Source organism: Dermochelys coriacea, chromosome 4 (genome assembly GCF_009764565.3).
Source record: "Dermochelys coriacea isolate rDerCor1 chromosome 4, rDerCor1.pri.v4, whole genome shotgun sequence".
Taxonomy (NCBI): domain Eukaryota; kingdom Metazoa; phylum Chordata; order Testudines; family Dermochelyidae; genus Dermochelys; species Dermochelys coriacea.
In genome coordinates this window covers 298,569-440,615 of record NC_050071.1, presented here as the reverse complement: position 1 = coordinate 440,615, position 142,047 = coordinate 298,569, and the positions used below count along the sequence as shown (strand labels likewise).

General features: G+C 48.4%; 4 protein-coding genes and 4 long non-coding RNA genes across 23 annotated transcripts in view; 4 read left to right on the top strand and 4 right to left on the bottom strand.

Annotated features, from left to right (window-relative positions):
• The window catches only part of LOC119854956 (class I histocompatibility antigen, F10 alpha chain-like), a 404,018-nt gene extending 380,839 nt beyond the window's left edge, over positions 1-23,179 (bottom strand). Inside the window, 8 exon segments of the mRNA XM_043513219.1 lie at positions 899-940; positions 4,223-4,255; positions 4,673-4,751; positions 5,338-5,360; positions 7,224-7,499; positions 9,113-9,388; positions 18,975-19,238; positions 23,128-23,179. Of these exon segments, the coding sequence (XP_043369154.1) occupies positions 899-940; positions 4,223-4,255; positions 4,673-4,751; positions 5,338-5,360; positions 7,224-7,499; positions 9,113-9,388; positions 18,975-19,238; positions 23,128-23,164 (1,030 nt within the window). The 5' untranslated portion in view covers positions 23,165-23,179.
• A 4,062-nt stretch (positions 23,180-27,241) lies between these two features.
• LOC122460083 lies at positions 27,242-52,138 on the top strand. The gene is made up of 3 exons (XR_006281156.1): positions 27,242-27,368; positions 35,079-35,081; positions 52,127-52,138. It is a non-coding gene; the product is annotated as an uncharacterized LOC122460083 (long non-coding RNA).
• On the bottom strand, positions 36,642-42,950 carry LOC122460087. The gene is made up of 3 exons (XR_006281160.1): positions 41,106-42,950; positions 37,356-37,570; positions 36,642-36,858 (listed from the first exon to the last, which is right to left on the bottom strand). It is a non-coding gene; the product is annotated as an uncharacterized LOC122460087 (long non-coding RNA).
• LOC122460088 lies at positions 48,738-49,639 on the bottom strand. Its single transcript, XR_006281161.1, has 2 exons — positions 49,325-49,639; positions 48,738-49,129 (listed from the first exon to the last, which is right to left on the bottom strand). It is a non-coding gene; the product is annotated as an uncharacterized LOC122460088 (long non-coding RNA).
• On the bottom strand, positions 50,711-94,118 carry LOC119854952 (butyrophilin subfamily 3 member A3-like). Of its 7 annotated transcripts, XM_043514007.1 has the most exons (12): positions 93,980-94,118; positions 85,212-85,358; positions 74,910-74,992; positions 73,467-73,814; positions 71,960-72,241; positions 71,056-71,172; positions 69,524-69,556; positions 54,189-54,221; positions 54,059-54,091; positions 53,241-53,261; positions 53,120-53,146; positions 50,711-51,721 (listed from the first exon to the last, which is right to left on the bottom strand). In XM_043514007.1, exons 2-12 carry the CDS (start codon positions 85,298-85,300, stop codon positions 51,198-51,200), a joined length of 1,590 nt encoding a protein of 529 aa, XP_043369942.1. In that variant the 5' UTR covers positions 85,301-85,358; positions 93,980-94,118; the 3' UTR covers positions 50,711-51,197. The 7 variants fall into 7 exon arrangements, with proteins under 7 accessions (XP_043369942.1, XP_043369943.1, XP_043369946.1 ...); XM_043514008.1 differs by lacking the exon at positions 53,241-53,261; XM_043514011.1 differs by lacking the exon at positions 69,524-69,556.
• Positions 53,964-64,395, top strand: LOC122460090. Its single transcript, XR_006281163.1, has 2 exons — positions 53,964-54,244; positions 62,173-64,395. It is a non-coding gene; the product is annotated as an uncharacterized LOC122460090 (long non-coding RNA).
• LOC119854954 lies at positions 94,076-103,591 on the top strand. Of its 10 annotated transcripts, none has more exons than XM_038400251.2 (5): positions 94,076-94,219; positions 97,764-97,822; positions 98,226-98,354; positions 98,602-98,763; positions 99,432-103,591. In XM_038400251.2, the coding sequence occupies exons 1-5, from the start codon at positions 94,076-94,078 to the stop codon at positions 99,766-99,768; spliced, it is 831 nt and encodes a 276-aa protein (XP_038256179.1). In that variant the 3' UTR covers positions 99,769-103,591. The 10 variants fall into 10 exon arrangements, 2 of the variants coding, with proteins under 2 accessions (XP_038256179.1, XP_038256180.1); XM_038400252.1 differs by lacking the exon at positions 94,076-94,219 and adding an exon at positions 95,731-95,774; XR_005292703.2 differs by lacking the exon at positions 98,226-98,354 and having other exon boundaries at positions 94,084-94,219.
• Positions 103,592-104,925: 1,334 nt separating this feature from the next.
• On the top strand, positions 104,926-124,663 carry LOC119854501 (E3 ubiquitin-protein ligase TRIM69-like). The gene is made up of 7 exons (XM_043513218.1): positions 104,926-104,964; positions 105,718-106,095; positions 110,619-110,700; positions 111,342-111,469; positions 111,928-111,950; positions 121,398-121,507; positions 123,516-124,663. The coding sequence occupies exons 1-7, from the start codon at positions 104,926-104,928 to the stop codon at positions 124,112-124,114; spliced, it is 1,359 nt and encodes a 452-aa protein (XP_043369153.1). The 3' UTR covers positions 124,115-124,663.
• Positions 124,664-142,047: the final 17,384 nt, after the last annotated feature.

The following is a 142,047-nucleotide window of genomic DNA, read 5'->3' as shown; positions in this document are numbered from 1 at the left end:
TACAGGGTGTGCAAACAGCACTGCACAGCCAGAGCACTGCGTGCACACATTAATGGGGCAAATACTAAACTCTTACTAAAAGAGTTTTTAATCCATTAAAATTTTGGAAATTATTTTGTGCAAATAAAACATTACAGAAAAGTATTACATCTGAAAAGCAAAAAGTGGTTCAGTGAGCAGAGAGATGAGGCCAGAAATCCCACACGGGGCGCTCCAAGTGCCAGAGAAAAGCTAGGGAGAGCTTAATTGGTTCTTGTAGGGAGACAGAGCAGAGCTCATCCGTCTTCCTCTCTGGGGTCCCCTCAGGTTGTGGCACAGACTCCAACAGGCTCTGTTAAGCTGCAGAAGTTAAACACAGGCAACATCTATTAAAGGGAACCTGCCATAATGTTTTGCAATGACAGTGCACACTGCTGTGGGACGGTTGCCCTAGTGGTTGCAGGGTTCAATGAACAAAACCTCTAACCCCAATGACAAAGCTTGTAGCTCAAGTGTCAGAAACCCATGTTCCTGGAGCCCCAAGTGCTGGGCTCTGTCCCTCCTGCTTCCTCCCTGCAGTTCACTGGAGACTGTTCTCTGAAGCAGCTGGAGTTTATCATTGCAAAAGCTGAACTCAACCCACGCTGTACCAGCAGCCACAGAGAAAGCCCTCTCACTAGAGTCTTTTACACCTAAAGTCAACACAGAGAAAACAAGGGGGATTTGGCTGCAAACCTGTTCCTGCACCCGCAGTGTGAATAAAAGGGAAATAAGAGATCCAGAACTCCCCTGTTCTGCTCCTTGGGGCTTGAGGGGATGGGCCAGGGAGACTCAGGGTCCAATAATTTGGACTAGGTCTCTCTCTCCAGAGGCCTCAGTGAGAGCAATGAACCCCTAGGCTAGAGCCCCCCTCACTTACCCTTGGCAGATAGGTCAGAGCCACTAGATCCTTGGTCATTTGCTGTGCAGAAGAGGAGGAGAAGAGAGAGGATATTAGCGTCTCTCACAGGGCTGGGTTTCAGCGTAGTTAGTAGATACGGGGACTCCTACCCAAAGGGAACAGTCATCACCTCACTTTTCCCTAGCAGTGAGCTGGTTGGTTCACAGACCAGTCTACAGGGCAGCTGCCCAGGATTTCCATTATTCACCTGCGAAAAATGTCACCATTGTAGGGTTGTCAGCACTGCTCTGTGCTCTTCATGCCTTGTCAGAACGGGAGCCCGGACTTCTCAACATTCAACGGCTGGCAAAGCAGGAGATGCTGGGCTAAGGATACTCCTGCCAAACAACCTCAACTCCGCCTCCTTTGGTCTGTGCCCAGAGGGGTCCCTCACGCAGACCACAGATGTCACCCTCACCCCCCTGCCAATGAACAGCATTTCCCGCCTTAATCAATGGCGCTGCACCCAACAGTGTGGACGGTATGAAGAGAAATGCTGATTTGGGGTGGTGCTGGGCACACAGACAAGGGCAAGTTTGGTTTGGCATGGTGCTGGTCTATTCCCTGTTCCTATTCCCAGACCCACTGGGGCAGAGTTCGAGTTGCGTGGGAAGCATCATAATTAAGACCGTACCAAATTCATGGTCTGTTTTGGTCAATTTCAGTCACAGGATGTAAAAAATTGTAATTTTTGTTATTTCAGCTATTTAAATCTGAAATTTTACAGTGTTGTACCTGTAGGGTCCTGACCCAAAGAGGAGCTGGGGAGAGGGAGGGCAGCAAGGTTATTGTCAATGGGTCATGGTATTGCCACCCTTACTTCTGCGCTACTGCTGGTGGGGCACTGCCTTCAGGGCTGAGTGCCTGGCCAGCAGTCACCATTCTCTGGCTATTCAATTCTGAAGGCAGCACAAAAGTAAGGGTGGCAATACTGTAATCCCCTCCAATAACCTTGCAAACCCCCTCCTCCCCCCACAACCCTCTTTTGGGTCAGGACCCCCAGTTTGAGAAACGCTGGTCTCCCCTGTGAAATCTGTATAGATTTCATGGTCCGTGATGCGTTTTTTATGGCTGTGAATTTGGCCATACCACCTCTGCATATCCTGGTTTGACAACCTTTGACTTCTGGGAATTAAACACTCCCATTCTGAAAGGACACAGGGAGCCCAGGGCAGGGCTGAGCACTTGCAACCTTAACCCATTAACAAAGTTCTTGCATGTGCTTTTCAGTTGTTCTAGAGTAACGAGGAGGAAGGAGGGAGGCATGACAGAGGGCTAACTGTAGGAGGAAGGGTGGTGCTCTGTGGAGGTTTTGTTGGCACTTCTCAAACCTCCTCTGTTACCTGCTGGAGGCACCCACGAGAGGGTAAAGAGAGCTGGATGACTACACCCTAGCAGGGCCCGGCAGATCTGTGCACTTTATACTGGCTCTTCATACCAGACATTAGAGGCCTCAGATGCAGTCAATAATTTATGTAAATATTTCCCATAGTTTTAGTCTTGGTCCTGTTCGTAAAGCTAATTACAGGACACAACTGAGGAGGGGATTTGAACTTCTTGTCATCGCGGTGACAGTGGTGCTGATCTGAAGTCAGTGGAAAGACTCCCATTGGCTTCAAAGGCTTTGGATCAGGCCCAGATTTCACAAGCACCAAAACCAACTTTCAGGTAAGTCAAAAGAAGTGTAACATTAAAAGCAGGTCAGACACCTTCAGGGTCACACTCAGCCATACACAGCACAGCTCTAGGGGGATAATAATTCAGCCCAAAACCACCGTATACATTCCTGACTATCGCCTTGTCTACACTACTAAAATTGGGACCCAGGCCCGCAAGCCATGCAATTCCACCAGAGAGAGCAGTGGTGGAGCAATTGAGGAGATGGGGTTCAGGTGTTTTTAACCTTGTACATCTAGACTTCCTCGAAGCAATCTTATAGAACATGTGCCTACAGCCACTCTACACTACTGAAGACCTCTGCTGGGAAAACAACACAGCAGGGCACAGATTATCCAACAAGTTCTTGGAACGTGTTGGAGACAATTTTTCTTTCAGAATGTGGAGAAAGCTGTTAGGGGAGAGGCTGTTCTAGATTTGGTTTGACAAATAGGGAGGAACTGGTTGAGAATTTGAAAGTGGAAGGCAGCTTGGGTGAAAGTGATCATGAAATGACAGAATTCATGATTCTAAAGAATGGTAGGAAGGAAAACACCACAACAAAATAATGGATTTCAAGAAGGCAGACTTTAGCAACTCCCTGAGTTTACTAAGTTAAGATCCCATGGGAAGCAAGTCTAAGGGGAAAAACAGTTCAGGAGAGTTGGAAAGTTCTCAAGGAGACCTTATCAAGAGCACAAGTGCAAATTATCCCACTGCACAGAAAAGAAATGAAGGATGGCAAGAGACCACGCTGGCTTAACCAGGAGATCTTCAATGATCTAAAAGTCAAAAGAGAGTCCTACACAAAGTGGAAACTAGATCAAACTACAAAGGAAAACTGTAAACAAATAACACAAGTATGTAGGGGCAAAATTAGAAAGGCCAAGGTGCAAAATGAGATCAAACTAGCTAGAGACATAAAGGGTAACAAGAAAACATTCTACAAATACATTAGAAGCTAGAGGAAGACCAAGGACAGGTAGGCCCATTAGTCAATGAGGAAGAAAACATAACAGAACATGTGAAAATGGGAAAAGGGCTTAATGACTTTTTTGTTTCAGTTTTTACCCGAATGTTTCATAGCGATTGGATGTCTAACATAGTGAACACCAGTGAAATTGAGGTAGAATCTGAGGCTAAAATAGGGAAAGAACAAGTTAAAAATTATTTAGACAATTTAGATGTCTTCAAGTCACCAAGGCCTGATGAAAAGCATCCTAGAATAGTCAAGGAACTGACAGAGGAGATATCTGAGTCAATATCTCTGAAACGTCATGGAAGATGGGAGAGAGGACTGCAAAAGGTGGTTAAGCACCGGAATAAATTGCCTAGAGAGGTTGTGGAATCTCCCTCATTGGAGGGTTTTAAGAGCAGGTTAGTCACGGATGGTTTAGATAATACCTAGTCCTGCCATGAGTGCAGGGAACAGGACAAGGTGTCTTCTCAAGGTCCCTTCCAGTCCTATGATTCTATGGTACTAGAGCAATAGTTGGAGATTTCCCTAAAATCCTCAGTGTAGACAAGGCCTACGAGTGGGAGCGAGGATCTCCTGTCAGTGCCTCCAGGCTAAAATCCACAAGCAAATACTGATGGCTGTTCAGAGATGGCCACTTGAAAAAAGGCGATGGGTCTCTTGTCACTTACCCTGAGCTACAGCATAGCCATCTCCCTTCTTCCCTGCAGAGAGAAAGCAAATTTCAGTGAACGCAGCTCCCAAGGCAGGAACCGACTGCATTTGGTGTCCACAGCTCAGAAATCGGGCCCCTGGCCCAGCACAGCCCCCTGGCGCTCAGTAATGGACTCAAGGTCCCAGGAGCTCATGATGGGCAGGAGAGAGAGACACAATGAGACAGTTTCCAAAGACCTTGGTGCACTGGGTGCTGAGCTCTTTGGAAAACCTAGCCCCATATAAACTGTAACTCGCACCCAGTTTCTGGGTCTGGCCCTCCAGCAGCTCCCATTGGGGGTCATTAGCTCAGTCCCGCAATGGGGCAGTTACACCGTACTGACACAGGCTCCTGTACAGCTGTTGCCCTTAGGCAGTTGTGCAGGGCCCGGCAAGTCCAGAGAATTCCCACATCCCAGGCTCTTTACCTGGGTGTTTCTTTTTCCAGACGACTACTCCGATTATTACACCAATCAGGACAACTGCAGTGATAACTCCAGCCACAATAAAGACTAACAAATTTATTAGAGCATAAGCTTTCGTGAGCTACAGCTCACTTCATCGGATGCATTTGGTGGAAAAAACAGAGGAGAGATTTATATACACACACACAGAGAACATGAAACAATGGGTTTATCATACACACTGTAAGGAGAGTGATCACTTAAGATAAGCCATCACCAGCAGCAGGGGGGGGAAAGGAGGAAAACCTTTCATGGTGACAAGCAGGTAGGCTAATTCCAGCAGTTAACAAGAATATCAGAGGAACAGTGGGGGGTGGGGTGGGAGGGAGAAATACCATGGGGAAATAGTTTTACTTTGTGTAATGACTCATCCATTCCCAGTCTCTATTCAAGCCTAAGTTAATTGTATCCAGTTTGCAAATTAATTCCAATTCAGCAGTCTCTCGTTGGAGTCTGTTTTTGAAGCTTTTTTGTTGAAGTATAGCCACTCTTAGGTCTGTGATCGAGTGACCAGAGAGATTGAAGTGTTCTCCAACTGGTTTTTGAATGTTATAATTCTTGACGTCTGATTTGTGTCCATTCATTCTTTTACGTACTAACACGGCTGCTACTCTGAATCCAGCCACAATGGGGATCAGATTGTTATTTGGTTCTGAAATGGAATGGAAAGAATGATCAATGGGGAAAAATCCCCCTTTCCCCCCACCACTAAAATCCCCCTTTCATCCCACTGCAGGGATCCGTCAGTCAGCTCCCGAAGTTAGGGCTGAGTCCTGCAACCCTCATCCCTTCCAGTGCAGCCACCATGCATTGCACCCCACCATAAGAAGTCCTGGACACAGTCTCTACCACTTCAAGTCATAATAAATATTTAGCACTTAAAGTAGAAGACTTTTATAACATTAACCAATCATAAATGTGGGAGAGCATGGATGTCAGTATCATCCCTAAACGGGAAAGGGGGAAGACTTGCTGAAGATCACACAGTGAGGCAGTGCAAGAGCCAGGAATAGACCCCAGGAATCCTGACTTCCAGACCCTCCTGTTCTAACCCACTAACTCCAACTCCCCTTCCAGAGACAGGACCCAGGAGTCCTGGCTCCCAGACCTCCTGTTCTAACCTATGAGACCCCAATCCCCTGCTAGAGCTAAAGACAGAACCCAGGAGTCCTGGCTCCCAGCCCCTAACCCTCCTTGACCATGCTGACTTTCATGACTAATGGAACACAGTCCATTATGGGAATCTGGTGACAAACTGGAAACTGACCTCAAAGCTCTGGATTTTCCTGCCATGAATGGAGTTACAGACACAATGCATGTTTTTTGAGGGAGCAGGAAGTGAAGAGGGGAGGACAGAAATATTAATACTCTTTTTGGTTTATATAAACCTGTTAAACCCCGCGTTCTGTATACACTTTCAGTTTCATTAATCATCTTCTCCGGTTGTCTGAAAGAGCCACATAATAATACAGCAAAAAGAAAAATATTTCTAAGAGAATAAGGAAATGTGGGTTATGACACAAAAATTGGCAGGGGACGTGGTAGCAGGATTGTGATGTGAAACCATCTGCTGACTAGAGTCCCGGTGCAGGCTTCCCCCTCAGAAATTGTTTGTACTTCCAAATGCTGCATTTTTCCACATCCCATTTAACCAAGCAAAAAGATGGCAGGAAGGCAGCTCCAGCTGTAATAAATTATTCCTAGACTTTCTTGTGCTAGGGGCATAGGAGACTCTGCCCCGTAATGCAGGGCTCTAATTTGCCTACTCGCTCCATTCCAAGGCCATACCCTCTCTTCCAGCATCACTGCGCACAGAAACAAACTGCTCCCAACATTAAACCTCTCTCTCTCTGGCCACGTGAGCAACAATGAAGGGCCGTAGAGCCGTGTTTCTGAGAACCTGCTGAAGCATAGGACTGGAAGGGAAGTCCCGTCCCCTGCACTCATGGCAGGACCATGAGTGCATGAAGTTGAGACCAGGCTGCAAGCTGAAGCAAGACCAATTCTGTCTGGAAATAAGGGGCAGATTTGAGCTTCCCCTGGGATGTGGTAAATTCTCCATCCCTTGGAGATTTTACATCTGGAATGGGCATCTCTTTCTGAAGGATCAGCTCTAGTTTGCTCACAGATGACCAGACTGGATGCTGGGGTCCCTGGGGTGATTCCCCCCTGCCCTGGGCTATGCAGGAGCTCAGATCAGATGATTAGAATGGTCCCTTCAGGCCTTAATGTCCCATTGTTAATCTTCTTCCTTCAGAGACACTGTATTGCTGAGATGTATCCAACAGCCCCCAGAGGCAGCAAACTGGAGAGCAAGACATGAGCCCCAGGCAGCACTGTGGGTCCCAACTCTAGCACAAGAACTTGACTGCAGAGGGACAGGGACAAAGAGGACAGGGCCTCACAGACTCTGAGGAAATTCCAGCTTCAGCCTAGAAATCCAAATGAGAATTTTTCAGGGTTTGAGTTTAATGGATTCCCCCTCTCCCATTCGGAAAATAGACAAACTCCTTACCCCAGGAGACAGAGAGTGGCTCTAACAGGCTTTCATGCTCCACGTGACATGAATAATGGGCTTTGATCTTGGGATCAATCTGCATCGTCACCCAGGTCTGGTAGGTCCCATCCCCATTGGGTAGGATGCCTTCAGAGTAGGTCTCCTGCTGTCTGCTCTCCCCATTTCTCAGCCAGGTCATGGTGATGTCCCGGGGGTAGAACCCACTGACCTTACAGGAGAGGGTGGTGAGGCCATCGTGAGATGACCTGTCGCTCACTCTAGCTGTTGGGTGCACTGGGAAAAAGAAGAAATTGAAATTAGTTGTTTTCAAGCTCTAATCCAAGCAGCCTTTGCTGGAGCTTTGCAGCATGAAATTCTGAGACCCCAGCAGTGGGAGAGGATGAGACTCCATGAGACGGAATCCCTCTGATGAGAGAAAACCACCATGTTAGAGAATTCCTGTGCCCAATTCACAGGATCAGCAACGGTGAACCCCCAATCCAGGTCCCTGACCTGGCCTCTGCTCCCAACCAGTGACACAAGTACCTTGAAAGCCTTCACTAAGCTCCAGATACAGGTGTCAATCATGTGCTAGGTTTGTGCCCATCTCCTCTCAGTCCCTGAAAGAGAGAAGAATCTTGCCCTAGCCAGGGAGCAAAAAATGGGCTGGATAAACTGACCAATTAGAGATGGAAAGGCCCATTATACAAAAAGTGACGGTGCTAAATTGCCCCTCAAACTAGCTAATATTAATTGGATAATTTCTTGTAGGTTGTTACCAAATCTATTTACCCGAATATTATGGATTTCAAAAGGAATTACATTAATGTTGAAAAATCAGTTCCTAGCCCCTTAACTCTGAAATATACATTACACTGTTGTGTTTGGCTTTTTCTTGTTGTCATTTGTAAAGATGGCAAAGGGCAAAATAATGTTCTGCTGAGGTTTGTGAGAGAAATAAGCAACTAGTATGTTGCAAAAAACTGGTTACAAATTTCAAGTAACCTTGAACAGCAAGTGCAAACTGTTTGGGAAGGAAAAGATTACGGTGTATAATTATGCTAACTAATTTAGGAAATTTGTGTCCATGGTAACAGATAAGGTACGTACATAGGTAATAGTGAGTTAACATTTTGAAGCAGACTGCGCTGCAACTGTCCTCTTGAGTCAGAGAGGTGAAGTATTTAACCTTTTCCCTTCCATTAATCTTTAACTAAAAAGCTTTGGTAATAAAGTTGAGTGTGATTATCTGATGTCTTATTGATAAAAGAATCAAAGAATAAGTAAGAGGGTGTTGCAGCAAAGGTAGGTCTTGAGGGGGAAAACTTTAAGGTCAAGGGGAGCCTTCTTCCAGATTAGTATGGGGAAGGCAATTCCACGTGTAGGGGATGGCATGGAAGAAAGCACATAGGTGACTGTGGGAGAAGTTTGGACAAAGGCAACAAGAACAAAGCTACCAACATTGGTGGAACACAGGGGCTGGGGGTAACACAACGAATATGATGGTACAGACAGTGAATGAGGAAGAATTGCATGGTGAATGAAGCTAGTGTCCAGAGAAGTGGTGGCTCTTCCATAATTAAGCAAAGTGCTCTAACATGCACACGCACAGGCAGATTGCCTTGATAACTGCTGTGACACACCAGGGGAAGAGGTAGAATTTGTGCTGCAAATTTGGGCTCATTTGGTCAGCTTCTCTACAGTGAGCTGCTTTTAACATGTTTAATTTCTTATCTTTTTTTCCAGCAGAGTTGGGGGGTGGGGGAAGGGATTGTTTCCTCACCCATCCCTGGTGCAAGGTTAGTTGAATGGCCCCTTACCCCACTGCTCCATTTTGGAACTGGGACTGGGGAATGGAGATGAAACTTGTAGTGACCTCCTGGGTGGGGCTTGTCTTCCTGCCTTACCTTTCCTCTGCAGAGTCTCCTTCCCATACTCTAGAGCACTCCTTAGCCAAGGAATACATCTCTCCTCCAGGTAGCGTTTCCATTGCTAGTTGTCAAATACTTGAGCATCCCATCTCCTCTTGGTGATCTGAGCCCCAATATCTTCTGCTCCCAAAGTCATGGTCTCCTTATCGAAGGTAAGAAAGTCTCGTCCATCATATGAATCCTGGTAAAACCCCCAAGTGGTGTTGTCTTCCCGGAGATCACAGCCGTATATCTTCTGGATAATGTGAAACCCTGAAACACATCTGAGGGTCAGCAGCAGCCTCTCTCTGAAAATCTCACCAAGACCTCACTGCAGGTAGCCCTTCTTCTAGTGGTTCTTCTCCTTGATACTGGCCCCTCCCTCCCCTGAGAAATGGGGTTCCCACTTATGCTGTTGGGTCCTAAACCTTCCCAGCTTCTTTCAGGAGGAAACCCAAACCCGCAGGGGGCCCCCATCTCTATCTGTTGGGTCTTGCACACTAAAGACCCCCCCACTGCAGAGAGTTCACACTCTTCAAGGATTACCTCACTGCTGCTTGTTCTTGTATGTTCCCTGCAGGCGGTGCAGGGTGGCACAACCCTAAAGGGAGTACTCTGGATATTACAGGGGTCTATCCCCTCCAGGCCTCTTCTGCTTTCTGAGGATCTCCCCAATACTGGTAGTCAGGGTCATTCTGGAGGAGAGAGTTTGGGGTGTCTATACTCCACTCTCTTCTGCTCTGGTTGTATTAATTTTGCAGGGTCCTCAGGGTGACTTAGTCCCCACCTCCTCCATTCACAGTACCCCCATATCCCTGTAGGGAAGGGGTACAGGAGATCTGTCCCCCACACTAACCTCTGCTCTGGTTTAATGACCTCACAGACTCCCCAGGGTCCCTCTGTTTCCCTGACCCATCTTCCCCATGCCCGCAAATCAATCTAGGAACGGCAAAGCACCAACTTCGGATGCTTGGCCTCTTTTTCACAGGGCCACTGTCTCCAGGTGATTCCCTGTAAGGATCAGGCCATTGACGGCCCTTAGTTCAGCTGGCCACCATTTTCCCACAGCCAGGCTAATCTTCACAAGAGCGGCCACCATCTTGCACACAACCATGAGCAGACTCAGTTAATACAACCACCCCTGGGCGACAGGAGGCAGTGGGGGAGACTGGGGGGTGGGAGGGCAGGGGAATGTGGTGATGGATACAGGAAGGAAAGCTTAGGGGAGAGGGAGGGAGGCTGTGGTGAACAGAGAACACTGTGGGAATCACGAGGAAGATTGAAACGCGTGGGGAACGGATCAGACCCCTTGCTTGGCAAACAGGGCAGAATGTAGGGGCACAAAAATAACCCACACAGGGTCCCAAATATTTTCATTCCTCCCCCACCCTGCATTAGATACATTGAGGTAAATGCCTAGATTTTCAACAATCACTAGTGATTTTGGGTGCCCAACTGAGACCTTTTAAAGGGGCCTGATCAGAAAGTGGGAGCACCCGGCCTCTGAATCTCAGACACCCAAAAATCACTAATCACTTATGGAAAAATGTAGGCCAAGGGATTAAAATACAATTTGGTGTCACAGCCACAGGTGAGAGCCAAGCCCACTAAGCTGTGTCCCTGAACTATGCGCCAGGTTTAGACAAAAACCAGTTACTAACCTTCCTGTAACAGGTTTCAGAGTAGCAGCCGTGTTAGTCTGTATTCGCAAAAAGAAAAGGAGTACTTGTGGCACCTTAGAGACTAACAAATTTATTAGAGCATAAGCTTTCGTGAGCTACAGGCTCACTTCATCGGATGCATTTGGTGGAACATACAGAGAGGGGCTGTATGCCACCAAATGCATCCGATGAAGTGAGCTGTAGCTCACGAAAGCTTATGCTCTAATAAATTTGTTAGTCTCTAAGGTGCCACAAGTACTCCTTTTCTTTTTGCGAATACAGACTAACACGGCTGCTACTCTGAAACCTTCCAGGAAAGGTACAACAGAGGGCATAATGCCAGAGGCTCAAAGGGAGGCCCCATGAGCTCTGACAGGACCATGTTTAAGTCCCCCAGGGGGATGGTGTCAAGGCTGAGTCCCCACTCTGGAACTTCGAGTGCAGAAGGTGGGGGCCTGCAAGGACTCTAAAAAATAATACTGGCCGCTCCAGGCTGGTAATGCTGCCACCACCCAAGTGAAAAACTGCCTTTTGCCAAACCAGAAAAACTCACTTGGGAAGTTTTTCTGGGACCCCTCAGCTTTTCCATCCCTTCCTCAGGGAAGCCGAGAAAGGAAACAAAAGAAAAGGGGAACCCAGTTGTTGTATCAGCTGATTAATATATGCACAACCTCTTTACCTCATAAGACACAGAAATCCAATCATGTTCTTAAAAAGAGGAAATTTTATTTAAAAAAAGAAAGAAAACACCTTTGGAAAAGTTAGGTTATTGCTAGATCTTAAACGAGCAACTGCAAGGATTAATCACCAAGAGTAGCTTTCTTGGGGTCCAGCTTAAAGGTTACAACAAAACAAAAGCAGCTGGGGTTAGCACAGAGGAATCCACAAGCCATAAAAAGAGATAAGCCTAATTGTGTCTACCTGACCATTTCCTGTTCTACTTCCATATCTGTGGTTCCAAATGAGTAGTTTCTAGGTATGATCCTGATGACTTTTCATACCTGGCCCAGAGCTTTTTACAGCATAACTGCTGCCCTGTCCCTCTGCAGCCGAGAGAACAAAAGACCCATGCACCCAGCAGTCTTTCCCGATTTGAGAGGGTACAGCATCCTTATTGGTTCCCCTGGTCAGGTGCCAACTCCTTTGAGGTTTACCTCTTACCCCTTTACAGGTAAGGCAATTAGGGTACAGCTGCTAAGGAGGATTCTAAGGCTACCTGAATGGTTGGGGAGTTACACAAGGGTGCTACCCACCCTCATTTATCACAGACAGATTCCCAGATTTGTGGGTAAAGCCTTTCAAAGCCTTTCAGGAAGTGAAGGGACATTTCATGTGAAAAAACTAACCACCCACCCACCCGGGGGTAGAATGTGGAGATGGCGGCTAGGTGCACCATAACAGATGGAATCGCTAGACCTGGCTGTTTCCAGACTGTTCTGGAGTTTCTGCTTCATCTGAGAGATGACTCAGCTGGTGAGAGGCAGGGGTGCTGGAACAGGGGGACCGAGGGGCCATGGCTCTGCCACTTTAGCAGCAGGTGAGAGCAGGGGGAAGGGAGCAGAGCCTCAGGAGAAGAGCTGGAGCCGGGGGGCGTGTCAGGGGAAGAGGCAGAGTCACAGTTTCAGCCCCAGTGGCCCCCCCATGCAGGTTGTAGCACCCGGTGAGAGGCCTTGCTGGGTCGACCAAATGGAGAATCGCTTCCATTCAGTGGTAAGTAGCTCTGGTAAATGGTTTCCTACTGCCTAGCAAGACCTAGCAGACCTGCTCCGAACAGCCCAGTTCTGCAGGCTTAACCATGGAACTGTCAGGCAGATGGAGCATTGGCCGTGATCTTGCGAGATCAGGTCCAGAAGGGGAGGGAGCAGCACTGGAGTTATTACTGACAGGTCTAAAAATAAGCCAAACTAGTGTCGACGTGGCCAGGCTGAGGCTATGAGAATAACCTTTGCCCCGACCTCAGCAAGACCTTGTACACAAAAGGAATGGGGGGGGGGGAAGGCACAGAACATGTGCTTTCTCCAAGGGAGTAAGAAGGCATCTGTGAGCGATCCCAGGTAGCAGTCACGCAGACAGCAGAACTGCTGACATTTCCTGTTCTGTTTGGTCACGAACAGGTCTACGAGTGGCGTAACCTACCACTGGAAACTGTTCCGTGCTATGGCGGGGCATAGGGACCATTCGCGGTGAGAAGAGCTGATCTGCCAGCTCGTTCTGGGCTCCCGAAAGGTGAGAAGCTTCAAGGTGGATTGAGCGCTTTATGCAGAACTCCCACAAGCAAATGGCCTCCTGACACAGGGGGAGAAGAGCCGGCTGCTCTCTGCCTGTTGATGTAAAACATGGCTGCCATATTCTTTGTAAGAACTTGCACCACCTTGCTTGTGATGGGGGGTAAGAACACCTGACGTGTTAGGCGGACCGCCCTGAGCTCTCTGATGTTTATCCGTTCAAGAGTTCCTGCTGGGACCACTGACCTTGTGTCCTGAGGTGCCTGAGATGGGCCCCCACCGAGCTTGGATGCATCTAACATTATGGATACCGAGGGTTGGGGCCTGATGAAGGGAATGCCCAAGCCTACCAACCAGGGATCTCTCCACTAGTCAAGAGGGGCAAGGACCGGGGTAGTCACTCTGAGCACCGAGTCTAAATGATGGCAGTTTGGTCGGTACACTGAAGCCAGCCAAGCCTGAAGGGGTCTGAGGTGCAACCTCGCATACCACACCACGTATATGCACGCGGCCATGTGACCCAACAGCCTGAGTGGACCTTGACCTGTGATGACACTGACTGGAAGTGGGCTTCTGGGAGGAAGGCCCTGGCGTGGGCAGAATCGAGTACTACTCTGATAAACTCTATCCTCTGAATTGGGATGAGTGTTGACTTCTGCTCATTTATCAGCAGGCCCAGTGCTCGAAAGGTTGCTTGTACAAGGTGGATGCTGGCTTTTACCTGGAACTTGGACTGGCCCTTGACCAGCCAGTCACTGAGATACGGATACACCTGTACCCCTCACCTTCTCAGGAAGGCTGCCACTAGTACCATGCATTTCATAAAACACCCATTTGGCTGCTGATAGGCCAAATGAGACGATGGTGAATTGGTAACGAGTCTGGTTCACAACGATCCTGAGAAACCTTCTGTGGTCTCAGAAAATAGAGATATGGAGATAGGCATCTTTCAAATCGAGGGCGGCGTACCCATCCCCTGGATCCAGGGAAGGAATGATGGGGGCCAGGGAGACAATGCACAACTTCAGCCTTTGAAGTGTTGCAGGGCTAGAATAGGTCAGAGGCCCCCTTTGACACTCAGAATTAATGAATTGTGACGTTGCACTCCATATGCTTTATGGAAATATGCCTATGAATGTGAATATGATGTACCTGGAACATGACATCTTGTATGATGTTATTAGAAAGCTTGTAATCTACTGTGCGTTTTCATCCTATTTGTTTGCATGTATTATTTCTATGTCTGCAGTTGGGGAAATAAGATATAAACTTGTATCACTGTTGCAGTCACATCAGGTGAGGGCCATCAATGGGGCATTAGGAACTTGATGGCTCCAACTGATTAGGACAATAGATGGTAAATGGTTTATTTACCTGAAAGCCTTCCTGTGTACATGGGGGACAACCCAGGAGGAATGGAGACTAGAGGTCTCAGAGACATGTGACCATGTTACCTGGTAGTGAAATCCATCTTAAATCTGGTACTTTTCCATTTAGCAGGAGGGACGGGGACCCAGAGAAACAAAAAATTCCCACCTTGTGTCAAAGTTATAAAAGGGGCTGCCAATTATGAGAAACCCCTGCTTATCACCTGAGATGTCTGCTGGATCTAACAAAGACTGTACCAGGGGAAAGGATTGGGCCCAGACTAGGAAAGAGTCCAGTCTGTGAAATAAACTTATTGGAACATCTTTGAGGGTGAGATATTTCCTGTAATCAATTTCTTAATGTATTAGGCTTAGACTTGTGTGTTTTGTTTCATTTTGCTCTATGACTTACTTTGTTTTGTCATTATCTGAAATCACTTAAATCCTACTTTTTATACTTAATAAAATCACTTTTGTTTATGAATAAACCCAGAGTAGGTGATTAATACCTGGGGGAGCGAAAAGCTGTGCATATCTCTCCATCAATGTTATAGAAGACGGACAATTTATAAATTTACCCTGTATAAGCATTATACAGAGTAAAACAGATTTATCTGGGGTTTGGATCCCATTGGGAACTGGGTGTCTGGGCACTGGAGACAGGTAATCTTCTGAGCAGTTTTCAGCTAAAGCCTGCAGCTTTTGGGAGCGTGGGTCTGTGTAAACAGGCTAGCATGTCTGGCTCAACAAGACAGGGTCCTGGAATTCCCAAGCTGGCAGGGAAAACTGCCTCAGAGATGATTTCAGCACATCAATGACAGTCCCAAGGGGATCTCTGTGACTGAATCCATCACAGGAATAACAAGAGTGAAACCCTGTCCCTCTTAAGTTCCGGGGCACCTCCTCCATGGCTCCTACCCAGAGAAGACCTTGAACCTCCTGGGCTAATACTTGCTCACGAGAAGGGTTCCTGAAGAGGAACAGGGTTGGAGGGTAGGAGGGAGGCATGGAAACGAACTGAAATGTATAACCCTCCTCCACCGTACTAAGCACCCAATGGTCTGTGGTCATAAGGGACCTGCTGAGCTGAAGCAGGAGAGATGGTCCAAAAAACAAAAGGGGGCAGGATCTGGTATGGGAATTCGTTATATGGGAGGACCAGGCAGCGAGGCTGAGGCAGATGGGGGGGCTGTCTGCGCCTATAACTTCTGTTCTGCTTTTTGAACAGGCCCTGACAAGGCGGCGGGCCTGGGAAGCAGGCAGGCTGTTAGAGCTTGAAATGTTTCCTCGAAGGCATCGGGGCAGGAAGATTCAAGGACTTGAGGGTGGCTCTGGAGGCCTTCAGGCTGTGAAGTTTGCCATCCATCTGCTCTGAGAAGAGCGAAGTCCTTTCAAACGGAAGGTCTGTAGGCCAGAGGACTGAAGCGAGGAGCCCCTTTGCATGGGCACTGCTGACAAGATAGCCCCAGCTGTCGCATCCGCTGTGTCAAGGGTGGCTTGTAGGGAAGCCCTGGACATCGCCTTCCCTTCCACCAGAGCAACAATCTCCTGTCTGGACTCTTGGGGAAACGAGTCTTTACATTTCAACATGGAGTGAAAGTCGTATCTGCCCAGCAGCGCCGGTTGGCTGGAGCTGTAGTCCATTGGCAGAATACATTTTCCTACAAAAATGGTCTTGCTTTTTTGAGTCTTTTGACTTGGGCCTTACAACACTGGCCTTTCCCTCTCATTGGCTTCCGAGGCCACCAAGGATCCAGGAGGAGGATGGGACCATACGTACTCCTACCCTTTGGTGGAGATATAGTACTTCCTATCTGCCTTCTTTGACATGGCGGGCAGTGAGGAAGGGGTCTGCCACAGAGTTTTAATTGGACCCATGATAGCCTCACAGAAGCAGAGCTACCTTCAGTGGGGCCATTGCAGCCCAGATGTTGACCGGGCTGTTGGAAGACTTTTTAACCACCTCCCCCTAAGTTCAAGGCCACCTTCTTCAATAACTTCTGGTGAGCCTTGAAGTGTCCTGGGGAGGGGAAACACCCATCCCTGCCTCTTCTGGCGAGGAGGAGGAGGCAGTCTGCACCTGCATGGGACCTTCCTCCTCTCCTTCTGCACCAACCGGATCCCGTAGCTCCAGGTTCTGAGTGTCAGTACCTGCCTCTGTGTCGTAGTCTGGATCAGCTGCTGTTTGGTGTGACAGAGGAATCCTTCTCTCAGACACCACTGAGTAGGAGTGCCTAGACAGGGGGCCAGGCAGCAGACAAAAACCCCAGGGGTTCCAAAAAGGCCATTGCATCTGCATGGGCCATTGCCTACTGAGCCAGGCTCTCGGAGGAACACCAACCCTGGGATCCACCGTTGCATAGGGCTGACTGGTGGGGTACTGGTACCAGTCCCTTGGCTGGGTGCAAGATTCAAACTCCAACTTGGATGATGAGTCATCTTGTGGGGATGAGGGGGGAGTGGTACCCGTTGGCTCCAAGGGACGGTGCTGAGGATCTAGGGATCGGGGCCGAGATGGGGCCTTCGACATAAGCAGAGAGCAAGGGGCCTGGTACCAAACGGGAGCTCGGGGCATCATGCTCCCTTCTGTTTGCCTGCACTGCTGGCACCAACTGTTGTACTGCCAGCAATGGTGGTAGTGAACATGCTGACTCCACAGGGATTAGCAGAATGTGGGCACCAATGGGGTCTCAGAGGGACTAGACCACAAATTCCCCCATGTGCGTGTTGGGGACAGACGCAGCTAGAGTGGGGAACACCGTTGTTGGCCAAGATGCAGGACTCAGGACAGTCTCCGGCGAGCTGGCAGCCCCAGGACTGCAAGGAGGGGGTAAATGGCGGGAGGAGGGCAGGAGGGGGCAGTTGGGACAGTAATTGGGGAGATGGCAGTGGGGACAGAACAGCAGCTCCCCAGCACAGGTTTAGGGATGGGTGAGCGGAGCCCCTCTCTCAGCACTGGGGAGGCCAGTGTCCGGGTGAGCAGGTCAGGCTGGACAGGCTCAGCAGCAGGGGACCAATGGGCGAGACTAGTCAGGAGAGGGCTAAACTAGCTACAGAGGGGGCGTGCTAGGGGGGCAGACACTTGGCAACCCTCCGCCCTGTCGCTTAGTTCTGGGACAGGGCTACCGAGAACCCAGATGTCCAGGACAGGAATCAGTTCTCATTGCTGCGAACCAGGAGGGATTGGGGACACTCCTGGGTGAGCACCAATGTCACAGGCCAGTACCACTGACACAGGGGAATCAGGGACCTTTACTCGCCAGTCCCCTGTCAGGAAGGGCAGAGGAATTACATCAGAGACCCTCGCCTGCCAGGAACAGTTCAGCAGCGCCAGGCACTGAACGCTTATGGATCATCCCGTGCTAAGTTTAACAGCACAATCCAGGGGCCTGGCCAGGTGGCTATAGCCCCACACATCAGGGACTGAGCAGGAAGAACGGCTCTTTACACATCTATCGATAGTGTGCAGGGGAACCTGCCTGACCCTGGGGGCTCCAACTCTGGGACACGGGCAGGGGTTTGTGCTGCCAGGAGTCAGGAAGCCTGGGAGTCTCTGCACGTTGCAGGGGCTGATTCTGTCACTAACTCTCCAGCTCAAGTCGATGTCAGTCCCTCACTCTGCGGAGTGAAGAGGAATCTGACCTTAAACAAACTCACCTGGGAAATAAGACAAAGCGAACAATGAAGGAGGTTCATCGGTGAACAGCTTCTCCCCAGGGCTGGGTGAATGCAGCACTGCCTGCTTTTGTGACTTTACTGTGTGTCTCATGATAGCGGGTGGTTTTATTAAATCCCCAGTTCCTGGACTCATGGGATTAGAGGAGCATCTCAGCTCTCTTTTCTTAAAGCAGTAACTTCTAGTCCTTCTAGGAGCAGGGAAAACCCCGGAAATGTGTCCCCTAAAGGCTCAAACCAGAGGGCAAATAAAAGTAAGCTCCAATATTATTCCCAAAATACTCACGACATTTAAGCCAAACTCAGGATTTTGGGGGCCTGACTCGTGATGTCTCAACACTTTTGGGGCTGTCGATACTGGGATTCCCCATCACTCGGTGTCTGGGAAATGAGACAAGACGTCTCAGAGCCCTGCTCTAGCTCTAGGGTCTGACAGCGTCACTGTCGTAGGCGGGAGGAACAAACCCCTCCATGCAGGAATCGCTGGGTGCAATTCTCTGGCCTGGGTGACCAGGAGGTCAGACTAGCTGGGTCTGATGGGAACTTCTGGCATTTGCACATCCGCCACTCTGCCTGGGAAATGGCCACACATGAGGGACAGGGGATCCCCCGAAGGGCAGCAGAGGCAGCTGCAAGTGGGACTGGTAGCACAAATCTGGGGTGTTTGGGGAGGGGACAGTATGAGAGTCCCACTTTGGAGGGTGTCAAAAAATAGCTTTTGCATGAACCCTCCATCCTGCAGCCCCTCCCCCGCCCCATGTCCCTTTGTCCCCCACATTCACACTGACTCCAGCGAGAAAATGCCCCGAGGGCTGTCCCTTCCTCCCATCCCCAACACGCATCCCTGTGTCCATTCAGCCTGTTTACATCAACTGCGCCCCCCCCCCCCCACGTCTCTGTGTTCCTAGGTGGGGTCGTTTCCTGCACTCACCCTCGCTCTGGTTGTAGAGCTGACCCAGGGTGTTCAGACTTGCTTTGAACCATTTCTGGTGGCGCTGTGCCCACCAGATCCTCTCGTCCCAGAACTCCGGACCCTCGTTCTGTGCCATCCACGCTGTGCGAGGCTCCGCCCTCTGCATCCCGCTGGTGTAGACATAGATGACCTGATCGTCCACGTACACAACACGGCTGTACCAGGGCAGCCCCGGGCCGGGCTCCGACACTACTGTGTCCAATACACGCCTGGAGTGCAGGCCTGGGGGGGGGAATTGGGGGAGGGGAGAGTCTGACCCAACCAGACCCTGCCAGGGAGCCCCTGGCAATACACAAGAGGCGGTGCCAGCCCTCAGGAGCGCTCCTGTAGGAGGGAGACCTGGGGAAGGGCTCACAGAACGGCCTGACCGGGGAACAAGAGATGGTGGGGTAAAGGGAGAAAGGGAGGCAGGGCTGGAGGAGGAAGTGAGGAGGGGAAGGGGTGGGGAGGTACAGAGGGGCTGGAGCATGTGTGAGGAGTAGGGGAGTATATGAGGAGAGTGTATTGGAGGTACAGGGGAGTGTGAAGAAGGAAAGGGGGCCCAGGAGGAGGGGCAGAGCTGGAGTGTGGTGTGGGGAAATGGAAGGGGGTGTTATGGGAGCACGTGGGGCAGGAGGACTGGGGGATGGGAGATGCAGGAGTTGAAACTGGGGAAGGCAAGATGAGCAGCGGGATGTGTCCAAGCTAAAGGTGGGAGCCAGGACGCTGGCTGTGCACACAATTTACTATAATTTATTCAGAACATAAGAACGACCAGACTGGGTCAGACCAAAGTCCATCTAGCCCAGTATCCTGTCTACCGACAGCGGCCAGTGCCAGGTGACCCAGAGGGAATGAGAAGAATAGGTAATCATCAAGTGATCCATCCCATCGCCCATTCCCAGCTTCTGGCAAACAGAGGTTAGGGACACCATCCCCGCCCATCCTGGCTAATAGCCACTGATGGACCTGTCCCCCAAGAATTTAGCTAGTTCTTTTTTGAATCATGTTATAGTCTTGACCTTCACAGCATCCTCTGGCAAGGAGTTCCACTGGTTGACTGTGTGCAGAATACTTCCTTTTATATGTTTTAGACCTGCTACCTATTAATTTCCTTGGGGGACACCTAGTTCTTGTGTGACGGAAGGGGTAAATAACACTTCAATATTCACTTTCTCCATACCAGCCATGATGAAGACTATGATTTTGTCATGGATATTTTTAGTAAAAGTCACAGATAGGTCACGGGCTTCTGTGATCTTTTCTTTGTTGCCCGTGACCTGTCCAGGACTTTTACTAAAAATATCCATGGCAAAACAGGGTGCTCAGCTGCATGACCCACACACCACCTGTAGGGGCTAGGCAACTGCAGTCCACTCAGAGGTCCGGGGTCCCCCTGCCACCCATTGCAACTAGGAGCGGTTGGTCCCCCCACAGCCCACAGAGCCCCCTCACTGCTCCTGGCTGCTACAGGTGGCAGGGGGACCCCACAGCTTCCGGCCACCACGGGCTGGAGTCAGGGAGTTTGCTGGAAGTCACAGGTTCCGTGACTTCCGCGACCTCTGTGAAAAAAACATAGCCTTAGTCTTGATTTTGTAGACTTTCATCATATCCCCCTTAGTAGTCTCTTTTCCACCCTGAAAAGTTCCAGTCTTATTAATCTCTCCTCATGTAGCAGACATTCCATACCCCTAATCATGTTTGTTGCCCTTTTCTGTACCTTTTCCAATTCCAATATATCCTTTTTCAGATGGGATGACTACATCTGCACGCAGTATTCAAGATGTGGGCATCCCATGGATTTATAGAGAGGCAATATGACATTTTCTGTCTTATTCTCAATCCCTTTCCTTATGATTCCCAACATTCTGTTAGCTTATTTGATTGCCACTGCACATTGAAAAAACAAGGAGTCCTGTGGCACCTTAAAGACTAACGCATTTATTTGAGCATAAGCTTTCGTGTATGCATCTGACGAAGTGGGTTCCAGCCCACGAAAGCTTATGCCCAAATAAATTTGTTAGTTTTGAAGGCGCCACAGGTCTCCTCGTTGTTTTTGCTGAAACAAACAAACACGACTCCCCCTCTGAAACTGCACATTGAATGCATATTTACAGAGAACGATCCACAATGACTCCAAGATCTCTCGAGTGGTAACAGCTAATTTAGACCCCGTCACTTTATATGTATAGTTGGAATTATGTTTTCCAATGTACATTACTTTGCATTTATCCACATTGAATTTCACTTGCCGTTTTGTTGCCCAGTCACCCAGTTTTGTAAGACCATAGAATCATAGAATATCAGGGTTGGAAGGGACCTCAGGAGGTCATCTAGTCCAACGCCCTGCTCAAAGCAGGACCAACCCCAACTAAATCATCCCAGCCAGGGCTTTGTCAAGACGGGCCTTAAAAATCTCTAAGGATGGAGATTACACCAGCTCCCCAGGTAACCAGTTCCAGTGCTTGACCACCCTCCTAGTGAAACAGTGTTTCCTAATATCCAACCTAGACCTCCCCCACTGCAACTTGAGACCATTGCTCTTTGTTCTGTCATCTGCCACCACTGAGACCAGTCAAGCTCCATCCTCTGTGGATCCCCCCTTCAGGTAGTTGGGGCTGCTATCAAATCCCCCCTCACTCTTCTCTTCTGCACACTAAATAAACCCGGTTCCCTCAGCATCTCCTCAGAAGTCATGTGCTCCAGCCCCCTGATCATTTTCACTGCCCTCCACCGGAGTCTTCCCAGCTTGTCCATATCACTTCCACAGTGGGGGGCCCAAAACTGGAAGCAATACTCCAGATGAGGCCTCACCAGTGCCGAATAGAGGGGAATAATCACTGCCCTCCATCTGCTGGCAATGCTCCTACTTATACAGCCCAATATGCTGTTTGCCTTCTTGGCAACAAGGGCACCCTGCTGACTCATCTCCAGCTTCTTGTCCACTGTAACCCCCTTTTAACTCTTCACAGTCTGCTTTGGTCTTAACTTATTCATGCTGTGGCTGCACATCAGGTCCCCTGTTGGGATCGGGCCCCGTGTTGTGCCAATCACTGCACAAGCCCTGCCCCATAGAGTTCACAGGCTGATCCCCCATCCCCACAGGTCCACAGGCAGGATCAGGGCCAAAGGGGATGGGGAAGGACGACAGCTCCCAAAACGCCTCATGATACAGAGACTGAATCCCTGAACCCTTCACCCATGTGAGTGTCCCACTGACGTCAGACATGGCTCAGGGGAGTTACGCACACGTCTGGGGGAGTCAGGACCTGGGGCGGGGGGAGAGGGGGGCGGGGGCAGGCTGACGCAGGCTGGTGACTTATTTGATCCGGTTAGTTTCTCAGTGTCTCAAGGGTTATTTAGTTTCAGATCCTGCAGCCTCGCAGTGTGGACCCTCACTCACTCTCGCAGCCCCCTGGAGCCTTCCCTCACCTCAGTAACGTGACACACAGCGTCTGCAGGATCGGGGCCTTGTTCCAGAGTTCCTCATGGCTGGTTACAGACCAGAGCCCCCCCAGTGCTGGGCGCTGGACACACACAACAGGGACAGCCCTGCCCTGGCTTATGTATGAGCTGAAGAACAGACGGATCTAATGGGGACAGAGCTCTCCCCTTTTCTTCCCCTCAGCTCCTCCGGCTGCCGAACGCCCTGCGTCCCTCCTGCCAGCACCAGCCACTGTCCATTGCACTCCCCTTCAGTCACAATCAGACAGCCTGATCCGGCAAGCAGGGCTGCTGACGCTGCTCCTCCCTAACTAACTAATTAGTCAGTGGAGCGGAGGGACTGGACCCGGGATCTCCCACCTCCCGGGTGAGGGCGCCAAACACCCGGCTACACACAGAGCTGTTCTCACGCCCCTGCTCTCTGGTCCAGTTCTAGTTCTCCCCAAAGAAATGGCTCCTACAGGAGCGATGGAGGGGGCCCCACGGCAGAGTGCCCCACAGCTCAGGGGCTAGGGCACCCTGTGAGGTGCCAGAGGCTGCTCAAATCCAGTCTCCCCCACAGGCAGAGGGGGCATGGAACCAGGAGTCTCCCATCCCCCAGGCGATGCCCAAACCACTTGGCTCCTCCCTCACTGTTGTGTGATCTCATGTGCGGGGCCGATCCAGCAAGTGGCCTGAGCACACCCACCGCATCGGGCCCCAGACGAGTTAGGTGGAGGACACATGTCGTCCCTCGGTCCATGCACCGCGCTGGGGCTCAGGCATCCGGGCACCTAGCGGGAAGCTGCAGGGCGCAGGCCCAGAGGCAGGAACACAGATCCCGAGAACTGTCACTGCACAAAGGTGCCAAGTGCGTTCAGGCACCTGCAGGGCTTGGCAGCAGCCCAGGGGAACTCTGTGAACCCCGGGGGGCCCTGATTCTGGGATTTAGGCACCTTAGCCCCTTTACGACTCTAGCCCTTGGACACTGCAGTGATGGGAGCAACAGCGACACTACGGATCAGAGTCTGATCCCGCTCCTGCCTCTCAGAGACTGGCTCCCTGCCTCTGACGCTGCCCTACAGCGGCCTCTGCTCCCCACTCGCCTGCTGCTTCCAGTCCCTCCCTCTCCCCTCCTCACTCCATCTCTTCTTTTGTAGGGCCCTGCACCTAACTTCTCTCCTTTCTTCTCTCCACGCTGCTGTTGTCGACCATCCACCCCGCTCCCTCCCCTCAGTCACCCTCTGTGATCCCCACCCTGGCTCTCCCTTCTTTTCCCCAGCTTCCCACATTTGTGCTCCATAACTTCGGCTTCCAAGGCAATGGCCCATCTGACCCTCTGCTCTTTATCTCCTCCCCTCCCTTCTGCATTCACCTAGCCGCCCTGGGTCAGCTCCCCCACTCTCCGAAAGGGCCATGCACTAGACTTGGGTTCACCAAGCCCTGCTCTAAGCTCTCCAGTGTGGATTCCCCTTTTTCGACCATCCCTTGGTTTCTCAGCATCACCCACCAATCACCTCTGTAATGCGTGTGCCTCAGTTTCCCCTATGAGCTGCATGGTTAAAGAGGTGGGGGAAAAGGTTGTTTCCTCTGCAGACATCCAGGTGTGACTGACACTTGGCTGTCTGGGCCCCGGGCCCCATGCCTATGGGGACTGCCTGGACATTTGGAACCTAGCAACTAATGAGACCCATCCTCTGCTGGAAGCCCAGTTGTGACCAGCTGGAAAACAAAGGGCTGAGGAGGAGGCCACTAGGCAGTGTTTGCCAAGAACAAAGGATGGGGCAGATGGAGGTCCCTGGGGTTAAGTGTGGGCTTTTGGAAGGAGGAGAAGCTTTGTCGACAAAACGATCACCCCTCCTTGGGAGTGGTTTTATTTTGTCAGTGGGAGAGCTCTCTCCTGCTGACAAAGAGTGGCTACACCGAGTGCCTTACAGCTGTCAGGTGTGCAGTGTAAACATAGCCCAAGTGGTGATTTAGGCTATGTTTACACTAGACAGTTCAAAGTGCTGCCACAGGAGCGTTCCCACGGCAATGCTTTGACCTGACAGCGTGGTCACCCGCAAGCACTGGGAAGAGAGCTCTCTTAGCGCTCCTGGTACACCAGGTCAACTAGGAGAATAGCTCCGAGCACTGGAAGCCTGTCTACGCTGGCGCTTTACAGAGCTCTAACTTGCTGCACTGTGATTTGCCAGTGTAGACAAGCTCTTAGTTATGATACTTTCAAATTGTGTAGAAGTGGTACAAACACTGCATGTAGACCCCATGTTTATTCCACCTGTTTAAACTTCATTGTTAACACCTTGGCCTTCTCTACACACATTCACAGCAGTTTAATTAAGGTTTCAGAGTAGCAGCCCTGTTAGTCTGTATTCGCAAAAAGAAAAGGAGTACCCGTGGCACGTTAGAGACTAACAAATTTATTAGAGCATAAGCTTTCGTGAGCTACAGCTCACTTCATCGGATGCATTTGGTGGAAAAAACAGAGGAGAGATTTATATACACACACACAGAGAACATGAAACAATGGATTTATCATACACACTGTAAAGAGAGTGATCACTTAAGATAAGCCATCACCAGCAGCAGGGGGGGGAAGGAGGAAAACCTTTCATGGTGACAAGCAAGGTAGGCTAATTCCAGCAGTTAACAAGAATATCAGAGGAACAGTGGGGGGTGGGGGGGAGGGAGAAATACCATGGGGAAATAGTTTTACTTTGTGTAATGACTCATCCATTCCCAGTCTCTATTCAAGCCTAAGTTAATTGTATCCAGTTTGCAAATTAATTCCAATTCAGCAGTCTCTCCTTGGAGTCTGTTTTTGAAGCTTTTTTGTTGAAGGATAGCCACTCCCAGGTCTGTAATCGAGTGACCAGAGCGATTGAAGTGTTCTCCAACTGGTTTTTGAATGTTATAATTCTTGATGTCTGATTTGTGTCCATTCATTCTTTTACGTAGAGACTGTCCAGTTTGGCCAATGTACACGGCAGAGGGGCATTGCTGGCACATGATGCCATATATCACATTGGTAGATGTGCAGGTGAACGAGCCTCTGATAGTGTGGCTGATGTGATTAGGCCCTATGATGGTATCCCCTGAATAGATATGTGGACAGAGTTGGCAACGGGCTTTGTTGCAAGGATAGGTTCCTGGGTTAGTGGTTCTGTTGTGTGGTGTGTGGTTGCTGGTGAGTATTTGCTTCAGGTTGGGGGGCTGTCTGTAAGCAAGGACTGGCCTGTCTCCCAAGATCTGTGAGAGTGATGGGTCGTCCTTCAGGATAGGTTGTAGATCCTTGATGATGCGTTGGAGGGGTTTTAGTTGGGGGCTGAAGGTGATGGCTAGTGGTGTTCTGTTGTTTTCTTTGTTGGGCCTGTCCTGTAGTAGGTGAAAGATGGACTACAAGCCGTCAGGAACAGTATCCCCGATACTGTCACGGCTAACCTGGTGGCTGAACTTTGTGACTTTGTCCTGACCCATAACTATTTCACATTTGGTGACAATGTATACCTTCAAATCAGCGGCACTACGATGGGTACCCGCATGGCGCCACAGTATGCCAACATTTTTATGGATGACTTAGAACAACGCTTCCTCAGCTCTCGTCCCCAAATGCCCCTACTCTATTTGCGCTACATTGATGACATCTTCATCATCTGGACCCATGGAAAAGAAGCTCTTGAGGAATTCCACCATGATTTCAACAATTTCTATCCCACCATCAACCTCAGCCTGGACCAGTCCACACAAGAGATCCACTTCCTGGACACTACGGTGCTAATAAGCGATGGTCACATAAACACCACCCTATATCGGAAACCTACTGACCGCTATTCCTACCTACATGCCTCTAGCTTTCATCCAGATCATACCACTCGAGCCAGAAGAGTACCCAGAAGTCACCTACTACAGGACAGGCCCAACAAAGGACCCCCGCAGCCCCCGGCCACTCGACCCCAATTCCCTCCCAGAGCAAGGGAGAGAACCCAGGAGTCCTGGCTCCAGGCCTCCAGCCCCCTGATCTCCGCACAGGCAGACGATGACCTAACCCCTTTATTTTCTTTGCTTTTGCAAGTCACTCGGCTGTTTATATCATTTCTGGGAACTCTTTTTGGTTAGTCTCCTCCTCTTGTGGGGAGAGGACATACCAAGGCGCTGGGGCCTGTGAAGTTTGCCCCACGCTGCAGTGCAGTCACTGTGGACGTTAGTGGGCTTTGGATACTGCCCTGGGCTGGTCTCTCCTGGTCTGGGGAACCAGGCTAATGGGAAACTTCCCCATCTGGGATGCTATCAAGGCTGATTCCCCACTCAGGCACTTCGAGCGCAGAAGATGGGGATCCACAAGGTCTCTACAAACTAATAGAAAATGCATCCGATGAAGTGAGCTGTAGCTCACGAAAGCTTATGCTCTAATAAATTTGTTAGTCTCTAAGGTGCCACAAGTACTCCTTTTCTTTTTACAAACTAATACTGGCCACTCCACACTTGTATTAAACTCTCAGGGCTCCAGATCCTCCTGGCCTTGGCTTGGTAAACGCTGCCACCACCCAAATGCGAAACCCCTCAGATCCCAGGAAGGTGCACTTGGGAATTCCTTCCTTTGGGGTACCCCCAAGCTCTTTCACCCCCCACCCCCACCCCTGGGGAAGAGTTGAGAAAAGAAAAAGAAATCAGCTATTGCCACCAACTAACTGAAAAACATGCACAGATCTCTAAAGACACAGAAATCCAAGCATGTTCTTGAAAAAGGTAAATTTTATTAAGAAAGAAAGAAAGAAAGAAAGAAAGAAAGAAAGAAAGAAAGAAAGAAAGAAAGAAAGAAAGAAAGAAAGAAAGAAAGAAAGAACATGTGGAAAATCAGGCTGTTGCTAGATATTAAAAGAACAACAGCAAGGATTAAGCACCAAGAATGGCGTTCTTGGGGCCCAGCTTAGAGGTTACAAAAACACTTGTGTTTAGCACAGAGGAATCCACAAGCCCAAAATAAAGAGATAAACCTGATCGTGTCTAAACTAAAGGTTTCCTGTTCTACTTACACATCTGTGGTTCCAAATGACTGATTTCTAGGTATGATGCTGATGATTTTTCATACTTGGTCCAAGCTTTACAGCATATCCTGCTGCTCTCTATGTCTCTCCAGCTGCGAGAACAACAACACAGAGAAAAAGAACAGGAGTACTTGTGGCACCTTAGAGAATAACAAATTTATTTGAGCATAAGCTTTTGTAGGCTACAGCCCACTTCATCGGATGCATGCAGTGGAAAATACAGTAGGATGATTTTATATCCACAGAGAACATGAAAGAAAGGTGTTGCCATACACACTATAACGAGAGTGATCAGGTAAGGTGAGCTATTACCAGCAGGAGAGAAGGAAAAAAGAAACAGGGTTTTCTTTTGTAGTGATAATCAAGGTGGGCCATTTCCAGCAGTTGACAAGAACCTGTGTGGAACAGTAGGGGAGAAAAATAAACATAGGGAAATAGTTGTACTTTGTGTAATGACCCATCCACTCCCAGTCTTTATTCAAGCCTAATTTAATGGAGTCCAGTTTGCAAATTAATTCCAATTCAGCAGTCTCTCACACTCAAGGAGCAACTCGAGTGGGCTTTGCAGGACATTGAGGCTTTCTCAGCAAAAGGTGGGTTTCCTGGGAGGAGGGGCTAGCGAGGGAGGAAATGGGGTAGCCCTTGGGGTCCCACCGCTGCCCCAGAGGCTCCTGTCTCTTCTCAGGAGAGGGGGCCAGAGAGCTGACGAAAGGCTGAGGAAACCTTGGCACCTGTGGAGGCTCTTTATGAAAAGGGCTCAGCCGGAGTCTCCAGGCTCCCGCAGCGCTGCCAGCCTCCCCCGGGGACAGACGGTTCCAGGGCAGCTGCCCTAGAGAAATCCTCAGTCCCAAGAGGCTTTCTCCCTGTTCATTGCAGACCCGCGGGGAGCAGCCTTCCTCAGCCCCACTCCATGCCCTGCTGCTGACAGCCGTGAAGGATCTGACAACACCCACCCTGGAGAGATTTGGAGCCGCAGAGGAAGAACTGAGGGCCATCGTATCTCTCCACGGAGACAAGATGGAGAGATGCATCCAATGAAGTGAGCTGTAGCTCACGAAAGCTTATGCTCTAATAAATTTGTTAGTCTCTAAGGTGCCACAAGTACTGCTTTTCTTTTTAAGATGGAGAGAGTAAGAGACGCCCGCAGTGGGGCAGGGGGATGCTGCGCAGAGAGGGGGATGGGAGAAGTTCCTCTTCTCAGAAACCATTCCTGGGACACTGGCATGGTATTGGGAGGTTGGCTCAGCCCCTTGCCGTTCATCGCTTGGCCGTGGGGATCCGCGGTATCAGGTTTTTCCAGTGTTCTCTGCCCGCTGGAGCTCTGACACTTCCCTGAAGACCGCCCAGCCACAATGAAAGTGTGTGACAGCCCCAGCCCTGGCAAGCCAGCACCTATAGAGTCTGCCGACGAGCCTCCACATTAGGCTCCAGAACCAGACATGGTTTCCTCAGACCTGCCGCAAGGCCTTGTTTTTCCAGCTGAAGGATCAGGAAGAATTTGGTTTGGCACTTTTCTCTCTCTCTCTCTTCCAAGCTTTCATCCTCTTGCCCATCCCCACTGGATCTAAGTGCCTCCCCTGTGAATTAGATTGGCCTAGGGAGGTTTCTGGCAGACTTCATTTCTACATCCCTTGGGTAGGAGGCTCTCAGCGTCATTTACTCTCCCTGATTAAGGACTCTGCACCGTCCTCCTGGGAGGTAGGAATTCTACCCATTTGGCACCTGGGGAATGTGAAGCCCAGACACCTCCTTAAATTGCCCAAGCCTGCGCAGCTTCTCAAGAAAGGAATTAGGGTTCACATTCCCTATGGTCCTTTCAACGTTGCCTTTAATTGCTTGACCTGGAAATAGGTGACATTCAAGCCCTTTTCCAAAGACCGCCTTCACGTGGTGCATAAGTGCAGACTTATTCCCTCCCTGGACTTTGGCTTTCCTGAAAACTCTGAGACTAATCAATGAACAGAATCTCCAGCCTGAATTTCCTCCCCAACTTGCCTGTTCCTAGGGTTTCCTGCAGGTCGTCCCTGTCTCTGCCCGAGTTCCTTCTTTCCAGCAGGTCCCTCAATCAGCAGACTGATTTGTGCAGGGCTCTAAATCCTGCTAGCAGAACAGGTCAACAGAATCCAGCCACCAGTGTTGTAACTCCTGCTCCTTGTTCGAGAGAGAAAGAGCAATGACCAATTCCTCATGGAAGAGTCCTAGGGGGTGGCTTGTCACTTTAGGGTCTGTCTACCTGTGTTGCAAACTCTGCAGCAGGAGCCTGAAAGCCTGGCCTTATGGACTTGGGCTCCCAGGGCTCACACTGTGGGGCCAAAACAGCAATGCAGACTCTTCTGGGCTTGGGCTGGAACTTGATCTCTGAAGCCGTGGGCGGAGTGTGGCTTCAGAGTCTGGGCTCCAGTCAGGTTTTGTGCGTGTTTTTGAGCTTGAAGGTGCTAACCCAGACCTCAGGAAGACTGGGGTTCCTGGACTTGTCAAAGCCTTTCTCTTGAGATTAGGGAGGAGCCAAGATGGGCAACCGAGGTCAGAGGCAGCTTGCAGAGCTGCCAGGAGGACTTCCCTGGGAGAAGGCCACTCATTGATAAATCCATCCCTCAAGTTTCTGGCGTTCTTCCAGGTTGAAGACATCATGGGAGGGATCTTAATCTGGCTCGACAACAGCTGTGATCCCAGAGCCAGAAAAGCAGCGCTCAGGGCCTTGGCCTTGCTGGCTCGCTCCCACCCCCAGGATGTGGTTCTAACCTGTGTGGCTCACACGCTCTCATCGCACAGGAAGGGAGCTGTTCTGTTATCCCCTCATCGAGTTGTGGGATTGGCAACAGACACAGAGTCTTTTCATGCCTGACAGGATGGTCCATGAGCATTTTCTTCTCTGGGGCTTCTCTGACAAGGCCTGTTCTTGGGGGCTGAGGCCAGAGCAGGCCTCAATTGCTGCAGATTGGACGAGCACTATTTGAAAATCTGGAATGTATTAGCATGGGGAAAATAATCAGTAAACTTTAAATGAAGAATTACCCATATTATTTACAATATCCAGTCAGAAGTTAGGCCTCCAAAACAATGACAAAGAAATCACACTGGGACCCAAGACAAATGTAGGCAACAGTTTATTGAAACCCCTTTCCTGGAAAGGAATTGCAGGGGGGAATTAACACATCTCTTTTCTATAGCCCAAGGGGGTAGAGTAGAATTTCTAGAGAGTTTTCAGATGTATCACCATGAGATTCTTTCTGAGAGAACTACCAAGATGACAGCCAGGTGATGGGAGTGGAGCTGTATCACTTTGAATATCTTAAGATTCATTTCTTCTGCATTATTTGAGCTCATTTATGTGTATTTCAATCATGTAAATTCTGAGATCGATATTGTCTCAATACACATACCTTTGGCAGTCATTACATGAGACAAAGGGTTTATATTCACAACTTGAAGGCAAGGAGTGCATTGGGGCAACTCCAAGGGAAATACCATTGATGGAGATATCAATCTAAATTCGACACGAGTTTTGTTATCTTCCCTTTCGCTTATATCCACGGAAATTCACCCCAACTAGTCTGCTGAAAGATAAAATCATCTAAATCTGCCTCCAAAGAACCTGAAAGGCTGAGACAGAAGGAGGACTGAGAGATGCCCACATTCAAATCAAAACGGAACGTTGAGACCTGACTGTTGCAACACGAGCCCCCACCCGACCCGAGGAGAAGGAGGCACCGACCTGTCATGTGCGATCTAATGAGCAGGGAAAGAATCTGGGAATTACCTTCTGCAAAAAGTCATCCTTTTTTTCCTCAAACACCTGTGGAAATAGCTGATTCAAGAAGTTGTTGACAGAGGGATCGTCCACGTCTCTCAGCAGCTCCTTGGGTCACCAGCCGTTGTCAACCAAAGCAGGGCAAGAATGCTGACGCCCAACACTCTTTGCTGTTGGCATCCGTGACATCACAATCAGCTTGTGCATAAACACACACAGACCCCACCCAGAGAGACACGCACCCAGAAAAGTTAGTAACATGAACAACACGGAGAGACTCACCCAAATCTCTAGGCATTTTGATTTGTGGGAGGGGGATCATAGGAGCCGACTGCATGGGTGCTCCGGGCCTGGAGAACCCAGGAGGGAAAATTAGTGGGTGTTTACCACCCACAGGCAGCCAAGCTCTGCCCTCCCCACAGTTTGTCTCTCCCGCCGGCGGCCCCACTGAGCAACTCCCCACTCTCCCTCCCCGCACTTTCTGCCCACCACAAAACAGCTGTTTCATGGAATTCAGGATGCTCCGGGAGGGTTGGTTAGGAGCGGAGACATGGCATACTTGGGGGAGGAGATGGGGAAGAGGCGGGGTGGGGGTTTGGGGGAAGCGGTGGGATAAAAGCAGGGCGGGGTGAAGCAGGGGCAGGAAGAGAGGGGGGAGAGTTTAGAGGAAGCAGTTGATTTGTGGGTGGGGCAGAGCATGGGTGGGAAAAGGTAGGGCAGAGCTTGGGGAAGGGGTGGAGGGTGGGCGGGGCCTGGGGCAAAGTAGGAGTTGAGCACCCACTGGCCAGAGGGGAAATCATAGAAGAATAGAGTTCAAAGAGACCTCAGGAGGGCATCTAATGCAACCCCCTGCTCATGGCAGGACCAACGCCAACTAAATCATCCCAGCCAGGGCTTCGTCAAACCGGGCCTAAAAACCTCTAAGGAGGGAGATTCCACCACCTCCCTTACCCATTCCAGTGCTTCACCACCCTCCTAGTGAACCTAGATCTCCCTCATTGCAACTTGAGACCATTGCTCCTTGTTCTGTCTTCTGCCATCACTGAGAACAGCCTAACTCCATCCTCTTTGGAACCTCCCTTCAGGTAGTTGAAGGCTGCTCTCAAATCCCCCCTCACTCTTCTCTTCAGCAGACTAAATCAGGCCAGGGGCAGAGACTGGCAGGGGCAGCAGGAGCAATGGGGGGGAGCGAGGTTCCCGGATCCCAGCCCTGCCCAGTCCCATTCCCTGCAGCCCCCCGCCCAGGGCAGGGACTGGCCTGGGGAGAAGGGGAAGGGCAGGGAGAGGAAGAGCCAGGTCCTGCCTCTGCCTGTTGCTCGCGCTGCTGGGGGGATGCGCTGCCCTGGGGACAGTGTCATGCGAGGGGGGTCACCCAGAGCGTCTCCTTTCATTCTGCTCTTTGGTTGCACAAGTTCATTCTTTTCAGATGCTTATAGAGTGCTGAAATTACCAGATTGACCTTGCGTCTGAGCCAGCCTGGCAGTGCCTATGTCCATCTTCAGGGTAGAAAGTCTCTGTCCAGAGTTAAAAAGTGTTATCAACTTTTGAACTAATTCAGTAGCAGAAGGATTTAGGCTGGTAACTTTACATTTGGCGCAGAGAGAATTCCTCGGTCAGACATGCTCGTCTCTCAGCTCTGGTTAAAAATGACCTGTGATGTGTGTGTGTTTTCTGAGGGCAGAATAACTCCATTCTGCACACACACTGATTTCTTCTTCCATTTGGTAAGTTTTGTTTATTAACTTAGGATCTGATTTTGCCAACACTTCCACACATGGGTGTTTTTAGCCATTTGAGCGGTTTCATTGACTTTATTAAATTGCTGTTCCTGGCCAGGTTTAAAAATGTCTCACGGATTTATTCCTGGTGACAGGGGCAGGGTCTGTGCTCTAATCAAATGACCAAACCTGGAACATTAATTGCAGGATCCTAAAATACATTTCCAAATCCATATTCAGGCAGCAGAATAAGTGGCCTGGTTATCAATAGCTCTGGATACTCAGAACGAACCCCATTGTTGCAGGCTCAGCGTTTTTGAAACTCAGGCCACTTATTGAGATAACTGAATGTTGGGCCCTACCTTGATGTTGCTCATTCGTTTGCTTGATACAAAGTTGGAGTTCCAATTTCCAGACCTGACGTGATCTTCTGGCTGGAGTGAAGGGAGGAGCTATGGGTCTCCAATCTCCAGGGAGAGGGGGAAAAAGAGATACTGAGATGTGTCCGCAGAGATAAGGAATTGGCAAAAGTGGCTCAGAAACCATGTTTCATATTTTCATGACAAATGCCACTCTGAGTTTTCACCAATCCTGTGGGCCCATGTAGAAACAAACTCACTCTTCCATATTCAGATGGGAATGAAGTAGCAGAATTGTTCCCTTTTTTCTCTCCTCTGGGAAAGGATTTGAGGGCAGTTGTTTGGTTTGTTTCTCCTTTCCTACTCCCCTTTTGATGTCCCCTTTTTTCTGCATCTCAGTGGGTGACTCCAAACCGGATCTCTCTCTGTCCCTGCAGGTGATGGGACGGTGAGTGAGATGGAGGAGGAGAACCCTCAGCTGGGAGTCCTGAGCAGGTGGAACCACACAGGACAGTTTGGGAAGATCCAAGGTGAATATTTCCCAGTGACCAGGGTTGGGAAAAACTTGTAAGACTCAGCCCAGGCCATAGAGGCAACAGGGAAAAGAGCCAGGGCCGAGAGAGGGTGAAACAGCTCACCGGAGCAGAAGGGTTGGAAAAATCAAAAAAACTACTCAGCTGACAATCCCCACTGGAGACAGACCCGATATGTTTGGTGACCCTGGGAAAAGCTTCCTTGGGAGTTCAGCCCATATTACTCCGCAGACAATCCACATGGGGAAAAACCCTATAGATGTGCGGGAAAAGCTTCTCTCCGAGCACTATGCTCATTAACCATCAGAGAATCCACACCAGCGAAACACCCTCTATATGTCTGATCCGTGGGAAAAGCTTCCAATACAGTTCAGTCCTTGCTACACATCAGAGAAAACACATTGGAGAGAAACCTATAAATGTCCCGAATGTCAAAAACCATTCAGTGGCAGCAGAAACTTTAACAGGCATCGGAAGATGCACACAGGAGAGAAGCCCTTCAAATGCACCGAGTGCGGGAAAAGCTTCAGAGAGGGCTACCACCTTGTTTCACATCAGAGAATGCACATGGGAGAGAGACCCTATGGATGCCCTGACTCTGGGAAACACTTCTCTGACACTGCTGGACTCATTATCCATCAGAGAACCCATACAGGAGAGAAGCCCTATATGTGCCCCACGTGTGGGATCAGCTTTGTTCAGCTCTCACAACTTGTTAGACACCAGAGAATCCACATGGGAGAAAAGCCCTATAAATGCCTGACCTGTGGGAAAAGCGGCAATGATAAATCACTTTTAAATCAACACCAGAGAATCCACACAGGAGAAAAATCCTCTACATGTCTGATCTGTGGGAAAAGCTTCCGATAGAGTTCAGCTTTTACCGCACATCAGAGAAGACACACTGGAGAGAAACCTTATAAATGTCCTGAGTGTGGGAAAAGCTTCAGTAACATCAGAACCTTTAACAGTCATTGGAAGATACACACAGGAGAGAAGCCCTTCAAATGCTTTGATTGTGGGAAAAGCTTCAGGAGGCGCCCAGACCTTAATACACATCAGAGAACACACACAGGAGAGAAACTCTTTAAATGCCTGATCTGTGGGAAAACATACCTGTGTCGCTTACACCTTTCTAAACATCAGAGAATCCACACAGGCAAGAAATCCTTGAAGTGCCCTGACTAGGGAAGGGCCAAGTGAATGTCTTTGCCAATTTCCCTGAACCTCAGAGCGTCAGGACAGGCTGGAGAGGCTGTTTAATGGGGATAGGCAATAGTTATAAAGCAGAGAATAAAATCACATTCCTGGAAGACAGTCGTATAGAGCAAGAGGCTGGGATAAAGTCCCCACATTGTGATGGGACTTGATTATGATTTTTCAAGAAGCTCTGAACATCCTCTGATCAACTCCTACATTTAAGTTAATTCCCCACAATTTGTCAGTTCAGGCCATAGTCTAGGAGCAGGTTGGATTCCTCATTGACACTAAGCTCTCACATAGCAGCGTCTGCAAGTAATGGTCTCTACCATCTCCCCTTCGCTAGGAGATGCTGTTCCTTCTTGGCAGACAAAAATCCAATCTCAGTTACATACAGCTTTGTCACCTCTCAGCGGGGCTGCAGCAATGTGATCTGCCTGGCCATGAAACCATCAGTGCCGAGGGACCTTCAGCTAGTGCAGAACGCTGCAGTGCATCTCCTCTGCAACACAAGCTCCTGTGAGCATATCACGCCTGTCCTCCACTCCCTGCATGGCCTGCCCACCAAATATCAAATTGTGTTCAAGATCTTGGTCCTTATCTTCAAGGTGCTCCACGGCCTGGGCCCAGGTTATTTAAAACACTTCCTAAAGTGCTGTGAAGAAGACCATAGACAGCAACTTTGCAACTCTAGCACATTGAAACTGGCCACAATAAGAGTAAAATTTAGTTGTGCAGAGACAAAACTGCCTTGGTGGCCAGACTCAGACAGTGGAATGAACTCCCCCAGGACCTAAAGACCATCACCAACCTGACCACCTTGTGCTCCTGATATAAGCCACGTTTCTTTGCCTTTGCCTTCTGTAGTATAAATACATATCAACACATGTACTTAGTGCCACAAAGAAAAGCTACCATAACCGAACTCTTCACTGCACAACTTCTCCCCCAGGAAATGATAAAAGAATGAACATATGACAGAAGGTTGCTTACAACACTCCTGAAAGGTGCTCACATAGTGTGGGGATGATCCTGGTGTAAGCATCCACACAGAACAGAATTCTGCTGCCATGCCGCTACAATTTTATTCTCTTATTCTCTGCAATTTAGCATCACAGACTCATCGCGGATTAGAGTTAAGGAGACCTCAGGAGGTATCTAGTCCAAGTTCCAGTGTTCCCTCTAATTTTTCCCACTCATGTGCGGAATGAATCTTGTTATGTGCACCACCATGGAGGTGATGTGTGACAGATCACCTCCACATTGGTGCATAGATCCAAAATAATGGGGTGGGAGAGAGGGGTGTGTTTGGGAGGGGGCTCCAGGCTGGGGCCGAGGGTTGGCATGTGGCAGTGAGGACTCTGGCTGGGGATGAGGGCTCTGGAGTGGTCCTGGGGATGCGGGATTCAGGGTGCAGGAGGGGGGCTCAAGCTGGGGCAGAAAGTTGGGGTGTGGTGGTGGCAGGAAGGTTCTGGCTATAACAAAAAATATATAAATACACTAGCCAGACTAGATTTACCATAAACTATGAACTGTTCAGCCCCAGTTTCAGCATGTGTGTTAAATTGTCTTGCTTTCAGACCCTATCTGTATAGAAATTGAATGAAAGTACAAATGTACATGAATTGAAAATTTATACATTTCATATAGGATCAAAGATACTGTTGTATTGGGACCACATGGCCTTTCCCAACTCTTCTCTATCCCTTGCAGTCTGTCTTTCACCTACTCTTTCTGCTCAGGTTGCTTTCAACAAAGGCAAGAGTAATTTTCTCTTCTTCATTCAGCTGCCTTGAGTGTTGTCGCTTTCTCCTTTGCCTTGTTGTCCTCTCATCTCAAAAAAGATTTACTGGCATTAGAAAAGGTTCAGAAAAGGACAACTAAAATGTTTAGGGATTTGGAATGGGTCCCATATGAGGAGAGATTAAAGAGGCTAGGACTTTTCAGCTGGGAAAAGAGGAGACTAAGGGGGGATATGATAGAGGTCTATAAAATCATGAGTGGTGTGGAGAAAGTGAATAAGGAAAAGTTATTTACTTGTTCCCATAATATAAGAACTAGGGGCCACCAAATGAAATTAATGGGCAGCAGGTTTAAAACAAATAAAAGGAAATTCTTCTTCACTCAGCGCACGGTCAACCTGTGGAACTCCTTGCCTGAGGAGGTTGTGAAGGTTAGGACTATAACAGGGTTTAAAATAGAACTGGATAATTTCATGGAGATCAAGTCCACTAATGGCTATTAGCCAGGATGGGTAAGGAATGGTGTCCCTAGCCTCTATTTGTCAGAGGGTGGAGATGGATGGCTGGAGAGAGATCACTTGATCATTACCTGTTAGGTTCACTCCCTCTGGGGCAGCTGGCACTGGCCACTGTCGGCAGACAGGATGCTGGGCTGGATGGACCTTTGGTCTGACCCAATATGGCCATTCTTACGTTCTTATGTTCTTGTGTTTTCAAACAACAGGTCTTGGTTTTGTTTTGGTGTTTCTCCTACCTGTGCACATTTTCATCAGCACCCTTTGGGAGCTCCTCTTCTTAGGGTGACTAAAAATCACAATTAAAATTTTTATTTAAATTATTATATTTAAATATAGGGTTTTTTTGAAAATTTAAATCAAATTTCTTATCTACATATTGCTAGTTCTTCTCTTCCATTTTATGGTCTTAAATTGTCAAAATGGATGTTTTCTATTTGTTTTTTTTCATTTCCTAAGTGTTAATAAGATTTTGGATTTTATGTAAATTTTTATGTAAATTTTTCTACTAAGAAGTTTCAAACTTAAAATGCTCATCTGTGCTGAAAAAGACAAGCCCAAGGCCTCATTAATATCCCCTATTATGAGACTATACAGACGCAGAATTGAAAATCAAGATGCCTGTGCTCTGCGCCTCCTTGGTCAAGCTTTGAGATCTACTAGTGAAAAGCGACGTGTAAGAGCGAGATGATTTCTGGCCAGTACACTGTACTTCCACAAGTAAAGAGCTGAAATGCTTCAACCATCAGGTTTTGCAGTTTGAAGTCAATAGGACTTGTGCCCTAAGCATTCTCAAAAACCCCTCCCTTAGATGGCTAAAGGCAGGCTGAAGAGCCTAATTTTGGGCTCCACTTTTTGAAAACTTTGGCCTGTATAAAAAAATTGCTATCATAAATTACTGAGAGTTTAAATAACTTTTTATTGTTAAAACAAAATTTTTACTGTTGAAGTGACAGATTTTATGCCACTACACGACAAGTTCTTAATAAAAATACACTGAGTCCCTGATGCTGCAAATGCTGACTGAACTTTAAACAACGGGACTGTTTCTATGCGTAAAGTTATGTGTCTGTTTAAGTGTCTGAAGGATCTGGGAATTAATTTTCAATATTTGGATTTTTGCATATAGCAATTTTATAAAATTATGAGACCCAGTGGCTGGGAGGTGTGGGGGCTGCGGGCTCTGGGGTGGGGATGGGATGGGGATGAGGCGTTTGGGGTGCAGACAGGGAAGGATTAATGCAGGGGTTTTAGGGGCTGCAGCCTTGGGCTAAGGGGGACTCCTCAAAAAGACCTCCAGGCTGCCAGAAGTGCAGATCTTTTGGTGGGGTCCCCTTAGCCCGGGACCCTGGGCTGCAGCTACTAATGTCCCTGTGTCCGGCCCTTCCTAGCGGGGAGCAAGGAGGCAGCTTCGTGCTCTGCGGTCCCTCCCGCACCGTGCTGGGCTGGAGCTGGAGCTGGAGCTGTGAGTGCCTGGAAGCTCCACCCGCTCGCTGCCCTTGCCTGCAAGCTCCACCCCCGCAGCTCCCATTGGCCGGGAATCGTAGCCAATGGGATCTGTGGGGGTGGTGCCTGCAGACAAATGCAGGGCACCCCAAGGAGCAACCTCCCCGGCGGGGGCTGCAGCCAGGGGCGTCCGTGCCATGCCGGGAGCTGCAGGGTCACTCCGGGAGGAGCAGCGCAGGGCCAAGGCAGGCAAGGTTCCTTCCTCAACCCCAGTGTGCCACCAAATGGGAGCTGCCCCAGGCAAGCATCCCACACCTCAAGCCCCAGCCCTGAGCCCCCTCCCGCACCCTAACTCCCTCCTAGACCCCACATCCCCACCCCAACCTTCTCCCTGAGCCCCCTCCCACACCCTAACTCCCTCCCAGAGCCCCACCCCAACCTCCTGCCCTGAGCCCCCTCTGCACCCTAACACCCTCCCAGAGCCCCACCCCCAACTTCTGCCCTGAGCCCCCTCCCGCACCCTAACTCTTTCCGAGACCGCCACCCCACCCCAACCTCCTGCCTGAGCCCCCTCCCGCATCCTACCTCCCTCCCAGACCCCCACCCCAACCTCCGGCCCTGAGACCCCCCTGCCTCCCAGAGCCCCACCCCGTGCCCCGAGCCACAACCCGCAGCCTAACTCCCTCCCCGAGCCCCACCCCCATCTCCTTCCTGAGCCCCCTCCCGCACCCTAACTCCCTCCCAGAGCCCCACCCCAACCTCCTGCCCTGAGCCCCCTCCCACACCCTATCTCCCTCCCAGAGCCTCACCCCAACCCCTGCCCTGAGCCCCTCCCGCACCCTAACTCCCTCCCAGATCCTCACCCCAACCTCCTGCCTGAGCCCCCTCCCTCAATCTAACTCCCTCCCAGAACCCGACCCTCTGGCCTGAGCCCCCTCCCGTACCCTCTCTCCCACACCCCCAACCCATCCCAACCTCCTACCCTGAGACCCCTCCCACACCCTAGCTCCCTCCCTGAGCCCCACCCTAACCTCCTGCCCTGAGCCCCCTCCCGCACCCTAACTCCTTCCCAGAGCCGCACCCCCACCCCTGCCCTGGGCCCACTCCTGCACCCTAGCTCCCTCCCAGAGGCCACCCCAACCTCCTGCTCTGAGGCCCCTCCCGCACCCTAACTCCCTCCCAGAGTCCCACCCCTGCCCTGAACCCCCTCCTGCACCCTAATTGCCTCCCAGAGGCCACCCCCACCTCCTGCCTGAGCCCCCTCCCGCAACCTATCTCCCTCCCAGACCCCCACCCCAGTCTTCTGCCCTGAGCCCCCTCCTGCTCCCTAGCTCTCTCCCCCACCCAGATTTCTTTTGGCCCAATCCTGCAGTTTGTCTATCCAGCATAGGGATAGGGTCCAACGTTTCATTTCAACTTGATCACACGTTAATTAATAAAATGGATCCATTCAGGAGCAATAATGGTCTCCATGAGGTTTGAAATGCAATGTCCTGAGCTTGGCCTTGGGGTGACGGTTTATTTGTGACTTTCCTGCTGTGAAGGAGGAGGAATAACATGGGTCTGAGTTTCTCAGATTCATTCGTCTGCAGAGGAGAAGAATGTGAGAATGGGTGTGAGGTGAATGGGGTGAGATGGGACCTTCAGGAAAGTCTCTTGACGTGTTTCTTTTAAATTAAGTAGTCTAGCGGGGCTCTGCTGTTTATTCCCTACAGGTATCATGCATTCCTAGATCTAGAAGGTTTAGCTCAGTAGTCCTGAACCTGTGGCCTGTGGGCCACTTGCAGCCCAATCAGCACATAGCTGTGGCTCATGTGACATCCTCAGGGGCATTCAGGTAGTATTTGTGTTGTGTGGATGCAGCCCACATAAGGAGGGGGCTCAGGACTGGGGCAGAGTGTTGGAGTTCTGGGGTTGTGGGCTCTGGGGTGGGGTAGGGGCTGAGGAGTTTGGGGTGCAGGAGGGGGCTCAGGACTGGGGCAGAGGGTTGGAGTGTTGGGGGAGAGGGCTCCAGCTGGGGTTGCGGGCTCTGGGGTGGACCCGGGGATGAGGGGTACAGGCTGCAGCGGGGAGTGAGGAGTCCCCCCAGCCCTCTCTCTGTGCAGCAGCCCGGGGCCAAGGGAGAGGCACCTCTGCCCTGCACAGCCTTGATGGCCTGCTGCACAGCCGCGCAGCTTAGAGGGAACTTAGGTTGCTGCCAGGCAGCATGAAGGGAACACCACCGTGTGGTGCGATCCCCACAATCATTGATACAAACAGGCTGCTCCACGTGTCATGGGCGTCACACAGCCAGACAGCTTTGGACGGGTTGGGAGACACCCCCAGTGATGCCCTGGATGTATGGCTGGAGGAGGAGGAGGAGGAAATTGTGCACTTACCTCTGCATGATATTTTCCTGGAGTGGCTTCCCTGGGTGGAGTGCCATTTCTGGGCTTGGCCGACTAGCATGGGCTGGTGGGGCAGGAGCGTGCTGCAGAGCTGGGAGGAACGGCAGTGGGAACTGAACGTGAGGAGGTTGAAGTGTAGGTTCCTAGAGACCTGTGCAGCGCTCAGCCCGGAGCTGCAGGGGTGGAGTCCTGACACGAGAGTTCCCCTCGGCACCAAGAAGCATGTTACACAGCCCTTCAAGCTAGCACTTGATGCGGTTGCACCACACAGGATGTGACAAGGGGTCTCTCTGTCCCAGAATCTTTCCAACCCTGAATATTTTCCCATTATCCACCCCTTCAGCTCCCACTAGAGGTCAGGTGTGTGTGAGCCCAAGAGAGTACAATAGCACATGTATATCGGTGCCTTGACTGGGAGCCCATCCATCACTGTCCCTAGGAGTGGGCTGGGTGTCTGCTTTCCTCCAAATGTTCAGTCACAAAATTCACGCTCTGAGGTTGAGCTACAGGTTGCCTGTAGGCCTCATAGGCACAAGGAGGTGGCATTCCCTCTGGCTGGGCTTTCACCAAGTTAATCCTTTGAGCATTTTGCCCACTTATGCTCTGTTTTTTTGCAGATATTACATCAGGTCTTTGAGATCCCTTGGATGAGGTCTACCCGTATCAGCCGCTCTCCCCACTTTGGGTTTATCTGAGTCTCACTTCTGGGTTGCCTCCATTGGTTCCCTTTCCCCAGTCCCCTTTGAGTCTCTCTCGATACACAAAGTGACTGTCCACAAACTCTTCTGCCAACCTGCTTGCACTACGCAGAGCCTGAGGCTTCTTGTCCACTAACCATCTTTTAAGCTAGTGGGGACAGAGCTCATAGAGTTGTTCCAAACCAACCAGATTGTACAAATTCTCCAGTATAGTGACACCTGCACCCTTACCTCATTTGTGGAGATACTCTCCCATCAGGATGGTGGCTTCTATATATGTCACAACCTGGGTCTTCTGCACACCCCAAGACCTTTTCTTATAACCCCAGGTGCCAAATCATACTTAATCAGTAAAGCCTTTTTGAACCATTCATAGCCACCACTATCAACTCCATCCATTCGGCTGTATGCCTTTGTACCTCTAGGGCCAAGTACGGGAGTGAGACTGTGTAGTTGTTTGCAGGATCAACCAGGTTCAAATCACATGCCTTCTCAAAGGCTATGAGGTAGGCATCCATATCCCCCCTCCTTATCTGGAGCAACCATTTAGGATCTAGGCTCCCTGTGGACTTGGCATCCCAGGGTCTTTCCCCACTTTCCCCTCTGTGGGTCCTCTTGCCCCTCCACTTCTCTAGCTGTAGTTCATGCTTTTCCTGCTTCTCCTCATGCTCTGCTAGCTCCTTCGCCTTCAGCTGCAGCTCCCACCGCTTCTAATCTATCAAAGGGGACCTGAATCATGAGGGCACCCTGCTGGAGGGGAACTGGCTCTTGGGGACATCCTGCTGCTGCCTCTGTTGCTCTCACGCCTCACTAGAAAACCCACCTGGGTCTGGAACCTGTTTCTTGGTCCTTTCATCTGTCTCCAGAAGGCTTAGCCCTCTCCCTGGACAGGGTTTGTCATGCTCTTCTTAGGGAGGTGGCCTAACCAGCGTCTAACGAGGGCCTAGGTTATATGCCATTTTCTTATTTCCTTTGACTACTCTTGCTTTATTGCTGCAAGTCACTTATTGCAAAATACTACCGGTGCATTCATAGATTCATAGATTCATAGATACTAAGGTCAGAAGGGACCACTCTGATCATCTAGTCCGACCTCCTGCACAGCGCAGGCCACAGAATGTCACCCACCACTCCTATGAAAAACCTCACCCATGTCTGAGCTATTGAAGTCCTCAAATCATGGTTCAAAACTTCAAGGAGCAGAGAAGCCTCCCTCCAGTCAACCATGCCCCATGCTACAGAGGAAGGCAAAAAAAACCTCCAGGGCCTCTCCAATCTGCCCTGGAGGAAAACTCCCTCCCGACCCCAAACATGGCAATCAGCCAAACCCTGAGCACATGGGCAAGATTCACCAGCCAGATACCCAGGAAAGAATTTTCTATAGTAAATCGATCCCATCCATCTAATATCCCATCTCAGGGGATTTGGCCTATTTACCCTGAATATTTAAAGATAAATTACTTACCAAAATCCCATTATCCCATCATACCATCTCCTCCATAAACTTATCGAGTAGAATCTTAAAACCAGATAGATCTTTTGCCCCCACTGCTTCCCTTGGAAGGTTATTCCAAAACTTCACTCCTCTGATGGTTAAAAACCTTCGTCTGATTTCAAGTCTAAACTTCCTGGTGGCCAGTTTATACCCATTTGTTCTTGTGTCCACATTGGTGCTGAGCTGAAATAATTCCTCTCCCTCTCCTATATTTATCCCTCTGATATATTTATAGAGAGCAATCATATCTCCCCTCAACCTTCTTTTAGTTAGGCTAAACAAGCCAAACTCCTTAAGTCTCCTTTCATAAGACAAGTTTTCCATTCCTCGGATCATCCGAGTAGCCCTTCTCTGTACCTGCTCCAGTTTGAATTCATCCTTTTTAAACATCGGAGACCAGAACTGCACACAGAATTCTAGGTGAGGTCTCACCAGTGCCTTGTATAACGGTACTAAAACCTCCTTATCCCTACTGGAAATGCCTCTCCTGATGCATCCCAAAACCGCATTAGCTTTTTTCACAGCCGTATCACATTGGCAGCTCATAGTCATCCTATGATCAACCAATACTCCAAGGTCCTTCTCCTCTTCCGTTACTTCTAATTGATGCGTCCCCAACTTATAACTAAAATTCTTGTTATTAATCCCTAAATGCATAATCTTACACTTCTCACTATTAAATTTCATCCTATTACTATTACTCCAGTTTACAAGGTCATCCAGATCCTCCTGTATAATATCCCGATCCTTCTCCGAATTGGCAATACCTCCCAGCTTTGTATCATCTGCAAACTTTATTAGCACACTCCCACTTTTTGTGCCAAGGTCAGTAACAAAAAGATTAAATAAGATTGGTCCCAAAACCGATCCCTGAGGAACTCCACTGGTAACCTCCCTCCAACCTGACAGTTCGCCTTTCAGTAGGACCCGTTGCAGTCTCCCCTTTAACCAATTCCTTATCCACCTTCTGATGTTCATATTGATCCCCATCTTCTCCAATTTAACTAATAATTCCCCATGTGGCACGGTATCAAATGCCTTACTGAAATCTAGGTAAATTAGATCCACTGCATTTCCTTTATCTAAAAAATCTGTTACTTTTTCAAAAAAGGAGATTAGGTTGGTTTGGCACGATCTACCTTTTGTAAAACCATGTTGTATTTTGTCCCATTTACCATTGACTTCAATGTCCTTAACTAATTTCTCCTTCAAAATTTTTTCCAGGACCTTGCATACTACAGATGTCAAACTAACTGGCCTGTAGTTACCTGGATCACTTTTTTTTCCTTTCTTAAAAATAGGAACTATATTAGCAATTCTCCAATCATTCGGTACTATTCCTGAGTTTACAGATTCATTAAAAATTCTTGCTAATGGGCTTGCAATTTCAGGTGCCAATTCCTTTAATATTCTTGGATGAAGATTATCTGGGCCCCCCGATTTAGTCCCATTAAGCTGTTTCAGTTTCGCTTCTACCTCTGATATGGTAATATCTACCTCTATATCCTCCTTCCCATTTGTCATGCTACCATTATCCCCAAGATCCTCTTTAGCCTTATTAAAGACTGAGGCAAAGTATTTGTTTAGATATTGGGCCATGCCTAGATTATCTTTAACCTCCGCTCCATCCTCAGTGTTAAGCGGCCCCACTTCTTCCTTCTTAGTTTTCTTCTTATTTATATGGCTATAGAACCTTTTACTATTGGTTTTAATTCCCTTTGCAAGGTCCAACTCTACTCGACTTTTAGCCTCTCTGACTTTATCCCTACATCTTCTGACCTCAATTAGGTAGCTTTCCTTGCTGATCCCTCCCATCTTCCACTCCCTGTATGCTTTCTGCTTCTTCATAATCACCTCTCTAAGATGCTTGCTCATCCAGCTTGGTCTACAACTCCTTCCTATGAATTTTTTCCCCTTTCTTGGGATACAGGCTTCCGATAGCTTCTGCAGTTTTGATTTAAAGTAATCCCAGGCCTCAACTGCCTTTAGATCCAAAAGTTCTTCAGTCCAATCCACTTCCCTAACTAATTGCCTTAATTTTTGAAAGTCAGCCCTTTTGAAATCAAAAACCCTAGTTGCAGATTTATTTTTGTTAATCCTTCCATTTAGTTTGAACTGAATTAGCTCATGATCACTTGAGCCAAGATTGTCCCCTGCAACCATTTCTTCTATGAGGTCCTCGCTACTCACCAAAATTAAATCTAAAATGGCATCCCCTCTAGTCGGTTCAGCAACTACTTGATGAAGGAATCCATCAGCTATCGCATCTAGGAAAATCTGAGCCCTATTATTATTTCTAGCACTGGTCCTCCAGTCTATATCTGGGAAGTTAAAGTCTCCCATGATCATGCAGTTTCCATTAGTATTTACTTTATTAAAGACATTAAAAAGGGCTCTATCCATAACCAAATTAGATCCCGGAGGTTTATAGCACACTCCAAGCACTATCGCAGGAGAGGCTTTACTAGTTTTCTTCCCCAATGTAATTTTTGCCCAGACAGACTCTGTCTTATCCATTGCATCGCTTCTTATTTCTTTACATTCTAACTCATCGTTGATATACAATGCTACTCCACCCCCTTTACCTTTGTTTCTGTCTTTCCTAAAGAGCACATACCCTTCAATACCTGTAGTCCAGTCATGACTACTATTCCACCATGTTTCTGTTATCCCTATAATATCTGGTTTCACTTCATGCACCAGTAGCTCTAGTTCCTCCATTTTGTTACCTAGACTCCTCGCATTGGTGTATAAACATCTTAATTTTTGCTGTTTGGCCTCGCTCACATTTTGTACCCTATTAGGCACAGTCATTCTACAGCCAGTATAACCTATTAGACTAGTATCCACACCGCCCTCGCTCCTTATATACATTCTCCTACCCATGGCTGTATCCTTTCTTACTTCATCTTCTTCCCTCTCAATGCTAAAATCTGGCGTGGAGATTTTCTGGACATCTCCCATCCATCTCCCCCCAATTCCTAGTTTAAAGCTCTCTTTATCAGTTGTGCCAGCCTCGATCCTAGAAGTCTATTTCCTTCCCTACTCAGATGAAGTCCATCCCGAGAGAACTGACCTCTGTCCGTGAATGCCTCCCAGTGGCCATACATCCCAAAGCCCTCCTTATAGCACCACTGCCTAAGCCATCTGTTGACAGTCATAATCTTGTCACACCTTTGTTGCCCTTCTCTAGGAACAGGAAGGATCCCGCTAAAGATCACCTGAGCCTCAATTTCCTTAAGCGTCTTCCCCAGCCTAGCACAGTCTCCCTTGATACTTTCCAGCAAGAATCTGGCTGTATCATTTGTTCCCACATGAAGGATAATTAGGGGATTCTTTCCCGCTCCCTTGAGGATCCTTTTCAACCTCAGGTCTACATCCCGTATCTTAGCACCCGGAAGACAGCACACCCTTCTATTCTCAGGATCAGCTCTAGTTACAGGCCTGTCTATTCTTCTCAATAAAGAGTCCCCGATCACATAGACCTGCCTTTTCCTGGTGACAGTGCTATTCTCCAGTCTCTCCCCTGTTCCCTCTGGCTGCAAGTTCTTTCCATTCCTATTTTCCCTTACAATTCTCTTCAACCCATCCTGTATCCTCCTGGGGCTCATATTTGGTGTAGTCTCCCTTCACTCTTCCCCTTTTTCTATAGGGCTAGCCTCTCTTCTCTTCTTCCTTACCCTTCCACCTTCAGCGACTACCTGCTGAGCCCCTTCATTTTCCAACTCTGCAAACCTGTTCCTAAGCTCTATTTCTCCTTCACTAGCCCGTCTTTTCCTCTGCCTGGTTCTTTGAGTCACATGTTTCCACTGACCACTTTCCTCATCCAGTCTCTCCTCAAAATTCCCCAGCCCTGCTTCCATCCGTGAGTCTGAGCTTTTCCCTTCAGATACCTCATATCTTTGCTCCATCATCTGCTCAAACCCCTTCCTAAACTCAACCAGACTTTCCACCTGCATCTCCAAACCTCGGATCTTTTCCTCCATCAGCTCTATCAGACGGCATTTCATGCAGACAAAACTCTTACCGGTTCCCCCCTCCAGGATCATGTACATACCACAGCTTCCACATCCAGTCATCCTCAATGTGTCTTTCACTGCAGGAGTCACTCCCACAGCTTCCTCTGTATCTGTCATCTCCTTCCCACCTAAATCCTGTTAATCTGGGAAACACAAGCCACACCAAAAAGACCACCCCCCCAGCAAAAGCAAACCCCAAACAAGCACAATCCAAACCCCCCTTCCAAACTCCCACTCAAACTCCCCTGTTTAGAGCTCTGTTTGCTAGCTCCTGTGCCGCTGCAGCTGTCTGTGCCGCTGCCTGACTGGCTGGCTACCTTTATAGGGCCCCTAGTCAGAAGCCCCACCCCCTAGGCAGGGCTCAGCTGCTCTCTCAGCACAAAGCATTCAGCATCCCACCTCTGCCACCAACTGTCATGGATCCACGGGATCAGTTCTACACCCCCAGCTTTGGAACAGGCTCTAGGAGGAATCCCTTCAGTCTACCAGACCCTCCAGGGGGCCCACTCGTCCTTCAGGATAAGCAACACTGCTTCACTGCCTCCTTAGATTGGACCTTTAGCACTGCTGGGTCACAGCGGGATCTTTGTTCAGCAAGTCCTACTGTGATGGACTATGTCCTGGTAGAGACTTGTCCGCTCTTCAGGGATTAATGCACCTCAGCAAGCATTTGCAGTGACACTCACATCATGTTGTCAAAACAGTCGGGTCTATTAATCAACTGGACACAGCATAGGACGTCCTTAGGTTGGCACAGAGAACTGAAGGTTAAAGCACAGTTCAAGTCCATTCTGGTTAGCCCAGAGCACAGCCAAGTTGTAGTGAACCCCATTGCTCAAGTTCTGTCTGTCTCTCAGTCTGACCTCCTTGGTCAGACTCCAGGGGAAAGCCTGACTCCTTCCAGCAACGAGCTTTGATCCCCCATCTCACACCTTTCCCATCTTTGTTCTCGAGCTGGGGGATGTTGCTCAGCTTCCCTGTTGTGAGGTGGGGAAATCCATCTTCTCTGGGTCATTGGCTGCTAGGCAACAATATCTTGGTGATGGGCTTTGCCATTGTCTTCACACTGGGGCTTGCCTCAGTCATTCTTTTCCCAATGACCCATTTAGTCTCAGCTAGGTAACATTCATACCCATGTCTCTTAGCCTGCCCTGAGAGCAAACAGTCCTCTGTCTCTCACTGGTATCAAGGCAACATTTAGGGGTCATGTAAATTAATACAGAACATTCCCACTTCATGAGACAGCGCTCTGGTCAGACTGAGCGCTCCGGGGGCAGGGACCTGTCTGTCCTCTTTGTCTGTAGAGCTCCTAGCACCACAGGGCCCCGATCCTGACTGGGGCCTCTAGGCACTGCTGTGTTTTAAACAAATAATACCAGTAATGGTATAACGGATAATAACATGCAAGGGCTTGATCAAAGCTGTCTAACCTTTACTGAGACCCTTTCCACAGCATTCAACGTGGGGAGAAATACAAGGGTGGGAATTACACACACACATCCATCCTCCAGAGTTTGTCCAGCTGTACTTGGAAATGGGTTGAAGTGGCTGCACTGGACTGGTGCCCAGGAGAGGCTGCACCAGGCCTGGGGGTAGCGGTTGCTTGTGGCCAGGTGGTATTAGAGCACATGGCCATGGTAAAAGGGCAGATCTGGGAGGGAACCTGTCATGATTACAGGATTACCTGCACCTCTGGCCCCTCTCTGGGCTCTCTGAGTGAACCCTTTCAGTGTCCGGGCTTGTAATGGCATGGTAAACTGTACTATACAGTTCAGCCACTAGGTGGTGCTGTGTGTAACAGACCTTATATAAAAAGAAAAGGAGGACTTGTGGCACCTTAGAGACTAACAAATTTATTTGAGCATAAGCTTTCATGAGCTACAGCTCACTTCATCGGAAGCTCATGCTCAAATAAATTTGTTCGTCTCTAAGGTGCCACAAGTCCTCCTTTTCTTTTTGCGAATACAGACTAACACGGCTGCTACTCTGAAACCAGACCTTATATAAGAAAACCTCTGCCATGCCAGGCAGAGCATTAAAGGATCTTGTGGCAGGCGCATCTGTGGTGTCTCTCTGAGCTGGAGGCTCTGTAGCCAGGCCAGCTCTAGTACTGGAGCCTGACTTGCTGGCAGCAGCCCTGGAACCTACCATCTCCCAGGGGTACATGATAGGCCTTGTACCTGTGTTTCCATGTGTATATATATATCTGCCCATTTGAAGTTTTCACTTCATGCATCTGATGAAGTGGGTTCCAGCCCATGAAAGCTTATGCCCAAATAAATTTGTTAGTCTTTAAGGCGCCACAGGATTCCTCATTGTTTTTGCTGAAACAGACTAACATGGCTATCCTTCTCAAACATGTTTAATAGTGAGGGTAATTAACTATTGGAACCATTTACCCAGGATCGTGGTGGATTTTCCATCACTGACAAATTTTAAATCAAGAGCGGATGATTTTTTTAAAAAAATATCTGCTCTAGTTCGAGCAGGAATTATTGTGGGGCAGGTCCCTGGTCTGTGTTACACAGGAGTCCAGACAAGCTGATCACAACAGTCCCTTCTGGCCTTGGAATCTGTGAACCTGTGAAAACAATGATCAAATCCAGGTCACAACTGAGACTGACTCCATAAGTCGGTGGGTTAACAATGATGTTGGTTTGGGTCATCAGCTCCTTAAATCATCCAATTAATAGAGGAGATGATCAGATCCTGCGGCTAATATAAGAAAGCACTGCTTTCCTTTCATCCTGCAGCAGGAGATGGGAGAAGGCGGCTGTTTTGATTTAAGGAAATCCTGTTTAGATACCAGAGACACTGGAACCGAGGTGGGTGGGGGTGGCGGAGGCTAGCGCTCCCTCAAGGGCAGTATTATGAGGCTGGGGAAGTATTATGAGACTGATCTAGTTTTTGCCCCCATGCTTTGTTCCACTCAGGCTGGGTGGGGCTCCATGGCTTTGGCATGCAAGAGTCTAGTCTCCTGTGGGCTGCAATAGTTTGGTTTAATCTTCGATGTTGGGCTTGATCTGAGCGTGCTGGGTGTGTTGGTGCCCTGTGATATAGAGGAGGTCTGACTGGATGATCTCATGGTCCCTTCTGGCCTAAAACTCTAAATGTAGCTGGTGTAGGACATACCTGTCGTTTTGGATTTAGGTTAAACCTTCCTGGATGTTGTGAACCCCATGATCAACACTCATCCAGAGAACCGGAGCTCCCTCCATTCCTCTGACTCCATTTCTTTCACCAATAATGTCACGGAACATGGTTACTGGTTAGGAATCAGCTTTCTTGGAGCCTTTTATCCAGTTTGGATAATGTGATGTTTTGGGACAGGGTTTGACACATGTTCTTACCCCTTCCACTCATCAATGATGGTCAGTTGATAAATTACAGTACTAAGAATCAGGAAACATTCATTGATTATGTGCAATTACAGGTGTTAATTAGAACTGAACAAAAGTTTTCATTCAAAAAATATCTTGAGGAAATTTGGCCCATTTACAAAAAGAGATTTTTTTGTGAAAATATTTGGATTTTCTTGAGATTTTTTTTTTTGCATTATTACAAAATTTCCAACTTAAATCTTTTATTTGGGTGGAGGGGTCCTATGATGTATTGTTTATTGGGTTCTGTTCTATTCTATGTAGCTTCTTACACCACACTCATCACCATAATATCAGGATTTCTTCTGCTTTGCCAATTTGAGCCCTCAGCTTTAGTCAAATGGTAGGATTTTCAAAACTGAAAATATTCATTCTGGAAAAGTCCAAGTTTTGCAAAGAATAAAAAATTAATGGAAAATATTTAAAAATGAAAAATTAGTCTATTTTGGAAAAACAACAGAACAAAAAACGTCTTTGACCAGTGAGAGGTGCTATCCCCACAATGCCATATCTTTGGGATACAGCGTGATTGGGGAGTAGACCCAGAAGAAAGGGTGGAGCTTCCCAGTGAAAGAGGAGGTGAAAATGTAGATTGGGGCCTCTATACCAGGATGATAAAATGACACCACGCCCCGCTCATAGTCCAGATACACTCCGATCTTCCCGGGGCTTCTGGTCAGGGGCAGGAGGGTCTCTGGGGAGGTGCGAGCCCGGTAATGGCTCCCACACTGATCCAGAGCCCAGATCCTCTCCTCAGGAGAAAAGCTAATCCAGCCCTTCCTCCTGACAGATTCTCTGGCCACCCCCACAGCCCAGGTCCTACCGCCCCCAACCTCTACCTCCCAGTAGTGTCTCTCTGAGGTGAATCCTTCCAAGCCCAGCACGCAGGTTTCACTGTCAAATCTCTCGGGGTTGTCAGGCACGTCCTGCTGCAGGCCCCTCCATTTCACAGATCGCCGATTCTCAGAGACCATGAGGCTGGGATGCGCCGTGTCCGGATCCAGACTCACCATCGCTGTAGAGATGGGACAGAGCATCAGGGACAGAGCCCAGCCCATCTGTTGACTCCATGGGTGCTACAGGGCTGGAACACACACAGGGAAAAATTAGTGGGTGCTCTGCACCCACAGGCAGCCAAGCTCCGCTCCCCCACCTCACCTCACCTAACCTCTGCCTCCTCCCCTAAGCATGCTGTGTCCCTGCTTCCCCTAACTCCCAGTGCCTGCCGCCACAAAACAGCTGTTTCGTGGCGTAACAAGCTCTGGGAGGGAGGGGGAGGAGTGGGAACCTGGCACACTCAGGGGTGGAGGCGGAGCCGGGGAGGGGATTTGGGGAAGGAGTCCATAAGGGCAGGGAGGGGGCAGAGTTGGGGCGGGGACTTTGGGGAAGTGGTTGGAATGGGGGCGGGGCAGGGTTGGAGTCAGGGCAGGGCTGGGGGCAGAGGAGGGGTCGAGCACCCACTGGCACCAGCAGAAGTTGGTACCTATGCCCATCAAGGCTGTTTCCCATCCTCCCGCCAGCTCTGTCTTGGCTAGGACACGCTCTGATTTCCCGCCTCTAACTCCCAGGGATCTGCTTCTCTGCATTTTACTGCAGCTCTCCTCCCAGGCAATCGGGGCAAATAGTTCCCCTGAAAGAGCTGGAGATGCCTCTAGCTTTCATTGAGCCTGTCTTTAATCTCTACAAAGGCCCCAATAAGGAACAAGCTCAGGTGTTACACACACGGACATCATTTCAACCATTAAAAGAACTCAGTAGTCACCTACCCCAAAATCTGTTCTGTGGGGCCGCTACCACGTCTCCACAGCTAAGACAGCAACTGAGTTTCCAATCTACGCCTGAGTGGGAGCCCTCTATTCTAATACCCACAGAGTCGTATTAGACTCAAATTTGGTAGATTTGGTCCAGGTCTGAGGTAGAATTTTTTCTACCAAATTTGAACTGAATTGGCCAAAGGGCTACTGATTGACAACTCCGTAAAAACAGAGATTTCACCAGAGTCCAGAAAGCATTAATACAATTACCCGCAGCTAGTTAAGGTAATTTACACAGTTTCCTAGAACCCTTCTAGTTCATGAAGTTAATTAATAACAACACAACACATGAGACCATATGTGTCTAGTAGAACCCCAACTCTGAACCATAATTACTAACTTCTGCGAGCACCTACCCCCCTGAACTGACACCAGGTAAATTCCCGGCCTTAGGAGCACTCTGAGTTATTGCAGTTACACTGGAGGGCTCGGGACTCCATAGTTAAGTGTGAGCATTTGTTTTATGTAAGTAAACTGGGGACGAATCTGACATTTTCATTCACCATACTGCTCTTTTCCTGTGACTTTGGGCATTTGTGCATTTGCTGGGCAGCAGAGTGGTGCAGGGGGTCTGACATTAAAATACCAGCTTCACTTACCTGCATTTTTGCTGACTTTACTCCAGCCTGAAATCAAACATACCAAGAGGTGAGCACTCCCCGGAGCACGGACTGCCGGCATAGGACACAATGTCATATGGGGTGGGGGAAAGGCACTTACCAAGTTCAGCCAGGGATTTCTCTGCAAACAGAGAGACATGGGTATGCAGTCAGTTCTACAACAGCTCCTGGGTTAGGGAATGTGCCTTTAAAGGCACTTTGCCCTCTCCACTGTGCTCTCTGCTGCCCTCTTTCCGCCCAGGTCTCCTGGCCTGAGCTGCATCCTCATAGAGCTCTTAGTAGCTTTGGGCACTGTCGATTACACCCCCCTTCTTGACATCTGACCCTCGCTGGGCTCTCATGGCCCTGCCCTAGCTGGGCTCACCTGTGGTGTAGTGTCCACATGCCCCATGTGCCAGGCAGCTTGGTGAGGGGCTAGGCCCTGATAACATGGAAGTGAGGGTTTAATGAGCTAACCCTTGGTCCTGGACACTGGATCTCAGCTCATGGGCCCAGCAACATTAGCTGGTTCCTTCTCACTGAGTTTGTGCCTCAAGGTGTCAGAGAGTGCTAGGAGACTTTGGGACTGCGCTGAGCTCCTGTTTCCAGGGCATCAGGATCCCACCCCCCACCCCTCCATTCCTTTAAATTCAGTAGCAAAAAGGTACATGGGTCCAGGCAGACCCACCAGTTTTGGATATGGACATTCTCCTGTGTGCAGATTTTAAAGGAGGAGACTAAAATTAGGCTTATGATGGAAACTGAGCAGCAACCTTATCTATGGAGCAGTTACCCCACTCTATGATTAGTCAGAGCTCCCCGTCCGCTTGATTCCCACAGCCTCTCCTAACAGATAGTGCAGAGACAAAAGCCAAAGTCTGTCTGACTAGGTACAGTGAGAGAAAATTGTTCAAGCCTCCAGAGAGCCCAGACATTTACCTCTCTCGTTCTCCAGCTCAGCTCGCAGAATATCTGGAAGAGAAAAGGAAGAAAGAGGTGAGGTTTCATCTTGTTGTATTAACTGGGTTATTCCTACTGTTATTTCAGGGAACTTGTCCCAGGAACTTACCTCTCTCTTTCTCCAGTTCAGAGTGCAGATTTTCTACAGAAAGAAGAGTGAAAGAGGTGAGATTCCGGGGGGCAATGGTCCCCTCTAATACTAGCAAAGAGCTGTCATTTTACAGAAAATCATAGAATCATAGAATCATAGAATATCAGGGTTGGAAGGGACCCCAGAAGGTCATCTAGTCCAACCCCCTGCTCAAAGCAGGACCAAGTCCCAGTTAAATCATCCTAGCCAGGGCTTTGTCAAGCCTGACCTTAAAAACCTCTAAGGAAGGAGATTCTACCACCTCCCTAGGTAACGCATTCCAGTGTTTCACCACCCTCTTAGTGAAAAAGTTTTTCCTAATATCCAATCTAAACCTCCCCCATTGCAACTTGAGACCATTACTCCTCATTCTGTCATCTGCTACCATTGAGAACAGTCTAGAGCCATCCTCTTTGAAACCCCCTTTCAGGTAGTTGAAAGCAGCTATCAAATCCCCCCTCATTCTTCTCTTCTGCAGACTAAACAATCCCAGCTCCCTCAGCCTCTCCTCATAAGTCATGTGCTCTAGACCCCTAATCATTTTTGTTGCCCTTCGCTGTACTCTTTCCAATTTATCCACATCCTTCTTGTAGTGTGGGGCCCAAAACTGGACACAGTACTCCAGATGAGGCCTCACCAGTGTCGAATAGAGGGGAACGATCACGTCCCTCGATCTGCTCACTATGCCCCTACTTATACATCCCAAAATGCCATTGGCCTTCTTGGCAACAAGGGCACACTGCTGACTCATATCCAGCTTCTCGTCCACTGTCACCCCTAGGTCCTTTTCCGCAGAACTGCTGCCGAGCCATTCGGTCCCTAGTCTGTAGCGGTGCATTGGATTCTTCCATCCTAAGTGCAGGACCCTGCACTTATCCTTATTGAACCTCATTAGATTTCTTTTGGCCCAATCTTCCAATTTGTCTAGGTCCTTCTGTATCCTATCCCTCCCCTCCAGCGTATCTACCACTCCTCCCAGTTTAGTATCATCCGCAAATTTGCTGAGAGTGCAATCCACACCATCCTCTAGATCATTCATTCAATTCATTCTCAAATCATAGATTCACAGAGTTTAAGGCCAGAAGGGTTGTACTCTGACTTCCTGTACATCACAGACCTTAGACACTCACTCAGTCACCGCTCAGTCACCGCTGTACCAGGCCTAAGGTTACAACTTAGTCATGGGTATTTTTAGAGAAAGTTGGGAACAGGTCATGGGCAATAAACAAAATTCACCACCTGTGACCAATTCATGATTTATACTATAAGTACTCCTAAGTAAATCTTAGCGGGGCTGCTGCTGGAGGGGGGGCAGGGCCAGTGGCACCAGCTGCCAGGGGCCACTGAGCAGAAGCTGCTTCAGCCGCCCGAGGGACCACTGCTCAGGCGGTCTCTGGGGCCAGCCCCACCGGCTGCTGGTCAGGTGGTCTCTGGGGCCAGCTAGCCTAGGCCACTCCAGCGGTGGCTGGCAGTCAGTGCAGCTGGCTATGGGGCTGTCTGAACAACTGGCTGACCTCATTTGAAAAAAGACATTGAAAACTTGGAAAGGATGCAGAAAAAAGCCACAAAAATTATTTGAGGGCTGGAAAAAATGCCTGACAGTGAAAGACTGACTTGTAAGAATGGGATTATTCACACATTTAAAGTTTAACAAATTTATTTGAGCATAAGCTTTCGTGAGCTACAGCTCACTTCATCAATTCACTTCAACTCACTTCATCTTTTTTGCGAATACAGACTAACACGGCTGCTACTCTGAAACCACACTTAAAGTTAAGCCTGTATCTAGCTGAATTGGGGCCCTGAGCTCTCTGGGCCTCAGTTCCCTGAGTGTAAAATGGGATAAGAAAGGGTTACTCACCTTGTGCAGTAACTGCAGTTCTTCAAGGTGTGTGTTACTCCATGCTATGTGTATTCACACCCCTGCGCCTCACATCAGAGATTTTAGGCAGCAATTTCTGTTCGGCCCACACATACACTCTCCCCATCTCGTGCTCTGCATTAGGTCAATATAGCGCTGTGCAGACAAACTGCCCCCAGTTCCTTCTCTACCACAGAGCTCATAGGTAAGAGCTCCAAAACAGAGGGGAAGGGGGGCAAGTAGTGGAGCACCCATAGGGACACATCTCAAAGAACCGCAGTTACGGCACCCGGTGAGTAACCCTTCCTCCTTCTTTCAGTGGTGTCTTGGCGACTCTGCAGCAGTACCCGTAATGGAGGGGTGGGGTTTCAGAGTCGAGTCTAGTACTGAGCATCAGACATTGGAATAAAATATAGCAGAGGATGCAAGGGTGCCGGAACTGGGGGGATCAAGGGGTCAGGCCCTCCCCCCCACTTTTTGCCAGCTGTAAAGGCAAGTGACAGTGCGGGGAGAGGAGTAAGCAGCAGGCGGGGTCTTGGGGGGAAGAGGGTGTGATGCTGGGGTTTTGGGGGAAGGGTTGGTGCAAGGTCAGGGGCTTGGGGAGAAGAGGTAGTGTGAGGACAGGGCTTTGGGGGCAATGGGTGGCGTGAGCACAGGAAGAAAGGGCAGGGGCGGGGCCTCAGGTGGGGCATGGCACGTGGGGTGCAGTCACAGTTCAGGTGCCTGTGGGCCCATTACACACTTTTAAAGTGCTTCTGCTGAGTTGGGGGTGACTGCATGATGTTCAGCAAATGTGTGAGCAGATGTCCACGTTTCTGCTCTGCACATGTGTGTGATTGGAACATTCTTGAGTAAGGCTGTGTAAGTGGAGAGAGTTCTCCTGGAGTGAGTTTGAACCATATAGGAAGGTTGAATGCCATAAGTGTGATAGCAATGGATAATGCAGTCAGATATCCATCTAGACAGTCTTTGTTTAGAGATTGAGGATCCCTTAGATCTGTCTGCAATGGAGAGAAGTAGTCTGCGAGATTTCCTGAAGGGCTTAATCCTCACCAAATAAAAGGACTCTCCTGACATTGAGAGTATGTAGTGTCACCTCCCTTTTGTCCTAGTGTGGTTTTGGAAAGAAAGTGCGGAGATGGATAAACTGGTTTATGCGGAAGTGTGAAGATATTTTCAGTAGGAATGTGGGGTACAGTCATAATGTAACCTTATCTTCGAAAACAATTGTAAACAGGGGGTATACCAATAGAACCCCTATCTCTCCCACTCGCCATGCAGACATAATGACCACTAGGATTGTAGTTTTCATAGAGAGGTGTAGAAGAGAGCAGGAGGCCATGGGTTCGAAGGGAAGTCTTGTAAGAAACTGAAGGACGTGGTTGAGGTCCCATGACAGTGTAGAACATCTGATTGCGAAGACTGCAAAGAGCTACAAAAGGATCTCACAAAACTGGGTGACTGGGCAACAAAATGGCAGATTAAATTTAATGTTGATAAATGCAAAGTAATGCACATTGGAAAACATAATCCTAACTATACATGTACAATGATGGGGTCTAAATTAGCTGTTGCCACTCAAGAAAGAGATCTTGGAGTCATTGTGGATAGTTTTCTGAAATCATCCAGCAGCAATCAAAAAACCAAAAAGAATGCTGGGAATCATCAAGAAGGGGATAGATAATCAGACAGAAAATATCATAATGCCTCTATATAAATCCCTAGTACACCCACACCTTGAATACTGTGTGCAGATGTGGTTGCCCCATCTCAAAAAAAGATATCTTGGAATTGGAAAAGGTTCAGAAAAGGGCAACAAAAATGGTTAGGGGTACGGAACTGCTTCCGTATGAGGAGAGATTAATAAGACTGGGACTTTTCATCTTGGAAATGAGGTGACTAAGGGGGAATATGATAGAGGTCTATAAAATCATGAGTGGTATAGAGAAAGTAAATAAGGAAGTGTTATTTACTCCTTCTCATAATACAAGAACAAGGAGCCACCAAATGAAATTAATAGGTAGCAGGTTTAAAACAAACACAAGAAAGTATTTTTTCACGCAACGCACTGTCAACCTCTGAAACTCCTTACCAGAGGGTGTTGTGAAGGCCAAGACTATAACGGGGTTCAAAAGGGAGCTAGATAGATTCATAGCGGCTAGATCCATCAACAGATTCATAGATACTAAGGTCAGAAGGGACCATTCTGATCATCTAGTCCGACCTCCTGCACAGCACAGGCCACAGAATCTCACCCACCCACTCCTACGAAAAACCTCACCTATGTCTGAGCTATTGAAGTCCTCAAATCATGGTTTAAAGACTTCAAGGAGCAGAGAAGCCTCCCTCAAGTCACCCATGCCCCATGCTACAGAGGAAGGCGAAAAACCTCCAGGGCCTCTCCAATCTGCCCTGGAGGAAATTTCCTTCCTGACCCCAACTATGGCGATCAGCTAAACCCTGAACATATGGGCAAGATTCACCAGTCAGATACTACAGAAAATTCTTTCCTGGGTAACTCAGATCCCATTCATCTAATATCCCATCTCAGGGGATTAGTTCTATTTACCCTGAATATTTAAAGATCAATTACTTACCAAAATCCCATTATCCCATCATACCATCTCCTCCATAAACTTATCAAGTAGAATCTTAAAACCAGATAGATCTTTTGCCCCCACTGCTTCCCTTGGAAGGTTATTCCAAAACTTCACTCCTCTGATGGTTAAAAACCTTCGTCTGATTTCAAGTCTAAACTTCCTGGTGGCCAGTTTATACCCATTTGTTCTTGTGACCACATTGGTGCTGAGCTCAAATAATTCCTCTCCCTCTCCTATATTTATCCCTCTGATATATTTATAGAGAGCAATCATATCTCCCCTCAACCTTCTTTTAGTTAGGCTAAACAAGCCAAGCTCCTTAAGTCTCCTTTCATAAGACAAGTTTTCCATTCCTCGGATCATCCTAGTAGACCTTCTCTGTACCTGCTCCAGTTTGAATTCATCCTTTTTAAACATGGGAGACCAGAACTGCACACAGTATTCCAAGTGAGGTCTCACCAGTGCCTTGTATAATGGTACTAAAACTTCCTTATCCCTACTGGAAATACCTCTCCTGATGCATCCCAAAACCGCATTAGCTTTTTTCACAGCCATATCACATTGGCAGCTCATAGTCATCCTATGATCAACCAATACTCCAAGGTCCTTCTCCTCTTGTGTTACTTCTAATTGATGCGTCCCCAATTTATAACTAAAATTCTTGTTATTAATCCCTAAATGCATAACCTTATACTTCTCACTATTAAATTTCATCCTATTACTATTACTCCAGTTTACAAGGTCATCCAGATCCTTCTGTATAATATCCCGATCCTTCTCTGAATTGGCAATACCTCCCAGCTTTGTATCATCTGCAAACTTTATTAACATACTCCCACTTTTTGTGCCAAGGTCAGTAATAAAAAGATTAAATAAGATTGGTCCCAAAACTGATCCCTGAGGAATTCCACTGTTAACCTCCCTCCAACCTGACAGTTCGCCTTTCAGTAGGACCCGTTGCAGTCTCCCCTTTAACCAATTCCTTATCCAACTTTTGATGTTCATATTGATCCCCATCTTCTCCAATTTAACTAATAATGCACCATGTGGCACGGTATCAAATGCCTTACTGAAATCTAGGTAAATTAGATCCACTGCATTTCCTTTATCTAAAAAATCTGTTACTTTTTCAAAAAAGGAGATTAGGTTGGTTTGGCACGATCTACCTTTTGTAAAACCATGTTGTATTTTGTCCCATTTACCATTGACTTCAATGTCCTTAACTAATTTCTCTTTCAAAATTTTTTCCAGGACCTTGCATACTAAAGATGTCAAACTAACTGGCCTGTAGTTAGCTGGATCACTTTTTTTTCCTTTCTTAAAAATAGGAACTATATTAGCAATTCTCCAATCATTCGGTACTATTCCTGAGTTTACAGATTCATTAAAAATTCTTGCTAATGGGCTTGCAATTTCAGGTGCCAATTCCATTAATATTCTTGAATGAAGATTATCTGGGCCCCTCGATTTAGTCCCATTAAGCTGTTTTAGTTTCGCTTCTACCTCAGATATGGTAATATCTACCTCCATATCCTCATTCCCATTTGTCATGCTACCATTATCCCTAAGATCCTCTTTAGCCTTATTAAAGACTGAGGCAAAGTATTTGTTTAGATATTGGGCCATGCCTAGATTATCCTTAACCTCCACTCCATCCTCAATGTTAAGCGGCCCCACTTCTTCTTTCTTAGTTTTCTTCTTATTTATATGGCTATAGAACCTTTTACTATTGGTTTTAATTCCCTTTGCAAGGTCCAACTCTACTCGACTTTTAGCCTGTCTCACTTTATCCCTACATGTTCTGACCTCAATAAGGTAGCTTTCCTTGCTGATCCCTCCCATCTTCCACTCCCTGTATGCTTTCTGCTTCTTCTTAATCACCTCTCTAAGATGCTTGCTCATCCAGCTTGGTCTACAACTCCTGCCTATGAATTTTTTCCCCTTTCTTGGGATACAGGCTTCCGATAGCTTCTGCAGCTTTGATTTAAAGTAATCCCAGGCCTCCTCTACCTTTAGATCCATAAGTTCTTCAGGCCAATCCACTTCCCTAACTAATTTCCTTAATTTTTGAAAGTCAGCCCTTTTGAAATCAAAAACTCTAGTTGCAGATTTATTTTTGTTAATCCTTCCATTTAGTTTGAACTGAATTAGCTCATGATCACTTGAGCCAAGATTGTCCCCTACAACCATTTCTTCTATGAGGTCCTCGCTACTCACCAAAATTAAATCTAAAATGGCATCCCCTCTTGTCGGTTCAGCAACTACTTGATGAAGGAATCCATCAGCTATCGCATCTAGGAAATTCTGTCTTTCCTAAACAGCACATACCCTTCAATACCTGTATTCCAGTCATCAATAGCTATTAGCCAGGATGGGCAGGAATGGTGTCCCTAGCCTCTGTTTGCTAGAAGCTGGGATTGGATGACAGGGCATGGATCACTTGAGGATAACCTGTCTGTTCATTCCCTTTGGGGCACCTGCCATTGGCCACTGTCAGAGGACAGGATACTGGGCTTGATGGACCTTTGGTCTGACCCAGTACGACCGTTCTTATGCTCTTATGTTCACACCAACATCTCAGCAGTTCACCACTTGGGCACACAGAACACTCCTGCAGACACTCTCAGCAGGAGCTTTTCCCAGGATCACAAATGAGAAATAGACGTTTCCATTTTTCACAGCATATTTCTACATTGGGGAGTCCCAGAGATAGACTTATTCACCACAGCCAGAAAGAAGAAGTGCTCCCAGTTCTGCTCCGGAGCTGCACTCTGGGTGCAGACAATGAAAGTGGTCTTGTCCCAGAGTGAATACTAGAAACCTTCTGTGGATCGCGATATGGAAGTAAGCATCTTGTAGGTCAGGGGTCGAGAACCAGTCCCCATGGTCCAGAGATGAGATTATTGCTGCCAAAGTAACCTTCTTGAAGCGTTGTATCTTTACAAATCGTTGAATGATCTTAGATCCAGAATGTGTCTCCAATCACCATTCTTTTTCAGTATCTGGAAGTACTTGGAGTTGAAGCCCTTCCCTCTGTGTTGAGTAGGAACTGATTCTACAGCACCTAGGTTCAGAAGATAGCTTGTTTCCTGATGTAAAAGCTGCTCATAAGAAGGGTTCCTGAGGAGGGTCGGAGGTGGGGAAGCGGTAGGCAGGAGTGAGGGAGGTAAAATGGATTGAATATCTTGTGGAGATAATCTCCAAAACCCACTTGGTCCCAGTTTTCATGAAAAAGAGTAAGGCAGTTGCCAAAGTAGTGGTGATGTTTGTGTTTTTGTAGCAAATTAAAATGGGGGCGGTAACTCGGGGCATCAAACAACACATCAAAAATTGTGCATAGATGTAGATGGCTGTGATGTTGATGACTGTGGGGCAGTTGATCTTCGCTTTTGTATTCATTGTGTTTTCTGTTGGGGTTCATAATGCCTGTGGGGAGGAGAAAATTGATCAGGCCAGGATCTCTGTGTCATCTGTGATTTATTATATCTTCCTTTTTGTGCAGGTGCATAAATTCCCAGTGAATGCAAAGTGGCTCTAGAGTCTTTTAGTATGTGGAGGGATTCATCCATTTTCTCTTCAAATAGTTTGGATCCTTCAAATGGAAGGTCCTCCACAGTAGACTGGACTTTCCTTGGAAAGCCAGAAAGGTGAAGCCAGGAAGCTCCGCATGCCCACTGCTGTTGAGATGAAGCAGGCAGCTGTGTCAGCGGTGTTTAGAGAGGGGCCTGCAACAATGTCCTTGCAAGAAGCGGACCCTCAGTAGTGATCACCTGAAACTAATGGGAGATGGTCAATGAAGGCGTTTAATGTAGAATAATTGATATGGTTGTATTTTGCCATAAGAGCTTGGTAATTAGCAATCTTAAATTGCAGGGTCACCTAAGAATATGATTTTCAAGTTGTTTTAAGTTCTGTCATAGGGTGTAGATTTAGCATGGTGCTGTTTGCCACGTTCATTTACAGCATCGATTACAAGGGAGTTTGGGAATGGGTGGGAAAATAAAAAATCTGAGTCTTCAGAGGGAACATAATATTTGTATCCGCTCTCTTGCATGTGGGATCTACTGTGCCACCTAGTCTTTGCTGGGTCCAGCAATACCCTGTTAATAGTGAGTGCAATACAGGAGGATGATGAAGTGTGTAGGATGTCGAGCAGCTTGTGTTGCAACACCTTGACTTCTTCCAGTGGAATTTGTAGAGAATCCACTTCCTCTCTTGATGAAGTCTTCAAATGGTTTGAAGTCATTTGCCAAAGTTGGTGGTGGAGGCATAATAGCTTCATCCGGAGAGGATGAAGAGATGTTAGTCACTGGAGTAATCCCTTTGTCTAATCTCACTGCCTGTTCTTCTCCTGTGGATCAGGAGATCTAGACAGAGAAGCAGTAGGAGATTGCCTTCTCCTATCCTGATGAGCAACAGTAGTGGCCCTCAAGAATTGGAGTCTATAGGCCAGTAGGGCCACTGAGGTGGTGCAAAGGGCATTCATGGGTGCACCCAAGGATGTTCATACCAACTGTGTGGTCATGTCTCTCATAGTGGTAAGCTGGTTCTGCAGAGGTTTCTGGGTGATTCGCTCCCTGGTAGTGGGACAGAGAGCCTTCCAAGGAGACTGAGGAGAATTTGTCATCCTCCTCCTCATCGTCACTTGGAAGAGGTGGAGCTGTCATGGATTCTGTGGGAGACTCCATTGATACTGCATATATGTCTGGGCACTGAGATGTGGTCAGTACCAAGAATGTGTCAGTGCTGAACCGGGACGACTCAGGCATCTCTGAAACCAGCAAGTCTTTAGGAAAATGAAATTCCTGTGATACCAAAATAGCAGGTGGCATCACTGAGGTAAGCTCAGTGGCTCATGTAAAAGGAGCTGACAGTAGCGGGAGTCTTTTGCACTCTGATAAATGGCCAGTAGTGTTGTTCTGGTCTTCTGAAGAGCCGAAGTACTTGGTATTGAGGCCCTAAAGCACTCTATCGGAGATGAGCTAGAGGAGCTGGTTCTCTCTCTACCATCCCTTTCCCCCAAGTGGCACCAAACTCCATAGCCTGTGCTCTTTGGGTTTTTAGGCTTACTGGTGGTACCAGTAGCTGAGAAGCCAGTCGTCTCATGGGTATCCAGTTGTAGATCAGTCAGTACCAAGGTGGTTGATCTTGTTAGGAATCATTTCTTTGTGGTAAATTCTCTACCCAATGACTTGTAGCCTGCTTTTTTGTGGCTTTTTGAGAGGAATCCAAACATTTCCTCTTCCAAGCTGCCACAGAGTGTTGAGCCGAGGAAGTAGATGGAATCGGCCATTTTGGAGACTGTTGTACAGGGGTGGGGGGGAGGGTTGTCCCAGCGCCAGGGTCAGAGGCCAATCCCAGTGAACTTTCCATTATTAGTAGTCATAGTTTTAGTTAAAGGTTATTCCTAGCTTTTAATTTCAGGCAGAAAGTACACTCTTAAGGCACGTGTGACTCTCTAAGACAGCAAATGCAGTGGGAATGTACATCACTGACTGGAATTGGTTCACGGCAGGAGAAACAACACTTAAACCTGGAAGAGCCAGGCATACCCTGTCCAGGTTTCACTTCCCCAGAGGGAGGAGGCAAGAAAGAACTAAGGACAGGGAGTTCGCTAGTCTTATAACAAAATAAAGAGGGGGGATTACTTTATTGTTCTTTTTTTTTTGAAAATAAAAAAAAGGAAACAGAAGGGGAGTATGAACACTAACTGACTGAAATGCAATGAATGAACACTAATAACTCAAAACAGAAAGTCAAATATAGATGAGGTATTCTCAAATAGGAGGCTGCTGAGGTTCTGTCTCAGGTCAAGGCGGTTGAGAGGGAGCTGAGGGCAGTTTGCCTGTGCAATGCTCTATAGCCCTAATGCAGGGCATAAGACAGGGACAGCATCTGTGGGGGCTGAATAGACACTGCTACCTAAAATCTCCGATCTGTGGCATGGGGGGCACAAATACACCTTCAGTGAAGTACCCACAGGACACTACTCGAAGAAGAATGATACTTCCTTCCTCCCACCCTTTGTCTTATCGATTTAGCTCTTCAGGCCTTGTGTCATGTGTCTGTGCACGGTCTAGCACAACGGGGCCTCCAGTTCTATTGTAACATCACCAATAATAATAATAATAATGATGTAATTCTGCTCAACTCACGAAAGGGCAAACCGGAGAGATTAGAAAATACGGAGAGGTGCAGAGACCTTTCTTCCTGCTGACAGTAAATCAGAGTCAAGAACATGTTGAACTAGATTTGATTCTGTGCAACTAGATGTATAACCCACTGGCGATGTTAGTTAAAAGTCCCCCTGTGAGTCAATTCACAGAGAATACAAGATGTTACAGCCCCTAGCAGTGGTGAACTGCACCTTTCAGAGGATCTGGCCTGAGTCAGTTGGAACCAGTTGTTGTCACACATAGGCTTATGTCACGCAGTGCTGACTGTGGGGTGCTGGAGACTGTGTTAAGATGTCAAGCTATTGTCTTAAGTGTGAGGGGGCTCCTGATCCTGCTTGAAGGCTAGGGGGCTCTGTAGGGAAGTGTCAGTGTGTGATCTGGGGCCTGAAAACATAGGAATGGCCAGATCAGTGGTCTAGCTAGTCCATTGTCCTGTCTTGCAACAGTGGTCAGTGTCAGAGGCTTTAGAGGGAATGAACAGAACAGGTCAATTATCAAGTGATCCATCCCTGTCAAGTCCCAGGTTCTGGTAGTCAGAGGTTTAGGGACACCCAGAGCATGGGGTTGAATCCCTGACCATCTTGGCCATTGATGAACCTGTCCTCCAGGAACTTATCTAATTCTTTTTTGAACCCAGTTCTATTTTTGGCCTTCACAACATCCCATGGCAACAAATTCCACAGGGTTGACTCTATATTGTTCGAAGAAGTACTTCCTTTTGTTTGGGTTAAACCTGCTGCCTAATAATTTTACTCGGTAACCCCTGGTTCTTGTGTTGTGTGAAAGGGTAAATAACACTTCCTTAATCGCTTTCTCTAAACCACTCATGATTTTATGGAATTCTATCCCCTCCCCCCTTCCTCATCTCTTCTCTAACTGAACAATCCCAGCCTTATTAATCTCTCCTCATATGAAAGCTGATCCATACCCTTAATCATTTTGTTGTCCTTTTCTGTACTTTGTCCAATCTAATATATTTTTTGAGATGGAATGACTGGAACTGCACACAGTATTCAAGATGCGGGCATACCAGAGATTTATATACTGGCAGTATAATATTTTCTGTCTTATTACCTAATGGTTCCTAGCAGTCTGTTAGCTTTTTTGAGTGCTTCTGCACATTGAGAGGATGTTTTCAGAGAACTATCCACTATGACTTCAAGATCTCTTTCTTGAGTGGTAACAGCTAATACAAACGCCATCATTTTGTATGTAGTTACGATTATACTTTCCCATGTGCATTACTTTGCATTTATCAACACTGAATTTCATCTGACATTTTGTTGCCAAGTCAGCCCATTTTGTGAGATCTCTTTGTAGTTCTTTGCAACGAGCTTTGGACTTAACTCTCTTGAGTAATTTTGTATCATCTGCAAACTTTGTCACTTCACTGTTTACCACGTCTCCAGCAGCCGGTGTGCAAAGAGCCAACCTAAACAAGGAGGGGAAGAGTTGTGCTGCTCTGCCTTAAACTCACAGACTTTAAGGCCAGAAGAGACCATCATGACCATCTAATCTGACCTCCGGCACATTGCAAGCCACAGAACCTCACCCACCCACTCCTGTAATAGATCCAGAAACTCTGGCTGAGTTACTGAAGTCCTCAAATCATGATTTTAAAGATTTCAGGTCACATAGACTCCACCATTTACACTAGTTTAAACCTGCCAGGGATCCATGACCCATGCTGCAGAGGAAAGCAAAAAACAAAAAAAAAACCCAGGATCTCTGCCAATCTGACCTGGGGAAAAGTCCTTCCTGACCCCAAATATGGTGATCAGTTAGACCCTGAGCCAGCTTTGGGTCTCTCTGTTTTTGGTTTTTGGGTGTTGTTGTTGTAGTTGTGCCTGCAAATTTACGCTAATTATGAGCTCAACTGTGAGACAGGAGTGAAAGCACAACAAATATCACAATAACCTATAACAATGAATGTAGAGGGGGAAAGGTGCAAAGGGGAGTGAGACAGACTGAATTAGTCCAAACAAAAATGCCTCCTGGTATTACTCAAAGACTGTGTTAAGATCATGCCTGGTAAACAAGAGAAGTGTGGGATCAGAAATCAGTGAAACAAAATTTGTCAGAAATTAGGCCTAATTGGTGGACAAAATAATGAGCAGATGGGCTATTCCACCCCTCACTCCATTTTGGGATTCTTAAAAAATGATTGTGTTGGGACTACATTTGAACAGATGCAGGGTACTGCTATTCTGACAGACTGAAAGAAGGTGTCATAAATATAAAGGGAAGGGTAAACACCTTTAAAATCCCTCCTGGCCAAAGGAAAAATCCTTTCACCTGTAAAGGGTTAAGAAGCTAGGATCACCTCGCTGGCACCTGACCACAATAACCAATGAGTAGACAAGATACTTTCAAAGCTGGAGGGAGGGAGAAACAAAGGTTCTGTCTGTCTGTGTGATGCTTTTGCCGGGGACAGAACAGGAATGGAGTCGTAGAACTTAGTAAGTAATCTAGCTAGATATGCTATAGATTATGATTTCTTTAAATGGTTGAGAAAAGAAGCTGTGCTGAATGGAATGGATATTCCTGTTTTTAACTACCCTGTAAGGTATTTACCATCCTGATTTTACAGGGGTGATTCTTTTACTTTTTCTTCTATTAAAATTCTTCTTGTAAGAACCTGACTGATTTTTTCATTGTTCTTAAGATCCAAGGGTTTGGGTCTGTGTTCACCTATGTAAATTGGTGAGGATTTTTATCAAGCCTTCCCCAGGAAAGGGGGTGTAGGTCTTGGGGGGATATGGGGGGGAAAGACGTTTCCAAGCGGGCTCTTTCCCTGTTATATTTCTTCGACGCTTGGTGGTGGCAGCAATAAAGTCCAGGGACATAAGGTAAAATAGTTTGTACCTTGGGGAAGTTTTAACCTAAGCTGGTAAAAATAAGTTTAGGCGGTTTTTCATGCAGGTCCCCACATCTGTACCCTAGAATTCAGAGTGGGGAAGGAACCTTGACAGAAGGGGAAGGAGTGAGCTTCGCCATCATGGCTGCCACTCCTCCCTCCCCTGGAACCTCAGGCCTTCTTCATCCTAATCCTGAGATGTCCTGACCAGACCAGGCCAGAGAGAGGGACCCAGAAGGCAATGCAACGTCCACCAGCTCTGGCTGACTCCTGAACACCACCTGCAATCTGAAATCTGTCCCCACCAATGTGTCCTTTTCCTGCTCTATATTATTTATTCTCTCCTGTCTCTCTCCTTTTTCTTTCTGTCTAATAAGACTCTGGCTTAGCTGGCCAAGAATGCATATTTTGCAGCACTGCTGTGATCCTGTGACCAGAGAGGCAGACAAAAGCTATGCCCCAAACAGCCCAATGCTGGTGTGATTTTTCCAGAGTGGCCAATCAGAATATGGGCTGGGTTGTGTTTCTCCGCAGTGAGGCTGCCTGCGAGAGGCAGCACCTGAAGAGAAGCTGCATTTTCTCTCTTTGCTATTTTTCTCTCTTTCTGTTGGAAAGAGGTGTCGGCATCAAAGGAAAGGAGCATCACATGCTGGACAGAGGCAAAGGTGGGACAACTGGGGTGACTCTCGACTCTGCAGCCAGGGAGAGGAGGAACAGACTCCCTCCCGGGGTCACACAGCATATTGTCGAAAAACTTCTTTTATTGTGAATGATGATTTACAGGTTAATATATTCCTAAGTGAGTATTTGATGTTACTTTCTATTCTATCATTATTCCATACTTTCTAATATAGTATTGTTCCTGCCAAATTTCTGGGAGTTTTCCTTTATTAAGTTTAAAATGTAAGGTTAACTCCATGGTGATGGTTTGCCTCCGCCTCTCCTCAGGGTAGGCATAGCCTAGCCAAGACATGGGTCATTGCACAGTTCAAGCTTGTCTCTACTAACTTCTTCTCTTTTCTCCAAAAAGGACACTTATTCCCATCTTTAACACCATCTAAGAGACTCAGCCATGGTGGGGGTGGGGGTGGTGTTCCTTCTAAAGTCTTTCACTAAAGGCAAAGGGAACAGGGGATGTCATTAAAACAAAAGTCTTATGTAATACTTTACATTTCAAATGCTTTACCTGTTTTTCCTTCTTTTCTATATTTTTAATTAAAGGTTACAAGATTTTTAATAATGTGTTTGCCATGATACAAAGCAGGCTGAGGTCTCTGGATACCAAACCCCAAAGCGGTTTAATTCTGTTTAATGTTGGACCGTGACATGGTTGTGTTGTCATCTTTAACTATTTATTCCATCTAAATAACTACAATAGTGTTTGGGTTCTGGATTCCAGGCAATTATGTCGTGTTACGTTAAAAAGCATACATGCACTTGCTGGAAGCTTCCATCTAACATCTCTGTGCATGTCCTGGGAGCAAAACACTCATCAGCAGGAACTCAGACACGGAAGTTCCCAGTTCAGTCCCCAGTGTGTTGGCCAAAAGGGCAGTTATCACATTCATGGGGGCTTATCCAGTGTTCATATTGATTGGAACAGAGAAAGTACATAATCTACTGGTGCATGGGTCACAGGTTTCCCCTGTCCCATTCCACAGAGGAGAGGAGCTGTTACAGCCCCAGCTAGAGAGCCTGGCTCTGTGACTTGGCTCACAGGGGGGCCTGTAACACACACTCACCAGTGGGTCACATCCACAAGTCTGTTTTTTAATTTATTATTATTAATAACAATAGTAGTAGTAATAATAGACACTCACGTATCTTTTTCTTCAGTTCAGCTTGCTGAGTGTCTAGAGGGGGAGAAAGTGACATGTAAGATTGCAGGTGTCACATTTACAGTGATATCACTCCTGTTAATGAATGTCATTGGGCTGTAATTACTAAGGCCCGGTGCACAGATAGCATTTGTAGCTATGGCGGTTAGGGGTGTGATGTTTTACGCAAATAGTTATAGTGGTACAAGTCCCTAGTATGGATGCAATTACACTAGGACAAAGGTGTCTCAGCATTAAAGCTTCCCCAATGGCAATAGCTTTACTGGGATAAGTACCTTCATCCCGATATAACTGCATCCACTGTATATATCATCCCGATATAACTGCATACACTGTAGGGTTACAGCAAGACAGTGTTTGGATGTAGACAAGGACTAAAGATTAATGGGGTGGACGGTCCCATCCCCTATAGCCCTACATGCTGTCAGTGCCCTTTCGGTCTAACTAACCTCACCAATCACCAGGGAGCCCCATAAGTCTTGCTGGATGTGGGAGGGACCTTGGTGAATAGCTCCTGCTCCTTGTTGCCTGCAAACAGGCCTGTTCAATACACAGAAGTTAGCAGGTAGTTTGGGCAGTGGATGGGGTGCTGAGTTGGGTCTCAGGAGACTTGGGCTCTATTCCCAGCTCTGCCATTGACTTGCGGGGTATCCTCGGGTAAGTCCTTTCCCTGCTTTGTACCTCAGTTTCCCCTCCTGCCCTTCATGTGCCTGCCCTAATTAGATTATAAACTCATTGGGGCCAAGACTGTCTCCCAATAGGCATGTGTGGTGCTCACAGGTGCTAGTGTGATACAAGTGACAATACAGATCCATGCCCAGTTTTCCGGGTCTCATTCCTGCTTCAGTCTGAGTGACCCCGAGACGCACTGAGCACTTAGGGACAGGTACATTCTATTCTACAGTGAGACCCAAAGGGGTGACTCTACATCTGGTGCCTCTCAGTTCACACACAGAGTCGTGGCTCATCCTGGACTATAGAAAACTCTTTCCTGGGTATCTGGCTGGTGAATCTTGCCCATGTGCTCAGGGTTTGGCTGATTGCCATGTTTGGGGTCGGGAGGGAGTTTTCCTCCAGGGCAGATTGGAGAGGCCCTGGAGGTTTTTTTGCCTTCCTTTGTAGCATGGGGCATGGTTGACTGGAGGGAGGCTTCTCTGCTCCCTCAAAGTTTTGAACCATGATTTGAGGACTTCAATAGCTCAGACATGGGTGAGGTTTTTCATAGGAGTGGGTGGGTGACATTCTGTGGCCTGCGCTGTGCAGGAGGTCGGACTAGATGATCAGAGTGGTCCCTTCTGACCTTAGTATCTATGAATCTATGAATCTAGGACACCCCTCTACTCCAGAGTTCAACTCCTCTCTTCCATTGCTCATTTCCTCTCCCTCTGGCCCTCTCACTGACTTCACTCAAACCTCTCTTCATGGCATGGGCCCAAAGCCCCCTGACAACCATCTCTGAAGTCAGGAGACCCTCTCTCCAGTCCCACAGCATTCCTTCCCCTCTGTCACCCTACCTTTTGCTCTGTGCTGCTTCCAGAAGCAGTAACTGGCCAAGAGGATGAAAAAAACCACACCAGCCAGGGTCACTGACAGAGCCACCTGGTAGGGAGAGGTCCTTGGAAGGAACACATCTGCAAGGCAAAGTTGCATTGATTTGAACCCAGACAGAATCAATGTGGCAGCAGCAGGAGTGAGGGGAGCCTGCAGCATCCTGGAGTGGCCTGGGAAGATCTCACGGGCATATTTGGACTGGCTTTTGAGAGATGAGAAGTGGCTCCTCCCATGAGGCTGACAGGAGCCAAAGCTTTCACCTGGTCACTGAACTTGGCTAGGCCCTGACTACATTGCAGATAGGCCGTCTGTTGTGAGCGCTTTTGTTCTGCTGGTGCCGAGCACTCTGGCCTGACCAGCTCATGTCTGGCCTTAGGTGTGGGCCACCTGGGAGACTGCCCAGGGCACTGTCAGAGGAGCTCGCTGCCAGTTGGCACGGGAGCGCAGCAAACTCCCAGAGGCACTGTGTTTAGGGGAGAAGGCACAGGGGGCTGGGGAGAAGGGGAAGCAGGAGGCGTTAGGGGAGAAGTGGTTTTTCATTTTAATGTTATTGTGTATTTTACAAATAGTTTCACACATACGTCTCAGATTAGAAGTGTGAAATCCCTCTCCGTTTTATCAGTGAGTACCGCCTCTCAGCTTCTCTGCACTAGCACAAGATGGGTCCATCTCCCCTCTGTCTGCCTGGTTCTCTCCTTCCCTTACCCTATTCTTGGGAAGAAGCAATGGGACCCTGGGGCTGTGGGGAGCCGGTGGAGTCCATGGAGGCCAGGGGCAATGGGAGGGCACCCACAGGGGTTGGGGCAATAGGGGGACACTGCATCCATAGGGGTCAGGGTGCCATTTTCCCGAAGGCCGGCCCTGTACCTGCTATGTGCATCTTCACTGTTTTCTCTTGGCCGAGACGGGGGTTGAGGACAGAGCAGGACAGGTTCTGGTTCGAAGTGTCTGTTATAATAGCAGCAATGTGAGTATCAAACAGCCCGTCAGCCTGCTGGGATATTTTCTCCCTCACTGGTGCTAGTCGCTGCCCACTGAGGTCTCTCCACAGCAATTTGGGCTCCGGATACCATCCAGCTGATTCACACACCACATGGATCCCTCCAGCCTGATAGCCATCGACAGAAAGGTGAGGCGTGGAACCCAGACCTGGAAGGGAATGGAGTGAACCTGTGTCACTTCTATACCCTGGGGCCAAAACCACCAGAGAACTGCACTGGTACAGACTGGCGTGGTGGGACTGTGGCAGAGTGAGCCCCAGCGGTGTAGCATTGTTCTCACTCGCCATGATGTTACACATACGACATGACGGGTAGATCGCACACAAAGCTCCAGTCACCCCCTGTGGTTACATGGACCTCACAGTTCATAGACACACTGCGCTATCTAGAGGTCTTCTATCAGGTTTCTAACCATCAGAGGGCAGAAGTTTTGGAATAGCCTTCCAAGGGAAGCAGTGGGGGCAAAAGATCTATATGGCTTTAAGATTCTACTCGATAAGTTTATGGAGGAGATGGTATGATGGGATAATGTGATTTTGGTAATTAATGGATCTTTAAATATTCAGGGTAAATAGGCCTAATCCCTTGAGATGGGATATTAGATGGATGGGATCTGAGTTACCCAGGAAAGAATTTTCTGTAGTATCTGGCTGGTGAATCTTGCCCATACGCTCAGGATTTAGCTGATCGCCATATTTGGAGTCGGAAAGGAATTTCCTCTAGGGCAGATTGGAAGAGGCCCTGGAGGTTTTTCGCCTTCCTCTGTAGCATGGGGCACGGGTCACTTGAGGGAGGATTCTCTGCTCCTTGAAGTCTTTAAACCACGATTTGAGGACTTCAATAGCACAGACATAGGTGAGGTTTTTCGTAGGAGTGGGTGCGTGAGATTCTGTGGCCTGCGTTGTGCAGGAGGTCGGACTAGATGATAATAATGGTCCCTTCTGACCTTAGTATCTATGAATCAGATCCTGGAAGCAAAGGCTTCTGGGAGATTTCCACAAACTTTCTCAGTGCCCAAGGAAATTGTGGGAGAAGGGGTCAGACTCCATGGGATAAGAGCTGCATCTGAGGCATGTCCCCAGAGTGGAGGTCGGGGAAACCGTTGGGGCCTGACCCTTGCTCAGATAGATGCCCCAGCATCTTAGGGGTGGAGGAGCTGGACATGGAGTTGGTTATTCCAGGGGATGTGAGGAGTCATCAGGTGGGTGGATCAATCCCATTAACAGCCACCCTCATTTCCTAGCTCTCCAGTGCTCTTCCTGTGAGAGGTGACTAGTCTGAACAGACCAGAAAGGTGGGGGTGGGGGTGAGACACACCATTGACCGGTGCTCACTGGTGCTGAGAAGGGCAAACAACAGCCCGTGCTACTGACCAGCCACCTGCAGTTCCAACACAGCTTCTTCGTAAAAGGTGGGTGATTGGAAGAGGCAGACGTATGTCCCTTCATCAGAGGGAGTGATATTGTGTATCCTCAAGGAGACAGTCCCATTAGCAATACCGTCCTTCAGTAACTTCGTCCTGCTTCGATACGGTTCGACCTGTTGGCCAACCTGATCTCTCCCATCCTGATAGAGATGGACAACTGCAGAGATCGTGGATCGGAACCAGCGCACCTCCATGCTCTCAGCGCTCATCCTGGGGGAGAGGTGACAGGGTAACAGAGCGTCTTCTCCCACAAGGGCCCTGATGGGGTGATCGGGTCCAATCACCTTGAAACTCTCTGTAGAAGGAACCAGGACAAATTAAACTGTAGCTAAAGTGGAACTAGGAATATGTCATGGCAATGGAAATGGGAACTTCCTGTAATATTTTTATGAGCAAAGTGTGTCTCCCCATCAGACTCTGTATTGTTATCCCCTGAAAGCACAAGGGTTAAAATGTCTATCCAGATAGATGGAAGACATGAGGTGTCTGAAATATGTTGCCTCCTGCTTTCAGAACAGAATAATTAAAATGAACTGAATAGAACCTGCACCTGTGAATGCAGGATCCAGTCTGGAAGAGTGTCAGGGTTCCTTCCCCACTCTGAACTCTGGGGTACAGATGTGGGGACCCGCATGCAAGACCCCCTATGCTTATTTTTACCAGCTTAGGTTAAAAACTTTCCCAAGGCACAAATCCCACCTTCTCCTTGAACAGTACGCTGCCACCACCAAGTGATTTAGACAAAGAATCAGGGAAAGGTCCATGTGGAGTTCCTGTTCCCCCAAAATATCCCCCCAAGCCCTTACACCCCCTTTCCTGGGGAGGCTTGAGAATACTATCCTCACCAATTGGTTACAAAGCGAACACAGACCCAAATCCCTGGATCTTTGGACACTGAAAAAAAAATCAATCAGTTCTTAAAAGAATTGTATTAAAAAAAAAGAGAAAAGGTAAAAATCCCCTCTGTAAAATCAAGTTGGAAGATACTTTTACAGGGTAACAAAAGATGCACAAAACACAGAGGAACCCCCTCTAGCCTTAGTTTCAAAGTTACAACAAAATGGGGATAAACCTTCCTCCAGCAAAGGGAAAATTCACAAGTTGAGAAAACAAAGATAAACTAATACACCTTGCCTGGCTGTACTTACAATTTGTGTAATATGAGAGACTGGTTCAGAAGGGTTTGGAGGACATGGATTGATGTCCAGTCCCGCTTAGTCCCAAGAGCAAATGAACACAGAAACAAAGAACCCAAAACAAAACCTCCCCCCCGCCCACTCTCCGCAGATTTGAAAGTATCTTTTGACCCCATTGGTCCCCATTTGGTTCCTGCCAACCAGGTTATTTGAGCTTCTTAACCCCTTACAGGTAAGGAGCAATTTTAGGCTACCCTTATGTTTATGACATGTCCCCCAAATCACAGATGGTGTCGGACAGCCTGTACCACACTGGCTATGATTTTTTCCAGGAGCTCTAGGGGAAAACAGAGTTAATAAGACACCTACAGTTTCTAGACATACTACAAATTATATAAAAACTAACAATATGTCCCACATTTCAAGAACGATTTAACTAGTTGATTCTGGGAAACTTTGACGGGAGAGTGCATCAGCCACTTTGTTAGAAGCTCCTGAAATGTGTTGTATTTCAAAATCAAAATCTTGGAGAGCTAAACTCCAACGAAGAAGTTATTTGTTATTGTCCTTGATGGTATGAAGCCACTTCAGCACAGCATGGTGGGTTGGCAGGTGGAAACGCCGTCCCCAAACGTATGGGCGTAGCTTTTCCAGAGCGTACACAATGACGTAACATTCCTTTTTGGTGATTGACCAGTGGCTTTCCCTCTCAGAGTTTTTTGCTGAGAAACATGACAGGATGGAATTCTTGATCCGGTCCTTCCTTCATTAAAACTGCTCCCACACCATGCTCGGACGCATCTGTGATTACTAGGAACTATCTGTCAAAGTCTGGGGCCCTTGGGTCAGACATGAGTGTCGCTTTAAGCTGGTTAAAGGCCTTCTGACACTCTTCAATTCACTGAACGGCATTTGGCTGATTCTTTTTGGTTAGGTCTGTCAGTGGGGCAGCGATTTGGCTGTATTGTGGTACAAATTGCCTGTAATATCCGGCCAAGCCTAAGAAGGATTGGACCTGTGTCTTTGACTTTGGGACAGGCCACTTTTGGATAGCATCCACTTTGGCCTGTAGGGGCTTGATAGTTCCTTGACCCACCTGGTGTCCAAGGCAAGTCACTCTGTTTAGGCCTATTTGACACTTCTTAGCCTTAACAGTTAGTCCTGCCTCCCTTATGCGCTCAAAGACTTTTTGCAGATGCTCCAGGTGTTCTGCCCATGAATCAGAAAAAATGGTCACATCGTCAAGGTAGGTGACTGCAGATTCTCCCAATCCGAATAGGAGACCATCTACAAGTTTCTGGAAGGTGGCGGGTATATTTCACAGCCCGAAAGGGAGCACATTAAATTCATACATCCCTGCATGTGTGGTGAAGGCTGACTTTTCCTTGGCTTCATCTAGCTGTACCTGCCAGTACCCCTTGGTTAAGTGCAAGGTAGAGATGAACTGGGCCCGTCCCAGTTTCTCTAATAGTTCATCTGTGCGTGGCATTGGAAAGTTGTCTGGGTGAGTTACAGCATTTAACTTATGGTAGTCCATGCAAAAACGTATCTCTCCATCTGGTTTGGGAACTAGAACCACTGGAGATGCCCATGCACTGCCAGAGGGGCGGATTACACCCTCTGTAACATATCCTGGATCTCCCATTCTAGAGCAGTTTTAACTCGAGGAGACACCTGGTAAGGTTGGGCTCTAATTGGGTGAGCATTACCTGTGTCAATGGAGTGGTATGCCCGTTCAGTCAGTCCTGGGGTGGCTGAGAACATTGGCGCGAAGCTAGCACACAGCTCCTGGATCTGCTGTCGCTGCATATGCCCAAGGGTCATGAAGAGGTTCACCTCTTCCACGCCACCAGCACTTTTCCTTTCATAGTAGACACCTTCAGGCCACTCAGCTTCATCTCCTCCCTGGGCTGTAAACTGACAAACCTTTAATTCTCTGGAATAAAAGGGCTTTAGAAAGTTAACATGGTATACCTTAGGCTTTTGATTTGAGGTGGAGGATGCTATGAGATAGTTAACAGCTCCCAGGTGCTCTTGAACTGTGAATGGCCCTTCCCATGATGCTTCCATCTTATGGGCCTGGAGCGCCTTCAAGACCATGACGTGGTCCCCTACTTTGAAGGAACGCTCTCTTGCATATTTATCATACCACACTTTTTGCTCTTCCTGAGCATCTTTTAAGTTTTCTCTAGCAAGGGCTAAAGAGTTTTGGAGGATGTTTTGTAGGTTGGTTACAAAGTCCAGAATGTTAGTTCCTGGAGAAGGCATAAACCCATCCCATTGCTGCTTCACCAACTGTAATGGCCCCTTAACCCCGCGGCCATACACAAGTTCAAATGGTGAAAACCCTAAACTGGGATGTGGTACAGTTCTGTAGGCAAACAGCAACTGCTGTAACACTAGGTTCCAATCATTGGAGTGCTCATTTACAAATTTACATATCATGGCCCCCAAAGTTCCAATAAACTTCTTCACCAGGCCATTTGTTTGATGGTGGTAAGGAGTGGCAACCAATTGATTTACCCCATGAGCTTTACAGGCTTTTCATGGTCCCTGCCAGGAGATTAGTTCCCGAATCCATAAGGATGTTGGAGGGCCAACCTACCCTGGCAAAAATGTCTGTTAATGCTTGGCACACACTTTTAGCCCTGGTGTTGCTTAGAGCTACTGCTTCTGCCATCGGGTGGCAAAATCCATGAAAGTCAGTATGTATTATTTTCCTCTGGGTATCTTTTCTGGAAAAGGACCCAGAATATCCACAGCTATTCACTGAAAGGGAACTTCAATTATGGGGAGTGGCTGGAGAGGGGCTTTGACCTGGTCTTGGGGTTTTCCCACTCTTTGGCACACCTCACAAGACCAGACATAGGTAGAAACGTCCTTGCCCATTCCCTCCCAGTGGAAGGACTTCCCCAAACGGTCCTTGGTCCTGTTCACGCCAGCATGGCCACTAGGATGATTGTGGGCTAAGTTCAGGAGCTTTACCCGGTACTTAGTTGGAACTACCAACTGTCTCTGAGGATGCCAGTCTTCTTGGTGCCCACCAGAAAGAGTTTCCTTGTATAAAAGTCCTTTTTCTACAACAAACCAGGATCGGTTAGAAGAGCTGAGAGGCGGTGGGTTGCTCCGTGCCACCGTCCAAGCTCTCTGGAGGCTTTAGAATCATAGAATATCAGGGTTGGAAGGGACCCCAGAAGGTCATCTAGTCCAACCCCCTGCTCAAAGCAGGACCAAGTCCCAGTTAAATCATCCCAGCCAGGGCTTTGTCAAGCCTGACCTTAAAAACCTCTAAGGAAGGAGATTCTACCACCTCCCTAGGTAACGCATTCCAGTGTTTCACCACCCTCTTAGTGAAAAAGTTTTTCCTAATATCCAATCTAAACCTCCCCCATTGCAACTTGAGACCATTACTCCTCGTTCTGTCATCTGCTACCATTGAGAACAGTCTAGAGCCATCCTCTTTGAAACCCCCTTTCAGGTAGTTGAAAGCAGCTATCAAATCCCCCCTCATTCTTCTCTTCTGCAGACTAAACAATCCCAGCTCCCTCAGCCTCTCCTCATAAGTCATGTGCTCTAGACCCCTAATCATTTTCGTTGCCCTTCGTTGTACTCTTTCCAATTTATCCACATCCTTCCTGTAGTGTGGGGCCCAAAACTGGACACAGTACTCCAGATGAGGCCTCACCAGTGTCGAATAGAGGGGAACGATCACGTCCCTCGATCTGCTCGCTATGCCCCTACTTATACATCCCAAAATGCCATTGGCCTTCTTGGCAACAAGGGCACACTGCTGACTCATATCCAGCTTCTCGTCCACTGTCACCCCTAGGTCCTTTTCCGCAGAACTGCTGCCGAGCCATTCGGTCCCTAGTCTGTAGCGGTGCATTGGATTCTTCCATCCTAAGTGCAGGACCCTGCACTTATCCTTATTGAACCTCATTAGATTTCTTTTGGCCCAATCCTCCAATTTGTCTAGGTCCTTCTGTATCCTATCCCTCCCCTCCAGCGTATCTACCACTCCTCCCAGTTTAGTATCATCCGCAAATTTGCTGAGAGTGCAATCCACACCATCCTCCAGATCATTTATGAAGATATTGAACAAAACGGGCCCCAGGACCGACCCCTGGGGCACTCCACTTGACACCGGCTGCCAACTAGACATGGAGCCATTGATCACTACCCGTTGAGCCCGACAATCTAGCCAGCTTTCTACCCACCTTATAGTGCATTCATCCAGCCCATACTTCCTTAACTTGCTGACAAGAATGCTGTGGGAGACCGTGTCAAAAGCTTTGCTAAAGTCAAGAAACAATACATCCACTGCTTTCCCTTCATCCACAGAACCAGTAATCTCATCATAAAAGGCGATTAGATTAGTCAGGCATGACCTTCCCTTGGTGAATCCATGCTGACTGTTCCTGATCACTTTCCTCTCCTCTAAGTGCTTCAGGATTGATTCTTTGAGGACCTGCTCCATGATTTTTCCAGGGACTGAGGTGAGGCTGACCGGCCTGTAGTTCCCAGGATCCTCCTTCTTCCCTTTTTTAAAGATGGGCACTACATTAGCCTTTTTCCAGTCATCCGGGACTTCCCCCGTTCGCCACGAGTTTTCAAAGATAATGGCCAAGGGCTCTGCAATCACAGCCGCCAATTCCCTCAGCACTCTCGGATGCAATTCGTCCGGCCCCATGGACTTGTGCACGTCCAGCTTTTCTAAATAGTCCCTAACCACCTCTATCTCTACAGAGGGCTGGCCATCTCTTCCCCGTTTTGTGATGCCCAGCACAGCAGTCTGGGAGCTGACCTTGTTAGTGAAAACAGAGGCAAAAAAAGCATTGAGTACATTAGCTTTTTCCACATCCTCTGTCACTAGCTTGCCTCCCTCATTCAGTAAGGGGCCCACACTTTCATCTGCTTCCTGTTCGCCCTGGATCTGTTCCCTTCATGCTGGAGACATCAGTTCCTCATTGGATTGTGGACCTGGGCTTGGTCCCTCTGGAAGCGATGTAGGGGATGGGGCTGTTTCTGTTGGCTGTGGACCATGTGGCTGTTGGCTGGTGCACTATGTTGTATTTCAGGCTCTGGGTGAGTCTCTTGTGTCAGTTTAGCTGCTGCTGCCAGTGCAGGCTCGGTGGTGCCTCTGGTGTTGGTTGATTCGCCAGTTCCGGTTCTGGGACTGGATCCATTACGGCTGTTGCAGTCGTTGGCAGGGAATCCGGTTCCATCACCTCCACTGGGGTCTCTGGTAACACAGACAGGGCCCTCTTGGAGAGCTCAGGAACAGGTATAGGTGTGGAAGCTTGTTTAGACTGGCTGCGGATGACCAGTCCCACTCTCTTGGCTAGCTTCACATGGTTGGCCAAGTCTTCTCCCACCAGCATGGGAATGGGATAATCATCATAGACTGCAAAAGTCCACATTCCTGACCAGCCCTTTTACTGGACAGGCAACTCAGCTGTAGGTAAGTTTAAAGATTTTGACATGAATTGTTGAATCTTCACTTGGGCCTCTGGGTTGATGAATTTGGGGTCCACTAAGGATTGGTGGTTAGCTGACACCTGTGCTCCAGTGTCCCTCCACGCGATAACCTTCTTCCCACCCATACTCACAGTTTCCCTTTGCTCTGAGGGTACCTGGGAGTCATCTGGGCCTGAGGACCTTTGGTGTGACTCCGGTGTAATGAACTGCTATCTGTTGGGGTTCTTGGGGCAGTTGGCCTTCACATGCCCCAGCTCATTACATTTAAAACATCGCCCAGCCGACTGGTCACTGGGGTGAGGTGGGTTGCTGGAGATGGGTGTGGTGGGACGATAAGGTGTTTGGGGTTTTCCTTGGGATGTAGGTGGGGCCTTGGGCTGCCCCTTCTGGTATTCGCTCCAACTTCTACTAGTTTTTTTCTTTTCTGCCATCTCCACCCATTTGGCTCCAATCTCCCCTGCCTCAATTACAGTTTTTGGCTTCCCATCTAGGATGTACCTTTCTATTTCCTCAGGAACACTCTCTAAGAATTGCTCCATTTGCATTAGAAAAGACAGATCTTCCAGAGATTTAACACTTGCTCCTGATATCCAGGCATCCCTATTTTTTACAATGTGGTAGGTGTGTCGGGAAAATGCCACATCTGGTTTCCACTTTAGGGCTCTGAACCACCGACGGGCATGCTCGGGTGTTAGCCACATTCTGACTCTTGCCTTGGTTTTAAACAGTTCATACTGGTTCATGCATTCCTTAGGCATTTCAGCCGCGACCTCAGCTAAGGGTCCACTGAGCTGCGGCCTTAGCTTTACCATGTATTGGTCTGTAGAGATGCTGTACCCAAGGCATGCCCTTCCAAAGTTTTCTAAGAAGGCCTCAATATCATTGCCTGCCTTGTAGGTGGGGAACTTTCTGGGATGGGAAGTGGTACCTGGAGAAGGATTGCTAGCGTTTGTTGGTATATTCTGCTTAGCCCTTGCCCTCTCTAACTCCAGTTCATGCTGCCTCTCTTTTTCCTTCTCCTCCATAGCTCTCTTGTGGGCAGCCTCTTTGGCTTTCTCTGCCTTCATAGCTCTCTTGTGGGCAGCTTCTTCTGCCTCCACGTTGGCTTTTTCTGCCTCCATCTCCAAGTGCCTTAAGGCCATCTGTCTATCACGTTCTTTATGTCTCTCTTCAGCTTCGAATCTGGCTAATTCTAATTTCTTTTGGACTTCACTATCCGTCATCCTAGCCTTCCTATGCTTAACCTCCTAATCCGAGAGCTAGAAAGAAAAAAAAAACAACCCAGCTTGTGAATTCCCTTGGTGCTGTAACTTAACTCCTCTGCCCTGAGGCAGAGAAAAAAACTCCAGCTGCTCTCAGCTAAAATACCTGCTTCCAGGCAGCCAAAAGGAAAAAAAAAATGTCCTTTTAAAATCCTACTGTGCTTTTGGTTCAAAATGATCCCACCTCTCTGACATCATATCAAGGTTCCTTCCCCACTCTGAACTCTGGGGTACAGATGTGGGGACCCGCATGCAAGACCCCCTAAGCTTATTTTTACCAGTTTAGGTTAAAAACTTTCTCAAGGCACAAATTCAACCTTGTCGTTGAACAGTATGCTGCCACCACCAAGTGATTTAGACAAAAGATCAGGGAAAGGACCAGTTGGAGTTCCTGTTTCCCTAAAAAGAAAAGGAGTACCGGTGGCACCTTAGAGACTAACAAATTTATTAGAGCATAAGCTTTCGTGAGCTACAGCTCACTTCAAATGCATCCGATGAAGTGAGCTGTAGCTCACGAAAGTTTATGCTCTAATAAATTTGTTAGTCTCTAAGGTGCCACCGGTACTCCTTTTCTTTTTGCGAATACAGACTAACACGGCTGCTACTCTGAAACCTGTTTCCCTAAAATATCCCCCCAAACCGTTACACCCCCTTTCTTGGGGAGATGGAATAATGAGATGAGAATAATAATATCCTCTCCACTTGGTTACAAAGTTAACACAGACCCAAATCCCTGGATCTTTGGACACTGAAGAAAAATCAATCAGTTCTTAAAAGAAGAATTTTATATATAAAAAAAAGAAAAGGTAAAAATCCCCTCTGTAAAATCAGGTTGGAAGATAACTTTTCAGGGTAACAAAAGATGCACAAAACACAGAGGAACCCCCTCTCACCTTAGTTTCAAAGTTACAACAAAACAGGGATAAACCTCCCTCCAGCAAAGGGAAAATTCACAAGTTGAGAAAACAAAGATAAACTAATACACCTTGGCTGGCTGTACTTACAATTTGTATAATATGAGAGACTGGTTCAGAAGGGTTTGGAGGACATGGATTGATGTCCGGTCCCACTTAGTTCCAAGAGTGAACGAACACAGAAACAAAGAACCCAAAACAAAACCTCCCCCCCACCACTCCCCGCAGATTTGAAAGTATCTTTTCTCCCCATTGGTTCCTTTGGTTAGGTGCCAACCAGGTTATTTGAGCTTCTTAACCCCTTACAGGTAAGGAGGAATTTTCGGCTACCCTTGTGGTTATGACAAAGAGAAAAAGGAAGAACCGGGACTGGGACATTATCACGTAATGGCTGGGGAGCCAATGCAGATTGGACATATGAACTCAGCATCATTTGGCAGCAGGAGAACAGGGGATGAGGGGTGTCAGGGAGCCTGTGTTTAAAACAGCATTCACAGACACAGAGGGCCTTTCATTCAGGACTCAGAGGCAAAGGGATAGAGAAAGAGAGCCCCGATGGATCCTACAGCAGCTTGGCTCAGTGGAGTCCTGGCTTCAGCCACTATGAGCCTTGTTTTAACCTCTGCCCCTCTGTGCTAACCTAAGGATTTCCCAACACTGTATTCCAGTTGAGTAATACACCCTATCCTGTAGTCCCTGGGCAGAGCTCACCATGAGAAACAGGAGAGCTAGAGCCCAGAGGCCGGTCTCAGAGGCATTGAGGCCAGGTGATCTACCCTCTTGGAAAATGTGACCCCTTGAGGCTCTGTCATGCAGAAGGGGTTCCTCCCAAGGGACTTTTTAAAGGCAGGGCAGAGCACAGTCATAGTGACAGTCATATAAATAGAAAAGGAGTACTTGTGGCACCTTAGAGACTAACAAATTTATTAGAGCATAAGCTTTCGTGAGCTACAGCTCACTTCATCGGATGCATTTGCAAATGCATCTGATGAAGTGAGCTGTAGCTCACGAAAGCTTATGCTCTAATAAATTTGTTAGTCTCTAAGGTGCCACAAGTACTCCTTTTTTCTTTTTGCGAATACAGACTAACACGGCTGCTACTCTGAAACCAGTCATATAAATGGAAGCAGTGTGGTGCTGTGAGCCCTGAGAGGCTGGGGGATTGAGTGTGGGACTAGAAGCCACAAACATCTGCATCTTGTTCCCAGCTCTGCCGCTGACTCTGCGTGGCCTTGGCCTGTCATATACAGATGGATTCTGGCCTTTTCACATTTCTCTGGCAGAGTAAAGGGGGTTGGCCAATTCCTGGGACAACTCCCCCCTCCCCCCACAGGAGTGGCTCAGGGCTGGCGTACTTGACCGTACTTGACCGTATCCTCAGAGCACCAAAGTGTGTCATATGGTGTGGCTGGAGCACTTGGCGTTCTGCAAATACCAGGGCTGCAGAGCAGCTTTGGAGGCTGCTGCAAGTTGGAGCAACCCTAGGGGTGCTCTAATTGACACTGGGGGCTTTTGCAGTCCCTGGAACAGCCCAGGATCCAGGAGATGCAAAGGTGGCTAGAAGCCAGGCTCTATCTTGGGCTGCACCTCCTGAGAGACAGAATTTCATCTTTAGATTTGGCACAATATTGCCTTAAGGGCTAATTACATCTCCTAGGTGATCTTCTTACTGAAACCTTTACTACACTCTTAGGGAAACATTTTAAAATGCTCCTTCTCCTAGAAATCAACCCCTCTTTTCTCATCATTTTTTTCCGGCTTCCTATAACGTATAAAGTATATATCATTATTGTGCTTTACATTCCACCTGCTTTCAGCCATGTCTCAGAGTTAGGCAAAACACTCACAGGAACTGTAACTGATCACTTTATCAAAATTACTGCTGGTTGAAATTTTTTCATCAAAACATTTTTTGACCAAATGTGGCTTTTTGAACAAAATGAAAAATTTTCAATTTCAGTCAAAAAAATTCCCTTCTTGTTGAAAAACCATACATAAAACATTTTGTCTGGAAAACTGAAAAATGTTCAATAAAAAATACATTCTCAGTAAGTACTTTTGGTTTACTTCCCAGGTGTTGGACAAAACAAACAAACTAAAAACAATTGGTAGGAAATTTTGAAGAACAGTTTAAAAAAAATTCCCCACTAGCAATAACTGGCATTTTCAAACCAGTTCTACTCAAACCTGATTCAGCCAGGTTTCCTCTTTTTTAATTTTTGCTGTTTGAAAATCATCTTTGTAACTTTACGTAAATTCTCCGAAAGTTTGGAAGAGTGTGATCAAAGCCCTGCTGTGCCTGCTACTCCTTGTTTTTCCACACTCCCCACCTAACCCCCATGCTCCCTCCAGCCAGTCTGCCCTTTTCTTCTCAGCACCAGAGGTGAAACCCTGACCCCACTGGCGCCAGTGGAAGGATTATTGCCAGGTCTCACCCAGTAGCTCCACTCCCCAGCTCTCCCTCACGTGGTGAACACTCAGACGCATCTCCAGCTCCCGAAACTCTCCATTGGGTTTCTAGTTGCTAAGGGCAGGAGCAGGCTAGGGGTAGTTTCTAGTTGTTGGGGGCCATTCTACAGAACTGACTGTCCCTGCAAGCAGGACCCAGCTACATGTCACATCCTGCTGAACCAGAAATCAATCAGCCTCAGGGGGACATTTTTGGGCACAGCAGCCACATGCTGCCAGCTGGGACTTGCTGTGGGGCCTCTTGTAGGCCACAAGACACATTTATTGCCCAGCGCTCCCTGACTCCTCTGCCCAACAGCTGCTACCTTTGCTGCTCTGCTCATAATCCCTGAGTCCCCTCAGACAGAGCTCAGGCTGGGGGCCCAGCCTTCCCCAGCAGAGCCGCTGGCTTCTGTGGGAGAGAGACAGGACCCTAAAGTCTCAGGAATCCTACCTGAGTCCAGCCGGTGAACGTGGAGAGAAATGAGGAAAATGGCGAAGCCAAGCAGCGGCAGTGACCTCACGGAGCCAGGAATCCTCCATCTCCCTGATGTCCAGGCAACCACACAAGCCCTGGGTGAGCGAGTCAGTGAGTGTGACCCTGCAATCCAGGACATGAGAGTGGTAAATAGGCAGAGCTGGTGCAACTACGTTGACTCCACTAGGCCCTGGAGTGCGACAAGCCCACCTTCAGGCCAGACCTGTCAGAGGTCCCCTGCCCAGCACCTGCAGCTGAGGCCAGATTTTCCAAAGGGCTCAGCGCGTTCGGTGCACAGAAAGTGCTGACTTTTGCTGACAGTCTGGCCCAAACCCAGGCCAGCTCCAGCACTGGCACAGGAATAAATCCACCCTTAAAGGAAAGATTTCTAAACAAGTTCCAGAACTACTGGCTGAAAGCTCCTGACCCCCGGCCTGCACGTGCCCTCAGCCCAAGGAACTCTGTGCTGGTTTGAAACTGCAGTCCTGTGCTACAAAGAGGGCTGGGTGGGGGGGTCGTTCTTAAACCACACACAGGGCAGCCCCCTCTGTCACTCCTTATGGCAGGGGGCCCTGCTGCCACCCAGCTGCAGCTTATAGGGGGAGAAGGAGGTCTCCCATGCTCCATCCCTGCCCATCTGGGAAGGAGACTCCAGCCTGCCCAAAGGGGAGTCTTCACAGCCCTTGCCAGTCCAGCACACAGTTATTGTGTGGGTTGTCTCTGATGCAGCCACTGAAAATGTGGGGGGGGGGCAGGGCCCAGGGAGTGCCATATAACGGGGGCCCTGGATTGTCACTATCCAGCCTATAAGGGTGGCATTCCAGGGTGGGCCCAGCTGGAGTCAGTGCATGCTGGCTGTACTGCTGGCTGAGGACCTCAGGCAGCACCCTGAAGCAGGACTGTGATCCCACAGGACTCAGCAAAAGCCTCAGGCAGAGAAAGTCTTCTGTGGGTAATCAGCCTTCTGGCACCAACAAGATCAAACAACCTAACAGAGGCCTGCGGAATTATCTCTGTGTGCAGCTCAGTAATAGAACAGAGCACAGCTGCACCTCTCAAAGGATTATACACAGGGGCATCAGCAACATCAGTCAACTAGGGAAACTGAGTCTTGGCTTCTGCAAAGAAAATTCATACCTCATTAATCTGTTAGAATTCTTTGAACGTGCCAAAAGGGATAGTAGATATAATTTACTTGGATTTTCAAAAGGCCTGTGGCACAGTCCCTCTCAAGGGGCTACTAAAGAACTCAAGTCATGGGTGAGAGGCAAAATATTCCCATGGATCAGAAACTGGCTTGGCGACAGTGGGAATAAATGGTTAGTTTTCATCATGGCCATAAGAACATAAGAGTGGCCATACTGGGTCAGACCAAAGGTCCATCTAGCCCAATATCCTGTCTACCGACAGTGGCCAATGCCAGGTGCCCCAGAGGGAGTGAACCTAACAGGTAACGATCAAGTGATCTCTCTCCTGTCATTCATCTCCACTCTCTGACAAACAGAGGCCAGTGACACCATTCCTTACCCATCCTGGCTAATAGCCATTAATGGACTTAGCCTCCATGAATTTATCCAGTTCTCTTTTAAACCCTGTTATAGTCCTAACCTTCACAACCTCCTCAGGCAAGGAGTTCCACAGGTTGACTGTGCACTGAGTGAAGAAAAACTTCCTTTTATTTGTTTTAAACCTGCTGCCCATTAATTTCATTTGGTGGCCCCCAGTTCTTATATTATGGGAACAAGTAAATAACTTTTCCTTCTTCATTGTCTCCACACTACTCATGATTTTATAGACCTCTATCCTATCCCCCCTTAGTCTCCTCTTTTCCAAGCCAAAAAGTCCTAGCCTCTTTAATCTCTCCTCATATGGGACCTGTTCCAAACCCCTAATCATTTTAGTTGCCCTTTTCTGAACCTTTTCTAATGCCAGTAAATCTTTTTTGAGATGAGAGGACAACAAGGCAAAGGAGAAAGCGACAACACTCAAGGCAGCCGAATGAAGAATTTTGAGATGAGGGGACCACATCTGTATGCACTATTCAAGATGTGGGCGTACCATGGATTTATATAAGGGCAATAAGATATTCTCCATCTTATTCTCTATCCCTTTTTTAATGATTCCTAACATCCCGTTTGCTTTTTTGATTGACGCTGCATATTGCATGGTCTTCTTCAGAGAACTATCCACGATGACTCCAAGATCTTTTTCCTGATTAGTTGTAGCTAAATTAGCCCCCATCATATTGTATGTATAGCTGAGGTTATTTTTTCCAATGTGCATTACTTTACATTTATCCACACGCTATTTCATTTGCCATTTTATTGCCCAATCACTTAGTTTTGTGAGATCTTTTTGAAGTTCTTCACAGTCTGCTTTGGTCTTAACTATCTTAAGCAGTTTAGTATCATCTGCAAACTTTGCCACCTCACTGTTTACCTCTTTCTCCAGATCATTTATGAATAAATTGAATAGGATTGGTCCTAGAACTGACCCTTGGGGAATACCACTAGTTACCCCTCTCCATTCTGAAAATTTTCCATTTATTCCTACCCTTTGTTCCCTGTCTTTTAACCAGTTCTCAGTCCATAAGAGGATCTTCCCTCTTATCCAATGACTACTTAATTTACGTAAGAGCCTTTGGTGAGCCTTTGTCAAAGGCTTTCTGGAAATCTAAGTACACTATGTCCACTGGATCCCCCTTATCCACATGTTTTGTTGACCCCCTCAAAGAACTCTAATAGATTAGTAAGACATAGTAAGATCTCCCTTTACAGAAACCATGTTGACTTTTGCCCAACAATTAATGTTCTTCTATGTGTCTGACAATTTTATTCTTTACTATTGTTTCAACTGATTTGCCCAGTACTGACGTTAGACTTAAGCCAAAGGTTAACAGCGGGGCCTCAAGGTTCTGACTAGGTCCTGTGTTCTTTCACAGACTTATTCATGAGCTGGAATGGGGGTGGGATGGGTGGGGAGGTAGTGACAGATGATGGTGACACAAAGATATTGAGGTTAGTCAGGCCGTGAGAGGGCTGTGAGGAACTTCAGAGAGACTTGAACAACCCGGGGAATGGACAACAGGAGAGCAAATGAAATCCAGTGTTGATAAATGCAAAGTACTGTACACAAGAGGGGAAAGTCTGAACTCCTCATCCAAATGGACTGTACCAACTCAGGGAAGGACCTGGTCATCACAGCAGTCTGCTCAATGGAGACCTCTCCTCAATGAGCAGCTGCAGGCCAAGAAAGCTAACAAAACATTGTTCTGTGGGGCGGGAGGGGATTTTACCAGCGGCACTGCAGGAAGCCTGGGGTTCCTCCTGTATGGGGTGAGCCTGGGAAGGGGAGAGGCTGGAAGGACCCTTAGCCCTGGATTTCCAGCTTTTGCTTAATAAAGCTAATGTTAAAGAAATTATATAATATTTACACAGGTTAAGAAAAGAGTGTCTGTACATCTAAGTATAGTGCTTAGATTATCCATAAAGACAAAAAGAAAAGGAGTACTTGTGGCACCTTAGAGACTAACAAATTTATTAGAGCATAAGCTTTCGTGAGCTACAGCTCACTTCATCGGATGCATTTGGTGGAAAAAACAGAGGAGAGATTTATATACACACACACACAGAGAACATGAAACAATGGGTTTATCATACACACTGTAAGGAGAGTGATCACTTAAGATAAGCCATCACCAACAGCAGGGGGGGGAAGGAGGAAAACCTTTCATGGTGACAAGCAGGTAGGCTAATTCCAGCAGTTAACAAGAATATCAGAGGAACAGTGGGGAGTGGGGTGGGAGGGAGAAATACCATGGGGAAATAGTTTTACTTTGTGTAATGACTCATCCATTCCCAGTCTCTATTCAAGCCTAAGTTAATTGTATCCAGTTTGCAAATTAATTCCAATTCAGCAGTCTCTCGTTGGAGTCTGTTTTTGAAGCTTTTTTGTTGAAGTATAGCCACTCTTAGGTCTGTGATTGAGTGACCAGAGAGATTGAAGTGTTCTCCAACTGGTTTTTGAATGTTATAATTCTTGACGTCTGATTTGTGTCCATTCATTCTTTTACGTAGAAGGTCGAAACAGCAGCCTGGATTTCTACATAGACTGCTTCCGCCGACGTGCACGAGCTGAAATTGTGGAAAAGCAGCATCGCTTACCCCATAACCTCAGCCATGCAGAACACAGTGCCATCCACAGCCTCAGAAACAACTCTGACATCATAATCAAAAAGGCTGACAAAGGAGGTGCTGTCGTCATCATGAATAGGTCAGAGTATGAACAAGAGGCTACTAGGCAGCTCTCCAACACCACTTTCTACAAGCCATTACCCTCTGATCCCACTGAGAGTTACCAAAAGAAACTACAGCATTTGCTCAAGAAACTCCCTGAAAAAGCACAAGAACAAATCCGCACAGACACACCCCTGGAGCCAGGACCTGGGGTATTCTATCTGCTACCCAAGATCCATAAACCTGGAAATCCTGGACACCCCATCATCTCAGGCATTGGCACCCTGACAGCAGGATTGTCTGGCTATGTAGACTCCCTCCTCAGGCCCTTCGTTACCAGCACTCCCAGCTATCTTCGAGACACCACCGATTTCCTGAGGAAACTACAGTCCATTGGTGATCTTCCTAAAAACACCATCCTAGCCACTATGGATGTAGAAGCCCTCTACACCAACATTCCACACAAAGATGGACTACAAGCCGTCAGGAACAGTATCCCCGATACTGTCACGGCTAACCTGGTGGCAGAACTTTGTGACTTTGTCCTGACCCATAACTATTTCACATTTGGTGACAATGTATACCTTCAAATCAGCGGCACTGCGATGGGTACCCGCATGGCCCCACAGTATGCCAACATTTTTATGGCTGACTTAGAACAACGCTTCCTCAGCTCTCGTTCCCTAATGCCCCTACTCTACTTGCGCTACATTGATGACATCTTCATCATCTGGACCCATGGAAAAGAAGCTCTTGAGGAATTCCACCATGATTTCAACAATTTCCATCCCACCATCAACCTCAGCCTGGACCAGTCCACACAAGAGATCCACTTCCTGGACACTACGGTGCTAATAAGCGATGGTCACATAAACACCACCCTATATCGGAAACCTACTGACCGCTATTCCTACCTACATGCCTCTAGCTTTCATCCAGATCATACCACTCGATCCATTGTCTACAGCCAAGCGCTACGATATAACCGCATTTGCTCCAACCCCTCAGACAGAGACAAACACCTACAAGATCTCTATCATGAATTCCTACAACTACAGTACCCACCTGCTGAAGTGAAGAAACAGATTGACAGAGCCAGAAGAGTACCCAGAAGTCACCTACTACAGGACAGGCCCAACAAAGAAAACAACAGAACGCCACTAGCCATCACCTTCAGCCCCCAACTAAAACCCCTCCAACGCATCATCAAGGATCTACAACCTATCCTGAAGGACGAGCCATCGCTCTCTCAGATCTTGGGAGACAGACCAGTCCTTGCTTACAGACAGCCCCCCAATCTGAAGCAAATACTCACCAGCAACCACACACCACACAACAGAACCACTAACCCAGGAACCTATCCTTGTAACAAAGCCCGTTGCCAACTCTGTCCACATATCTATTCAGGGGATACCATCATAGGGCCTAATCACATCAGCCACACTATCAGAGGCTCGTTCACCTGCGCATCTACCAATGTGATATATGCCATCATGTGCCAGCAATGCCCCTCTGCCATGTACATTGGCCAAACTGGACAGTCTCTACGTAAAAGAATGAATGGACACAAATCAGACGTCAAGAATTATAACATTCAAAAACCAGTTGGAGAACACTTCAATCTCTCTGGTCACTCGATCACAGACCTAAGAGTGGCTATACTTCAACAAAAAAGCTTCAAAAACAGACTCCAACGAGAGACTGCTGAATTGGAATTAATTTGCAAACTGGATACAATTAATTTAGGCTTGAATAGAGACTGGGAATGGATGAGTCATTACACAAAGTAAAACTATTTCCCCATGGTATTTCTCCCTCCCACCCCACCCCCCACTGTTCCTCTGATATTCTTGTTAACTGCTGGAATTAGCCTACCTGCTTGTCACCATGAAAGGTTTTCCTCCTTCCCCCCCCTGCTGTCGGTGATGGCTTATCTTAAGTGATCACTCTCCTTATAGTGTGTATGATAAACCCATTGTTTCATGTTCTCTGTGTGTGTGTATATAAATCTCTCCTCTGTTTTTTCCACCAAATGCATCCGATGAAGTGAGCTGTAGCTCACGAAAGCTTATGCTCTAATAAATTTGTTAGTCTCTAAGGTGCCACAAGTACTCCTTTTCTTTTTGCGAATACAGACTAACACGGCTGCTACTCTGAAACATAAAGACAAAGTTTGCTTTAAAAGTCAAAAATACATGAAATACATAAACAGCAATAACCCAAATTTAGGGGGTTAAATTTAACAATATAGTTTAGATATTAAAATCCGAATACATCACTCATGAAAAGCTGTACAGGGAGTTGGTTGGGAAAGCAAATATATCAATGAGTACTTGTGGCACCTTAGAGACTAAGTACTCCTTTTCTTTTTTGCGAATACAGGCTAACACGGCTGCTACTCTGAAACATATCAATGAGTGAAAATTGTCCCTCAGTAATTGAGAATTTAGGGCAAGTTGTTCGTTGGTATTTCACTGGGAATTGAGCCAGTCAGACTCTTTCTGTGCCATCCCTGGGTACTTGGGTACTGGCCACACTCTGCTTTGTGCGGCATCTTTATTTGTGGAGTCACATGCCAAAGCAGGTGGGGGGGGCAGTCGGAGGCCGCATGGAACTCGGAACTCATCACCCTGCAGCTACCAATTCTCCCTGCTCTCTCCAGCCTTCAGCAGTTGTTTGCATGGAATGTTTGCAGATTAAAGGCAGACAGCGCTGGGTGAGCAGGAGCAGCTACTAAAATGGACAGCAGTGAAATAGTTAATGCTCAGGTTTAAACATAATTGTTGTGGGGGGAAAGCTGAGGTTCTGCAGAATTTAGTATTAGTGTTGGGCCTTCTCATTCTGTGGTTCAGGAAATGAGCTATAATAGCTTCATATTTTCAATTCTGGCCCTTGGTTCAGGTCCCACACAGAAGATCTCAGCAATGGAAGTCCATTGTTGTGAGTTTGTGTGTCTCCTGTCCTTCACTGTGTCACGCATTTGCCAGAGTAAACCAATGGGGGAGCACTAGGAAACATGAGACAATATTAGCCAGCATGCCTCCAGACACCAGAGGGAGATACACGTGCAAAGATCTCAGGGCTCATTGGTCCTAGGCTGAGTCTCTGAGTCCCTGAGGCAGGAGAAATAAAGGGCTCTCCCTCCCTTGGGGATCAGAGGAGTCCCACTAGAGGATGACTGTTTTTCATTCAATGTAGGTAAAAAAAATCAGCTCACAATCAAGGTGCCCTAGCTCAGCAATGCTTTGTTCAAATAACTCCAGGTTTCCCCAATAACTTGATCTCACCCTGACAATCAGGCTGAGCTGACTTGTATCTTGGAATTTAGAGAGGATTAAAAAAGTTGTTTTTAAACAAAAACTTAGTCACAGACTTAACTCTGGAGATGCTACTGCCTATGTCTCCAGCTCTCCTCCAGGGCTCACGCTGATTTATGCCAGCCGATACCCTGGCAAAAGTTTCCGATGGTGGAGGGTTTACCAGGAATCCAGGTTACGGTGGCGCTTCTTGTGTTCACAGCACACACAGAGAGAAGTTAAATAACAACATAACTTTTTTTCTTAGAATTCAGAACACACAAGAACCCAACACTAAAAAGAGAGATAAAGCAGGCTGCTCCCTAAAACAGAGAGGCACAACTCTCCCCACCTTAATTTAAGTTGGCTGTCTGCAAACTGACTGCTGGCACAGTCACACACTTATCTACAGAGCCCTCTAGCCTGCAAGTAGGACCAGGGAATTCCTCCCTCCCCACCCCACCCCCTTAAAGCGATAGCTGGCAATTCCAACAGTCAGACTCTCAGTACACCCCAGCACCGAGTACCTCTAATCTCCCCTACGCTCAGGCAGCCATTGAGGGTCAGTGCAGCTCAGGGAAGTGGGTACGACCAGGGCTGCCAGGGAACGCAGTGGCTCAGCCCCTGTGCTCAGTGACCCTGGCTGATGGGGCTCTAGCAGGTGTTAAAGCTGAACCCTCTCCTGGGAGAACCCTTTGGAGAACAGCAGAAGTAACATCATCAGTCCTGTGTCTGGGTAACTCCCCCCTTTCCCTGGCATAGAAAGGTCCTCATTGCCCAGCGTGCCCAAATTAACCCCTCTCTGCAGCAGCCTTGTTGAATCTGGCCCATGCCATTTCCTTTATTTTAGTCTCTTAAAGCAGAACTTCGCTAGAGTGAGCTGACGGCAAATACACACAGTCAACAGCGAAGGAGAAGGAGAGAGCACACCCTCCTCTGATGACAGCTCACAGGAAAGTCACCAGAGCAGGAGTGCTGGAGTGTAAATCTAATGCCAGGAAATAATGCAGAAGAGCGAATAAACAGACACTATTTCAGTCTGTGTTACAAGGTAATGGAAAAGGGACCACCAAGATCTCTGAGCATCTTCGACGTTTCTGCAGCAATATTTAAAGTAGGAAAGCGAGAGGCCCAGACAGACTCCCATCCATAGGAACAGCTCCCATGAAGAATAACAGAGCCTCACCCAGAGCAATCGAGGGCTGACACTCACCTGCCTGCTGCATCTTACAGGGAAGGGCAGAGGCTGGCACTGGTGGCAGAGGAAGGGCTCCCAGCTTCAGAACTGCCAGGTCTGCATTGCAAGTGAATGTCTCAGTATTTACAGAAGCATTGCACGTCTAACTCCAGTCTGTTCAGACAGCTATTGCTGGTTAACTTACAGCAATTTTATCTGAACAGAAACATTCTCCGTGCATCCAGCAACTTCCAACTGAAAGTGAAACCATCGCTGGTAAGTTACAGGAATCTCATTTATGGTGCACAGAGATAAAAGACTTAAAGAAACACACACACAGTCCTAGGGAGGTTTCAGAGTAGCAGCCGTGTTAGTCTGTATTCGCAAAAAGAAAAGCAGTACTTGTGGCACCTTAGAGACTAACAAATTTATTAGAACATAAGCTTGCGTGAGCTACAGCTCACTTCATCGGATGCATTTAGTCCTAGGGAGGTGACAGGTTTAGTTTTTAAGGCATTTTCCTGCTCGCTCAGAGTCACTGTCACAACAATCAATTGTATTTCCGTTGTACACACATGCCAAGGCTTTCTGCCCCCACAAGCACTACACTTTTCTGACTGAAGCAGTGTGCCAGGGTGCAGAACTAATCCAACCTCAGTATTAGTCCTTGGCCAAGACAGGAAAGGCCTCCCTGCGGTTTCAGGTAATTCACAAGTTTTCTGGTGCAAAATACAATAAACTCTCTGGGAGACAGACTACATTCTCCTTCCACAATGGAACAATAAACCCAAGAGCCATATTCTGCCTGTCCTTCACACAGGTGGTTAGTGTGAGCTCAGAGGGCAGAGACAGGCTTTCCCTCCCTCCTTGCATGGCCTACATAAAATCCCTCCCCACCTTGTGTCAGCAGGACTAGGGCAGCGCAGGGCAGCCCTACGAAGGGGTGCAGCAGCTGGCAAGCTCCCCCTGCATGTGCTCTAACCCAGCCAATATCCTCGTACCCCCAGAGCTCCCAGCCCTGGCTTCTAATCAGAAAGGCCCTGTCTGGCTCCAGGGTACCTGACATGGGACCAACCCCTTCAGTTGAGCCTAATGGACCTTTCTTTATTTGATAGAGTTATGGGGGGAAGGGTGAGGATTGTTCCTGGGGGACTAACGGGGCTCCTTTGATTTCTTGGCAGGCTGAGTTCATTCATCATTTCTGTGAGATGATGTTTTTCTGCTGGGTGGATGTCACTTGCTGTTGTGACCCTAATGAATTGTTCAGGCATCCAGAGCATTTTGGAGGGATATTTTATTGGTATTTCACTCTAAGGAAAGGCTAGTAGTAAATAACAGAACTGGTCTTGCATGTTTTCTTCTAGGGGAGGTGTCAGAGTTGCCTGGGGACACCACTTATTTCAACTCCCACCTCATCTCCCTCAGCAGCAGTGTTGCTGGCACAAAAGCCCGAGGCAGGCAACAGCTGGATTTGTTGCCCGGTGTGCGTCGCCCAGTAATCACAACGGGGTGGAGAAGTAGAAAAGTTTATTTGAAGCTTCAAGCGGTACAGGGAGACAATAATCTCAAATCCTGCACACCAGTGCAAGCAGTTACACATATTTTATACATTCATTCTTTAGCATGCTTATTCAATAGCAAGCTGTCCTAAGTATCCATATAGCCAATCCGGTATACCAGCCAGTTCCCCTTTTTCCTCTTATCATCTATTCCCCCATATATGGAGTTGTTTGTTCAGCACTATCTAACATTCCTGTCCTGTTTGGCCTAATCTTGCTTCAGACAGTTTGCGCCTGCAATACACTGTTGCAAACTCCTCAGCATGACTACTGTGAGTATCTCCGGGCAGAAAAGGGAAGGGGGGGCCATCTGGGCCTAGAGCGAGGGGGCTTCATCGACACTCATGTTCTTCCATCCCTTTGAGTTACCTAGTGGCCATGCCCGGTGTCCCCAACAGCAGTATCCCACGACTCAGCCAGCCTGCCCAGGAGACTGGGCTCCCCAAAGAGCCTCCCTTGCTCCCCTCTCAAAAGTGGGGGGCAATGACCCTTTGCCCCCTTTCCAGTCTCGAGCAGCTATGGCAGAAACCCATCTCAGTGGCTCCTTGGGAGGGAGAGGAGCCAAAGTGGCCAGCCCAGGGCTGGGGCTACATGGACAGACCCCAAGAGTCCCTCCTGTTGCCCCAAGCAGGGGTCACTGCACAGATCTGCCCTTATGTCCCCTTGCCTATTGTCATGGATCCATAGGATTGGTGCTACATTTTAGCTTTGATGCACCAGACCCCCTAGAGGTCTTACTCTTCCTCCAGGGTAAGACATGCGGCTTCACTGCCTCCTGTATCTGGACCTCTGGGCCCTCATTACTCCGGCTTCACACCTGGAGCCCTGTTCAGCAAATCCAGGGGAGATAGACTCCTGATGGAGACCTGTCCATGCTTCAGGGATTAAGGCACCTCACCAACCATTTGCAGTGCCATTCAGACGGCACTGACTAATAAAGCAGGGTGACCACACATCCTGAATTGGATGGGAGAGTCCCGAAATGCAGAGTTCAAGTCCCAGTCCTGGGCTGAATGACTCCGGGACAGCATTTGTCTTGAATTCCCCATTGCACTGCTCTGTGCCTGCCCGAGGCTCAGGGGTGGAACAGCCTGTTCCCGGGGGTGGCAGGGGGATGAGGTGGGACTCACCACAAGGCCCCGTCCCATCCTCCTTCCTGCCCCCCTGGCCTCCCCGAGGTCCCGTCCCCAGGCCAGGTCAGAAGCTGGAGCTGGGCTGCTGTGGGGAGCCCTGAACCCTGCACCTGCCCTGGGCAGCATACCCCGGGGCACAGGGACACAGACCAGGGTGTTGACTTGGGACCTCATCAACCCCATTCCCCAGATTAAACCAGCTTGGGTGAAACTCAGGGAGCTCACCACTAAAATTGAAAAATAATAGTATTCTGCTGCTGATAAACCTCTGCCCCACAAATGTCCCTAATGAGAGTTATAATCACCAAGGCTGTAAAGTAGAGATACCCTGGCACCAGGAAAATTTTAGGGAGGGTACAGAGATTACCATCTACACAAAACAGAAGGTCACAAATATGTTATAATTTGGGCATGAAAGATAAAATGTAAAAAAATTATGCAGGAAGGAGGACACATAGATGCCAATGAGTAATTGGTTAATTTTTGTGGTTAATTTGTTTGTTATTTAGGAGTATGGGATAATGTGATAGGTTTAGTAAATCTGAAGGAGGTAACTAGTTCTAGCTATATAATGTAAATCTAAAACAATGCTCTTTGGGAATCAACTCCGGACTTCAGTACAATAACAAGCTGCAAAACATTGTATCCCCGGGATACGACTGTGATTTGTACGGGAGCTGGGAACCCCCAGACCAGTGCATCCTGGCTGGCCATCTGGTGATATTTGTAAATTGGGACCGGTGAGCATAAGAAATTTGCTTGGCATATGTGTTCTGTGTGTGGCTAATAATTAGATGTTTAGAGCACAGCTGTGTAAGGCTCTTTCACTGGGAAAATGTCCCGCAGACCCACAGAGCCATGAGCCCCGTGAGTAAGGGCAGATAGTTACATTGACCAGGTTTCTTCCTAATCCCCATGGAGGGTAGGGGTAGGTGATTTACACCCCAAGACGTCAGTAGGGAAAGGGTGGGATGCCTAACTTGACTGGATCACGTCTTGAGCCCTGGGCAGGGCATAGGCAGGCTCTCGCTGGTGGGGGGCACTTGTCAGCATTGTGCTGTCCGGCTGAGCTGGGTGCGGCATTGGGCTGGGTCCTGGAGCCTCATGCTCTGCATTGCCCCCCTGCAGGAGGAGCTGGAGCATCTCAGGTCAACGAGGAGATCAACCGGGTGGAGCTGCAGCTGGATGTGAGCGAGTGCTGGGCTCTGTATGGGGGCCACCTCATCGGACTGAGCACGACCCCTGCCACGACCAGCCTCTTGTTACAGCCCCATCCAAGCCCCAGAGATTCCCTGCAGCTACCTCCGATTGTCTGTGTGCTTGGCCAGTAAGACTGTTCCTTTCTGGTCACAGTCCTTACTGGGCGTTCAGTGACCCTTGGAGCTGCTTCCATAGTCCTCCGCACTGCCCTGCAAAGCTAAGGAGGGTTGGCTGGATTAGCACGTGAGGGGACAGGGATGCTCTCTGGCAGTCAGTGCTGGCCCCAGTGCGGCACTAGGGGGCGCTGTGCTCCGGGGTGGGGGGCAGCAGGGGGCTCTCCCCTGGCAGTCAGGGCTGGCCCCAATGCTGCTTTTCTCCTCCCCGCTGCAGGAAGCCAGGACCACATACCGCAGGATCCTCTCTAAGTCTGCCAGGAAGCTCAACACCCAGGGCTCCCAGCTGGGGAACTGCATCGAGAAAGTGCAGCCCTACTACGAGGCCTGTCTCCTGGCCAAGGAGGTGTGAATGCTCCCCTCCACCCTGCCCCATGCCTGGAGTAGCCCTCACCCTCGGGACATTCATTGCCCGCCAAAATCAGACTCCTGGGTTCTGTCCTGGCCTGGGGAGTGAGTGGGGTCTAGTGGGTTAGCGCAGGGGGGCTGGGAGTCGGGGCACCTGGGTTCTATCCTGGCTGTGGGAGGGGAGTGGGGGCAGGAGTCCCTTGCCCTGCCCTCTCTCCGTGTGACTTCCCCTCCCCACCATGCAGGCCCAGCAGGAGATGTAGAAGATGGTGCTGCTGTACGAGCGCGAGGTCAGCATGCACAACGCCACTTGTGAGATGGTCTTTGTGGCAGAGCAGGACGTCATGGCCGACAAGAATTGGCTGGACCCCACTTGGCAGGAGACGCTCAACCATGCCACCTGCAAGGTGAGATGTGGGGGCGGGGCCGGAGGTTGTACAACCCATGTAGGGGGGAACCACGCCACCTGCAAGGTGAGACATGGGGGGAGGGGGCTGTACCAACCACGTGGGTGGGGGGAACCATGTCATCTGGAAAGTCAGACATGGGGACTCTGTGGGAGTGAGTGGGAGCATCAGCGCGTCACCTGGCTCTGCCAGCAGGCTGAGGCCAAGGTGCAGGGCCTACAGAAATCCCTCAAGAGCAAGCCCTACTTTGAGCTCGAGGCCCACTTCAACCAAATTCAACTGCTGAGATCCTGGCATCTCTGGGTGGGGGCAGGTGACTGCAATTGCCCCAGATGAAATCCCAGCATTCCCGGGGGAGCCAGGGCACCCACCTGCTGAGAACCCGTCGTCCTCGGGGGGCGGGACAGAGCGCATGCCTGCCCCCACTGAGAACTCAGCATCCCTGGGAGGGGGCAGGCTGCTTACCTGACCCCGCTGAGAGCCAGACGTGTCCCAGGGAAGGCTGGGCCTCTCACCTGCTGGGAACCTGCTGTTCCCAAAGGGGCTGGGGTGCTCTTTTAATAACCTGCCGTTCTAGAGGTGGCTGGGGTGCCCTGCTAAGAACAAGCAGTGGCTGCAGAACAAAAGGCCACATTCCTGGCCAAGCTCACCCCAGCCCTCCCCCACAGGGACACCAGAACGAGATCTGCACCAGCAGTGAAGAAGCAAGTGGCCATCATACTACGCAGGACACTTCCAATCCCGGATTGCTATCGGTTGGTGGGAAATCATTTGGGAGCTGGAAAATCCACAGTGCAGGCTCCTGTCATGCATGTGTGCAGGGCCATTAGCTATCTTCTGATGTGCAGGACGGTGACTCTCGGCAATGTGCAGAACACAGTGGATGGATCTGCAGCACAAGGGTTCTCGAACTGCAGGGAGGTGACAGATGGCAGACACATGTTTTGTCCCCAGCCCATTGTGCCGCAGGTTACAGCAACAGAAAGGGCAATTTTCTTTGGTTAAGTGAGTGCTGGGGAATCACTGGGGCTGCTTCACTGATCTGTTGCGGACTGGTCAGGGAAAGTACATGACACTCGCATCTTTAAGAACATAGGATGGTTCAGGAAGCTACAAGCAGAGACTTTCTTTCCCAACTGGCAGATTACCATTGGTAGTGTTGAAATGCCAGTAGTGATCCTGGGGGACCCAGCCTACCCCTGTTTCCCCTGGCTCATGAAGCCGTACACGGGCCACCTCGACAGCACCAAGGAGAGATTAAACTACCAGGTCAGTGGATGCAAAGTGAGAGTTGTGTGGGACACTGGGAGTTTTTACTCACTAGGGCAGATCTCAGTGAGAAAAACATCCCATTGGTTATAGCTGCCTGTTGTGTCCTGCATGGTAGCTGTGAGGTCAGGGGGTTGGGGGAGTTGCTGCAGGGGTGGAGGTGGCTTTAAAAGAGGCATCCACAGTAATCTGACCATTTATAAATATGACTGTGTTTCCTGTAGCTTAGGGTTTATGTGGCACCTGTTGTGCATTGACAAGTGACATTTGCTTTCAGTCGGGCTATGAGTCTGCAACATGTGTTGAACTGACATATAATGTTATTCTTCAAAACTAGAAATTTATTGAGTCCCAAAAACAGAGGACAGGGCCTGGAGGGACAACATGGCAGGCGGCATGGGGGAGGGAGGAGGGAAACAATGTGCAAAACACAGTAGGTAATGCAATCCAAAGTTTTAACCTCAATGAGCAATCTGGGACTTTAAAATTAGACAGGCAGCAAATATTTCTGCCTGTTTCAGTGCACAAATGTAGTTCGTTGAGGCTATACATACACCAGCCATGGATCCCCCAGGTCAGTGTATCTGAAGCTCTGGTTTTTCTTGCTGTCCCCCAGCGTGGAGAGGTGGGGGTTGGGATGCAGCCTGTGATGCCACATGAGCTGTTGGGGATCTAGGGAGCTGCTACCAGGCCATTCTCCAAGGACTGCAAAGGGTGGGGAATCCAGGAATTTTGGATCTATAGGTCAACCAGCGTCAGCAGCATTTGTGTTTGCTGCCTGGGAGGACCTATTATGTCCTGGTGCTTCTTCCTCTCCTTTTCCTGCTGGGATTCCTGGACCTTTCCCCTGTCTGCTCTTTCTTTCTCCAGGCCGCCTGCCATGTTGTCCCTCAGATCCTTTGTTCAAGGAGGACTATAAGCCACCGCTGGGGTTTCAGAGCCAGAAAGGTCAGGCCTGCCCTGCCAGAAACTGAGGGGTAGCACAGGGAGTGGAAGTATAAAAGGCAGGCCCGGCAACATGGGTAGGAGGTAGAGTAGGCCAGGGGAGGCAAACCCATGTGGCCTCACCCATGCTCTGCCCAGAGGCCCGGCCCTTACTCACTGGAGTTCAGGGCTTGGGCCCAACAGTGACCAGGGGATGGAGCGGCAGACGCAGTTCAGGCCATCCCAAAGTGCAGGCCAGCAACGTGGGGTGGCCCAGGCCAGTCCAGGGTTCGGGCCAGTGGCCTTGGGCTGGCCAGCAGCCCAGTTCTTCAGCCAGCCGGTGCTCGAGGGTTGGGCCAAGTCACCCCGGGCCACAGGCCTGACCCATGGCTGCAGGGCGTGAAGCTCAGGGCTCTGGCGGGGAGAGGGGGTGGCTCAGGGCTCTGGTGGGGCTGGGCCTTGGGTGGAAGGGGTGGGGCCAGCAGACTAGCCTCCCCAAAGTGGGGGTCACCCGCCACCCATGCCCTGCAGCACACTTGGGGTAGAGCCGCTCTGGGAGACAGACATATCGCACTTGCTGCTGGAGTCCGAAGAGGACCCCAGCCATACTGAGGACTTTCCAGAGCTGCTGATTGACCAAGACACCACAGAGTTGCTGGGGCTGCCACTGGCCACCTACCATGGGGAGACAGAGGACACCCAAGGAAGGGAGGTACCCATCATGAGGAAAGTAGGAAGCAGCCCAGGGGAATAAGATGACAGTCTGGTTGGGCTTTGGCCAGAGACTAGGTCAGTGTATTGCAGGTGAATCCACTCTGCCACTGTCAGGGCCCTGGGCTGGGACCTGGTGGAGTAGGATGGGCCCAGGTTCCCCTACCCCCTGCTTCCCCACTCTAGGACATGAGGCCTGCGTTTGTCAGCCATCCACCAAAGCCAGGACCCCTGACTGTTTGCTGCTCCACCCTGTCTGAGGGCCTGGAATCATAGACTTTGCTGCCCTGCCTTGACTGCCAGCCAGAGCCCCCAACTGGATGGTGCCCTGTCCTGGCTAAGGGCCCGGGTTCCTAGACTTGTTACTGCTCGGCCCAGCTCAGGTGGCCTCGGCTTTAAAGACAGCTAATTCCCCTCTGAGTGAGTGCCGCGACCAGGACGGGTCTGCAAAGAGGCTTCCCTCAGAGATTGACAAGCAGAGACAGCCATGCACCCTTATATGATCCAATACCTCTTGTGTTCTCCAGCCAGGAGCGTGTCTAGTTTTTGCAGCTGGCCTGGTCAGCTGGGCAGTGTGCACAACAATGGAGAGCTGCTAGCCATGCTCACCAAGGCGGGCAATCAGAAAAGGAATTTCAAAACCAGGTGGGACTTTTAAAGATGGATGTGATGGGGTGTATACCCCAGGCAGGCCCTGAATGGGTTAATATGGGCCTGAGAGGCCAATCATGTTGTCCGGATGCACCTAGAGAGAGAAAGGCAGGATTAATTGATGATGAAAGGGCTGGGTGGTGATTCTAAAGCGAGGAATTGGAGAGCAGAAGGGGCTGCCAGGGCAGAGGGCTGGCAGTCACTCTCTGGAAAGTGGGAGGTTGGGAGGAGGAAGCTGGGGAGGGCTCTTAAGATGCCCAGCCCTGAAGGAAGGGTCAGATTATCTCAAGAAGTTGAAGGGAAGAAGGCCTGGGGGAGCCTGGATAGGAAGGAGCCCAGAGACTGCACAGAGCTTGGCTGCCAGTTGTACGGTCCCTGGACTGGAACCCAGTGTAATGGGAGGGTTCCCCTACAAGCCATCGGCAAGGTGCATGAGCCCGGAGTTTGGCCAAAGACCTTCTTATGAGGACACTGGACCACTTTATGTAAGGTTGTTGTTAGCCCAGAAACAGAGAACTAACTTGCGACCTGGCTGGACAGTCAAGTTACTGCAAGAGAGACCACTGCAGTGATGGAGTGACCGTCGGCAAGGGGCACCAGAACAAAAGCCAGCTGGTTTGCTACACTTGGCCTGACCTGATGACGGGCATTTTTAGCAACCAGTCAGATGCTCAATCCACTGCCAATTATTGGGATGGAATATCAATTGTTTTGATTATTGCCAAGAGTAGCACCTGTAGGGCCTTGGTACCAGCCATAGCATCACTAAGGCAAAGCCAGGAGGGAGGAACAATCACGAGGTTTTCCCTGATATGCTGGAGTAAGCATCTGTGAAAAAGAGGAAGTCTATCTATATTTGACTTCTGGTGTGAGTGTCGGGGCCCATGACACTGCAGACTCTGCAAAAACATCTATACCACTAACTGCTTAAAAAGTGCTTGCTTAATGGGGTTTGTTTTGTTTTGTTTTTGATTGATATGCTGTTGAAGTAAGTGTAGCAGTTACTAACATAAAGGGAATAGACAGGTCTGAGGAATTTGTATTTGATCTTCTGGACGTCTCTTGGAATCCCCAGCAACAGGCGGATAGCCGGCCATTTGAAGCTTGTCGTTTGACCACTCAACACCCCTCCAGACCGGGGTAACTATTGTTTGGAGGTTCTTGATAACCTATTGTGTTTGTATGTGCTTGAGACTACATAAAGCAGAGACTTTGAGAAAAGGCAAAGACTTTGAGAGTGCTGAAGACAAATAAAGTGAAACTTTAAGTAAAAGCTCTTGATTTTGATTTGTTTGTATCAGTCATTGTGATGTTATATGATTATAATACAACATCCCATTGAAATTGGGTAGGTTCTGATGCTAAAATAGGGAAAGAACAAGTTAAAAATTACTTGGACAAGTTAGATATCTTCAAGTCACCAGGGCCTGATGAAATATATCCTAGAATACTCAAGGAACTGACTGAGGAGACATCTGAGCCATTAGTTATTATCTTTGAAAAGTCATGGAAGACGGGCGATTCCGGAAGATTGGAAAAGAGCACATATAGTGCCTATCTATAAAAAGGGAAATAAGGGAAACCCAGGCAATTACAGGCCAGTCAGCTTAACTTCTGTACCAGGTAAGATAATGGAGCAAATAATTAAGGAATCAATTTGCAAACATCTAGAAGATAATAAGGTGATAAGTAATAGTCAGCATGGATTTGTCAAGAACAAATCATGTCAAATGAACCTGATAACTTTCTTTGACAGGATAGCAAGCCTTGTGGGTGGGGGGGAGTGGTAGATGTGGTATATCTAGGCTTTATTAAGGCTTTTGCTACAGTCTCGCATGACCTTCTCATTAACAAACTAGGGAAATACAACCTAGATGGAGCTACTATAAGGTGGGTGCATAAATAGTTGGATAACTGTTCTCAGAGAGTAGTTATCAATGGTTCACAGTCAGGCTGGAGGGGCATAACAAGTGAGATTCCACAGGCATCAGTTCTGGATCCGGTTCTTTTCAATGTCTTCATCAACAATTTAGATCATGGGATAGAGAGTACACTTTTAAAGTTTGTGGATGATACCAAGCTGGAAGGTGTTGCAAGTGCTTTGGAGGATAGGATGAAGATTCAAAAGGATCTGGACAAACTGGAGAAAAGGTCTGAGGTAAATAGGATGAAATTCAATAAGGACAAATGCAAAGGACTCCATTTAGGAAGGAACAAGCAGATGCACAGATGCAGACTGGGAAGTGGCTGCCTAGGAAGGAGTACTGTGGAAAGGGATCTAGGGGTCATAGTGGACCACAAGCTAAATATGAGTCAACAGCGTAATACCGTTGCAAAAAAAGCAAACATCCTTCTGGGACGTATCAGCAGGAGTGTTGAAAGCAAGACACAAGAAGTAATTCTTCCACTCTATTCCTACCGATTAGGCCTCAACCGGAGTATTGTGTCCAGTTCTGGGTGCCACATTTCAAGAAAGATGTGGACAAATTGGAGAAAGTCCAGAGAAGAGCAACAAAAATTATGAAAGGTCTAGAAAGCATGAGCTATGAGGGAAGATTGAAAGAATTGGGTTTGTTTAGTCTGGAAAAGAGAATACTGAGAGGGGACATGGTAACAGTTTTCAAGTACCTCAGAGGTGGTTACAAGGTGGGAGAAAAATAATTCTTCTTAACCTCTGAGTATAGGACAAGAAGCAATGGTCTTAAATTGCAGCAAGGGAGGCTTAGGTTGGACATTAGGAAAAAATTCCTAACCATCAGGGTGGTTAAGCACTGGAATAAATTGCCTAGGGAGGTTGTGGAATCTCCATCATTGGAGATTTTTAAGAGCAGGTTAGACAAACACTTGTCAGGGATGTTCTAGATGGTGCTTGGTCCTGCCATAAATGCAGGGGACTAGACTTGATGACCTCTCGAGGTGCCTTCCAGCCCTGTGATTCTATGGTGCGTGGGCATTGAGAGGGTCCTTCAGCAGAGGGGAGATGGACCCCCGAGACTGGGCTTCCCTGTATGGGGCTGCCCTGGCAGGGCACTGGAGGAAGATGGAGGCTTGCGGGGGAGGAGGGCCCTGTTCCTGCCCTGCCAGCGCTGCTGCCCTCGGGGCTAAGGGATTGGCTCAGGGCTGCCAAGCCACAAAACATGCCCCCCCCACACTCATTTTTCATAGAATATCAGGATTGGAAGGGACCTCAGGAGGTCCTCTAGTCTAACCCCCTGCTCAAAGCAGGACCAATCCACAACTAAATCATCCCAGCCAGGGCTTTGTCATGCAGTTTTGTTCACTAGCTTAGTGCATTGACCTCCCGCTTCCTGTCAGCATAGACTCAGCAGCCACACTAGTATGCTGAACTGAAGGGACCCCAGTGGGGCAGGGAGCTGGCTACCAGGAAACTGAACTAAGCTGTGCAGAGATCCCAGCAATGCAGCCGCCCCTTGTGAGCCTCCCACCAAGGCAAAGTCCAACCTGGTGCAGGAGCTGCAGCTGGCAGTTACCTGCCCTATCTGCACCCAGTACATGGAGGTGCCAGTGACGCTGGACTGCAGGCACAACTACTGCCAAGCCTGCATCCTCTGGTACTGGGACAGGGTGGAGGAGGAGGAGGAGGATCTGAAGCAGTGCCCCCAGGGCCGCCGGTCCTTCCGCCAGCGCAGCTTCCGCCCGAACAAGCTGCTAGCCAAAGTGATGGTGATCGCAAAGAGGTTCCCCTCCCAGGACAAGGCTCAGGACGTGCGCTCCAGATCCAGCACGCTGGGTGGGGTGGAGCCCATGGGGCAGCAGGTAAAACAGCAAGAGCTCAGTGCAGCAGGAGGGTGTAGGGGAGGCCGGGAACGCCCCCGAGGCTGGGAGGTGTGGTTCTGTGCCCTGAGATCGCCAGGGCAGGCTGAGTCTTGGTGGGGGGGGGAGACCCAGAGGCAATTGGGAGGGGTCTTACCGGAACTTGGAGGGCCTAGATAGCCTTGCAGCTGGGCATGGCTGAGGGGCAGGAGCACCACTAGGCAGGGCTGGATTAAGGTGATCCTGGTACCCAAGGTACCCTGACATAGGGCCCCCTGCAGCCCCACACCATGACTCCATCCCCAACCCCACTTGTAATGGGGCAGCCATTGGGCGCTTCCCACCCTGCCAGGCAGTGGGCGGATGGGACAGGGTTGCTACCTTTCGCATTCCATGTTGGGCTGATTTCACAAGATTCAGGGAGTTTTCCACAACTTCGGAGTTGGGGCTGGGAAAGGAGAGGCTGTGCAGAGTTTCACAGCTGGTTAGCGCGGAACTTGCATTAGCTGCGGGAGGGCAGTGGTCCAGAACCACAGGCGGGGAGGTGGGTGACCACACAGACAGAGGGGTTTGTGCGGAGATGAGGGAGGCGGGCAGAGGGCTGTACATGGAGACTGGCTAGCTAGATGGAGCTGTATCGAGGTCGGCAAGCTAGAGGGCTATGGGGAGATGTTGGGATTGGACAGACTAACAGAGGGCATGGATGAAAGATGGATAAACTGTTGTGATGTTTCTTGCTCCTTCCTCTGAAATGCTCTGCACTGGCCACTCACAGAGACAGGACAACAGGCGGGATGGGCTCATGGGTCTGATCCAGGGTGGCGGGGAGGAGGGATACCCGGGGACCCATTGCGCTGATCTCACATGGCAGGGAGTATGTGTGTGTAGGGAAGGGGGGAACATCCTGGGCTAGATAGGCCCAGGGGTATAATCCAGGGTGGTGGGATGCAGGGTGGTTAGATGCAGAGGGGCTGGAACAATGTGTACAGTGGGGGTGCTGAGAGCCATTGAACCAAACTGTAAACATGGTAGATGATGGAAACCACTTCAAGCCGGGCTGGGAGGGGGGCAGCACCCCCACAACCATAGTTCCAGCACCTGTGGCTAGATGGCCCCATGGGTCAGATCCAGGGTGGCAGGTATCATTCTGCCTGGTACCATGAGTGCCTGCCTCAGGGCAGACTGTCAGAAAAATGGGGCTTTTTGACTCAGTGATTACCCCCATTTCAAGCACGCTTTCCACCTGCTCCTAGATTTGTCTCTGCATTTCCCCTGTAGACTGGTAGGCTCTGCTAGGAGCAGGGCAAGGCCTGAGGTTTCAGTGTAGTGTACAGTCTTGTCAGCTAAATCTGGCTGTCTGGAAAATACCTGTTTGTGGTGCTTTAAAAGGGCCAGCATTTCCTGCTTTTGGGTTGGACTTAAACCAGAGGTGGGCAAACTTTTTGGCCTGAGGGCCACGTTGGGGTACAGAAATTGTATGGAGGGCTGGGTAGGGAAGGCTAGGGGATGCCGTGTCTCCGCAAACAGCCAGGTGTGGCTGTGTCCCCCCAAACAGCTACGCGTAGCCTGTCCCCAGACCCCTATCTGACCCTCCCTGTTTCCCACCCCCTGACTGCTCCCCTTGGACTCCCACCCCCCATCTGACCCCCCCCGTTCTCTGCCCCCGACTGCCCTGCCCAGGTGCTGGGGGAGCTGAGGCTGCGAGGGACGGGGGACTAGGGTTACCAACTATGATTGAAGATCTGGGAGATTTCCTCCACCCCACTCTCCAGCATGATGTCATGTCATTTTCTTAAAATATCCTATTGAAATCTCCTGGATTGCTCTCGATAGTCACTGGGAGCTCAATGCCGATTCCAGGAGACTCCAGGCCCATCCAGGAGGGTTGGCAACCCTAGTGGGGACAGAAGGGGAGGGGTTGGGGGCTGGCTTCCCCAGGCGGCTGGATCACCAGCTGCCCCTACTCATGGCAGTGCCCAGGAGTTGGGCTGGCTCCTCCTGGCAAAGCTGTCCTGACCCCTCTCCCTTGCAGGAGCTCGGAGGCCAGACTGATGGGCCAGATGTGGCCTGCAGACTGTAGTCTGCCTCCCTCTGAGTTAAACCCTCCCCAAACTCAAGGATGCCCAGGGGAGTCTCTTCCATGCTCTCTCTGACCAAATCAATTAAGCAGTAAAAAAAACCCTCGTCAGCCCAACAAATCATATTCACAGCCATCTCCCTTTCATGATAAGGTTTTACTCTATTGACATGCACTGTCTTCACGGCTCCCCTGCCATAGGGCTTGCTTACATCACATGCAACTTCATTCACTCTATTATCTTAAAAGGTCCTTCCCAATAATCCTGCATTTTGTTTCAGCACTAACACCAAATCACCAATATCAAAGATCTTTCTTCACTATGCCAATCACACCAAACTTTCTGAGTCTCCTGGCTTTTTCAAGGTTCTCTTGCACTTATAGGCACTGAATTTCTCTGGGTCCAGCGGGGTGCTCAACTCCCCACTCTACCCCAAGCCCTGCACCCACCCCCACCCCACTATACTACAGGGGCATGCCAGCACAGCTAAGCCAACAGAGCTAGACTGTTATACGCTCCGTAGTGTAGACAGAGGTGGGATTTTTCTAGCTCAACCAAGCCCAATGTGGACACTCTTATTCTGGTTTAGCAATTTAAGTTTTTGATTTAAGCTAAATCAAAGTAAGAGTCCACACGGGTTTTAAACTCAACTAGTTTAAAACCAGATTTCAAGTTAAACCAGCAGAGCTCGTGTGTCTACACAAGGCTGCAGAGAAAACATGCAGAATCCTGCTGCCACTCAGGCCTGTCTAAGGGCTTGTCTATGCTTGAAACATTTCAACTGCACAACTGCCACTTCGCCACTGTAGTGTGTCAATGTAGACTCTGCCGACGCTGCTGAGAAGTATTCTCCCATCTGCATAGGTAATTCACCTCCCCGAGAAGCAGTAGCTAGGTCAACAGAAGAACTGTTCCATTGTCCTAGTTCTGTCTACATGGTGACTTAGGTCAACGTAACTATGTCTCTCAGGGGTGTGGATTTTTCACACCCCTGAGAGATGTAGCCTGGCCAATCTAATTTTCTTGTGTAGGCCAGCTCGGAGGGTATGTATCCACTGCAATCAAAACCCACTGCTGGCCCTTGGCAGCTGACTTGGGCTAAGGGGTTGTTGTAATGCATCCGATGAAGTGAGCTGTAGCTCACGAAAGCTTATGCTCTAATAAATTTGTTAGTTTCTAAGGTGCCACAAGTACTCCTTTTAATTGCAGTGTAGATGTTTGGGCTCAGGCTGGAGCCCAGGATCTAGGACCCTGCAATGTGTGTGTGTGTGTATGGGGGGGTCCCAGAGTTGGGGCTGAAGCCTGACCTGTAATTAAACCACCCCTTAGTCCAAGCCCTATGACCCCAAGACTTCTAGCACGGGCCAGCTGTGGGTGTCTAATTGCAGCGTACACATACCCTACAGGACTATCCCAAATTGCATTACACTTGCAGCTTTCCCTTTGGGGCCTCCTCACTATAGGACAGATGGGATCCTGGGGTGCAGGTGCATATAAAAGGGTTGCAGCATGAGATGTTAGTGCTGTGAAATCCAGAGTGTGGCAGGGAGTGGATTGTAATAAGGAAAGAGTAAATGAGGAAAAATCTGTGCCAGCTGATGGGGTGAGGATGTGAGAGGTGCAAAGACCAAGGAGGGGGAGGTGTTATTAAGATGTGAAGGGTTGAAGGGTGGAAATAAACTAGAAGGCATGGGATGAAATTAACAAAGGGAGAGTTTATTGTTATTGTTATGTGTGTTCTGGTAGCACATAAAGCCTCATCTGAAATCAGCACCCCATTGTGCCAGGTGCTGTCCAGATACACAGGGAAAGACAGTCCCTGCCCCAGCTGAGATCAGGGCCAGTTGTGCCGGGCGCTGCCCAGACACACAGGGAAAGACAGTCCCTGCCCCAGCTGAGATCAGGGCCCATTGTGCCAGGCGTTGCCCAGAGAGGGACAGTCTCTGCCCTGAGTCTGAACTAACAATTATCCCCATTTTACAGCTGAATAAGTGAACCTTGCAGAGGTTTTTTGTCAATGGCCAGAGTTGCCACAGAGCTCAGCAAGTTGAGCACTGAGCACGTTTGAAAATCTGGCCTTCACCAAATGGGAGCTGATCTCTTGTGAAAACCTGACCCAAGGGTCAGCCAGGGATCTCTGCCAGATCTGGGAACAAAACCCAGACCTTCTGAGTCCCAGCACTGGGTCTCCCTTCCTCTGAGGGTCCTTTTAGGCTGCATAGGAAAGGAAACCTGCTGGCAGTGAGTTCAGTAGGGCTGGAGATGTCTAACACTATGGCTGCATGATTGGAACTGGGAGGGGACAGGATGGGGAAGATGCTATTCCCTAATCCATTCCTAATGTCCTTTGCATAATTCCCCCCTCCCCCTGGATACCCCAGGGACTCTCTGTGCCTCCAATGCTCAGTGGGATCGACCTGTTCACTAACTAGACCTCTCTCCCCCCAGGAGAGTTTCAGGCTGCGTCTGGAGACTCTGAAGAGGGACCTGGAGATTGTGCTGAGCCTCCCATGCGACGGAAAGATGCGAGAGACAGGTGACCCTATCATCCCACCTCCATGACTTTTGTGGCAGCAGCCCTGCACACCCCTGGGCTGAACAGCCCACCCCCAGGCCCACAGGTCAATCTCTGTCTGGGTTAGGCGTGTGGCACTGTGGGGACATGTCTACATTGCACACTGAGCCCGGCCCCTGCTCCAGGGCTGAGTGCAAGCCCCCCGTCTGCCCACACACCAATCACTCTGACTCGGGTCAGCCAGCACGCAGGGCCTGGGTTCTAGCACCCTGCTGGGGGTGGGTCAGATCCCTGGTCCCATTGTGGGACCTAAGCCCTGTCATTTTGCAATATGGATGCAGAGGTAAAATCACCTCCCTATTTCTTCTCACTATGCCCTGTTGATACATCCTAGGATCATGTTGGCCCTTTGCTCCACAGCATCGCCCTGGGAGCTCACATTGGTTGCTTGTCCATCAATCCCCCCCCCCCAGACCCTTTTCAGGGTCTTCTCCTGTAGCCCTTGGGCACCTGAACTCCCCGTTTTAAGCAGGTTGGGCAGCTCTGGTAACACCGTAGTTATTCAGCCTTGTCCCAGGACCTCTCTAGAGCTGTGTCCTCAATGCAGCACTGCGATCCCCAAGCGGGCGCCTCTGACCACCCGCTGTCTGCCCTGCAGCACCTGCTCCACTTCCTGCCCGATGGGCAGCAGATGATCCTCCAGAAGCTGCAGGAGATGGAGGGGGGAAATGGCACAAGGGAGGAGGGGGAAGAGAGGGAAGAGGAGCCCGACCCAGAGCAGGAGGTGAGATGGCAACAGAGTCACAGCCCAGTTCTAAGGGACAAGGGGAGACCTCAGCTCACCCTAGGGCAGCCAACCTCTGTTCAGAATCGTCCTCTGGATTCTAAATGCAATTTGGGGACAGGGATGGTTCAGCAAGGGGCCTTTGCAGCCAGTGCTGGCCCCAATGGCCCATTGAAGTGCTGTGGGGCACTGTGGTGCAGGGAGGGGGCTTAGCAGGGGGTGCTCTCTGCTGGCAGTCAGGGCTGTCCCCAATGCCCCAGTAGAGAACTAGGGAGCCTGTGGTCCAGGGAGGGGGGGGGAGGGGCTCTCTCTCCTCACGGCCAGGCTGCCCCCAGAGCATTGGAAGCCATTAGAAAGGCAGAGCCAGATGGAAGGGAAGGATTTTACTCAACATGTGAAAAAGAAAACCTACAATGTAACCTGACTCTCTTTTTTTCTCTCTCTTTTGTCTGGTTCAGGATGAAAATAACACCTTGAGCAGGTAAGGGCTCTCCCCTTCTCAGACATCACAATCCTTTAATGCATGAACCCCTAACAGCCTTCATAAACCAGAGGACTGGCTCTTTATCTTTGGTATTTCTAAAGCACCTTTCACTTTGGTATCTATCTAGCCACATGCTCCAGAGGAAGGAAGGAAGGGATAGAAAGATAGATAGAAAGAAAGAAGTGTATGGAGTGGATAGATAGATAGATAGATAGATAGATAGATAGATAGATAGATAGATAGATATGAAACCCTTCTGCCAGTTAGAGTGGGCAGCAAGAAGGGCAGGTTCAATATCTAAGAGGCTCCTTTTCAACAGTATAACCAAAACCGACTTGAGCCCACACCCAGTAACCTGGGAAAATTTCACTCTACCCACTGGGCACCTCTAAGAGGCAATTCTTCCCCTCTCACAAGCACAGAGTCTGAGGTAGAGTTTCTTTAATAAAAGTAACCTTGCAGTAATTTAAGAAAACAGCACAAGTGGTATTCATAAACATAAAAGAATGAGCAAGATGCCCTCCGCAGAGAGAATGCTGGGCAGCGTACTTTGCCTCAGGTTCTTGAGTCTTGCAGTGTGCCCCACCCCACCCTTGTTGTGCCTAGTCAGGGCAGACCCAGAGCTCATAGGTACATCTGTGTGAATTCTCCTCTCATCGTGACTGTGTGTGTAGGGGTAAACACCACCATGCTCGCTTTGCTATCCAAGCTCCCTCCAGTCACCCTTACAGGTCATCTGCTTGCTGCTCCTGCTGGCCAATCCCACCCACTCACTGCTACCACCAGCTGCCCCAAGTGATTTTAGCTCTGTGTACAGTGGGCAGAAACACAGCCCTGCCACAAGTGATTTCCGTTCTCAGTGATTTCCAGCTCTGGGCCAGCAGGGCAGAAACACACCCCTACAACAACTGGTTTCAGCTCTGATTAAGCAATTTAAAATAACAAAAGAGGCTCCCAATAAAGTCTATTTAGCTCTATTATTTGAACAGTGAAGAGAAACAGGTTGAAGCAGGCTAGAAAGGCCCCCTTATTAACACCATGCATGCATACCACACACACACTTTCACAGGGCTCTGACATTCAAGCTTTTGGCTTACCTGTTTCAACTGAGGGTGACCCCTCTCCTTTGGGACAGGTTAAGCACAGTCCTGCTTTTCTGTATTCTCACAATAATTACAGCATTGGTAACCATATTTCACTACCCCTATATTCAGTACTAAGGTGATTGGTACCCAACACCAGCCAGAGTTGATCACTTTGACACCTCTGCATCTGCTAAATATGTAAGCAAAGTAGGAGCAAACTGTCTTTACATAAACACACCCAAGTCTCTCCCCCTCACAGCTAGCTGTCAGGGAAGCATTCACTCAGACCCTCCTTACAGATAGATAGATAGATAGATAGATAGATAGATAGATAGATAGATAGATAGATAAGAGTATGTGGACATAGCCTTGACTGGCTGAAAGCCCTTGATGCAGGTGCCCTTTGGGGTCTCCTGAGCTGTGCAGATACCAGGATGAGGTAGGTGGTGCTGTCTCAGCACTCTATGATGGTGTTGCTGGATCCATTTGGACTGAGCAGTGCCCGGACCTTTTGCCCTCACAAATGGTATTGAGTGACGTGGATCACTGTCAGGCCATTGCTACTTGGAACTTTCCGGGCAGCACCATTAGCTGCAGAATCCAGTGACCTGCCCCTGGGACTGAGGACTAGACTCAGCTCATTAACTGGTCTCATTTTCATGGATCAGCCAAGGTGCCAGGACAGCTTGGAAGAGCTACCCCTTGTGGATGTCTGAGCCCAGTGAAAGCCCTCAGAGGAAGGCTGTGAGGCAATAGCATCTAATTTTACAGCTGCTTCTCTAAGCTATGAGCCACATCTTCTGCTGGTGCAAATCAGCACAGCCCCATTGACTCTAATGGAGGAATCCTGATTGACACCAGCCGGGGATCTGGCCCTGTCAGGGTTCCTTCTCCACTCTGAACTCTGGGGTATAGATGTGGGGACACGCATGAAAGACCCCTCTAAGCTTATTTTTACCAGCTTAGGTTAAAAACTTTCCCAAGGGACAAGTTCCACCTTGTCCTTGAACAGTATGCTGCCACCACCAAGTGATTTAGACAAAGAATCAGGGAAAGGACCACTTGGAGTCCTATTCCCCTCAAGCCCCTACACCCCCTTTCCTGGGGAAGGCTTGAGAATAATATCCTCACCAATTGGTACAGATGAACACAGACCCAAATCCTTGGATCTTAAGAATAATGAAAAAATCAATTAGGTTCTTAAAAGAAGAATTTTATTTAAAGAAAAGGTAAAAAAATCACTTCTGTAAAATCAGGATGGTAAATACTTTACAGAATAACAAAAGAATAAAAAAACAGAGGAACTCCCTCAAGCTTTAGTTTCAAAGTTACAGAGAGAAAAAACACAAGGATAAACCTCCCTCTAGCAAAGGGAAAATTCACAAGTTGAAAAACAAAAGGTAATCTAACACATTTCCTTCCTATTACTTACTATTTCTGTAATATTAGATGCTTAGTTCAGATATGGCTTAGGAAGATGTATTTTCCCTGCCCTGGTTCCTCGCTGATCTGGAGAGAACAAAGGAACACAAAACAAAAACCTTCCCCCACAGATTAGAAAGTATCTTCTCCCCTTATTAGTCCTCTTGGTCAGGTGCCAGCTAGGTTATCTGAGCTTCTTAACCCTTTACAGGTAAAGGAGGGATTTTATGCTACCCTTAGCTGTGTGTTCATGACAGGCCCCATTGATTCCAATGCAGTGACCCTGATTTACACCAGCTGGGCACCTGGCCTTGTGTGCGTGCTGATGTGTCTGGGTATCTGGGGCTAAGGGGTGGGGATGGATAACTGCAAATCTGTATGTACCTGGAGAGCACCTATGCAGGAGAGGAGTTCTCCGGGTGACCCCCGAGGACTGAAATGCTGAGGCATGTCTCCACTACAAAGTTTTGCCAATATGAGTTACGCTGGTATACAACTGCCACAGTTAGTACATCGCTTGTGCACATACATATTACGATCCTTGGTTGGCAGTGCATGTACTCACCAGCGGCATTTGTGTCAATGCACAGTGCAGTGCAACATGGGTAGGTATCCCAGTGTGCCACACGCTACCATCCAGAGCACTGTCTTTTGGGTAGCTTTGGCAATGCATGGTGAGGCAGAAACAAATCTCACAGGGATGATTGGGAGCAAGGGGTCAACTTCCCCTACTGTGATGTTCTCCATCCCATAATATCATCTCTCTCCCATAATTTTTGCACCTATTTTCAATTTCCCAAGAAACAAGCAAGGGATTTGTCGCTGTCTGCCATCTCTCATAGAAGCATGGAGCCTGCACATCTCTGCACTATTGGCATGAAAGTTGCAAGCACAGGACACATGATCCATTGTTCTTTGTAGAGGTGCAGGAAGAACCATGACAAACATGACTATTTCCTGGAGGTCAGATTGCTGTGGGACATAGCAAGAAATAACTCAAGGTTGTTAGTGGAATTCATGGAGTAGCTGAAGATGATGGAGTGCCACTTAAAGCTCACCGACTGGTGAGATTGCATTGTAATGCAAGGTTGGGATGATGAGAAATGGCTGCGGAACTTTCAGATGCACAAGGCCACATTTGTGGATCTGTTTGCCGAGCTCACCCCATTCCTCTAGCGCAGGGACACTAAAAGCAGAGCTGCATTGACAGCGGTGAAGTGAGTGGCAATTATATAGTGGAAACTTTCAAAGATGGATTACTGCCAGTCAATGGGAAGTCATTCTGGAGTGTGAAAATCCATTGTGGTGTCCATTGTCATGCAAGTGTGCCAGGCCATTAATCATCTCCTGCTATGCAGGACTGTGACTCTCAGCAATGTGCAGGGCACAGTGGATGAATCTGCAGTTACAGGGTTCCTGAAGTGTGGCAGAGCAACAAACAGCACGCACATCCCTATTTTACCCTCAGAGTACCTTGTCACAGAGTACAGAAACGGCTATTTTTCCATGGTTATGCAAGCACTGATGAATCAGCGGGGACTCTTCACCTATATCAGTGTTGGCTGGTCAGGGAAGATGCATGATTTTCACATAGTTAAGAACACAGGACTGTTCAAAAAGCTACAAGCAGGGACCTTTTTTCCTGAGCAACAAATTACCATTGGTGATGTAGGATACAGAAGGACCTAGACAAATTGGAGGATTGGGCCAAAAGAAATCTAATGAGGTTCAATAAGGATAAATGCAGGGTCCTGCACTTAGGATGGAAGAATCCAATGCACCGCTACAGACTAGGGACCGAATGGCTCGGCAGCAGTTCTGCGGAAAAGGACCTAGGGGTGACAGTGGACGAGAAGCTGGATATGAGTCAGCAGTGTGCCCTTGTTGCCAAGAAGGCCAATGGCATTTTGGGTTGTATAAGTAGGGGCATAGCGAGCAGATCGAGGGACGTGATCGTTCCCCTCTATTCGACACTGGTGAGGCCTCATCTGGAGTACTGTGTCCAGTTTTGGGCCCCACACTACAGGAAGGATGTGGATAAATTGGAAAGAGTACAACGTAGGGCAACAAAAATGATTAGGGGTCTAGAGCACATGACTTATGAGGAGAGGCTGAGGGAGCTGGGATTGTTTAGTCTGCAGAAGAGAAGAATGAGGGGGGATTTGATAGCTGCTTTCAACTACCTGAAAGGGGGTTTCAAAGAGGATGGCTCTAGACTGTTCTCAATGGTAGCAGATGACAGAACGAGGAGTAATGGTCTCAAGTTGCAATGGGGGAGGTTTAGATTGGATATTAGGAAAAACTTTTTCACTAAGAGGGTGGTGAAACACTGGAATGCGTTACCTAGGGAGGTGGTAGAATCTCCTTCCTTAGAGGTTTTTAAGGTCAGGCTTGACAAAGCCCTAGCTGGGATGATTTAACTGGGACTTGGTCCTGCTTTGAGCAGGGGGTTGGACTAGATGACCTTCTGGGGTCCCTTCCAACCCTGATATTCTATGATTCTATGATTCTATGATTCTATGTTGAAATGCCAGCAGTGATCCTGGGGGATCCAGCCTATGCCCTGCTCCTCTGGCTCATGAAGCCATACACCGGCCACACTGCCAGCACCACGGAGAGATTCAACCACCTGCACAGCAGATGCAGAATGTCAGTTGAATGTGCTTTGGTAGATTGAAAGGGCGCTGGCGGTGTTTACTCACCGGATTGGATCTCAGTGTGAAATATCCCAATGCTTATAGCTTCCTGTTGTGTCCTGCATAATAACTGTGAGGCAAAGGGGGAAATGTTGCTGCAGAGGTGGAGAAGGAGGGGTTGTCTGTTGAATTTGAACAGCCAGATACAATGGCTATCAGATGAGCTCAGCGAGGCTCTGTATAGCTAAGGGAGGCTTTAAAAGAGCGCTGTGAGAGTGAACCATGGTAATGTGCTGTGGTGGACTGGGCTCAACCTGGCGCTGCAGTTTGTGGGTCTGTGTGGTGCTTGCTGCACCTCTGTGCACATATCACTGCCAGTGCAGCTATTAATGTTGTGGCGCTTGCTGTACATTTAGGATGACTGCAGGGTTTGGCGCTGATCCACTGGGTTGTGAGTGCACAGGAGCATCACTATCCCTGCCAGCAGGCATTCTACATCATGTGTGGTAAATCAGTTATCACTTTCAAAACAAGAGAGTTTTATTCACATACAAAAATAGCTCCCAACACCCAATCTAAAGAACAGTAAATACATTTTAACTTAAAATTAGGGAATCTTAATGAAGAACCAGAGGAAGAAACATTGATCTGCATTGTAGCTACACATTGTAGTTACATCATCTGGGGCTCTCAAAGATCAGTGTATGTGCAGCTTTAGGTGTCCATGTTTTCCCCCAGTGTGGAGTGGTAAGGGCAGGCATGCTGGCCATGAGGAATGCTATGGGGGGCATGTAGGGAGGTGCTATCCTGCAGTTCTCCACTGACTGCAATGGGAGTTGAGCTTGGGACTGTTGTACCTGGATGCCCACAAGAGTCTGCAGCATCTGCATTTGCCAATGAAGAAGCTCCATTATGTCCTGGTGCATCTCCTTCTCCTTTTCCAGTGCCTTTCTCCTGTCCACACTTTCCTTCTCCGTACAGTCTGCAGTGTTCAGCCTCTATGACCGCTCTTCAAGGTCTGGAGCAGCACTGGCTACCAGGATCTCACAGAACATGTCCTCCCACATTCTCCTTTTCCTCCTCCTTTTCTGGGTCAGTTGTTCCACTCGTGTGGAGGGGGAACCCCTCAAGGCTGCAACAGCTGCAGCTGCAGATAAAATACACACAGGTTTGCCAATATAGTAGAAATGGCAAGTGAAACTGAAGATTCAGAACTGCCCCCTTCCCTTGCTCCCTTTAAGTATTAACCAAGTCATGCTTATTGACACTTCTGCTTCAGTGTGCTTATGCACAGCGCACTCACAGCCTCAACCATGGTGAGTATGATCTTAGGGCCATGATGAGGAAATTGCTCAGTTGCATGAAACTATGAGCCTAGGGCAATGGCATTGAACACTGGCACCTTTTTCAGCAGTCGGTGCTGGTGGTTTAAGCTGATCTCTCACTCCTGAGGGTAACAAAGACACAGGGAGAACAGCTGCTGCTTCTGGTGGTGTCCCAAAGTCATCCAGGCCAATATGCTGCTAGCCAGTTTATGGCTATGGTGCCTGCCAAAGTTATCGCCACTGTCATAGAATATCAGGGTTGGAAGAGACCTCAGGAGGTCATCTAGTCCCACCCCCTGCTCAAAGCAGGACCAAATCCCTAAGTGGCCCCTCAAGGATTGAGCTCACAACCCTGGGTTTAGCAGGCCAATGCTCAAACCACTGAGCTCTCCCTCCCCCCATCATGGGAAAGTGTCCTACCACAGAGGCAGAAATTAGGCTGCCATCCCTAGAAACCTTTGGGAGAGGATTGCAGAGTGTCTCCATGGACGTGTCATTGAGATTTCTCAGGAGGATTCAAGGGACATCCCTGAGTGCACAAACAAACTGCTCCGCCTCACTTCCCCCCCGCCTAACTCTACCGCATGAAAATGAAAAGCAGACAGAAACTCTAGCTCTCTTTGTGGTACCATTACCACTTCTTGTATGAGTCAATTAATGAAAATTAGCTGCAGCCTTCTAATTTGGGGTGCCACCACTATACCCACCGTTTAGCCATGCTTGACTTGGGGACTGACTGGACTGTGGTGGTCTCAAACTGGTCCTGCCTCACTGCATAAATGGTCCTCCCCATCGCCTGTCCTCCATATGCCTCCTCCTCTTTCTTGTCCACCTCTTCCTCCTCCTCTTTGTTCATGGCAGAAGTCTGTGACTTGGGCTCCTTGGAGGTCCCGTGGTGGTGTGAGGGGTACTGGTAGTTGGGTCTCCACCAAGTATGGCATGCGGCTCTTCGTGAAAGCATCACGTCTGTGGCTAGGAAATGCATTGAATGTTGGCATCCTAGCATGCCTACTGCAGCTCCCTAGCATTCACATGGGCCTGCTGGAGCTCCTTGGCATTCACACGGGCCTGCTGCAGCTCCCTGGCATTCACGTGGGACTGCTGCAGCTCCCTGGCATTCACACGGGCCTGCTGCAGCTCCTTGGCATTCACACGGGCCTGCTGCAGCTTCCTGGCATTCACACGGGCCTGCTGCAGTTCCCTGGCATTCACGTGGGACTGCTGCAGCTCCCTGGCATTCACACGGGCCTGCTGCAGCTCCCTGGCATTCACGTGGGACTGCTGCAGTTCCCTGGCATTCACGTGGGACTGCTGCAGCTCCCTGGCATTCACACGGGCCTGCTGCAGCTCCCTGGCATTCACACGGGCCTGCTGCAGCTCCTTGGCATTCACACGGGCCTGCTGCAGCTCCCTGGCATTCACACGGGCCTGCTGCAGCTCCTCTGCATGCTGGGCAGTGCAGGTGCACTCCCTGGCGTGCCCTGCTGCCGGTGGCCCCTGGAAAAGGCCAGGGGAAGGAAGGGGCAGGCCAGGGGGTCTCCGCTCTCTCGTGCTGCTCCTGCCACAGCTCCCTTTGGCAGCGAACGGGAGCATCGGCGGGGCAGGGAGGCATCCAGCAGCCAGCCAGGAAAGGGAACTCAGCGGCTGCAACCAGGACTGCCCCAGCCCTGAGCTCCCCCCTACACACACACACTCTAGCCCCCTGCCCTCCCTGACTCCTGGGCCCCCAACACACACACGCAGCCCACACCTCCTGTCCTGACTCCTGCACCTCCCTACATCCCCACCCCCACCCTGAGCACCAAATGGGAGCACCACCACATCCTTGCCTGCACCCCTTGCACCAAACGGAGCTACCCCAGGTAAGCGCTCTACACCCCAACCCCCTGCCCCAGCCCTGAGCCCACTCCTGAACCCTAACTCCCTCCCAGGCCCTGCACCCCCAACCCTGAGCCCCCTCCCGCACCTTAACTCTCACCCAGACTCCAGACCCCCACCCCAATCCACTCCTGCACCCTCACTCCCACCCAGACCCCACACCCCCAACCCGGAGCCTCCTCCCACACCTTAACTCACACCCAGACCCTGCATCCCCAACCCTGAGCCCCCTCCCACACCTTAACTCTCACCCGGACCCTACACCCCCAATCCCAACCCACTCCTGCAGCCTAACTCTCACCCAGACCTTGCACCCCCACCCTGAGCTCCCTCCCAAACCCCAAGTCTCTAACTCCCACCTAGACCCCCCATTCCCATCCCTGAGCCCCAGGAAGAGGATGAAGAAAAAAAGAATGAAAAATGGAGTGGGGGGGGCAGGGATAAGAGAGAATGTTCTTTTTATGGGCTGCATCCTGAGGGGGGGCCAAAAATGAAGATGAGCACAGGTCCCCACTATCTCTAAATCTGCCACCAGTCAGCTGGGCAGTTGCATACAACAATGGAGAGCAGCTAGGTGTGCCCACAATGCTGGACAATCAAGACAAGGCATTGCAAAAATGAATGTGGCTTTAAAGGCAAGGGAGGGCTTCTGGTCTGTGTGACTCCAGGGCAGTGGAGTGCACCATTGTGACCAGAGTGGTGAGTATCAGGCATTGTGGGATGGGTGCAGGAGGACTGTTAGGGCCAACATAGGTAACACAGTGTCTACATTTCTACTGCATTGGCCTACATACATTGACCACAGCTCAACACCATTCAGGGAGCTGGTGTTACTGTGTTGGCTTAATGGGTGATTACACCAGTGGGGGACAAATTGAAGTGTAGACACATGCACAAATGGGTTGAGGTAAGGCAGCTAACATTGACCTAACTTTGTAAGCTAGCAGCATTCATGATGATTGTTCCAAGGGAAGCAATGGGAGCCCAGTAGTTTGGCATGTTTAACCCTACAGCCCCAAGGAGGCGTTAGCTGGGGCCACGGTCCTGCTGTCCTGCAGCTCAGAAATCTCTAACTACGCCTCTCGTGGTAGGTTGCAGGTCTGGCGGCGAGAAGCCCTTGAAGCCCTGTTCGCAGTCACCAGAGCCATGTGACTGCCGGCTGCCCCTGCTAAACAGTGCCCAGCGGATACAGATGAAGTATTATAGAGGTGAAGCAGGAGTGAATCCCACCCCTCTTCCTCCCACCGCCGTGGCTAGGCCCAGGCTTGACAACATGCAGGGCTAGGTCCTGCAGGACTGGAATAAATTGGCCAGTGGAACCCATTGCCAGGGGATGTTATGAGGCCAAAAGTATGATGGGGTTCAAAAAAGAACTAGATAAGTTGATGGAGAATGGGTCCATCAATGGCTATTAGCCAAGAGGGTCATGGATGCAACCCCATGCTCTGGGTGTCCCTATGCCTCTGACTGCCAGAAACTGGGACTGGATGACGGGATGGATCACTCGATAATTGCCCTGTTCTGCTCATTCCCTCTGAAGCACCTGGCATTGGTCACTGTCAGAAGACTGGATACATGGACCATTAGTCTGACCCGTTGTGCAGGAGGTCAGACTAGATGATCATAATGGTCCCTTCTGACCTTAATATCTATGAATCTATGAATCTACCCGCTTATCTCACACATGCCATTAAATGGGAATGGCTTCAAGTCACTGTCAGCCCGGCCACATAGGAATCTACACCTCAGAGGGAAAAGGCCCTGTATCCCATTAAGCCCCAAGTCAGCCAATGCCCCCACCCTGGGTCCAGATCAGAGCTAGCAACCACTGGAGGGGAAATGCCCCACTGTTGGGCCAACGGGGGTGGGGGTAGGGGTGGGGGGTGGGAGGGGCTTGGATACACTTAATGAAGCCATACCAGGTGCATAAGCAAATGTCTCCCAGGGAAGCAATGGGAGCCCAGGGGCTTAGCACGCTTAACCCTACAGCCCCAAGGAGAAGTTAGCAGGGGCCACGTTCCCAGTGTCCTGTGGCTCAGAGATCTCTCACTATGCCTCTCTTGGTGGATTGCAGGTCTGGCACTGAGACGCCCTTGAAGCCCCACTCGCAGTCACCGGAGCCATGTGACTGGTGGGTGCCCTTGCTGCATGGTGCCCAGAGGATACAGACGAAGGGTTGCAGACGTGAAGCAGGAGTGAATCCCACTCCTTTTCCTCTCGCCACTGTGGCTAGTCCCAGAGTCACATCAAGGAGGGATACGATAGAGAGCCAAAAAGTCACATTTTTTCACGCAACGCACTGTCAACCTCTGGATCTCCTTGCCAGAGGGTGTTGTGAAGGCCAATACTATAACGGGGTTCAACAGGGAGCTAGATAGATTCATGGAGGACAGGTCCATCAATGGCTATTAGCCAGGATGGGCAGGGATGGTGTCCCTAGCCTCTGTTTTCCAGAAGCTGGGAATGGGTGACAGGGGATGGATCACTTGATGATAACCTGTCTGTTCATTCCCTCTGGGGCACATGGCACTGGCCACTGTCGGCAGACGGATACTGGGCTAGATGGACCTTTGGTCTGACCCCATCTGGCCGTTCTTACGTTCTTATGACGGTGTGGAGAAGGACCACAAGGACCAGGGGATACTGGTCTAGATGGACTTTTGGTCTGACCCAGTGTGCCCTTTCTTATGTTCTTATCCACCCGCTCATCTCAACCATGCAGCTAGACCTATCAGTGGGAATGTCTTCAAGTCACTGCCATCCCAGTCACAATTCCCAGGTGGAATTGACACCTCAGGGAGAAAAGGCCCTATATCCCTTAAACCCTAAGTCAGCCAGTTCCCCCACCCTGGAGCCAGATCAGAGCTAGCAACCCCTGAAGAGCAAACTCTCCATGTCCCCACCCCTCTGAGCCAGGCAGTCCCCTCTCCCTGCAGCCTGATAAGAGCTAGCAGCCACTAGAAGGGAACGGGCCCATGTCCCATTCCCCTCACCCCCTGAGCCAGCTAGTTCTCCATCTCAGAAAACTCTGAAAAACTTAGGGTGTGATATACATCTGATGGGAAGTAGTAGTTAGGGACATCTTATGTTATTTTTTCTAAGTAATTTTTCTCTCCTTGCAGTGGTCTGATCTCTTCTCTTTCCCCCACCCAGATGCAAATACTCACTTTGTCTAATCTAATCTATCTCCCATTCTCTTTGTCTCTCTCTCTGCAGTGGAGGTGACTCTGGATCTTAAAACAGCCTACCCTGAGCTTGTCGTGTCCAGGGACCGAAGGAGTATGCATCTGGGTGACAAGCGACATAAAGTGCCCGACTACTATGAGAGATTTGCCACCGATCCCTGCGTCCTAGCCTATGAAGGGTTCTCATCTGGGAGCTTTTACTGGGAAGTGGAGGTGGGCGGCACTGGCTGCTGGGCTGTGGGGGTGGCCAAGGGGTCCGTGAAGCAGAAGGGACCTCTCAGACTCACACCTGAGCATCGCTTCTGGACCATGGAGATGCGAATGGGCAAATACTGGGCTCTCAATACCTCTCTGGTCCATGTGTACTGCAGGAGGCTTCGCAGGGTTAGGATTTGCCTGGATCTCAGGGAGGGGCAGGTGGCCTTTTACAATGCCAACACCTCGGCCCATCTCTACACCTTCACCGCCTCCTTCATGGAGGAAATCTTCCCCTTCTTCTACACCAAGGACAAGAAGACCCCACTGGTCATTAATAGGTCCAAGCTTGAGGGATGGATTCCTCTGACTGAACTAGTCCATCCCCTGTCATTTGACTTGCATATGCCTTCCCCTGCCCCCAGCACAGACTGATCGTGAGCTCATCACTTGCATTTCCATTGCAGCCAAACATCCTGTTTTAACAATTTCAAAATGCTGCATTTGGAATTTTCCTGACTGAAAGTTTGTCAGCTTGAGTGGAGTGAAACGTTTCAATTTTTCATTGTGAAGTTTTCATTTTAAATTTTTTAAAGTGCAAATCAGAAGAAAATATTTGGATTTTATCAGATGAAACAATTTGATTGAACTCAACGATTTTTTTAATGTTGTTTTGCAAGAAATTTCAATTTTAAAAAAAATCATTCCGATTTGGAGTGAAAATAAACTTTGAAATTGCAGAATTTCCCATGAAATGGAAATTCCAATTCTCACTTATAGAATACGAAATTCTTCTGGTTTCTAAGGCTTTAGGGATCACATTTTTAAACCATTGTGAGGAACAGACATCTTATATTTTTTTAAATGAGGGGTGAGATTCTTTTGTCATCACAGGACCCTGGGAGCTGGGGTTTTAAGGAAAACAGCAAATAACACAAGACTTGCCATGAAATCGCCAGACTTGGCTCAGAAATTAGAAGGTGAATGGAAAGCTATAGACTAACAAATTTATTTGAGCATAAGCTTTCGTGAGCTACAGCTCACTTCACTGTATGCATCCAATGAAGTGAGCTGTAGCTCACGAAAGCTTATGCTCAAATAAATTTGTTAGTCTCTAAGGTGCCACAAGGACTCCTTTTCTATCTGTAGCAGTTACTGATACATGTAGATTGTAAGAAACAGCTTTTGTAAAAAGATGCTACTTTATTTGTGCATGCTTGAAAACTGTTATCATATTTCAATCTTCTCTCATAGGTCATGTTTTCTAGACCTTAAATTTTCACAAACTTTATAAGTGTACTCTCTATGCCATTATCTCAATCATTAAGATTTTGAATAGAAACATATCCAGAACTGATCCCTGGAGAACCCCATTTGTTATGCCCATCTTATTTATCGTTATGTCCATCTAGGTTTCATTTCCATAGTTTGTTTATGAGAAGGTCATGGGAGACAGTATCAAAAGCCTTACTAAAGGCAAGATATACCACATCTACCACTTGTAGTCTTGTTACACTGTTAATTAAAGCTATCTGGTTGGTTTTACATGTGAGACTGCTTGAAATACCATTTTTAGCAAAGTAGGACCTCTCACTGCTGCAAACTATCGGAATGTGCTACCCGTAAAACTGCACTGGGATGAAGCTAATTCCAACAGACAGCAGTTTTTCACACTGCTGGTATGTGAGACCGCTGCCTATAAGAATCAGCTGCATCCGATGGCTCTTTTTTTAGCAAAGTTGGACCTCTCCAGCCTGCGGGAAGCACAGTCCTGCAGGTAGCATTTTCACACACATACGTGTATGACACTGCAAACTATAGGGATGTGCTAGCTGTAACATTGCATCAGCTACATCAGATGGCGCTCTGTACACTGGAGAACTAATTCCCTAGATGACCAGCAGGAGGCGCTGCGCTGGTGAGTCTCAACCTCGCTACAAAAGGAGTACTTCTGGCACCTTAGAGACTAACAAATTTATTAGAGCATAAGCTTTCGTGAGCTACAGCTCACTTCATTGGATGCTGTAGCTCACGAAAGCTTATGCTCTAATAAATTTGTTAGTCTCTAAGGTGCCACAAGTACTCCTTTTCTTTTTGCGAATACAGACTAACACGGCTGCTACTCTGAAACCTCACTACAGTGCCATTGGATTAGAAGAGCTTTTGTGGCAAGAACCACGAGTAGAGCAATGTATGTGTAATATTTCTAGCCTCAGATACAAACATTACATGCATACAGGCTCGATAAACACAGTCAATAGGTCTTAAGTTTTGCAATGATATCCCACGTCAGCCATCTTGCATAAAGCATATATTAGCTATGTCATATCCATATCATAAGAATATTTTCATAAAGACTGTAGAGCAGGGATCAGCAACCTTTAGCACGCAGCTCGCCAGGGTAAGCCCCCTGGCGCGCTGGACCAGTTTGTTTATCTGCCACGTCCACAGGTTCGGCCGATCGCGGCTCCCTCTGGCCACGGTTCGCCGCTGCAGGCCAACAGGGGCTGCGGGAAGCAGCGTGGGGCGAGGGATGTGCTGATCCCTGATGTAGAGTATAATGTCACACTCCACATGTATGTTGCCGATCCCAGATATAGAGTATAATGTCACACCCCACTTGTATGTTTGCTGATCTGCAAATACTAAAGGACCATGCACCTTTGGGTGCAAACGCTCATGACAATAGTGCAGACCCATGCAAGCTCCAGGATTCTGTGTGAGATGGCAGACAGTAAGGAAGGCAAGGCAGGTTAGTGGGTTTAGAAAAAAAGGTGTAAACATTATGTATACATTTATGTATGTGATACATATAAAATTAGTGGATGGTTAAAAACGCATTATAAGAAGTTTGATCCCATGGCCACAACCACCCCTGTCTGACCTATTTGATACCCAGCATACACTGCCAAACCAAATCTTCCCAAAATACAGTGGACGGACAGTGAGATATCTATTCATGGTGCACCTCGCTCTGAATCTATACAAGTACTTCTGGTGAGTACCCTGACTGCTGAGGCAGGGAGTCCAGGAGGCATGCACACAAGTGACATAGTAACCGTAGTGACTCTATGCTGAAATAACTTGAGTTAACCCACACTTAAAGTGTAGATATGGCCTTAGCTATATGAAATGTTTGGGAGAGGTAACAGGATCAGTATGAGGGTAGACTAAGGTGTTTAGTCTCAAGGCATTGGAACTGACCTTACTCCACCGTACATGCTCAGGAACAAAGAGGCACCAAAAATATCATTTATTTATTAAAATGTCTTGACTTGAGGGTGTATAACTCATGATTTTAGAATTCTTGTTGTTGTAAAGGTATCTTGGGGTTGTAGATGTGTGTTCATTATATTTTGAAAGGAAAAACTATGAATGGGTTGAACAAAGAATTCAATCAGTCCCTCAGGATAAGTACATTGGCTATTAACCAAGATAATCAGGGATGCAGGCCCATGCTCTGCATGTCCCTAAACCGTCCTTTGACTGCCAGATGCTGGGAGTGGACAATGGGATGGTTCACTGAGTCATTGCCTGGTCTGATCATTCCCTTAGAAGCACCTGGTATTGGCCACTGTCACAAGACAGGATTCTAGATTAGGCGGACTATTGGTCTGACCACCAATATTTACACCATTGGTGGATTGACTCAAAACAAAGTTTTGACAATAGGCCAGAAATTCAGTCAGAGTGGAAGTCAGATGATCCAACAGAATAAACATCTGCTTTAAAAATTAGAAGAAAAAATAAGAATTAAAAATCCAGGGAATTCAGGGAATCCCAGCAGCAGATAAGACAACTTGGGAAACTGCTCAGAGAATCTATGCAAAATCAGATACAGTAATAAGGGATTCTTTGTTTCTGAGAGGGGTATATGTAAAATATTTCACTGAATTAAGTCTCAGGGATTATCTGCACTGGCAAGTTATAGCGCTCTAACTTGCTGCCTCAGGGTTGTGAAAAATCCTCCCCCCGCCCGAGCGCAGCAAGTTTGAGCGCTTTAAAGCGCTAGTGTGGACAGACTCGGCCCCCAGTGCTCGGCGCTAATCCCCTTGTCAAGGTGGATGACCAGGAGCACTGGCACCCGCGGCAGCGCTTTGAACTTTGTAGTGTAGACACAGCCTCAGTAGGTTAGATCAAAGAGGAGCTGCAGTGACGAGGCAGTGGGCTGCCTGTACCTTTAAGAACCCCACCCTGGGAAGCCGATGCTGAGAGGTGCTGTCTGTCAGAGGGGAAATAAAAAAAGCCCCTTTGCCCCCCACCATTTTTGCAAACATGGGTGTCTCAGTCCCACTGGGTAACTGAGAACCCCTGTGCCCCTGCCTGTGCTGGGTTTTGCCCTCTGCCAGCGCCTCACCCCGAGCTTATCTCCTGCCCCTCCCCCATCCCTGATTTTGCTCTTTAGCCCCTCTGCTAATGCTGCCTCCAGCTGTTTGACCCCCCTGGCCAGTCAATTTCCGCCCCCTGCTCAGACCCTGGACACCCCCCTGCTCCGATTCGCCCCCTTTGCCACTTTTTAAACCCTGTCAAAAGCAGTCAGCAGAATCCTATGGGTTTAAGGGCAGGGGGAAGGGCAGTGGCTTCAGCAGATGAACTGAGCATGCTCAGTACACCATAAGTAGCACCTTGCTACGCAGAGCAGTATCCTACACTACACCTGCTGCACGGCCGCCCTGTGTCCTCAGCCGGCGTCTGCGGCGCTCCCGCCACCCGCACCACCCGCCTGCTCCCCTGAGGCTGCGGGTGAGCCTCCCTCCCTGCCCCCCTGCCCAGCACGCCCCCCACACGGGGGGTGTCTGTGCCGGTGCTGAGCTGCCTGAGTGGGCCTTACCATATGTAGGAACAGGAGACTATGGCTGATAAGGGGGTCTCTCCAACTATGAATATTTCTTCTTCAACCCTGGATGAAGTGATCATACCACCTCTATCATCCCTGTCTGATGATTTTAAGCAGTTTCAGGATCTTATCAAGAGAACCATAGATTCTTTACAAATCCCCCAGAGGAGATTAAAAAAACCCACATCATAAGCTGCTCGGAACTCTCCACATAGCCTCCTCCACTTGCATTGCCCTGCTAATCAATGAGGCATTCCTGGACTTTGCAAAAGTCATCTGGCATACTCCAGCCTCAATTCCTCCCACAAAAATATTATGTTCCCTCTTAGAAGTCAGAATTTTTATTTTCTCATCCCTCTGCTAGCTCCTTGGTGATCAAGTTAACGAATATGGAAGACAGCACTATGTTACATCTATGAAAATAAGGAAGTTAAAAGTTGAAAGTTCTTTGGCTACTTTACAGTTTAGAATCACCAACTAACAAGTGTTAATGGTGAAGTACAACCACACATATTGTATGAAGCTGAACTTGTTGATTGAACATCTATTGAGAGAATACAGAGAGCACTTCCAGGCAATTATTGCAGAAGGCCACCTCATCTCCAGAACATCTCTGCAGGCCTCTTGACACAGCCGATACTGGTGCTCTTTCAATTTCTATGGCAGTAGTTATGAGGATGGCCTCCTGGCTTCCACTCTTAGGATTTCCAAAGGATGCCCAGTATACTGTAGAAGACCTTCATTTTGATAGCACTAAATTGTTCACTTGCAACACAGACTAATGTCTGCCTGCATTAAAAGAGTCCAGGGCCACTCTACAATCTCTGGGGAGCCACACAGAAGAGAAAGTTTAGTAGGTCCCAAACAAGTGCAGAGATCCCATCCCTCCTGTTTCTTGAGCTCACAGAGGCCATATGAACCTCAACGCAAAAGTCAGAGTTTCCAAAACCGCCCACCTCCCATCCCTCACCCTCACAACTTTCTACCTTGAAACATCAATTATGATGAGATTGTCAAGCTCGTCATCTGCTCACTTTCTTACCAGCTGCTATGTTTCACCTGCCTTCCTCCCTTCAGAAACCATCTTTATCACTTCCAGTGGGCTTGGGAGCCCATCACTACATACAAGTGTGTTTGAAGATTATTTCCACAGGGTACCAACCCACTTCACTTCTTTTCTGCCCACCAACCCTCCTTCTCCATTCCTCTTCAGGGGCCACTCCCATGAGAATCTGGTATGATAGGAAATACTCTGTTCTCCTCTGAGAAGCTATAGAACCAGTTCCATGCAACACAGAGGGATGGGGTTTTATTCCAGGTATTTCCTGGTTCCAAAAAAGAGCTGTGGTTGGAGACCCATCCTAAATTAAAGATTACTCCATACCTTTGTGAAAGCACAGAAATTCAGAATAGTGGCACTTGCAGTGATAATCCCATCACTGGACCAAGGCCCTTGCCCTTCAGGATGCATATTTCCACACTGCGATCCACCCATCTCACAAATGAACCCTATGTTTTACCATTGCCAGAGCCATTTTCAGCACAGGTCTTTCATCTGCCATAGGGTCTTTTCAAAGATCACGTTGGTAGTAGTGGCTTCTGAAAGGACACTTTGTGGAGGTGACTCCACAGGCAATTTATGAGGCTCTTCCTCAAGTTAGACCTGCAAGTGAACATTCATAAGGCCACGTAAACCCCTCTACAAAAGCTGGAATTCATGGAAGCTCATCTTGACTCAATAGCAGCAACAAGAGCCTTACTCCCAATTCACAGATTTATGTCTCTATCCAACTCAGTCAATATGATCCAGATCAGCCTTCAAACCCTGTCAGGAACTGTCTTCAGCTACTGGGGCATATGACAGCTTGTACTTTTTCTTGCCCGAGTGCACATGCATTGCCTTCAAGGAAAGTTTTGTCATCAAGAAGACAATTTAAACATGCTTTTTTCCAAACCCACCTTTGTAAAGGAATCTCTCAATTGATGAAAAGATTCTTCTGCTGACATAATGCTGTCCACATTGGCACTTTTGTTGGTGAAACTTATGTCAGTCAGAGGGGTGTTTTTGCACACACCCAACTGGTAAAAGTTTTACCTACAAAAATGCTAGTGTAGGCAAAGCCTTGACCTTTCCCATTTTGCCCCTGTATGCTTATGTTTATATTAATCCTTTGCAATTTGACCTAGCTTTCATTATTTTAATGACTCTTTTTGAATTTCAGGTTGTAGAAGAGCTCCTGGTTAATCCAAGAAGATATCCTAGCTTTCTTATGTATTGGAATAGTTTGCTCTTATGCCCTTAATAAGGTTTCTAATAAAAAAAACAGCCAGCTCTCCTGTTCTCTTTTTTTCCCTTAGACCCCAGGATCTTACCTTCCAGTTCTGTGAGTTTGCTAAAGTCTGCCTTTTTGAAATCCATTGTCTTTATTCTGCTGTTTTCCCTCCTATCATTCCTTAGACTCATGAATCCTGTGATTTCATGACCATTTTCACCCACCTTTGGCCAGAAGTAACCAGCAGCCAGCTTCGTTCCTGTGAAGGAGCTGTTTCCTCTTTCCCTGGTGGTATGACTGCAGTCCTCTCCAGCTGGATTTCTTCCTTGGAGGTCTCCATGTGAATATTTTCACTGAATTGCTTGTATGCATGGATGTTCCTCATCCTCATCAACCTCCCCCTGCAACTCTCCCACCTGCTTCCTGAGAGATTCTGCCAGTAGGCACCTCTTACATTTGATGGTCTCCCCCACCTGGCTTTCTACGATCAGGAAATGCAGGCCAGTGTCTGCAAATCCACACCAGCACCAGGGTAGAGGCACTCATGGTCAGGGTCTGTGTCTGAACACAGGGGCAGGTGGAAGAGCCAGGAGCAGTGTTGGCACTGGTGATGTGCCCTTTCTGAGCTACGGTGATTTTAGTTCTTTCTCAAACTTCCATTTGCTAGCTCCCTCTGATCTCTATGGGTATGTCTACACTGCAATAAAACACCCAGGGCTGGCCCACATCAGCTGACTCGGGCTTACAGGGCGTGGGTTGGGTGCCTTATAATTGCAGTGTAGATGGCTGGGCTTGGGCTGGAGCCCAGGGCCTGGGACCCCCCGCACGGGGTTCCAAAGTGCAGGCTCCAGCCCAAGTCCAAATGTCTGCACTGCAGTTTTATAGCCCTGCAATCCACACCCCATGAGCCCAAGTCAGCTGACACAGGACAGCCGCAGTGTTTTACTGCTGTGTAGAGAACCCCTTAGTGTCTGGCTTTTCAGACCTTCTCTCCTAGGTCAGCCCTTCCCCCTCATTATCACACAGGGGAAGGGTGATCACAAGCAGAATCAAGAGCGATCAAAGGACAGGAGGTTATGTTAACTATGGGTTAAGTGAGCAGTACTTTGGTGACCAGCACTGTCTCTAGCACCTTGAGGGCAGTATGTCACAACAGGAGCTTTGGGGATCTCTGTCCAGCATCACCCCCTCATGTGAGAGTGAGAATTCTATTCTCTGCCTCATTGCCTATTCCCAGAACTTTTGCTGTCTGGGTAAGCAGCAATGCCTGGTATCGTCTGCCCCACCTGATGTGGCTGGCAGGATCACATCTTCCCCCACTTCATATTGAAGTGGTGAGTGCCCAGTCTGCTTTTCCCTGAGTAGCCCCATGGAGAACCACTACCCCCATACACACACTGTTCCCAAAAGGTTTCCCCTTTTTATTCTTCCTTGGCTGCACAGGCTGTATGTGCTGGAGAGGCTTTTCTTCTTGCACCTCTACCTCCATTCCTTATGGGTAGGAGTTACCTGTCTTTCCTCCACACCCTAGTTCTGCTTCCCCTGGGGCAGAGACAGAGGAAATCAGGGAATGTCGCAGCCAGGAAAAAGCTGGGGAATCATGACAAATGGTTCCAGGGTTTCCTGGGCTATGGTCTGCCTCTAATGCTCAGATTCTCACTCCCCACCCAGTGGATGTGACTCTGAATTCAACTACAGCAAGTCCCCAACTCTGTGTGCTGGACGGGGGATGGGAAAAGTGTGAAAAGGAGTCTCACAGCTGGACATGCCTGACAACCCGGAGAGATGTGACTGTGAACCCTGCCTGCTGGGCTGTGAGGGAATCACTGCAGGGAGACATTACTGGGAGACAGAGGTGGGGAAAGGGGAGAGTCTGGGCAGTTGGGGTGGCCAACAAGTCCATGAGTCTTCCCTTTCTTTGGAGTATAGTCTGAGGTCAGGCTGCCTGTGGGACATGGCAGAGAGTGGGGAAAACGTCCCCCTCAGACCCATGCCATAGCCTCACACTGCTCCCCTCTGTAAGCTCAGACACTGACACCCACTCTCTTGTTGTGGGGGAACTTCAGTTAATCCCACTGGTTGCCTAATATTTATTCCCAATCTGCTTGTCTCCTCAAACAGTGAGGGTCTGTCCTGAAAACCCAGTCCAGACTCTGCTCAGACATCAGGGTGTGCGCTAGAGATAAAGGGTTGCCTGGTGGACAGTGCACTGCCTGGGCCTTTGGCTGTCCAAGTTCATTTCTGCGCCCCACCACAAAGAGACTGTGCAACCTTGGGCAAGTCACGTCACCTCCCCGAGCCTTAATTCCGTTGCGTTCATTTAGATGGAATGAATAGGCCAAAGAGTCACAGTTGTTACCATGACCCCGAAACTGTCCAACAGTAAACCAGTGTTAAACAAAGTATGGAACTGTGTCTATAGAGACCTCAGCCTGCTTAATACCAGGGCAAACACACTGTTAAATAGCCTTTTTACCTTCTATTAGAGATACAGAAAAGAAAGAAAAACAGTTAAAGCTTTTGAAATGTAACGTATGAAATAAGGCCTTCATCTTTACAAAATCCATTGTTCCTTTTAGCTGTAGAGAGTCTGACATTCAGGTCAATGGTAACTGGGACAAAATGCAACATGGTTTTACAAAAGGTAGATCGTGCCAAACCAACCTGACCTCCTTCTTTGAGAATGTAATAGACTTTTTAGCCAAAGGAAATGCAGTGGATCTAATTTACCTCAATTTCAGTAAGGTGTTTGATACGGTGCCACATGGGGAATTATTAGTTAAATTGGAAAAGATGGGATCAATATGAAAATTGAAAGGTGGATAAGGAACTGGTTAAAGGGGAGACTACAATGGGTCATACTGAAAGGTGAACTGTCAGGCTGGAGGGAGGTTACTAGTGGAGTTCCTCAGGGATCGGTTTTGGGACCAATCTTATTTAATCTTTTTATTACTGACCTCGGCACAAAAAGTGGGAGTGTGCTAATACATTTGCGGATGTGTTTTTTCCACCAAATGCATCCGATGAAGTGAGCTGTAGCTCACGAAAGCTTATGCTCTAATAAATTTGTTAGTCTCTAAGGTGCCACGGGTACTCCTTTTCTTTTTACAAAGCTGGGAGGTATTGCCAATACAGAGAAGGACCGGGATATCATACAGGAAGATCTGGAGACTAACAAATTTATTAGAGCATAAGCTTTCGTGAGCTACAGCTCACTTCATCGGATGCATCCGATGAAGTGAGCTGTAGCTCACGAAAGCTTATGCTCTAATAAATTTGTTAGTCTCTAAGGTGCCACAAGTACTCCTTTTCTTTTTGCGAATACAGACTAACACGGCTGCTACTCTGAAACAAAGGAAGATCTGGATGACCTAGTAAACTGGAGTAATAGTAATAGGATGAAATTTAATAGTGAAAAGTGCAAGGTCATGCATTTAGGGACTAATAACAAGAATTTTTGTTATAAACTGGGGATGCATCAGTTGGAAGTAACGGAGGAGGAGAAGGATCTCGGAGTATTGGTTGATAATAGGATGACTATGAGCCGCCAATGTGATATGGCCGTGAAAAAAGCTAATGCGGTCTTGGGATGCATCAGGCGAGGTATTTCCAGTAGAGGTAAGGAGGTGTTAGTACCGTTATACAAGGCACTGGTGAGATCTCACCTGGAATACTATGTGCAGTTCTGGTCTCCCATGTTTAAGAAGGATGAAGTCAAACTGGAACAGGTACAGAGAAGGGCTACTAGGATGATCAGAGGAATGGAAAACCTGTCTTATGAAAGGAGACTCAAAGAGCTTGGCTTGTTTAGCCTAACCAAAAGAAGGCTGAAGGGAGATATGATTGCTCTCTGTAAATATATCAGAGGGATAAATACCAGGGAGGGAGAGGGATTATTTCAGCTCAGTACTAATGAGGACACAAGAACAAATGGATATAAACTGGCCATCAAGAAGTTTAGACTTGAAATTAGATGAAGGTTTCTAACCATCAGAGGACTGAAGTTCTGGAACAGCCTCCAAGGGGAGCAGTGGGGGCAAAAGACCTATCTGGCTTCAAGACTAAGCTTGATAAGTTTATGGAAGGGATGATACAATGGGATAGCCTAATTTTGGCAATTAATTGATCTTTGACTATTAGCAGTAAATATGCCCAATGGCTGGTGATGGGATGTTAGATGGGGTGGGATCTGAGTTACTGAAGAAAATTCTTTCCAGGGGGTCTGGCTGGTGAGTCTTGCCCACATGTTCAGGGTTCAGCTGATCGCCATATTTGGGGTCGGGAAGGAATTTTTCTCCAGGGCAGATTGGCAGAGGCCCTGGGGTTTTTTCACCTTCCTCTGTAGCATGGGGCATGGGTCACTTGCTGGAGCATTCTCTGCACCTTGAAGTCTTTAAACCACTATTTGAGGACTTCAATAGCTCAGACATAGGTCAGTGGTTTATTACAGGAGTGGGTGGGTGAGATTCTGTGGCCTGCGTTGTACAGAAGATCAGGCTAGATGATCATAATGGTCCCTTCTGACCTTAAATCTATGAGTCTATGAGGTCCTATCGCAGGGCCCTGGTAGTGGCAAAAGCATGTACCACTGAGTTAGCGGGGGGCAACTGAAACACACTGACTCAAAGTTTCAGCTCACTAACCTGGCCACTGTCTAATTTCCTATGGCTGTTTCCTATCATGGTTCCCACTGGCTGCTGCAGTTTGGACATCTCTGTTGTCTCCAGGTTCCCCGGTCTGCACTGTCCTAGGGAACTCTAGACTCTGCAGGGCCTCCCTGGAGTCTGCCTGGGTTGTGGTGTCTGCTGCTCCTCAGCTGGAGCCTGCAACATGCATCCTTCCTCTCCCACAGTCAGCCCCATATGAGCTGAGTCACTTTTATACTAATGCATTTGGAGCATGCCCTGTAGAGATGACAGGGGTGGATTTCTTAGCCCACAGTGTAGGGTTAACCCTTCCCCATCCAGTGCAGGGCGAGTGCACCCCATCACACACACCAATTCTGGTCCCCTGATTTCCTGTCTCACACTTCTCTTGATTACCAGGCACAAGACATGATCTTACCATAGTCCTTGAGTTATGTCAGGAGGCCTTTGTGTCTGAACTAATTCAATCTGTCTTTCTTCCTTTTTTTTGCACCTTTTTCTGATCAATATTTATTATTATTCATTATTTTGACACTTTATAAACTTTCAGTCACTTTTTACAGTTGAATTCACAAGTAGGGTAAATTTGTAGACACAATTACCATAATAGTTCCCGATCTCTCCCCAGGGAGAACTGGAAGTCCTGGCACAGTCAAGGAATTATGATATGATTGGGATAACAGAGACTTGGTGGAATAACTCACATGACTGGAGTACTGTCATGGATAGATACAAACTGTTCAGGAAGGACAGGCAGGGCAGAAAAGGAGGTGGAGTTGCATTGTATGTAAGAGAGCAGTATGACTGCTCAGAGCTCCGGTATGAAACTGCAGAAAAACCTAAGAGTCTCTGGATTAAGTTTAGAAGTATGAGCAACAAGGGTAATGTCATGGTGGGAGTGTGCTATAGACCACCAGATCAGGGGGATGAGGTGGACGTGGCTTTCTTCTGGCAACTAACAGAAGTTACTAGATCACAGGCCCTGGTTCTCATGGGAGACTTCAATCATCCTGATATCTGCTGGGAGAGAAATACAGCGGTGCACAGACAATCCAGGAAGTTTTTGGAAAGTGTAGGGGACAATTTCCTGGTGCAAGTACTGGAGGAACCAACTAGGGGCAGAGCTCTTCTTAAATGCTCACAAACTGGGAAGAATTAGTAGGGGAAGCAAAAGTGGATGGGAACCTGTTAGGCAGTGACCGTGAGATGGTCGAGTTCAGGATCCTGACACAAGGAAGAAAGGAGAACAGCAGAATACGGACCCTGGACTTCAGAAAAGCAGACTTTGACAACCTTAGGGAACTGATGGGCAGGATCCCCTGGGAGAATAACATGAGGGGGAAAAGAGTCCAGGACAGCTGGCTGTATTTTAAAGAATCCTTATTGAGGTTACAGGGACAAACCATCCCAATGTACTGAAAGAATAGTAAATATGGCAGGTGACCAGCTTGGCTTAACAGTGAAATCCTTGCTGATCTTAAACACAAAAAAGAAGCTAACAAGAAGTGGAAGGCTGGACAAATGACCAGGGGGGAGTATAAAAATATTGCTCAGGCATGCAGGAGTGAAATCAGGAAAGCCAAATCATACCTGGAGTTGCAGCTAGCAAGAGATGTTAAGAGTAACAAGAAGGGTTTCTTCAGGTATGTTAGCAACAAGAAGAAAGTCAAGGAAAGTGTGGGCCCCTTCCTGAATGAGGGAGGCAACCTAGTAACAGAGGATGTGGAAAAAGCTAACGTACTCAATGCTTTTTTTGCCTCTGTCTTCACGAACAAGGTCAGCTCCCAGACTGCTGCACTGGGCAGCACAGCATGGGGAGGAGGTGACCAGCTTTCTGTGGAGAAAGAAGTGGTTCAGGACTATTTAGAAAGCTGGATGAGCACAAGTCCATGGGGCCGGATGCGCTGCATCCGAGAGCACTAAAGGAGTTGGTGAATGTGATTGGAAAGCCATTGGCCATTATCTTTGAAAACTCCTGGCGACCGGGGGAGGTCCCGGACGACTGGAAAAAGACTTATGTAGTGCCCATCTTTAGAAAAGGGAAGAAGGAGGATCCTGGGAACTACAGGCCAGTCAGCCTCACCTCAGTCCCTGGAAAAATCATGGAGCAGGTCCTAAAGGAATCAATTCTGAAGCACTTAGAGGAGAGGAAAGTGGTCAGGAATAGTCAGCATGGATTTATCAAGGGCCAGTCATGCCTGACTAATCTAATTGCCTTCTATGATGAGATAACTGGCTCTGTGGATGAGGGGAAAGCAGTGGACATGTTATTCCTTGACTTTAGCAAAGCTTTTGACACGGTCTTCCACAGTATTCTTGCCAGCAAGTTAAAGAAGTATGGGTGGGATGAATGGACGATAAGGTGGATAGAAATCTGGCAAGATTGTCGGGCTCAACAGGTAGTGATCAATGGCTCCATGTCTCGTTGGCAGCCGGTATCAAGCGGAGTGCCCCAAGGGTTGGTTCTGGGGCAGGTTTTGTTCAATATCTTCATTAATGATCTGGAGGATGGTGTGGATTGCACCCTCAGCAAGTTTACAGATGACACTAAACTGGGAGGAGTGGTAGATACACTGGAGGGTAGGGATAAGATACAGAGGGAACTAGACAAATTAGAGGAAAGGGCCAAAAGAAATCTGATGAGGTTCAAGAAGGACAAGTGCAGAGTCCTGCACTTAGGACGGAAGAATCCCATGCACCGCTACAGACTAGAGACTGAATGGCTAGGCAGCAGGTCTGCAGAAAAGGACCTAGAGGTTACAGTGGATGAGAAGCTGGATATGAGTCAATAGTGTGCCCTTGTTGTCAAGAAGGCCAACGGCATTTTGGGATGTATAAGTACGGGCATTGCCAGCAGATTGAGGACGTGATCGTTCCCTTCTATTCGACATTGGTGAGGCCTCATCTGGAGTACTGTGTCCAGTTTTGGGCCCCACACTACAAGAAGGATGTGGAAAAATTGGAAAACATCCAGCGGAGGGCCACAAAAATGATTGGGGGACTGGAGCACATGACTTATGAGGAGAGGCTGAGGGAACTGGGATTGTTTAATCTGTGGAAGAGAAGAATGAGGGGGGATTTGATAGTTGCTTTCAACTACCTGAAGGGTGGTTCCAAAGAGGATGGGTCTACACTGTTCTCAGCAGTAGCAGATGACAGAATGAGGAGTAATGGTCTCAGGTTACAGTGGGGGAGGTTTAGGTTGGATATTAGGAAAAACTTTTTCACTAGGAGGGTGGCGAAGCACTGGAATGTGTTACCTAGGGAGGTGGTGGAGTCTCCTTCCTTTGAAGTTTTTAAGGTCGGGCTTGACAAAGCCCTGGCTGGGATGATTAGAATCATAGAATCATAGAATATCAGGGTTGGAAGGGACCCCAGAAGGTCATCTAGTCCAACCCCCTGCTCAAAGCAGGACCAAGTCCCAGTTAAATCATCCTAGCCAGGGCTTTGTCAAGCCTGACCTTAAAAACCTCTAAGGAAGGAGATTCTACCACCTCCCTAGGTAACGCATTCCAGTGTTTCACCACCCTCTTAGTGAAAAAGTTTTTCCTAATATCCAATCTAAACCTCCCCCATTGCAACTTGAGACCATTACTCCTCGTTCTGTCATCTGCTACCATTGAGAACAGTCTAGAGCCATCCTCTTTGAAACCCCCTTTCAGGTAGTTGAAAGCAGCTATCAAATCCCCCCTCATTCTTCTCTTCTGCAGACTAAACAATCCCAGCTCCCTCAGCCTCTCCTCATAAGTCATGTGCTCTAGCCCCCTAATCATTTTTGTTGCCCTTCGTTGTACTCTTTCCAATTTATCCACATCCTTCTTGTAGTGTGGGGCCCAAAACTGGACACAGTACTCCAGATGAGGCCTCACCAGTGTCGAATAGAGGGGAACGATCACGTCCCTCGATCTGCTCGCTATGCCCCTACTTATACATCCCAAAATGCCATTGGCCTTCTTGGCAACAAGGGCACACTGCTGACTCATATCCAGCTTCTCGTCCACTGTCACCCCTAGGTCCTTTTCCGCAGAACTGCTGCCGAGCCATTCGGTCCCTAGTCTGTAGCGGTGCATTGGATTCTTCCATCCTAAGTGCAGGACCCTGCACTTATCCTTATTGAACCTCATTAGATTTCTTTTGGCCCAATCCTCCAATTTGTCTAGGTCCTTCTGTATCCTATCCCTCCCCTCCAGCGTATCTACCACTCCTCCCAGTTTAGTATCATCCGCAAATTTGCTGAGAGTGCAATCCACACCATCCTCCAGATCATTTATGAAGATATTGAACAAAACGGGCCCCAGGACCGACCCCTGGGGCACTCCACTTGACACCGGCTGCCAACTAGACATGGAGCCATTGATCACTACCCATTGAGCCCGACAATCTAGCCAGCTTTCTACCCACCTTATAGTGCATTCATCCAGCCCATACTTCCTTAACTTGCTGACAAGAATGCTGTGGGAGACCGTGTCAAAAGCTTTGCTAAAGTCAAGAAACAATACATCCACTGCTTTCCCTTCATCCCTTCATTAGTTGGGGATTGGTCCTGCTTTGAGCAGGGGGTTGGACTAGATGACCTCCTGAGGTCTCTTCCAACCCTGATATTCTGTGATTCTATGATTCTATGATCTCTGTAGTAGCAGCTCCCTACCTCATAGGGGTGTTTGACAATAAATGATTTAAAAATTTGCAAAGTGCTTTGAAATCTACAGATGAAAAGTGGAATATAAGAGCTTGTCTGACACAGGGGTCCATTGGCAGTTCAGTACTCTGTGTTAGTAGGTCTTCTCAGGCCCGACAAACTCACCACACATAATACATGACTGTCATAGTATTTATGGTTTCAGAGTAGCAGCCGTGTTAGTCTGTATTCGCAAAAAGAAAAGGAGTACCGGTGGCACCTTAGAGACTAACAAATTTATTAGAGCATAAGCTTTCGTGAGCTACAGCTCACTTCATCGGATGCATTTGGTGGAAAAAACAGAGGAGAGATTTATATACACACACACAGAGAACATGAAACAATGGGTTTATCATACACACTGTAAGGAGAGTGATCACTTAAGATAAGCCATCACCAGCAGCAGTGGGGGGAAAGGAGGAAAACCTTTCATGGTGACAAGCAAGGTAGGCTAATTCCAGCAGTTAACAAGAATATCAGAGGAACAGTGGGGGGTGGGGTGGGAGGGAGAAATACCATGGGGAAATAGTATTTATGTATGAAGAATAACATGTAAGGTATCAAAGGAGAGTGTATGTCATGCTGGGCATCATAAACATTGTGAAGTGTGAGGACAGGTTTTAATGAAGAAGTTCTATGCATGTACTGAATATATGTTTAGAATCTGTGTCCCAGGCAGGGTTGACAAGCAGCTGTTGCCAGAAAAATGAACATGAATCACTGTCACAGGGCTCAAGGGTGCAACCCAGACCTGTGCGGGGTTGTGTCCTCAATTGCTCTTCAACCCTGGGTGCCTCATGATGCTTTGCTGCTGGAGATCCCAACTTGGGATGCTCACAAAGCAGCCTGCCAGCATGCAGATTACACAACCAGTGTCAGTACCCTAGACAGCCCTGGTTCAGTAGCTCTGACTCCAGCAGCCTGTCCACAGCCCCACTCTGACTTCTGCCAGCCTTGGTTACAACCAGCAAGATGACCTCAGCATGCTCCTAGTCCTGAACTTCCCCCAAATCTTAGACAAACACCTGTGAGGAATGGTCTAGTTATTACTTAGTCCTGCCTTGAGTGCAGGGGACTGGACTAGATCAGTTGTTCTCAAACTGGGGTACTCCAGGGGGGTCATGATTCATGTTTGGGGCTGATCTACTCCTCCCATTTCCCTCCCAGTGCCTCCAGAGATAAAGAAACCAAAATTGTTTGTGACTCAAATTGATCCAGTAAAAGTTTAGTTAAACCCACTATTAATAAAAATGGGTATGGATTGGACTCAGTTGAACATGTCTAAATTGGAATCCAAATGTCCACCCTTCTCCCTTCCTATTATAACAGCCTGGATAAAAATACATCAACACTCCAATGGCCGAGCAAAACGAAATGTAGCAGACACCATATTATGAGGAGTTGGATTTGGAGCAGGAATTATGAATACTATAGACCTGGAGGTAATTAAGAATAAGTTACGTTTCTTGTCACAACTACAAGATAGTCTCATTCACAAGCAGGCCGGTAATACTGTGGACTTGGTACAAATAGGCGTGGGAAACCTAAAAGCAACATGGAATATGTGGCAGTGGCTAAACACCACCTCCTGGCTGCTGTATAAACAACAAATAGAATTAGGGAATAAAACTGCCTTGGCCGTAGGATGTACTGAGATGCAATTCCTTAGTTTAGCATCACTTGAACATGAAATGTTTGGGCAATATCTGGGAATGTTTGGGTATTAACGCATCTTTTAAAACAACGGAAGAGGTCCTTATTTGACACCTACAAATATGAATGGATGCAATATGTTTCCAGCCTGGTTAAGCCTGATCTGTTATTAGGTGAAATTATTGTTAAAATTGCTCACCAACAGTCTGTGGAGACAGAAATATGGAAAGTGAGCCCACTCCCCAAACTGACCATGGGATCCTTTGGCTACCCCGGTTATG

Coding starts and splice junctions, on each gene's coding strand:
- LOC119854952 (XM_043514007.1), bottom strand. CDS start 85,300: ATGGAGGATTCCTGGCTCCGTGAGGTCACTGCCGCTGCTTGGCTTCGC. Junction 72,242..73,466: donor GTTGGAACTGCAGGTGGCTG/GTCAGTAGCACG, acceptor ATTCCCTTCCAG/GTCTGGGTTCCACGCCTCAC. Junction 71,173..71,959: donor AGTGAAGATGCACATAGCAG/GTACAGGGCCGG, acceptor TTTGCCTTGCAG/ATGTGTTCCTTCCAAGGACC.
- LOC119854954 (XM_038400251.2), top strand. CDS start 94,076: ATGTCTCAGTATTTACAGAAGCATTGCACGTCTAACTCCAGTCTGTTC. Junction 97,823..98,225: donor GGGTGGAGCTGCAGCTGGAT/GTGAGCGAGTGC, acceptor TCCCCGCTGCAG/GAAGCCAGGACCACATACCG. Junction 98,355..98,601: donor CCTGTCTCCTGGCCAAGGAG/GTGTGAATGCTC, acceptor CCCACCATGCAG/GCCCAGCAGGAGATGTAGAA.
- LOC119854501 (XM_043513218.1), top strand. CDS start 104,926: ATGGTAACAGTTTTCAAGTACCTCAGAGGTGGTTACAAG. Junction 106,096..110,618: donor TGGAGCCCATGGGGCAGCAG/GTAAAACAGCAA, acceptor CTCTCCCCCCAG/GAGAGTTTCAGGCTGCGTCT. Junction 110,701..111,341: donor ATGCGACGGAAAGATGCGAG/AGACAGGTGACC, acceptor TGTCTGCCCTGC/AGCACCTGCTCCACTTCCTG.